Raw genomic sequence first — 140,337 nt, forward strand, 5'->3', positions numbered from 1 at the left:
AGTTCTGAGTGCCTTTTTTAAACCCATAAGAGGGAGTTAAATTGAGGAAAGGTGTCATAAATTCCTCGCTTCGTAAGCCTAGGGGTAAACAGGCCAGACTGCAAGCCATAAAATGAACTGATACAATTCCCTGGATGCGGCACAGATTGCCAGGTGACTTGGGGCGAATCCCATAGTTTACCCATATCTTGTTTTCTTTGTGCACACACCGGCTCTGCAGGCACCCGGGGGGTACTGTGATAACAAACGTGATACACACATGCCGGACTGCTCTGTCTTGGGATCACAGCAGGGCTACACGTGGACATACGCTCAGATAACTCTATTTTCAGATTGCTGTGCTCTCTCCTTCCTTCACCACTGCCTGCATCTTTGTGGCAAATGACACCATCACTAGTCTTAGATGACAGGGAGCCGAACATTTTCAAGTGTAGCCACAATGTCTGACAAGGAACAAGGTAATTTTTAAAACAAGCTTCTGCCACACTGTCTTTCCCTGTTATTTTTATAAAAACAAGTGAGCAGTCAAAAGGACTGCAGCTTCTTTGTACCACTGGAGAAGTTTTAGGCATCGAACAAAGGCTGTTGTCACGATCTTGTCCACATGAGCCCCTGTATGTGATCCCAGGGATCCAGAAGAGAAATGAGATGTTACTTCAGAAGAGCACAAAGAGTTCCCTTTGCAGGTACATCCAGGTCAGGTTAGATCGCTGGCACAAAAGTTGGAGCAAAACAAAACAAGGTTCAAAAGCAAATATATGAAGACCAGGTTGTTATACCTCTGAAATACTACAGAAGGAGGACAAGGAAAAGCTGGTCTTAATCACCAGTGGTTGTTTTGCTAATCCAGAAGGAATTACACAAAATACTTCAATGAGGATGTCAGCCTCACCCTGTACCTGTGTTTCTTATTTTTTCAGTATACGCACTTTCACAGGTTCTGATATTTAACTATGAACACATTCCCCAAAAAGTGGGATTGTAGCCTAAACTTCCCAATTTTTCCCACTGCTGCTAACATTAATTTGCTTCTACAAGCAACCAACATTTTAACCATCCTGATGCCTAACTTGGTCAGAGAAAGTCAAGACTACCTGCTTATCCAAAATAGCTCCAGCAGCCCCCAGGAGCTGGGTTTCACTACCGCTTAAATAAGACAACTCTAGTCCCTCCAATCTGAATTTTAGATGTATGTAATTCTATATATTACTCCCCCTGTATTCTAGAACATTGTGTCAATGTCAGAGCTTAAAACATCTTCACAACTCAACCTTCTTAGCATATGAAAACCTAATGTTTTGCCCAAATCTTCAGTTCTTGGGAAAACTTGCTGCTGTTTCTCTTTGGTGTTGAAAAGCAAAACTGATTTGAAGTATATTTTTAAAAAGCCAGTGGGAAGTTAAAAAGAGAAGTCATACACATGACTCACGGTCCTGGAAACAGCTGTACTGCTTTTGGTGACAAAGGACTGGGTTTATGCCTTATGTAACTTCAGGAAAATCAATATGCAGCAAATGTACCAAGCCAGAAAGGAATCTGACCCACAATTTTAAAAAATAATACAAGGTGTCTCATCTTCTGTCTCTAAATGGGGGTTCTTTGTCCCTCCAAACATCTTTTTGTCACATTCTGAAAAAAGGATGAGTGATGTGTTTGCAGTAGACTGGGTCACTTGGGAACAGCGTGAATCACAACAGCCTCAAAGTTAATCACTGCTGTATCATGTTTAACAACATCAAGAGTACGTTTGTCAACTAAAAAATGCCAAAACTCCCAGTTGCACCCAGCCTAACTGCAGGTAATCATCATGGGAGATAAAAACGGCTGTATGGTACAACTGGCTCTGTACTGCAGCTACCTGGAATTCCCCTGGAATTCAGTCGCCAGAGATCTGTCACAACTGCTCATTTCCACACCTTCAAAGCACTAAGGAAACCGAAGCAGGAATGCTGGCTGTCTCTCCCAGGCACAAATTCTACTGGAGACCAAAAATGTTGGACCATGAAAGAGTAATCTCTTCGTCAGTCCATGTTTGAAATGGTTATTTTTGTGGCTGGCTGTAGTTTGTTTCCCAATACCCCTAACAATGTTTTATCCTGTGTTTATCGTTACAGTATTCCATTCTCATACTATTGGGTACTGTACTACTCAAAACTAAAGCAAATCCAAATATCTGAGATATATATTTAAGCAACCTCAGGCCTATTTATATAGTGGGTATAAGAAACGCCCTTAGGCCAATGGCCCATCCTGCCCAGGTTTCTGCCTCCAACGGTGGCCACAGAAAATACTGTTTTGGGAGAGCCCATGAGCCTGACCACTTTCTGTGGTCCCTCCTGCTGCCCAAGCCCCACAGCTGGTTAGAGATGTAAGAGGATGCATCTCTGCCTACTCCCTGTAGTAGCTATTTATGTACCTGGCATCTTGTGCCTTCTCCTGGTCTTCTTAAATATCAAGCCAGTCATACCTAGGGATACGCTGTACATGGTACTGCTATCCTGACACTGTGGCCCATCATACATTGGCTGTAGTAGCAAAAAGTAGGTGTAAGACTTGCCAGGCAGCTGCCCGTTCCCATGTAAACTCAATCTGTTGAATGATTCAGGTTGAAAAACAGAAGAAACTCCTCAGAAAAAAAAATCTTAGCTTAGGTAATTTAATTCTCCTGCGTTACAGCGTGTCCCAGCAAATAATTGCACTGGTGTAATGGGTGTGTGTGTGTGATAAAAAGCAGTGCTGAAGCCACAGGGTTGCTCTTCCCCACTGTTTCTTCAGCTGGATTTGCAGAACTACAGCAACGGTTGTAACATATAATGAAGGAAAACCTTTGCCATATTTCTATTTTGGTAGAAACAGATCCAGATCATCATGAAAAAACTCCCTCCTTTCTTCATTATGAATGGAAGTACAGATAACTGCAGAATACATCCCCTTTGCTCCTTTTTTTTAGCCCTGATTTGCAGAACCACATAACTCCGTGTCTAACAGAGGTATGAGCTGAAGTGCTTGTCCTATCAGCCTCCCAAAGTTACTGCAGTTTTTGGATTTGCTCCTGAAAAATAAAAAGTAATCCAACAGGCTGTGCAATTAAGCTATTGTGTTTATCTCTGCCATTGTGCAGTAGAGTTCTGTACAGCAGCAAGAAAGTGATCCCTTCTTCTGACAGCTGATATTGTCATCCTTTCCCATTCTCCTGAAGGGAAAGTTAGCCCAGCGCAGCTATAGCTCATCTTCTGTATTTCATCCATTTGAATCATGCATCCACCACCAAAATTATAGTGCCCTGAGAGTGAAACACAGCACCTATCCAAAAGCACACGGCAATGCCCTGCCAGCCCCTGAAATCCGCAGTGCATCTGATTCTCATCCAGTACTCCCAGTCCCACAGCACCAAGAGGAGGCAGAAGGTGAAGGATGCAGGATCATTCTGCAGAGCTGACTTTCTTCAACCACACAGACTCAGAACATGTATTTTCCATATCTAGGAATAATTTTCTTGCTGTCTGATCTCCTGTTCCTCTACATATGGCAGCAGCTGCATGCACAGAGCAGGTGGTCTGAGACAGTAGAGTAAGTGTTTCTGCATCTGTCAGTGGGTTTGTGGAGGAATAACATCTAACTACACCAGCTGCTTCTCTGACCTAAACTCTGAGTAAGGGAGGGAGGTAGCAAGGAGCTTGGGAGCATGCAGAGAGAGCTCAGAAGCAAGCAGTGTGGAGAGGTTTGGTAATAATTGAAGGAGTTTCAGGCAGTGGAGCTAAAGGTGTGCCTAGGAATGTGAATGGAGGCTGGGAAAAGTGGATGTGGATGATAATGAGCTAAGCAAGTCCTAAGGTAAGGAGGAGTCAGGACTGGCAAAGTCAAATTTGCCAAGAGAGTTAGTTTGTGTATGAAGATGAACTGAGTCTGTAGGTGGAGAAGGGTAGAGGAAAATCATGGGAGGGCTACAACTGAATGGAAAGATTGTCACAAAATGTCAAATAATATCTCCTTCATTCTGCCCGTTTGGTTTGGTTTTTTAATTCTGAAATTCAGCAATACTGGAAAGCTTGAGAGTGTTGTTTCATTTATTTCCTCCACCAGACTTTTCACTATGATCATGCCATTACCCATTCTTTCACCAAATACACAGGTTCACAGTCACAATGTTTAGTTTTTCAGAGATGTGGCTAAGAAGTATAGGAAAATACTACAGCAATACCTGCAGCTAGCCAGTTATTTTGGCCATCAGCCTTCACTCATGACTTAAAAAATCTCAAGTTTTTAATCTTACCCAAATGATAATACATCTTTCTGGCTATTTCCTCCTTAAAATCATGCTGGGTTATTCACAGTCATAAGGCAGTCTTCTTCTAAATGGCTATATAAAATGGAAACATAAATGCATGAGTCATATATTGTTCTTTGCATCACAACAGAACAATAGCTTTAGGGTGAAAGTGTTGACATAGGACTCAGGTGATCCAAACTTAACTCACAATTTTGCTACATTTTTCCTTAGTAACTTGAGCCAATGACTTAACCTTTTTGACCCTCAGTTTCTTAAGCTATAAAATAAGGTCTATAGGTCTCTCTGAGTTGTTGTGGGACCACAATCATTAATCTCGGTGACGGGATCAGATATTACAATGTGGGAAACTTCAAGAAATTTACAGTAAATTCCAAATAATGATGGGGCATAATCCTGATTCGCTCATAAAAAGGGAATGACTGCAAAACCGAAATGGATCCAGCTCTCACAGATTTTAACCATGGTTTCCTTCTCAACATTGTGGCTGTGACTTTATAAATGGTTATGCCACTTCCCCCTTCCCATCAAACACATTTCAGATCTCATTCATTTATAAGCAAAAGGAAAACATAAGGGATCCCATAAAAGTACTACAAGAGTAAAGCCACTGGCGATTGCTCTCTCTAATGAGGAGTCTGTAATTTACCACCTTGGGTTTTGACAAGTGGTATAAAAGCTGACAATGAAAATTGTAGAAGCAGGGACATCAAGAAGACAGAGCATAAAGGAACAAGAGAAGTCAAGAGAAACGAACAAGGAAAAAAAATTAAGAGATGAAGATAGATTATCAGTTAACTTACTTTTGGGAAAAGCAAGACAACATTCTCAGTTTCTTTTCAGAGCTGTGAATTCAGACTCAGAATCCTTTTCAGCAATACAAAGTGAAACCATTTCTTTGGACCGGTACGAGTATCTGTTTTGTTTGCTCTAGTAACTACTAGGAATCACAAAAGCTGAACACACTGTATATTTTGCAGTGGCTGTATGTTTTGTTGGTCTGTGTGTATAGTCTGAATGCCACTTGTAGAAAACCACCAATCCCTTTTTCTCTTTTTCCTAAATACATATCACTCTGAATGTTAGAGACTTGCATGATAATTAAAAATGTTAACCTGTAAGTAAACCATGCTGCAACTACCTGAGTAATTTGGTTCAAATCAACTCACAGGGCTGCTCAGATGAGTGAAGCAAATGATACTAAAGTCTATTATTTCACACAATTACCCAAGGGGCCCGTTCTTGTTCCCACAGAGGTCAAAGATAAACATGCTTTTAACTATAATAGGAGTAGGAGCTTGATGTTGACTGGTAGGGATGGCTGAAGAGCTGTGAAGCTGGAACAAAACACACGTGGCTATCACGCATCAGTAATTATCTTGGCACCATAAACATTTATATATCAGCATGACAAACTCTTCATCTTACATATGACAATAAAATAACTGAGTCCTTGACATGTGGGCCAAAATATATTATTTCATCTTAATAAATGTGCAGTTTAATGTTTACCTTTCTCTCCTGAGCGTCCTGGTATGTTAATATACAACACATAAGAATGGCACCATGTCACGTACATATACATATATATTTTTAAAGAAATAAATGCTCATTTCATGAGAGTGTTTGGCCAGATATCAACACTATTAATACTCTAGTGTAACACGAGGCAGCCTGTAGCAGTTCTCATTCTCTGTGCTAAAAGGACGGAGCCAAAGAATGAGATGTGTGACCTTATAATGGAATTTGCAGTCCTCGGGAGAGCAGATATACGTGACACTGAGTGTACATTACATACTCTTGTTGCATTTAATTCATTCCCATGGGCAGCCATCATGCTGGAATTTTAAATCTCCGCAGCTTTTTTGTCTCCTCTCGAGGCTGTGTGGTAATTCAGATTCTTTGAAGGGACACTGGTGCTGCAGGAAAAATATTTCTTGTTCCAAATGTGCTCCTTTATAATTCCCCCCCTGCTGCTCCATCTTCCAGAAACCTTTCAGTGCTCACCCTATTTGCGTTTGCGTACATGTCTTCAAAGTGCATGGTATTTTGATTATGCACATTTTCTGTGACTTTATTACAAGGTGCTGGCAACCTAAGGTTACTTCTGTGTATGAACTGATTCCTGGTCAAATCAATATGTGGGCTGACTAGCTCTAAAATAAGACTACTTTGTTCCTGTTTACTTATATTTAAATTGAATATTTCCCTTAAGGAGAAACTTGCAGTTACCTGTGCCCTTTTATTTTAATGGTGGCAATTACCTTAAATATAAACAGGTCACACTACAGATATTACAATAAGAACATCTCCCATTTAAATTGTCAGAGGTTTGCTTGTATTAGCACTGCCATCAGAAGTTACCAGCTGAATATGAAAAAAATAAAAGCTGTAAACAGTGACCTGCTCAGGTTTTCAAAAGAAGCATGCAAGCAGATGGGCCTCAGCTGCCTCAGTTATCGTTCAAGGCCAACCATTCAAGCGAATCCCACTGCATGAAGGAGTATAATGAAGCCCTTCCAGCCCCAAGGTAGCGCAGCATTCCTCAGACAGCCCCGGTCCCCCCCATCCCTTCCGGGGAGCCCTAACCTCTTCAAGGCTCCAAGAAGCAGAGAGAGCCACTCGAGACACAGGTAGTCCTCTCCCCTGCAGAACCTGGGAGCTCCAGGCAGCAGAGATCCAGCCCCCAGGCAGGTGTCAGGAGGGAGCACTGGGGCTGATACCCCGGAGTTACCAGTGCTACAGCTGGGGCTGCGCTGGAAGCAGCTGGGCAGGGTCAGCACAACCAGCTGGTAAAATCACAGGCAGCTCTCCAGCCTGCTCTTCAGTACTTTGCTCCCCGCTGCAGCTCCCTCTCCTCATTCCCTGCCAGGTGTTTCGGCTCATCCCTAGAACAGCGCGCCACGCATCAGGCACACACCACACGCTGCATCTGCAGAAGTCCGCAAAACTTCTGCAGAGTGCGGACTGCCCCAATTTTCATTTGGTTGTATTCTCTCTAGATTCAAGAGCTGGGAAATATTTTCTGTCAGTTGCCAGTTCTTGCTCTTTTGTGATCTCAGGCAAATCAGACAGTTCTCGTCCTCCAGTCCACTCATCTGTGAAAACAAACAAACAAGAACAAAAAGCAAAGCAGAAATATAAAATATTTATCTCCCTCTATGCATTTCTATGTCGCTGTATGAATTTACATACAGTTCTGGGGTCTTTAACCAGAAAGGATTATTGCAGAATTGCAAATATCATGAGTCATGTGAAAAAATCATTTCAACACAAAGTCTGAAGGCTGAACTCTGCTGTGGCCTCAAAGAGATTGCATTTCCCTGGAAGCATTCCTCAGCCCTATCAAAACCTACAATCTGTGGCAGGCTGGTTGTAGCACTTACCAGTGTTTTTGGAAACAGATCATACCAACACAAGAGACCTGTCCCAAACATTAAACAAACAACCCCCGTGTTGAGTGAACTCATGACACTGCTGGAATCCAAGAGGATCTGTGTATAACAGGGTTATCTTTTCCAGAAACTGTCGAGCTGCAGCATCATGCAGTCTGAGGGCACACTTATAATAAACTTCTGTGTTCTTTGGAATAAATTATGGGGTTTTAATATTCATTCAGTGCTCTTGATCAAGAAACAATATAGCTCATCTTTGGCTTGTTCCTGTGCACATCTGAAAAACAGCCCTAAAGGAGGCTTCTTACTAGTGTGGATATACAATGGGAATAGCTTCCTCTTCACAGGACATAAAAGTTTTTCTACATTTTTCTTCTCCTTTTTTTAAAATTAATGGCATGGCATTATTGTAGCTAAAACATATAAGCAGAGTTAAAGCAACTTTAGAAATAATGCTACTCTTCCGCTTGTGCAGAGATTACAAATGCATAGTCCAACTCTTAAATCAATTTTGTTCTCATTATCTTTAGATGTTAGTATGAATTAAAAAAAAAATAAAATTGAAGGGCACTGCGTTCTTTTGCAAAAGCTGAAAAAAGAGCTTTCTTGAAAAAAAACAAGCACCGAAACAGGAGCTTTGGACTTAGTTGTGCAAATCTTTGGTCATTGCCTGGAACATTTTCTGACCTCATGATAGAACAGGATGTTTAATTCTCTTTTATTTTCCCAGAAAAGCAGATAAATCACTACCTAGTAATTCCTGCACTCACAGCCTTTATGTTATTTTAAAAGCTAACCTGTCTCAGAGATGGAGACGACAGACAGTATATTCCTCACAGCCACAGGAATGAAAATTCTCTGTCTCGGAGAGCAGACATCATCTCCCAATCTGTTAGGATGGCGCTGTGCCTGCTACCAATGTTGTATTCTAGTGTTTCTAATTACAGTCATCACTTAACAACCAGATTAGGGATGTAAAAGTCTGAACGACCGTAAGTGACACACCACTGGCGAGAAGCAGCCTTTTCCAGTTGCAGTGGCGTAACAGGAGTGACCGATTCTTTGGCACAAGAGGCAGCTGCTGGGATTTATACAGCTCCCTTTCTTTCACCTGCCTAACCCCATGCTAACGTAGCTTTTCTTTCTGTTAGAGGCAATTAGGTGTTTGGTTGTTGTTTGTTTTCCAGAGATTTCCCAGTGCTGCCATTCTTAATATCTGAAGAAATATTCTCGTCATGGAAACTTTCTAAATTATTTTTCTTTACATTCTAATTTGTCATTGAGATCATGAGTAAAAGTAATGATGTAGTTTCAGGGCAGGGGGGTGGGGAGAAAAAAAAGCAAATTAGGATCTACTAGACTGCAGTACAGCCAACAAATATATTTTGTGAATGCAACACCAAGGACAAATAGTACAAAGCTCTTACTTGCATGCACAGTCAGAAGCTGGCACAAGGCTTAAGGGTCACGAAGGCAAACAATTTAAGAGCAAACTGTTTTACAGCCTTTTATTGTAATGCTCTGAACAGGATGTTTCTGCCAAAGATACTATTGTCCTTATGGAAGCAAGAAAGACATACAGGTGTATGGAACAAGTCAGCATTTTTATAATGAACAAATAGAATATATTTGCAAATATCACCACCCAGCAAGCATAAATTAATACAGTCAGAAAGCATGGGAGAGTTCATTTAATTTTAACTAGGCTTCCAGTCGTAAAGAAGCAATAACAAAAGACCAAGTTCTACAGGAAAGCCATAAACTACAGATTTTTTAATAGCTGATTCCTGATCAGAAGCTCTTCAGCATGCATAGTCCAAAGGATCAGACTTCAGGCAAGTCTCCTTAAATTTTGTCTCCCACATTTGCTGGGGAATCAGATCTGAATATCAATCCCTGGTTTGTTTGCTCAGAGCATGATGACAGGACCAATAATGCTTTGTGAACACTCTTATGCAGCTTACATACACACCTCCATACTTTCAAATTGGTGTTACATCTGGGTTAAACACTGTTAGAACTGTCCCTGACCAAATAAAAACAACTTGTAACATAAATAAAGGTAGTATCTCCATGCACAGAATGGATCTGCTGACAGTCGCCTGGTGAGAATTGTCTTGAAGGAGTTATAAAAGCCATATTTTTTTCAAAAATTGTAGCTATTTTCTCCACGCAAGACATATTTGCAGCTGGGAGCTCCCATGATGCTTCATCCTAAAAGCTATGCTTTTGAGATTGCAGGATTGATCCTTCAAGGACAGGTATTCAGAAGAAGGACTTTTTTTTTTTTTAAGACATTAACTAGCAGCTCTGTCCAAATCCTCTGTACGTTTCTTATGGACTTAATCCAATAGAATTAATTAAAAAGACTTCTGTTTGCTTAATGGAAATGAGACAAGACTTAATTTATAACCTTGGTGTGGAAGACAGTCTCTAGCTTTCCGTCCAACACAAAACTATTTGAAATCAAGGAAGTCACCGTGGTGGAAGAACGGTGTCTCCTGAAATGAAGAAGGAAAGTTGTTTACATTGTTTAAAAAAGATGAGCAGAGACTTGATAGAGAACCTCAGTTCAAAATTTAAGGCCACAGCTATTAAAACCAGGTCTTCCATACTTCATCTAAATTTCCTACAGTCTTTGCTCCTAAGTAAAGAATTCATCCAAGATCATCATTGCTCTGCCTAAGAATAGGAAAAGGAAAGGAGACAAACTGTCCTCCTTGGATTAGCCGTTATCAGCCAGCCAGCTGGCAAATGATGTGCCAGAATCTACAGGAAAGAGTCCAATGCAGATCATTAATTCAAACAGAGCCTCTACACCCCGAACACCATTAAAATGTCACTGCTAAGGACTCTGAGAGCCAAGGCAGCAACTAAACATGTTCTACACAAGGATTTCTGCAACCAAAATGAATTACTGAAAACCCTTCCAAAATGCAGCAAGGAAAAGTTACAGAATGAATAGATCGGTGCATGTGATAATGATGAAGAAAAAAAGTAACCTTCAATTTCAATACATATCTCTATATTTTAAATATATACATAATAAGTGATGTTCTGCTAAGTTGTATTTGGCGTCAAAAACATTTTGTTCGTTCATAAAAACAATTTTCTCTTTAAAAGAAAACCATGGACCAGATCCTTGATTAGTAGCATACCTTGCTCAGGAGGTATACTTCACTGACAGGTACAAAGCTGTGTCCAAAAAGAAAGGCTAAATGATGATTTAAAGACATATTGTAGAGCAGCTTATATGAAAAAAGGTCTTGTTCTACTTCTAGAGGTAACAGATTTTTTCTACATTTTCTCCATTGTTAGACTAGCAATCCAAGCCACATATTTTGCTCTCACCAAATACAGTATTTTCCCCTCTCAGGTGACCTTCAGGATTAAGCCGTTGGCAGAAGCAGAGTTTAATGTTACAACATTAAGCCCTTGCAATATCCAGTTAACAAATTCAGCGTTTCCTTTAGACATCTCTTTAGATGAGACATGTGGAGTCCCTTATAACATGACCAGGACCAGGGACACCTACAAATCACCTGACTTGGGAGTAATGCATCATTTGGAAGAAAACCAAGAGGGTTTTCCATCCATTTACTAGGAAGATTATATCTCCTGTGATGGGAGACAACAGGTATGTAGAACATCCAGAGTCTCCACAAGCATAACTTTATTTATTTTTTTAAAAACACAGTGTTAACAGAGAAGTGGTTTTATTAAAGAAGTGTTCTTGACATCTGACAAACACTGTTACAGGGAAGGACGGTTGTCAAACCAGGGCATCTAAGACCATAATGAACATCACTGCTCTGGTGGCTGCATGTGTGCTGACAAAGTTCTGGATCAGCTCCTGGGAAGTCAATTGTCTGGTATCAACATGATTCCACTGGTCCCTTTGAATAAAGGGTTCTTCTTCAGAAGTCAATTAAGATTTAACATAAGTTTCATTGGAAAGGATTGCAAAGTATCTAGGCAAATCAAAATTAAGGTATTTGCATGTTATAGAAGTCTTTTTCCATCATTGTAAGAAAGATAGTCACATCTCAGCTGGAACAATGGTGTTTTAATGAAGTAAACTAATTTCATGTTGATTACAAAGCAGAGAACCCTCCTTTTTTTTTTTCTTTCAGTGGGAGGTGAGTTTGGGTATCCGAATGCAACCTGCCCAAGGGAGATGCTGCCTGAGCTCCCAGCCTAGCCACGGTCTGCAAGATCCCAAATGTGTCCCCCTGTCATGGGGATCTGTGTGACAAGAACTGGAAACACCCATCTGTTAACTCTGAGCTGTTGGGAAGATGCTACACTCACTCTTTGACATCACTTGCTGTGGCTGATAGTGAAAACTGACGGTGATTCATAAAGACATCTCCTTTCCTAAGAATACTGGAATAGCAGCTTGTGTAATACTGAGGTTTACTTAATCAAGGAACATCCCCAGCACTGTTTTGTTTGATTATGGTTCCTGTCTTCACCTCCCTCTCCCTTCCAGCTTTAGCACAAGTGGCTTTGATTAGCCCAGCCCTAACAAGAAGTTTCATTCAAGAAGAAAGCAGAGAGTGGGCAGGCAGGCACTGAGGTGTGGCTGGTGATTTGAAAACTGAGAGGGAGTGGGAATGTATTATAGAGGTAAGGAGTCGAGATGGTCCAGTTTGCTGCCGGTAAAACGAGAAGCTGAAGAGGCTCAGCTGCAGCATGGGTGCTGTGCTATCGTATATATTTCCAGAGTTAGAAGGATTTATGTAGGCAAGGAATATACCTACAGCTTAATGCCTCTGCCTGTGTCTGATGAGACAAGGCCATAATTTTCAGTATTTTGAAGCACTTTCTGCTCAAACCCTCAGAATTGTCCAACTTCAGTGTTTTGAAATACTTCTCCAGTGCTTCTCCGCCAAGATTCTTGAAGAACGTTAAGAGAAATGGGTAAAAAGTATCATATGTGTCATATGCATTTGACAGGCAAGGCGCTGAAGCCGCACCCAGCACCACCTCCTGCAGGTTTCCCAGCTTCTGAGCCAGGCGGCCTCCGAGTCAGTAGAAAGGAGCCGGGGGGAAGCCTGTCCCTGCTTCCAGGTGACCTTGGTGCTTTGGATCAGGAAGCAAGCGAGGGCCATGAGCTCAGCCCGCACTGCGGCCTGTTGCCATGAGCCTCCCGAGGCCAGGCCTGCGCCAGGAGCCCTTCACACCAGCGGGGGAACACCTAACACGGGCCGGACTTCGAACACCCCGGTTCACCAGCAGGGATGTTTTGAAGCTCCTTTGCCTAGCAAGATAGGATTTATTGTGAAAAATGTGTGTGTGGGGGGAATATTTGTCACCCAGCTGGGAAAACACCCATGCCAGAGTGGCTTGGGGTGCCGGAGCCTGAGGTGGCCCCACGCGCAGGGCAGGCTGCCAGGGAGTTTCCAGCATTAAATACGGTATTTTTTTGTTTAAGCAGGTATGGCGCCCTGCAGTACAGATCCCAGCGATGAGGGGGAAGTCATCGCTGAGGTCAAAAAGTGACCTCGGTTTTGAAAAACAAAATTATTAAGCCAGGTGGGCTTGTGGCCGAGAGCTACGGGCACCGAGCGCGCCGGCGGCACCTCATGGAAACATGGCGGGGCGGCGGCGGCTGCCCCTGGGCCCGCGCACTGCCTTCGGCCGCCCCCAGCCCCTCCAGCCGCCGGCGGCAGGGCCCCGCCGCGCCCCCCCGACCCGCCTGGGCAGCGGAGGGAGGGGCGCGGCCGGACTCGTTTCTCGGCGGAGCGATGCCGGCCGCCTCCCGCCCGCCCCGCTGGAGGCGGAGGGTTACGTGCGCAGTGCCGCGCCCGCGCAGGGGTGGTGCGCGCTGCTCCAGCTGGCGGCCGATCTGGCGGCGCCGCGCCCGCGCCTCCCGGTCCCGCTCCCGCCGCCCCCCTCGGCAGCGCCTCGCCCCGCTCTCCCTGCGCCGTCCGCTGCCTCTCCCCGGCGGGCTGGGGCCGCCTCTCCGTCTCCGCGGCCGCTTCCCCCTCAGTCTGGAGGCTCCCAATATGTACAGCGTCGTCTGCGCTGAGAGGCACCAGGTACGGCGGGGCCCCCGCGGGACGTCCCGGGCGGGCCCAGGCGCGGTCCGCGCCGGCGGTGAGGGGAAGGGCGGCGGCGTGGCGGGGGGCGGGCAGCGACCACGAGGCCGGGGGCGGTCGGGCGCTGCGGCCCCGCGGCTCTTTGTTCGCCGCTGGGCGCTGGCGCGGGGGCTGGGGGCGGCCCGGCCCGTGGCGCCGTGCCCTCCCCGCGCCCTCGGCGGGAGGACGGAGCCCCTCTGGCTCCGCGGCGTTTTGTTGCTTGTGTGGGGCCCGCTCCTCGGCGGCGGCCGCATCGCCGAGTTGCCGTGCGCGCCGCGGCCAAGTTGTGTGAAGGGCCTGAATGGCCTGAGACCCGTTCCCTCACGGCGGCCGAGCCTCGTCCCGCGGGGGGGGGGGGGGGGGGGGCGGCGGTGTTGCCGTGGCCCCCGGGCCCCCGCGGCCGGGGGGACGTGGAGGAGCCCCCAGCCCGGCGGCCCCCCCAGCCCGGCGGCCCCGGCGCTGCCCGGGCGGGTGCTGTGCCAAGGTCAGGCGGTGCCTGCGCGCCCTCCCCAGCGCGGCACCCTGCCGGAGCGCGGGGGTAACCGGGGGAGCGCAGGAATGCTGGACTTTAAAGCAATTAGCCACGTCGGGCTGAAGGAACGTGTGCTGACAGCTGGGTGCTAATGTCGTGGCCCACCCTGTCATCTGTACCGGTTCTGGGAAATAGGCGATAACACAGTGAAAAGAGCGGTTGTCAGTCCGCATCAGTGCTTCTGGAGAAAGGTGATGAGTGTGAATGACCAGAAGGTTTGGGGGTTTCATTTTTGCAGCGGGAGGGACAAATACAGTGCCTCCTGCCTGCCTGCACAAATTTCCAGCAGCTTTTTAGAATTTTTCAGAGGTGCGTCAAGGTAGAAAGAAAATACTTTTGCGTTACAGCGTCGCTGTTTCTTCACTCTGGATTCCCATAGACTTAAAACCTGAATTGGTTTACAGTTTCATGCATGTTGGAAAAATGTTGACGAACTGGGGCACAGGGCGGCCGAGTGGTGACAGACTAGTGGAAATTCAGTATCATGTCGCTCTCCTTGTTTGTCATGGTTTGCAAAGGGGAGGGTTTTTTATGTGTTCAGCGATGGGTGTGTAGACACCACACTTATTCTCTTCTGTCTGGGACCTACAAAATAAGAAACCAAGCCGGATGTGGTGCTTTGATGGTGAGATTGGTAACTTTAGAAAGCAGATTTTGTAGCCACAAGCCTCATTCCTGGATCACAGGATGTAACAGTCAGGGAATCCTTTCCAGTTAGGAAATGATGGGTTAGCTACCTTAAATAGATCTAATTTTGTTTTCCTTAGCTTGAGTCCTTAAGGAGCAGGAGACGGTAAGAAAGACAAAAACAGCTTGGAGGGGGGGGGGGGGGGGAGACAATGACAACACACAAACAAAAAAACCCCACCAGTTTGCTGTTTTTGTGACAGATGTTTGAAAACCTGTGGGAAGGGTGTGTTAGCAGAAAAAAAAACCCATATGGAGAGGGAAAAAAAAATAAAAGGAAAGAGCTCAGATTTTAAGAGTCATGTGAGGCAGAAGGTAGAGAAAGAGGTGTAGATAAAGACTATTACAACAAAAAAGTGTAACGGTGGAGAAGAGGAAACGGAGAACCAGTATGCAAGGGGATGTAATGGGGAGTGCTAAGACAGTGAAACAGTGTATCAGAAGCGTGGGGGGATGGCATTGGAAGCCAGTACTAAATGGGCAGCTGGTGTGTTACAGCTGAGTTGTAGTTGAAACAGCAGTAACATTCAAGCATAAAACCTACTTCTCATAAATTTTTAAAGTCTACATACATAAATGTGTGTTTGAAAGAGCCCTCTAGGCTTGCTCTCTATAGAGGACAGTCCAAGTATTACATCTTCTTGGATTGCATGTAAAATATTTCGGAAAATGACTGTAGTACTTTTTCCTTCCCCTTCAATTCTTAACCGGTGACAGCAAATATTCTTTCCCTCTCCCTTCACTGTGGGGGTGGGAGCACAACTGAGGCTGCTTTGCGGTGAAGTAGAGCAATTTTGTTTACAAGTCATTGTTATCAATGAGACTAAATCTTTGGTAGAAAGTTACTGAAAAGTGAATATGCAAAATGAAAGTAATATGAATTCTATGAGTCTTATTTTAAATCACCGGTATAGAGAAGTTGAGCCTGTGTAGTGGTGTAAAGTATGTTGCTGTAGGTCCTGGTCCATGATGTTTTGCCCAAATGCAAACTCAGACATGAAAAGATGAAGTTATTTTTTACCATAAATAAATGCTAATGTATGAAAGAAAATCTTTGTGGACGTCTGGTTTTATCTGCTGATACAGGTAATGGAACTACGAGTAGTTGCAGCTGTGACCTACATTTCTTCTGAACTGGGCTGTGAAAAGCCAGAAAGCCCTTAGCAACTAAAAAGCATCAACTGTGGTGTTAAATTTCATTTTTGTTTCACTGTTTCCCATGAGTGTCAATCAAGTGTCCATTATTATATCAACAAGTATTGACTTCTAATCAAAAAATAAAAAGTATCTCCCCCAAGTTAGCAGTTTACTTGTGAGTAGAAGAGGTAATAACTTAATCTGACAAAAAAAGCTTGTACAAAATTTGCACAAAGTAAGGGCTTTGTTTACTTTTTAAAATTAAATACTGCACATGGAAAGTACCAACGGACTGTACTAAAGATGAGAGTTCTTAGACGGGAGGAAAAATAAATACTGCCTGTGTTGTTAGGTCATGGGTAAGGTGACTTTTGCCTCAGTAGGTGGCTCTGGGACCTGTTGTCTTGGTACTTCACCTGAGACCACAGTTCATACGTGCCCTGAAAGTGGCTCTGCAGTGGAGAGTCCTGGGGCACCATAATGGTTTTTAGATCTCAGAGAAATTTGAACACCAAGTGTTTTGCAGCATGTTTTTTAAATGTTGGAATGTTTTCTGCAGTGAACAACTGTGTAAAAAAAAAAAAAGGGGGGGGGGGAGGGGCATGAACAGATCCTAAATCCTGAACACAAGTAACAATTTCAAGTGTATTACTCTACGACGTTTTTTGCTCTCGTAACTGAACTATTTCCGTAGTAGTTGCAAGATAAATGTGAGAGGATAGTGTAGTGAAGGATGAGAAGACATTATTTAGGTGAGTAGTCTTAAATGCATCTTTAAACACGTATACAGTGAAATGGAAAGATGAGTTTAAAGGGGGAAATTTCTCTCCTGGAGTTCAGTGCAGTGAATCTCTCAGAGTGTATTATGAGCTGTGACTCTTCCATGGTCCAGTGGTAGATGTATGTAGCAAATGAGAATCTCAGTCTGTGCATGACAATAAGTGTTTAGGAAACACAATTATTACAACACAATTATGCTTACATCGAGCAACTGGGCTGACATTTGAGACCGACATTCCTCTGCCTTGGTACAGCCCTGTCATTCAAATGCACCGTGTGAATGCTTCATGGCTTCTGGCCTGTCTTGGTCCTCTGCAGTATTACACCTAGTGTGAACGACTCTTGATTGAAGGTGGTGTCTCCAGGCTCAACACCAGTATCAATCTTTAAGAGCAAAACTAGAATGGAAATCCAGAGTTTATATATCACTCTTATTTTTTGCTTCATCATAAAGATAACTGCAGGAAATAGGCTTGCTCTCAAGTAAGAATTTTCTCAGTGGAATGTGGTATTCTTATTCTGGAATGCTAATTCTTTAGGTTTAATGTGTTTAAATAAGTGCATTTTGATGGAGCTGAAAAGTAATCATTTTCAAGTAATCAAAAAGCTGAAAAGTAAACAAAGCCATTCATGCTTTACCTGGCTGACAGTGATCTGTGAACATCACACTTGGTTTTAAAAAATACAGAATCCTGGAAAATTATTAAAAAAGCCACTGATAGTCCTTGATCTGATGAACTATAAGAGTATAAGCAAGGGGGAAAGGTAATGACAAAGTGATTTAGTTTTTTTAAATAATTTAAAAAAGGAATTTGTTTGCTGTATCTGTTTATAACCTTTAATGCAGAAAATGCTGCATTCTTGGCTTTTTGTTGAATTTTGGCTGTTTGGCTTTTGTTTTAGCAGTAGTATACCAAACCAAAAGGAATGTGGAAAGTAATGAATGTGCTTGTGCTATTTAATGTCATTTTGAGTAGTAATATTAGCTATGGTTCACACTCAACAGTGTTGAAACCTTCTGGCAATAATTAAGACATACAAATTCCTAGATACTCAGATTGGACAATACTATTAGGTGCATAAATGCAAAATGTATAGGTTTTCACCTCATGCACAAAGGGGGACCTTAAAAGACAAGCCTTCTGTTTCAATGCAGAATTATTTGGGATGTCCTGTTTAGGTCTTGAAGGTCATAAGCAAGTACGTCAGGCAAAGTTAAAACACTGCACTTGAAAGAAAGTTCTTCCGTTACAGCAGAATGTGACAAAACGTACCCAGAGATGTAAACTGAGTGAGGATGATCCTGGAATTTAGTTGAAATTGTTTGAATAGTTGTCGTGTAACTCAAAATCCCACCCCCCAAAGCCTCAGTACTGGTAATTAACAGCAATCCTGATTAATATTGAATGGGGGAATGCATAATGTTATGTGTGAGCAGACACTGTCTGAGCTGTGGTACCAATATACATTTAATTTGCTTTGGGAGTTGTGTACCTCTGCTTGGTTAACAACAAAACTTCTTTAAGAGATCTGTCAGTTGAGAAGAAGCTGGTTTAAGACCAGCGTGAGCACAGTGGATAATCTGATGTGTGGCTTTCTGCTCAGAATCTAGCAAGTGGTGGCTGGGTTGGTCCAAGCCTTTTCACCAAAATTGTCTGATGCTGCACCAATCATCCATTGCACTCCTGTTTAGATGGCTCCTGTAGTTTGCATTTGGCTAGGTGAGTGTAGCTGTTGTGTCTGGGTAATTCCTACAAACAGTAATGGAAGGTTTAAAACCTGAAATGATAAAGTTGGAGGTCTCTTGGTGGTAATTCTTTTGTACATTTGTGGATGGTCTTGGTAAAGCCTAACTTCTAATAAATTCTTATAACCTTACAAGGTAATTCATTGCAACACTTCTGTTGAACTCATACCTCTGCATCCTTGAACAACAGAATGTTTCAGTCAAGGTGAATCTTTGGGGAAAGTGTGGACATCAGACTGGTTTGCTTCTGTTTTTGAGAAGTGAAACGTGTTGATTGCTTTAGAAACTGAAGCATTTGTACCAGTTGTACCAACAAGAGAAGTGTTGCCTTCCAAACGCTTAGTTAAATAGTATTTGGCAAATAGAGCTTGGGTGCAGTTTCATAACTTGCCTGTAGGATTATAAAAAGAACATACATTTCATCTTTGAGATTTTTTTTTTTCCCCAGCAAAGCATGCTGACGTTGAAGCTGTGGATGGGCAGCTATACAAATAGGCTGGAGAAGGCTGGAGTCCCCAGGGCAGCATTCCTGTAGCCCTCCCTGCATTCAGGGATGCTGTGTTACAGAGGGGCAGCGCTGCTGCTCTGGAGCAGTTGTTTCCTTCTTGAGGTGTATGCGTTTGTGTCTGTTCTAGTAGCCAAACTTAATTCACATGAATTCTTTTGACACTGTTATCTGCTGGCTGAAATGTCCTGTCTTCACAGTTGCAAGAAGCTGTGAAGGATGCAGTTTTCCTGTGGAGCTGGGGGGGGGGGGGGGGGGGGGGGGATAATGCCCCCAGTGGCTCTGGGGAACAGGCCTTGCACTTGAGCTGCTGATCTGCTAGAGACCACGGGAGGTACAGTTCCAGCCAAAATGATCCCGTGCCATGGGTTCGCGAGGCTCTCCTGCCTACAACATAGGTGACTGCTACTTTTTGACGAGGAGAAATGAGCTGCACCTATTTTTAGGAAACCTGATTCCTGATGTGGCATTTATTCTGTGGATACAAATATAGTTTTGGAACTGCAGAGGGCAACTCAAGTGGATGAAGTGATCAATGTTTTCCTGAGGTGGCATCAGGGTCATGGAAAGTTCCAGAGTGGGTGTTTATTGCCTGTTCCCTCCCCGCTGCTGCTCCTCCTCTTCTCCCCTCCCTGAAAACCCCTGGCATAAACAGCCCACCCGCATGCAGAATCCCAACAAAGCTACCCCAGTCTGCACTGCCAGTGCAGAACGTGGTCAGAACTTACAGATTCTGTCTGCCGGGTAGCAAAGAGACTCTTTATCAAAGAAACCTGTCACTAAGTTAGTGATTTCTGACCTTATAATTTCTTTCTGGAAGTACCAGCAACTGAAGACATGCCCAGTCATTTCAGACATGTCCTTAATCCACCTTCAGTCCATTTTAGGCATTCAGTAGAAGAAGGATATAAGTAGATGACTACAGGAAAAGCAGAAGGTAGGAGGCATGTGGATTGGTTTCTTTTTTGAAATGTAGTAATTTTTGTTCTGTTACTTAAGAGTTACCTACTTGTGTAAGCAAGCAGTACTGGTCTAGATCTAGGAAGGGCTGAAGGTTAGAGTTGGTAAGGGATTGTCTGAAAATGGAATTCAGCTGTTCTGACTTTTTCTTTAAGCTCTAATTTAGCCACTTTCTTGTCTCCATGGGTATAAAAATTGACGTGGTTGACCTCTTGTTAGGCATGAGAATGTATTGGTGTCATTATGGAATTTTTCAGGCTGTTGGGAAGAAATACTCATTTGAGTCAGGAACTTCTACTTTAAGACACCATTAAACTTTCATCTGATACATGGTAGTACTATTTCTTGTCCTTATTTGATAACTTCTCCTTTATTTCAGATTATGATGCATGATTATCACAGAAGAAATTCATGTCTATAGCTGTTAAGGACTTTATTACATCATCTTCAAGCCTGATAGTTTTGGAACCCATATTGCAGCTGCAGGGACACATCTGCTTTTGCATTTCAACAAACATCTTCCCTGTCAGAAGATACTGAAACTGAAGTGCTCTGTTTTAACACAGTAATACCATTGGATTATTTTAAGATCTCCCAGTTAAAAATTCACAGTAATAGATTTGCTAGGTAAGTTGATACCGTTAGCTGCATATGCAATAGTTAATACTTTTGTTGAAATTCTGTGACTTTAAAACTTTGCTGTCCTTTTTTTAATAAAAGGAAACAAATGAAACTGTATACAAATTGATAATGATCTTTGTAAGTAAGATTAGCGTTGCCAGTTTAGGGTCAAATGCTTTCAGTAGTAAGTGAATTTAAAATAAATGGATTAATACTAGAATTATTTTGTGTGGCGCTTGCTATCTTTATTACTGATTTTTGCTATCCACTTTTTCTATTTTGGGGAGTTCCTTGTTTAGTCTGATCTTCAGAATTTTCTTAAGCTTCAGATAGAAATATGAATTATTGCTGGTAACGTTAGTAGCATATCCCACATACCTTCCTTTAAAATCTTAAGAGGAAAGTGTATACTTTTGCATATGTTAGCAGCTCAAACTTACAAATTTGATTTATTTGGTTGTTTTTTGAGTTGCTATTTCAAGTTCATTAGTTCACCTCTGGGTCATGTTTTAGTCTTCTTAATTAGCTTCCTATTTGGGAAGTGGACTTTTCCTAAAAGTGCTTAACTAAAAAAAGAATCAATTAAATGAGCTATAAAATAGCTTCCAAATTCAAAAGTTAAGTTTCTTGAAGTTATTTTTCCAGTCTTGGTCCAATTTACCTGAGGTGGTGTGTTTGTATATGGTATGGGTAAGACCTTCAGCAGAAGTTATTTTAGTTTCGTGGTGGCTTAAAATACATGATGGTGGTTCAGAATATATTTAATTCTGTTCTGTTGGTGCTAATGTTCTTTCATGACTTCCAGCTACTCTAGCTATGGAAATAATTTTGTCTCATTTTGAGTAATGACTTGAATATTTTAATCTGCTTCACTAGTTACTTAAAATTCTTGGGTCTGTGCAAAAAATGATGCTGACCAGTATGACAGATTTCATGCAGTGAGCAGAAAACAGCAATGAATCCACCAAATCTGATCTTTACCGAGGGGAAAATGAAGCTGCTTTTGTAATTCAGTGGTTTCCAACTTGCCCCCCCCCCCCCCCAGAGGTACCACAGGTTGAGCATGGAGTTTTGAAGTTGGTACCTACCGAAGTGATGTGGCTAAATTAAAAGTTGGGGCCTCAATCTCTGAAAATAATTAATCCAGTCAATCCAAAGGACTGTTGTCAACATGTACTCATCAGCAGTAGTAGTCTTCCAGGCTTTTTTTGAGATGGGTTTTGTTTATTTTTTTAAAACTTCCCATGAATGTTTGTTTGCAAGCAATGTGTTAATAGTACTTCTATACTGAAGGAAAATGTTGTGTCTATAAACTTCATATATTCTGTTTTTAGCCAGACCAACACCAAAATGATTCCTAATGGATATTTGATGTTTGAAGATGAAAACTTCATCGAGTCTTCTGTTGCCAAACTAAATGCCTTACGTAAAAGTGGTCAGTTCTGTGATGTCCGTCTCCAGGTACCTTTTTTCTGTCTGAGTATGATGGTTGAATATGGTGGGGGTTTTGTTACACTATGCTGTGTACCTCATTGATTGTGAGGCATGGGTTTAGAATCTGATTTTTCTGAAAAATGAACACTTAAAAAAATAATCAGATATACTTTGAGAGAGGCAATGCTAACATTTTTTTTCAGCTGACATAAATTGAAGACCATATTGATTTGAAAAATTGATTTGAACTGTGACGTTCACTCGGGTAGGCTTTTATACTATTATTATACAAGTGTGCTTAAAATAAAAATCTTACCAGTGTGTGCGTTTCTTATTTGTGTTTTAAATAAAGGTATGTGGACATGAGATGTTGGCGCACCGAGCTGTGCTAGCTTGCTGCAGTCCCTACCTGTTTGAAATCTTCAATAGTGATAGTGATTGTCATGGAATTTCCCATGTTAAATTCGATGATCTCAATCCAGAAGCTGTTGAAGTTCTGTTGAACTATGCCTATACTGCTCAGTAAGTAGTTTTCACAGAAACCAGAGAGAGTAGACTTGAATTTAAAAAATCAAAGTAACAAAGAGAATTTTCTTTCTTTAACAGGTTGAAAGCTGATAAAGAACTGGTGAAAGATGTATACTCTGCAGCAAAGAAGTTGAAGATGGAGAGAGTTAAGCAGGTGCAGTTCTCAGCTCTTCCATTATTCCATTCCTTTTTCTCAGGCTGACAGCTTTATGGTTTTTGGTGTTAATGAGACAGAAAATGATGATTCTGTGGGAAAAGTACTTGGCAGATAAGCTTCTTTAGATGTTCATTAGCATTGTATTGATTTGAGTGACATCAGTTTGTATTGGCTTCCACTCGTGTTATCTTTGTGCTGAAGGGTTCTCTGAAGTTAGGTTCTGTATTTGTGCACCTGTATAAGCAAAACAGCTTCTGAATCATAGCCGGTTGCTTACTTTCATGTTCATGGAAGCGGTGGTGTGCTTTGTTGCATTGGGAGGTGTAATTAAACCTGTAAATCTGTGGCAGTGTTACGTGGGAAGAAAATCCACATGCTCCTGAACATAAGTTTTGTAGCGCTTGGCTTCACACGTGCTTACTTTTGCCCCAAACGGGGCTACCTTTGACAAGGGAACTGGGATTCTTATCTTCGCTTGACTGCAGATAAGTAGTTTTGAATAGGTGATCAACAGAAAAGCACGGGGTCGATGTATACGTGAGTAGCTTTCAGATGTGTATGATTTTTTTCATATATGCATATTTGTATGGAAAGCAATGTTTCATTTACAGCTGTAAGCACAGGGAGGGCGGGATGACAACAGTCACTATTCTGCGGTTAGAAAACAGCTGTTGCTGTGTGTTGGGACAGATAATGTAAATATATTAAAAATTTGTCTACTTGTAAACTAAGATGTAACCTTTTTTCTTAACAGGTTTGTGGCGACTATTTGCTCTCCAAGATGGATGTTCAGAGTTGCATCTCTTACCGAAACTTTGCAAGTTGTATGGGAGACTCACGTTTGTTGAACAAGATCGATGGCTACATTCAGGAACATCTTTTACAGATCTCAGAACAGGAAGAATTTCTCAAACTTCCACGGTTAAAGGTTAGCTTAAGTTTGTAGGTTTCCTTCTGGTATGTGATTGCCAAAAAGCAACCTAAGGAGCAACTGTTACAGCTTCTTTTTTGGGAGTACGAAAACTTGGCGTACTGACTTTACTGACAATGTGCGAATCCTGGATCTCTATAATGTTCATACACCATGAACCTTAACTGTCGAGCATACATACTGTCATCCCCTCTAAGCATAAAAACTGCAGTGGTACTTAAATGTGCTTCCTAGTTTCAGTGGCATTGGCTGAAAGCTCCTCGTAGGTGAAGTTTTCTAGCTCTGTGGTAAAGTGAGAGTAATGCTCACTACGTGAAGTCCAGTATGCTACAAATACAAGGGTAATACCTATAGAGTAAATCATCCTTTTCTGTTCTCATTCAAGCTTGAAGTAATGCTGGAAGACAATGTTGGCCTACCCAGCAACGGCAAATTGTACACAAAGGTAATCAACTGGGTACAGCGCAGCATCTGGGAGAATGGAGACAGCCTGGAAGATCTCATGGAAGAGGTTAGTCTTTAAGAAAATGGGAGTAAACGTCTTTTTTTCTTTTTTTTTTTTTTTTTTTTCCCTTTAAAAAATTTAATATGAAGGATGATCCCTTTTTCTTTTTTTTTTTTTAATTTTTTTCACTTTTTTAACTGTGACCCTAAAGAATTTAAATTTTACTGTAGGTACCCCTAAGCTGAGAAACTGGGGGGGTGTTCAGGTGAGCTGAATGAACTGTTCAGTCTGGTCTTCCGCTTTCCTTTTTTGCTCACTATGTGCTGTATAGTAACCTGAAAGTGGCATGTATCTTGCTGTAGAATTGGGGAGGTGGTACTGAAACTTGCTGTAGATTCTTGATGTTTTCCTTTGCAGGCTTTGCTTGTAAATGCGAAGTAGGTAAAAGCTTCTAATGGTTGTTCCTCCCCATTGATTTATCTCCCCATAGGTTTATTAACAAAACTAGGATACCAAGGCTGAAGAACCAAGAAGAAACCTCAAGTGTATTGACACGTACAGAAGCAGCAGTCCTGCCCCAGTTCTCCTAAGAAAATCCGCTGTGGGCAGAGAACGATGATGATGATTTAATGGTGTTTACTTACTCCTTTACAGGATACATTCTTTTGAAAGTTGTGTGTTATTAAATGGCTTTACTCATGAATACTAATACTAGATGTAGCCTGGGCAGTGTTTAATGGAAAAATTAGCGGGGAGTCTAAATTTTTAATTGGCTAGAGAAAATGGACTTTACAAAAACCCATGAAACATCAAAATTTTCCAAGTTTGTTATTACAAGCACGATAGATCTTCGGAAGCACTTGTATAGGCAAAAGTACATGTTGATACTGTTGTATATATTCTCAAGTGTGTATTTCCTCATGGAAAAACTCATTTTAAAAGCTTTGATCATGTTGAAATTCAGATGCATTTCACTGAAACAGTCGCACCTGATGTCTAATTGTGGACAACAGTTTCCTCCAGAACTTAAATTTGTGTTGTCTTCCCTCATTCCCATACCTTTCTTTTAGAGTTCACTGTTGGCCTCTCTTACCTTTTTCTGCTCGAGATAAGTATGTGTATTTTTCAAAGCAGAAAACTTGTTTGCGGGAGTAACGAAAATGCTTGCATGGGATTGTCAATTTGTGTAATTCTGCAAATTAATGTGCCTTTTGCTTGTCTAATGTTTCTGTGCTGGACAAACAGTAGACGTCCTTGGAAAACGAAGATTTCTCTCAAGCTGAGAAAGTAAGGAACCTTCATCCCATGTTTGAAGATTGCCACCATGACATCTGCTTCCTTTTAGTTTTGTCATTCTGCTAGATTGAGATGAGATGACGAGAAGTATGCTGGCGACTGCCTTTTGTAATCTGCCTGTAGCTAAGGGGCGGTGGAGACAGTAGCCACATGGGTATTCTGTTGTTGTTTTTGCAGGTTCAAACGCTGTACTACTCAGCTGATCACAAGCTGCTTGATGGAAATCTGCTAGATGGACAGGCTGAGGTGTATGGCAGTGATGATGACCACATTCAGTTTGTGCAGGTACAAATTGCAGACAGTCTCAGGTAACCCCAGATAGACTGGAGCAGTTTACAGCACACCTGAAGTCCTGTGTTCTGTTAGCAGAGAAAGCAGGAGTGGCTTTACTGCAAAAATATACAGCACGAAAGTATCTTTCTCGAAATTGCTGGAGGCGATGATTTAGTCTCTGCTTCTGTTTTTTCAGCAGACTGACCCTAAGCCTTTGCAAAGTGCTTTAGGTTTGACTTCAAAATAAATCCTAGGCTGTTAGAAGAAAGAAGAGGTAGGAAAGCACTCAGCTGTAGCAAGTCAGCTGTGGCTTTGTAGAGATACTCAAGAGACTGTAAAGAATTGCAGACTACATGGCTTCCAGTGGAGAATGTGTCTGTTAAATTTGGGCACAGAAAAAGATTCCAGATACAAGTCCTAAACCTTCAGCTGTCAGCATCCATTTCTGTTGTTCAGCTGCACTGGTAATGTGCAAGAGCAATTTTAAAAAGGAACTGTAGGTAACTTCTGATCTAGAGATAACTGATGCTTTGAACTGCACAAATCAGTCTTGGGCTTTTTGAGATAATTTTTTTTTTTTAGTATGTTCCAGCCAGATACAGTCATTCTCAATTCCTGAAAAACACAGCTTAGCAACATGGGGCTGTTTAAGAAACAAAGAATAAAAAAGGGCTAATAGATGTAAATTATCAGTTGCTTTATACAAATCAAGGTTGTTTAAATTCACTGAGTTAGAAGTAAATATATTGTAGGATTTTAATTCCTAACAGTGGAATGTGCTGGTACAAAAGTGTATTTCTTGAAAATTTTAGGTAATGTAAAGATCTCATCCCAGAACATGGACTTTAGAAGTGAAAAGAGAGGAAAATGAAAAGCCAGCTAATTTTCTAGTATCTTAATTGTTTTTAGTAAGCCTTCGCAGACTTTTCCACCTCTGGATACTACTTGTAATACTTAGAAGCTGAGAGGTGCACATTCAGAAAGTTCACTTCCAGAAATAAGGCCAAGAGTTCTGAAATTTTTTTCTTAAATCCTTTCTGATAATAAGAACAGCCCACTTCAGACATTGTAAACATTTGAGAGAACCAAGCCCAGAAAACCCACAGATGACAGTCCTGGAAAAACTGTAACTTTTAAATTGTTGAATTAAAAAAGTTTGTAATTTCTGTAACTGCTGAGGCAGTTTAAGCATAAGAGAATAAGCTGTAATTGGATGAAGATGCAGAAATAACAAAAATGCTATCCACAAATGAATTGATTTTCATGGTGAGTGGAGTATAGCAATCAAACTCTTCTGTCTGTGAGTTAGATGATGTATTTCAGAAGTCTTGTGACAGTTTCCATAGAGGTCAGGCTCCTGGGAACTGGGCAAGCACTGCAGACTTGGTACCGTGGTCCGAAACTTTGCTGCTGAGCAGAACAGACAGAAAGTTAACTTTCTGTGTTTGGCTGCTAGGATTCCGAAAAAGCCTGAACAACCCAGCCAACTGCTGTGTAATTTAAAATGTGAAATTTGCGGGTTTTTCTTAATTGAGTGAAATAATGTAAGCTACAGTATAAATGTAATTGAAGAAGAAAAGAAAGCAGAAGTCTCCTGTCATTGGGAATCATCAAGGGAGTAAAATCCAAGAAACAGCTAATCTAAGCACAGAGAGGAACTGAGGCGAAATTAATACGTCTTCAGGAACTGAAGAGCATAGTTAATTCACTTCCAAATAGCATTACATAATTAACTCCAGTTCCAGAAGCAGAGCTTGAGTGAGGCTTCTAGTTTGTAGATTGGTTCTCTCCAAGTGGATGCAGGTTTTTCCTTACATTTGAAAATCCTGCTAGTAACTCCAATGCTCTTCTAGGAACCTGAAATCGTTCCTAGACAGACAGCAGCAGTGTAAAGCTGCAGCTGCAGGATGAAATGAGCAGCAGGATAAGATGTAGGCTGGTTTTTGGCCGCTGTTGCTGAGTAGGCAAGATGTTCTGTTGAAAATATAGGTGTGCTATAAATGTTGCTCTGCGGAGGTGGTAGATGAAGTGTTCTCTGGAATAGTTATGTATTAGCTCAGAGAAGCAAAGGTAGAAGGAGGTGTAGTCTCTGGCTAGGTTTCTGTAGCTGCCTTTTGATTTTGCAGAAGAAGCCACCACGTGAGAATGATCACAAGCAGATTAGTAGCAGCTCCTCTGGAAGCCTTTCTCCAAATGCTACTGTTCAGAGTCCTAAACACGAGTGGAAAATCATTGCTTCAGAGAAGACTTCAAGTGAGTAACTGGGGCAGGGTTTGTCTCACAGCCGCATCTGGTATTGTGCGCCTACCTCCCGCTCCCTGGGCATTTCCTTCAACATCTGTAGGGAACGCAGAAGTGCTTTTTCTTACCGATGATGCAAATCCAGTAATTGGCTGAGTAATTCGTGCGAAGTTTCTAACATAACTGGGGCCAAACGGGGAACACTTCCATCTCAATTCCGTATTGACAGGGCTGTCCCAAATCCCGTGGTGTGTGTAACTTACACAAGTCCTAAGGAGACAGGCAGTCTCTAATTAATTAACAGAGCTATCTGCTGTGTGTGTGCAGGAGGAGACTTTCTCCTCAAATGTCTTCAGATTGCTGTCTTAATGTCCCTTGAGCACTGTATTAAGAATCTAAAACTCGTATTTTTCAGTAACTAGCCTAACACTTGGAACCAGTAACCAGAAAAAATGAAGTTTTCACACTTAGAAGGGGAGAAGCATGATCAGAAGACCCTAGTTGGCATTCACCTAAATTTAGCACCTGAAATTTCACTATATCGGTGGTCTCTCCTGTTTTCCTGATGACAGGTAACACCTACCTGTGTCTGGCGGTGCTGGATGGTGTGCTGTGTGTGATATTCCTGCACGGCCGTAACAGCCCTCAGAGCTCTCCCACGAGCACGCCGCGACTGCTGAAGAGTCTCAGTTTTGAGCTGCAACCAAACGATATCATAGAGAAGCCCATGTCTCCGATGCAGTATGCTCGGTCTGGGCTGGGCACAGCGGAACTTAACAGCAAACTGATCGCTGCAGGTAAAAGAAATAGCGATAAGTCTTTAAAAAAAGCTTGCTCAGCTGGGGGCAGGGGGGACAGCGACATATGTACGCTATATATTGCGGTCGGGTTCTTCAGCGTCAAAGCGGTTGGCCTTTGGAAACGCGCCACCATCTAACCTTTTGGTTTTAGGTGGATATAACAGGGAGGAGTGTTTGCGCACCGTGGAGTGCTACGATCCGCAGAAGGACACTTGGACTTTCATCGCGCCGATGAGAACGCCGAGAGCTCGGTTCCAGATGGCAGTCCTAATGGTGTGTGGTGGGTGCGGGTCAGGTGCAGTGGGACCTTACGTAAACGTAGGTGGGACAAACAGAGCAAACTTGACAGAACGGTAACAGAAGTGGCTTAACTGCAGTTACATGGTTACTACAGTGCTGATGATTCGGGTTGTTGCGTGCTGGGATGTGAAGCAGGTATGTATTTTTTTCCATTTAGGGGCAGCTCTATGTTGTGGGTGGGTCCAACGGTCACTCGGATGACTTGAGCTGTGGAGAAATGTATGAGCCAGAAATAGATGACTGGACTCCTGTTCCAGAACTGAGAACCAATCGCTGCAATGCAGGTAACATGTCTGCAGTTGTTTGATTGCTGGTGGTTTTTCCTAATTTATTCATTTATTAGCTTACTTATTATTCTTTCTGATATGAATAGGAGTCTGTGCCCTGAATGGAAAACTGTACATTGTTGGTGGTTCAGATCCTTATGGCCAGAAGGGACTTAAGAACTGTGATGTGTTTGATCCTGTAACGAAGTCTTGGACAAGCTGCGCTCCCCTTAATATCCGTAAGCGTGTTGTGCAGTTCAGGAGGGAGGAGGGGAAAGGGCAATTGCAAAACTGCAGGCTCAAACCCAACCCGAACAAAAAAAGAAAAACGGGTTAAATTTCCACTGCTGTGGCAAATTGTTAGTGCGTGACTTGGGCTGGGCTGTAACTCCTGGCGTTTGGTTGTAGGGAGGCATCAGTCTGCGGTGTGTGAGCTGGGCGGGTATTTATACATCATCGGAGGAGCAGAGTCCTGGAACTGCCTGAACAGCGTGGAGCGTTACAACCCTGAGAACAACACCTGGACCCTGATTGCGCCCATGAACGTGGCTCGGCGAGGAGCTGGAGTGGCTGTTCACGACGGTAGGCTTCCGCGGGCTGAAGTAACCTCTTGCGCTTGATGAATTGTTCATGTTAAGCTACAATACGAGTAGAATACCAAGCTGTGTTCCTCAGGGAGGAGACAATACAGTAAGAACCTGGCTATGCCTCCAATTTTAATTAAAAGCTGTAACCAGAAAACCAAAGAAACCTCTTTGGTTTTGTTTTGGGGCATTCACCCTCACTTCTTTCTTTTCAAAACATCACCATGCAGCTTGTAGAGCTGCATCTCTTTGAAGGACTTTGTGCTTACTCTGAAATAACTTCCAGCCAGCTCTAACGATCGAGACCGAAAGCAGGTCAGTGCTGTAACTTCAGACCTTGAATGAGGCAAAGGTTTCTGATGGAAAACCCGCACTTCCTCCGTTTTGGCGTAGCTTCTCTCCCCGGACAGGCAGCTGCGCTTGGCAGCGGGGCTGGTGCTCAGCAGTGAAGCATTCATTCACTTTCTTTCCTTTTGATAGGAAAACTCTTTGTCGGTGGAGGCTTTGATGGCTCTCACGCGGTGAGCTGCGTGGAGATGTACGACCCTGCGAAGAACGAGTGGAAGATGATGGGAAGTATGACTACGCCGAGGAGCAACGCCGGGATTACGACAGTGGCAAACACCATTTATGCAGTTGGGGGATTTGATGGCAACGAATTCTTAAACACAGTTGAAGTCTACAACCCAGAGTCAAATGAATGGAGCCCCTACACAAAAATTTACAAGTTTTAAGTGAATTAAATTCCTTTTTCAAACTAACAGGCTTAGTGATGTAATTGTGTTTCAGTAGAGGTACACATGTGAATAGGGTTGGGGAGGGCATAGATGTTGCTGACAGCAACACAGAGCTTTTGCATATTGCATATTAATGTGCTGTACATATTTGTTTTGGAAAGAATATCGAGATGAAGGGGTTTTTGTGTATTCTAGAACTTTGGGTTAGGGTTTTTTTTTTTAAAAAAGATTTTGAAGATAATGCAAGAGAAACTAGACCTGGCATATCATTTCAGGAGCTTCCCCCAGTGTTCGTTTTGTCACTGCACATTAAATGACTTCTCCTGTAGGATGTGTTCTTCGGGCGGGAAGTGTAAGGGTTACGGGGGATAGTTTTTTTTCATCAGGCCTTGTTTTCCTTCAGTAACTGGAACAATCTGTAACAAGAAGCCTTATTTAAATAGATATAATGGCTATTTTTTTTATTAAAAGAAGCTGACATGCCTGCCAATACCTTATCTTTTATGATTGCCTTTTTATAACAGTTTTTATATACTCAGCAGAGTATTTTACCTGTTGACATGAAGATGGCAGAGAAATGGTTATTGAAGCAAAGAGACAACCTTGGAGTTCATGGAGACCGAGCGGGCCAACTGCCTGCCCACTGTGTGTGAGCTGCTGGGCTTCTGCCTCTGCTGCACTCTCGTCACTTAGTATGCAACATCTGTGCTCGAGCTGAATGGAGTTTCTGAACATAACATAGCTGTGACTTTCTAGGATGGGAAAATGATTTTGGCTCCACATATTTTGACAAAAAAAGCGGAGGGTGCTTTCTGTACAGCAGTTTTGTTACTATGGGCGAGCTAACCTTTGTAAAACAAAAACTTCAGTGTGGGGGTTTTCTCATGGTTTTTAAACTCTTGCCCGTTGGCAACAAAAATGTATTCATCTGGTTAGTAACTGTCTTAAGTTTATTTTTCTAATACTACCACTTGGAAGTGTGATAGAACACAAATAACTTGATTTTGTATGTGCTCATAGTACTATGTTTTAGTTCACTTTCTCTATTCATATGGCTAAACACTGGTTAGGATGACTTGGTGTCTCATGTGTAGTGCTGCACATTAACTGCTGGTGCCAAACGCGCACTGCCTGCTTGCTGCCGCCGCAAACACATTAAAGGTACCTTGTGGGAAACCCGTGTACCACAGCATGGCAGTGACGTGTCTGTGTCCTCTTCTTTAACGAGACAGGTTACAAACAGGCATTTGTAATATTAAAACAAACATTGGGAATGGATGAAGCTACCAGACAACGGAGGTAGGGTGGCTAACTGCCTCCCCGGGGGCAGGAACAGGGAGGGGGAAGGGCTGCGTCCAGCTCCTGCAGTTTGAGAGTTACACATTTCTGGAGGGGGAAGGGCCTGCAGCATGCAGCCAGTGCGGGCTCCTAGGGAACCACTGCTGTTCCCTCGGGGAGATTTACCTACTTCCAGGCTGCTCTCAGGATCAGTTTACTAAAGGCTCTGTGCAAACTGGAGTGTGGCGCTCCAAGGGCACGCTGAGGAAAGGGGAAGGAAAAAAGCGCACAACGCCGCTGCAACAAACCAGCTGCTCCTGCTGTAAGGAGCTTCATTGTGCCTGTCCAGCTGTGGGCTGCAGCATTCATCAAGCAGCTTCAGGAAACACAGGCTACACCAGGGATGGTGCCAGGGCCAGGGCGCGTCCTCCTCTGTGCTCCCTAGGGCTGTCCCACCGCCCCGGCAGCAGGCCTCTGCTGGAGTTGTGGCCCAGAGCCCCAGGCCGTCCCGCTGAGGGGGCAGGAACCCCAGGCCAGGCCAGAGGAATGAAGGGTGATTCCCAGCTGTAAAGCTGGGAGCATTCCAACAGGGAAAGACTCCCTGCCACCGTAAGGTTACCTTAGCAAGCACCTAAGCAAGTGCAGGTGCTTGCCCCACGCCTGGGGGGTAACAGCACGAACGGACACAGCCCGTCACGCGAGCTCTGCCCCAGCAAACCCCCCAGCCCCTTCCCTGCCTTTCAAGCGTCTGGGAGCAAGAACTGCACCAAGCTCGCACCCCCTGCAACCGGGCCACGCGGAAACACAGCTCTTCAAAGAAACTGCCATGTAGAATTAACTGCTGTTTACCATAATAATAAATTGCATTTTTACAAGAAAGATTTTTACAAATACATCCAAAAGTTAATACGAAAATAAAACACTTCTAGACCTTTGCCAGTCATCTCAGCTCTGTACAAATACATACATAGAAGAGGTAGCTTCAAAGGCCACAGCAGCACTGAAAATGGCTTTTAGGAAGTGTCACGGACTTAAAAGCAGTTTGGGAAAGCAACAAAGAGGATGCTCACACAGAGATGCTGCCTGGAGAGCAAAGGCGAGAAAAGTCACTGTGTAACCCAAAGAGGACAACCGCTTGTGCCTTTACAAGGGCAGGTAGCAGAAGAGAAGGGTGAGGAGTTCTTCAAGAGTGCTGCTCACCGGCTGCCACAGCATGGGGATTCAGTAGGTGTTGTAACAAAGGAGAAAGATCCTTTTTGTCTGAAAAGAGGCCCAGGACAAAGACACCTGCACAATGTGGTGTTTTTTTGTTTTGTTACTAAAAAAGAGCATCAATCCATTTCTCCCCCAGTTCTATTTCCTCTCTTAAGCCTTACAGTTCACTACACAGGATACACACATTGCACCTGCACTGCAGTCCTCCACGCCCATAGGGGCAGCAAGCATACCGGGCATCTGCCTGCCCTTCTGTCCTTTCAGACCCCTGGGTGTCACTATATACGTTGTTTTTTTCCCCACCTCGCTTGTCACTTCTAAAGTATCAGCGAAACAAATGCTTTACATGGATCTTCCCTCACCACCATCGCCAGATCTAGCTCCTCACGTCAACTGCTGGAATTGACACCACCAGCCCAGCACATCTGCTGTGCACCAAACCAGCTGGATCCATCCAGAGTCCCTCACTTGAGACAACAAGTTCTAGTCCCTTGCAATTCTTCGCAGACATCCTGACATTAACGCACATAGGTAACCAGTTGGGTTTTTTTTCCTTCAACTCAAATATGAAAACAGCACCATTGAGAAAAATATTTTGGAAGGTTTTTTTGGCTTCTCACATGACAGACCCCAGAGGAGTTCGGCTCCGCTTAGACAAGGAGAATGCAGGGGATGAACACCGCAGCTCCAAACCTTGACCCAGAAGTCACAGCCAGCCCCTGTTCTTGGCCTCCATGTGAACTGATGCGTGACACTGCTTAATTGTGTGCTCCAGCTGGGCCAGCTGGCAACATCCAACTTCCAACCTTTCCCTGGGGAACAGAAGATACAGAGGTTATCAAGACACAATGGACCCATTTTATAGACGGGAATCTTTCTGAATATTCTTTTAAAACAAAATTCAAAGGGATTCTAACACCACACTTTAACTCTCAAAACCAGAGAGTACTCAGTACCTCTGGAAATTCAGGCACATTTTTATCTTTATTACAGCAAAAGATCAAGTTTATGCCAGAGCTGGCTAACCATTATGTGTTCCCAGCTGCATCCTGCAATTAAATCTTTAAAAAGAAACAATCTAAAAGCCCCACAGCAGGCATGACTCGAGTCTTCTCAACCCAGAACCAAGCCTTCAGATATAAAACATTACTGTTTTTTACTGAATGTGTTTAAGCTGCAAGTCAACTATACGTTTCCTACAGGTTTATGTGCTGCAGATAGAAACAAGTTCCATCCACAGTTACAACACAGTCAGAGACTGATTTTAGGCTTCTGGGATAATCTCACTTCAACCTTTACCAGTTGCAGCTAGCCCTGTTCCTCCCGGCTTGCCCAACATCTGTAATTCTTCTAATAATCTGTGCAGTGTCACCAGAGAAAACATTTTACAAGTATATGCTCAGACAAGTTAAATATTGTTTGAATTAGCTAGTCATAAAGGGCCGTACAGTCACACATTCGATATGGGACACCTGCGCTGAGAAAAAAAAAACACTGGAAGAAACATTTTTTTGGAAATAAGAAGGCCCCTAAGCATGCATTTACAGTAACCACTGTGATTCCTGTTCTGGAACATATGGCAGGCTGGCAAACGGTGTTGAATGTTTAAATTGCAGCCACTCTAGTTCAACACATGAAAAGCCTTTCCAATTTCAGTGTTCTGAAAGCAAGCGAAACAAAGCCTCCATCCCTCAGAGTGCTTTCATAAATGTTGGCAACGTGACCAGATCCAGGATGTTGTTTCCCCGTGTCTCGTTAAATAAAAACCCCATGCAGACACTGAACCACTGCAAGTCTGCTGCAGTTTTATTTGCTCACAGTGTGACCCGTCTTCCCTGCGCAGTTTGCCTTTTTCCCAGCTGTAAAATTGCCAAAATACCTGCTCTTGTTTTTCTGTTTGAACTTGGAATTAGATGATAAAATTGGTTAAATGGTAAACGGCAAGAAAAATACCAAAACCCTCAATCCTGTACTTGAGTATTTGGCAAGCACATTTGCTGTTGCACTTGGGAAGAGAGGGGAAAAAAAAAAAATCAACCACGGATAAGGCAGTTGAATTTTAAGAGTTTAAAAAATGACCTCGTGCATAGGTAAAAATTGTTATTTTAAATAATTAGCACAATTTTTTATGTTCTTGCTCATATGAGCATGATGTGCAAGAGGCAAATATTCCCCTTCACCCGCCTGGGGGCAAAGGCGCACGCACTCTGCCCGGCATTACACATCCCTCCCGTCTGCTCGCACCCTCACAGCGGCCCCTCTGCGCACAAGGGACCGCCCCGCCCCGATGGAACAGCAACTGCCCCACACATTACCCGTGGGTCCTTCCTGCAGGCTCTTCTCTGGTATTTGCAACCAAACGTAACCTCTGAGAACCAGCAGCTACTAGGCATTATTCGGTGCTTTTCTGTTAGGAAAGTGGCTACAAAACTTGAACCCAGTGGTCCTGACTCAAAATACAAAGCAACACAATTCTGAACTAAAAAGGGATATCACAGAAGATAAACTATGCAGTTATGGTGTAATCAGAAAGGCAATTTCCATAAAATTCAAGAAGTAGCAGTGACTTCCGCTCCAAAGCTGCAAACCCCAAGGATTTCATATGAACACTTTCAAACGGCCAACCTGCAACCCGGCAAACAGGCAGAGCTCCTCTTTGCTTTCCGTTGTATTCTGTAAAGGTAGTTTTTAAAAAAAAATCGGCATTGAAAAGTCACTTACATCAGCTTTCTTAACAGAATAGGGAAGGTTCATTTCAAGCTGTCTTTCATATAGTTACATATAATGTATTTACACACAAAAATACATCTCTTGACTACAATGATGTATTATTTAGACTTTTGTTTCAGAAGAGGAATCTACAGCTGATTACACAGAAACCATCCTGTAACTTTGCTTTTCCAAAAGATCCTTTCGCAAAAGGCCTTTGGAAAGATACTCCTCCAAACCAGGAAAAAAAATGCAGGGTTAAGTGACATGAGTGCAGCCTGAGGGCTACCAGACCAGCCTCTGAAGTAATTTTTAGTTTTTTTAACTATGCTGAGCACAAATTTACACACATTATTTTCTTTACACCTGTATTGATACCGATCTATACTCAGCAGCTGGATTTGTTAGGTTGGGTTGGGTTCCCCCCCTTGATCAGTTTCTTTTAATATGTATAGGTGGTGGCCTGACCCAGGCTGGATGCCAGGTCCCCACCAAACCTGCTCCATCCCCCCCCTCCTCAGCTGGGCCGGGGGGGGGGAAATGTAAGGAAAGGCTGGTGGGGTGCGGGGGGGCAGGGAGATCACTCAGCAGTTGCTGTCGGGGACAAAACAGACTTGGGGAAATCAGCTTAATTTGTTACACACACACACACCCCCTCCCGCTGTCCCTGCCACTGCTGCCCCTCGGGGGGCTCATCACACGCTGCCCCAGCCTGGGTCCCCCCCGCGGGGTGCAGCCCCCCGGGCACAGCCAGCTCCAGCCTGGGCCCCCGTGGGGTCAGAACTGCCCCCAGCCCCCGGCACGGGCTCCTCTCCCCACGGGCACGGCCCTAGTCCCCGGCTCCTCACCCCAAGGGCTGGGGGCATCTCTGCTCCGGGCCTGGAGCCCCCCGGCCCCCCCGCCCCGGGTGCCAGCGCTGCTGCTCTCAGCTGTTGGCACTCTCTGCCTCAATCAGCCATTGTCCACCGGCACCGAGGGGCTCGGCCTGGGCCAGCCGCGGGTCTGTCTGGGAGCCGGCCGGCATGGGCTCCACTGGGCACGGGGGAAGCTTCTGGAATCTTCTCTCAGAAGCCACCCCTGTACCCCCTGCTACCATTGCCACACAAACCCAATACAATATGTATTTTTTAAATAGAATTCAAACCAAGGGATGCCTTTAAAAGGACACACACCATACCTTCCCCCAGTGTTTTTTGCTCTCACAGCCACCAAAAGCTTGGCAGATCAGCCCAAGAGAGCAGGAGATGAATCCTATCACCAAAAGCAGTCTAAATGTGTAACGTTTCTCCAGCAATAACCTATAGCACTGGCACAGCTACCCTGACGAACAAACATCCATTCTCCCGATGAATGAGTGCCATTCATCAGCGACAACCGTGCCTCGACTCAGTTTCGACACGGCAGAGTTCGGCGCTACTGGGCAGCCAGTAGTAAGCGCACAGTGTGCCCACTCGGGCTGTCGGTCTGCGTACGGGACAAGAGTGAACATGGGGACACCTCAGCAATACAAACTACCAAACCTCTGCATCAGTGAGTGCCTTGACAGTTTCCAAGAAGAGCTCTTAAAAACTAGTGCAGAAAAGTATCTTGTTTGAGACATGAATATTTCATTATCTTTATCTCAATTAAAATTTTCCCTGTATCATGCTAGTGGCCACTGAGTGATGGTTAAAATGGTAAATAGCATGGTACAGCACACAGTTTTATACCTCACAACAATGCAACAGGTTAATTCAAATGTAGTTACTACAGTAACTAGAAATAATGTTACAGGTCAAAAGAGACTGTTTCTGCGCCCTCAAAAACACACTGGTGCATACTGGATTGCAGGTAACTTCCACTGAAATGTGGGACCAGTGTGGGACAGCACGCTGCGCCAGGCCAGCAGAAAGGGATGGACACAGGCACTGAGAAGGACTGGCGATGAGCAGGAAAAGGGGTAAGGGTTGCAAACCACGCATGGTACTCAGGGAGGGTGGCCGCCAGGCTTCATCTCTACAGCCTGTGTCAGGACGATAAACCAAGCTGTTGCTCTGACCACCCCACACACGACACGGCCCCACGGCTGGCAGGTCTGCCCTCCCTGGCTGGCCCGGGAACGCCTGCCCGCAGGGACGGAGCACGCCGGTACCGCTGGGCCAGTGCCCGTTCTGACCCCAAGGCATTGGCGTCTTCCCAACCCCTGCTAACACAGTGACCCCCACCTCCTTCGCTAGTTTACTGTAAAGTAGATGGACCAGGTGGAACAGCAAAAAAAGGGTGTGAAAGTCACACATAACTTTCAAGTGATCTGCTTAGATGCCCAGGCCTCCAAACAACATATTTTCTTAGTTCAGACAAGATCATAGGATTGCAAACCAAAGCCTGAAAAATTCTTTCTACTACTTACCCTTTACATCAAATTGTCATTTATTAAATGATAACAACTCTTCACCACTCAACAGGGAAAACTGAAAAGCCTTGAAAAGTACTCAACAGGTAACCTCACATTAGCTGCTTGCCATAAAAACTACAGTGACCTCTCTGAAACTCTTCCTGCAAGCCAGCAGCCCTGCTGCCCACAGCGCGCGCTCGAATGGGGAGGGAGGGAGGAAGAAACAAGGCCTTGAGCTAACCCTCCCTCGAGCTAACCCTCCCTCAATCCACCTAATTCCGCTGAAGCGGCTCAGGGCTGGGGTGTGTTCCCACTGTTCAGAAGGCAGAAAACTTCCTATCAATTAAGAAACCCCCCCACCAGGCTAGGATTTTCATAAAACTGCTTCATGAAGCCTGAAGAATCCATACGAAGGAAGAAACGAGCAGCCAGGCCTGCCCTTTCTGTAATCCCGTTCCCTCCCTCGCATCCTAACAGGGACGTTACTGTGACAGATCTGGCTCAGTACGATGGACATTTTGTGCCTTGTTTCAGGGCTTCGCTCTCGCCACATCTCAGGCTCTACCAATACAAAGACAGGGGATATGTGGAAGCAACGAGGGGGGGAACCCCACCGAAAAAGCAGAGGTCTTAGGTCAACACTTCTCCAATCTAAGAGGGGAAGACTGGAATCTACCAGGTGACTATGCAGGCAAGTTCAGGGAAAAAAAATAAATTTACAAAAGTCACGTAAGCGTTTCTAATGGAAAAAACTTATTTTGTGAATTTGTTGAAGATGCAAGAAATTGTCACAGCAGATCTCTGGGGCAGGGTCAATCTTTTTGTTCCGTTTATACTCCTAAAGATCTTGAGCCTCGTCCTTGGTTGGCATCTTCTAAATACTACTGTGATACCAAAGCCTATAGTACCACTTAGGGATACAAAAGCAGTGAGAATCGTGCCTGTAGCCTTGACTCCAAGTAGTCCTTTTCTTTCCTCAAATAAGAAGAAACCCTTTGGATCAAAAATTGAAGACAAGAGTATCTTTGGTGCATCCTGAAAAAGGAACAGTCAAGAGTACAAATGTTCTAGACAGGAATTTATCTCCCAAAGAATTCAGAAGGCAGGTTGAAGCAAAAACGTTCGCTGGTAATTGAAGCAAAGGGAAACATTTTGTTCAGCGTGTTTCTGCCAAAGCACAAGTAATTCAGCCTGCCTTAAAGCAGTCTCCTTCTCTATGCCTTCGCTCTTGGTACATCTCTTTTTAATTGAGTGCTTTTAAAACCTCATTTAGCAACTCTACTTTACTGGGTGGAGTCATATTTTATTTCACTTCTGAAATACCAAATAGTTTCATTGTTGTAATAACTACGAACAACAATTAGACCTAAGCAGTACTTTGAAAACCTGTGGATTGAATTTATAGCAACAGATCTTAATCTTTGCTTCGTTTGCTTTGTATGTTTTCAAAAGACATAACTTAGATGCAACAAAGATGTCACCCTCCCCCTGCATTGCTCACCCAGCAAAATCAAAGTTCTGGCGAGAACATTGGTTTTGTCCATGAAATCTACCGTGGCATACAGAATTCACAAAAATGGTCCAAGTTCTCAGGCTTTCTGATAAAATATGGACCTAGGCACATCTTTCAAACACCAAGAAGCAGCAGTTCCCCTGCTACCCTTAGCACAGTACCAAAGGCTGTACGTACGCTGTAGATTTCATACAATGATGGAGATGTCCAGAAATGTCTGAAAGTGTGAGAACCACAGAAATGCTGGCCATCAACTCAAGACAGTTAAGTTTCAAAACTACTTTTCTCTGCTGTTACATAGACTGAATCTCTCCCTCCCTGCATAACTTTTCTCCCGACCTAGCAATGTGCACTTTCAAACTCAGAGATTTGGGAAACCAGTATCAATCCAGGCAAAGGAAAGCTTTTTAGAATAGTCTACGTACTCAGATTAAAATAACCTGCAAGCCTTTTCCACAGCTGATGGAACCACGCTTCGTATCCTGGCAAGTTTTACAGTTAATCCATACCCATACAACAGCAACATAAAAAAAAAAAAAATTACATGTCTTATTACGCACCTAAGATCTATTAAAAACATTATGGCATTTTAAAAACCTCACAGAACCTGGGTTTACAAGCCCTCAATTACACAAATTCAGAAATAAACCTTTTATGAACCAGAAACTTTACCGTGAAGAACTGTAAGGCTTGCATGACACTCATTTTTAGATCAATGTTTTCAAGGCCTTTACCTCAGCTGTACAAGAGAACATTTTTTTCCTGTGACCAAACTGTAAAAAACCTCTGAAAATGTGAACAGGTACTTGGAATCTTAACATTTTTTTTCTCTTTTTTTCTAACTGTACTTTAAAAAGGCTTAGTAACATACAATGGCTTAATTTATGACTTTAATAAGGAAGGCCACGATGTAGCACAGTAACTGCAGATGTGCCCAGCTTTCATGCTACAGTTCAGTCACTTGAATCACCTTGAGAATTGCAGGGTTTTTTCCTCTGCTGATTTAAGCGAAGTTCTCATAATAACAAGTTCTGTTACAAGAAATACCTCACCAGAACAGAATTTCAGTTATAATCAAATTCATTTAAATACAGTTGCATGCTCTAACCTACCTTACAATGAATGCTGACCTATACCAGCTCTGTCTGCCACTAAGCCGTGAATTCAAAACCAGTAGAGGACAGAGGAACCAACATCTTGCCTCAAACAGCTGAAAATCACTGTGGAGATGCTAATGGCTCATCTCTAATTTAATTTCTGTCCTCTCCTACTCTGCTGGAATGGTAGGTCATTAAAAAAGCTGAGGGGAGGGGGGGAAGGAAACATTCCCATTCATCTTCCCTATGCCCCTCTTACAAATGACAATTTTTTATTTATCCAAACTATTTCTCTTATGGCACCTTTGGTTAATACAGTACATGCTAAAATGCTGTCTCAAAACCCATCTGATGTGGTCAGTAATTGGCTTACCGGTATATCTTCTGCGAAACACACTCATAAAGCTCCTCAGCAGTGAATTTTATACTGTTGTTCATCTAAAACAGAGAGCAAAGAATTAACACAGTAATTTATCAAGTATCACACCCCAATTAAAATTATAGAGCTAGTGTAACAGATATGGCTAATGTATTACCTAAGAGGCTCTCAAGTTGATATATACACAAGTCATGCTATGTATTATAAAATTAAATATTACAAATTAATAATCATGATTTTATATAATGGGAGTGATAGGCATCACTCCATTTTCTAACCATTTCTGCACAACTCTAAAATACTTTGTATAGTTCTTTCTCCCCTCTTCATTTACCCTAAAGTTCTATAGCAAATGAAGTTCTGACTTGTGTTAATTCCATAAATACATGTACAAGCCCCAAACCCAAATATATTTTCCTGTACAGGAGGGGACTGCAAATCTGAAACACGTAACATACTAAATGGAAAAATACTGCTCTTTTACTACAAACATACAATGCAATTTCTCTTCTTAAAACCTTTCAGCACAAATTAGTTAAAACTCCATGAGTAACTGGTAATTTCAATTTATCTTTTTTTCTCAAACTGCAGTCAAAATTCCCCATAGAACTACGTAATGCAACGTACTCTCCCTCTTCTTAAAATAACTAGATTAGGAATGTTTTGGTCACCTCAGCTTCAAGCCTTTATACTCCTGACAGCGAGTCATTCACAACAAACGAGCGGTCAGAAAGTCATGCAAGCAACTCAAATACCAATAGAGATTCTAGTAACTTTTGGTAGATGCCAACCAAAAATACACATTTTTATGTCCAAAGCCTAATGAATAAATCTTCAAAATTCTAGCTTAGTGGAAACACAATGACGAGATGGCTAACCTCGTAACTACTTCAAATAAAAAACTGTTTCTGAAGTGTTTCTGCCAAAACATTAAAGAAAACTTCATACCTCATTGCTTATGAGGAAGTTATAGAGGGTCCAAATATCTTGGAAACTACTAGTTGGGGTCAAAATTCTGAAAAAGAAAAGTTTTGGATTTTTTTTAATCAAGTATAAAAGGATTCTATGGAAAAGTTAAATTTAAAAGAAGTCAGAAATGCTCCATGGGGAAAAAAAAAATATAATTACATTCTTTAAACAAAAAGGAAATTATGATCTTTGAAGAATTTTCCCTTCCACTCCTCTGAAAGAATTAAATGAGCTTATTATTTCTGTAAGGACTTTCTATGAAGGTTTTTCCTCATTAAAAATTCAACTGATGTTTTTATGAGCAACTTCACTACACAGACAGGAAGAAACCCAGTAATAATTAAAAGCCTTTTGTTTCACATAAGCAAAGCCTGATGTATTAATGCAGAGCAACAGAAAAGTGACATGCAATACAAAATTTTCCCACACTAGCTAAAGTTTTAACTTTTTTTATTCCCTCCAATATGCTAATGTACAGCTCAAATGCTACAATTTACATACCATTTTTGCTACTTGTAATAATAATGAATTCCCACCCAATACTGTGAAGTGAAAATGGGATTTGACAGCTGAAGAGAGGTGTCTTTATGAAGAACCTAGTATCATGTGAAATAGTGGTATTTTATTCAGACAGAAATGCATGCAGCAGCCAGTGACATTTCAGTCTTCCCCAAAATCTAGTCCTTGTTCTCCACGTTACAAGTGGAGATACCTTCCGCGGAAGAAAGCATGAGCTTTGGTCTCTGTAAGGTGTCATAAAGTTCTGAGAGATGTACACCCTTTCCCACAAAGCTCCAGAAATAATGCAATAAGGAAGTGATTCTCTCAAAACATTAATTATCCTAATCTGTTTAAGCAGATATAATTCAGTTATGTCTCAGTGTAACTTAATTTGCATTCACTAGGGAAAAATGGAACCCTATAAACACTGGAAAATGTACATTAAAATCTACATTAAAAACCATATAACACTTTACACACATTAAAAAGTGCTGATAAAATTCTGCCTTATGTTATAGTTTAAGTATGGAAATAACTATTAAGAAAATGACTGGGTTTAGGGAAAAAAAAATTGAAAACACCCATCTTTTTTGGGAAGCTCTATTTACTTTCCCATGGGAAAGTGCCCAAATTCTCCCCTCCCTCCCCTTGCAAGCTGTAAGCCTTTATAAATGAATTAATTAGGAATTGAAAAAAAACAGAAAACTAACAGTAAGTTAAAAATCTCAGTTAAAAAAGACCCTGTACTTTCAACAGGCTAGGAGACCTTGGCACACCACAGGATTTATTGTAACTAGTAAGTCCACTGCTTATTTTCATCATGATTCTACACAGGAATTATTACTGTTACAAAAATTAGTCACACACTCTTTCCCCCTTCGTAAGAAGACGCATGCAGAATTTTCTTCTTAAACTAAAACTGTTAACCTGCCAACTAAAAGTCAGCAAGAGAACCAGTTGGCTAGTTCTCCTAAAAATACCTCAAAGCCTTCAACTGCTACCTCAGTGAGAAAGCTATCAGCTTTGACAGCGTAAAACCCCAGCAGAGACAATTTGGCAAGCATCCTCGGAAACGCTGGGAATCTTGGCAGCCTGAATTGCATCACAGCTAAGATTCCCACCGACCAGCTCCATGTAGCCATTAGCCAGCAACCCTGTCTGCATGGGACAATACATCAGCTTTAGCTATCGCATCAGTCATCTGCAACATAAATAGAGTATACTCAAGCCTGGGAAAGTGTGATTTCTATTGCCGATGAATTTGTACCACTCTGTCTTTTATTTCATGGAAAAAGGAGGAAAGTTTCCATGTCTGTTTTCATAAAACTGAATGCAGAACCATACAAAACATAAAAGGAAAGATGTCACTGGTAACTTCACCTGAAGGCCATTACGTGTTGCTACACAGTACGTTGGGGCAAAGTATGTTCATCACTGTTTTTCCTACTGTGCCCAGGACACATACACAAGGGTGCTGGCTAAGTGAGACGGCTGCCACAGTTGAGCTGCTGGCGGAAAAGCCAGCCAGGTAAGCTTTCTGGAAGAAGGACAGAGGGTGGGGGGAAAGGGCAGCTGCTGAGAGAAAGACCTGCAGTAATTATGGCCTCCTGGATTTTGTGGAAGATAAATATATGTATGAGCTACAGAAGGTGAAGGAAAAGCCCGAGAGCAGAGCAGAAGGCAGGACTAAGTGGTGCTGCCTTTCCCTTTGACTATACCACATCTCCACATGGCTACTGCTGTCCACCAGAGTCCCAACTTCCCAGGGCAGAGAAGTGGCTAGAAACTTCACGTTTCACTCCACCCTTCTTAGCAAGGCTACATCTAAAGAAAACCAGTTGGAAAGTCCTATTTTCAAAGCACATTAGATTGTAATTTCACAGTCATTTTTAAACTCCTGGTTTTGCATGGATCTTTAATTGTACTGTGAGTATGAAAGCAGCCAACACGCCACCCACATTTCCTTTCCCTCCACAAACATAAGCAAGAAAGCACCAGCACCACATACACAGTTATTAGGTCTCTTCTTACGGAAGGGCACACTTTTCAACTATTACTAGAGAATCTGAATCTTGACACCAGTTAGGATGCTGCAGACTTACAAATTATTCCATTGATGCTTCCCAGACTGCACACTTCAGGCAATCAATAAGATAACCCTCACCACTCTCCGTGTTCAGTTGTCAGGATCAAATTGGAAAATATATTTATTTTTTTACTGGTGACCAAAGCATACTAGCGAACAGCTACCACTATTGGTTTAGCTCACTACAAGTAAAATGTGTAAATAAGCATACAAGTAACTTAACGTTAAATCCTGTAACTTATTTTATGGTGCTTGCTTGGATTATGACAACAATTGCTTCTGCGTTCATAACACAAAAGGAAAAGTCTGACATTTGGCTCAAAGCTTTACAATATCTTCAAATAAAAGACATTTGTTATTTTCAAGCAAGAACCATTGCTACACACGGAGTACTGAGAAGTTGGTGAGAGAAGAGCTTGCACCGTAACTTCCCCCACAAATTCTTAACAGGTCAGCATTCATAAAACAAGCTTACTGCTGTTTTCAACTAAATACGAACTGGAATACAAGCTCCAGCCTTGGAATATATTTTACTGCAGAAAACTGTAACACATTCCTGTCTGCAGAGAAGTTATTCCACACCACTGCTACTGTCACCACTTTACGTCCCTTTCATCTCCTGTAGCCACCATTCTGTGTGACAGAAAACAGACATTTTAAGAGATGATGTGCATTGGGAAATCTGGACATGTTTGTATGCACATTCACTCTGCATCTATTACTCCATTAAATCAAGCTGATCTCCTTTTCATCAAAGTCCCTCAGTGAAAAAGAGTCTGCCCCAGCTACAGAACACCCTCTAAATAAATAATACATGAAGCAAACGGACTCTTACATAAAACTCCTCTAACAAGCAATCTGAATCTCAGTATCATGAGCACTGCATTATTAACCACTGCTTCTTCTCCTCTCTCAACATGACATCAAATGTATTTCAAAAGCAGAGGGTGGAAATCCACTGAATCACTTTGCCTTTCCTATCAGCACAGCCATGCAAAACCAAACAACAAACAACCCCACGTTAGGTACTTCAACTTTTAGTTAATCCAAACATGCTCTAAGGAGGTGTTGGCAAGCGTGCTGGGTGACAGGAAAGCTGGATTGCCACTAAAATGCAGTTTATTGATCAAGCTAAAAGCTATAGTATGGTTCTATGCAGTTTTCTGAAAATATTTAGTACATGAGGTAGAGAAGAGCACGTCATCGAAAGACACAAAAAGTGACTATGGGTACCAGCTACAAAACAGAGGTGAGCTGTTCTTGGGGCAGAAGGGAGAAAGGAGAAGAGTCAGACTTAATGATCCTTATTTCATAAGCAATAGGGCTTCCCAAACCCCTCAGAACATCTCTTTACCTACTGTCCTGTCACTCATCTGATGCAAAATGCATGCACAGAATGTAAGATACAATAATCAAAACTGGAAATGCATAGGAAATAGCTCATGATGTGGTTGTTCCTCATTTGCACATAGAGAAGATGCGGGCAACAAGGAATGCTGCTTGGAAAGGATCAGAAAATTAACTTATCAAATAGAAGGAAAAACACCCAAACAACCCACAAGACAATCTGGCAGTGAAAGCAGGTCAGCCTGCCAGCTGCTCACAGACACTAAAATCCTGGGCAATGACAAGTAAAGCATACGGATAAAAGTCATACGAGACTACGTGGTAATCACTCCCAAATCTGGCCAAACCTCTGTATTTATCACACTGAGCCATTCCTCTTTTAACAGTTCTGTGTAATTGCTCGTGGCATAAGATGGGTAAGACTGTCATAAAGCATTAACCAATTCATAAGTTCACGTGCTTCATCAAAAAGGCATTTAACACTTGATTTTATATGTAAGTCAACTTAATCCACTAAAAAGCCCCATTTGACCTCACTGTCAGAATATCAGGGAAGGAAAAATATGAGAAATGGAAAACCAAAACTCCTACGCAGTTTATTAACAATGCCTCATTCCAGTGCACTGCAGCAAGGGGCTCAAACTGGTATTACAATGATCAACACACGCCAGAGTTCTGTTCACCATCAATATTGGGAAATTAAGGGGATTTTTCCCAAACCAAAGTCAAGTTCATGCTTTTTTCTATTGTGGAAGTACTTCAGATGTCAGATCCTAGTGCCAGTTTGTCTAGACGACTATTCTCTAGCTTTACAAGGTCAGAAAGGACCATGGCTTTTACAGCACTAACTCATTTATTCAAACTTTTCTGCTTTTTTAGGCTGGTTTAAAAGCAACAGGGCCTAAGCAGCACCCACAGCACCACCTCTGCCCAGCACCTTATTAAGTGCTGGCCAATTTCAGCAGTATTTGACAGAGACAGAGGTCTCGAAACTCTCTTAATTTCTTACAGCTCTCATGAAAATAGGCAGAGCGTAAAGGACAAATTTGGACCTTGGCAGCAGAGAAGTCTGCAGATAGTTCAGATGTAAGACAAGATAGCAAAGAATCCATGTAGGAAAGGAACTGCTAGAACTAGAAGAAAACCTTTTGTCAGATACTGCACATTTTCAACGATATTAGACATGATAATTAAACTAAAGGATACCATACTACAAAAAGATGAGCTTTGGAAATGCTATTACTGACGTAAAGTGGTTGTTTTCTTAGTGACAAGGGGATGTTTCCACATTAGTGTGGACCCCATGGGAGGGACGTTCCTCCACACAACACCTCCCCACAAGATGCCTTACAGCTCATCCAACTGTAAGCCTGCTCCCAGCTGCACCAGTCTGACTGTGCGTGGTCAAAAGGCTTCATGGAGGTTCTAAAATCCTCCTCTTGCTCACAATCAGTGAGTTAGGCTAATTATGTTACACACCTTGCTCAGAGATCAAAAGACAGCCGATGGGTAGCACCATCACCCAGATCGGCCGCTAAGAAGAGGGCACCATGCCCTCGTGTTGTGTAATGTTTCAATGTGGCATTTCCAACACCAGTTTCTCATTCATAGTAAATTCTGTTTACCTTGGAAAACAGCAAAACATCCAGCACTCTGAGGCTGAAATTTACATTTAAAGTAATTTAACTGTTCTCCTTCAGTGGATCAAGAACATAGGAGGTTTCACCTAAATAAATAAAAAAATAAAAATCAAGCAACTAGCAATAGGGAAGTCCGACACCTTTTGAACTGGGAGTTCATCTCCATTTTATTTGTGGAAGGAGACTTCATGTGGAGGAAGATTAAAAGTAAAGCTCAATCTAGAGACTTTATGATCAGTAATATTAGAAATCAGTAAATGCCATGGCAGTCTAAGAGAAGGGAGACAATTTTCTAACAAAACACCAAGTAAAAGAAATCTCAGTTCCTCCACTGACCAGATGAATAAAGTGGAAACAGTTTCTTTACATCTGTAGAATTCTGGTTTTAAATTAGTAAAACTATAGAAGTGATTTTAAATTGTTTAATCCCAAAATATTAAATTCAATGATCAGTTCTAATACAGTAATGCTCTCCTGCACTACTGAGATTTTTAAAAACTATACTTTTAATTTGCAAATGTTTATGGAGACCTTGTCTAAATCGGTGCTTTCCAAACAAACAAAATCACTGGGAATTTGAGAGAAATTCCATTTAGGTAAAATAATAGAAAAGCAGAATTCGAGTTCCTTACTGCAATAAGTAACAGATATTTTTACAGCTGATACTATATTGCTATAAATATTTATGAGTACTGTATCTAAAAGTATATGCTGTAAGTTGTGAGTGATTCTAAAGCTGGCATGCGAACAAAACAATTATTTCTTAATGAACAGTTGTTTCTAGGTTGATTTTTCATCTATCAATTCACCAAAGGCTAAACTTTCTTGTTCTTTTCTGTTCAGAAGGATTTCTTATCTAAAAGTAACATGGGCATGAAACATGAAGACATGAAAAATTATCTAGGGATGCCTGTAAACCTTTGAATCGGAAGTTATATTTAGCCAAAGGAAAATGTTGGCTAATGTAAACCCCTACAGATACATTTAAATGCTGCTGCTGAAGTCTTTGAAAGGGTAAGAAAACTATCTGTATCCAATATTCCAATCAGCGTGTTCACGGGGAGATAGAAGAGCAGCAAGACACAAAATAAGCTGATGACTGATCATGAAAACCTACAAGTACTTCCAGCCTTCTGCTGGCATCGGTGCACACAGTAATTTCAACAGGTTAAGAAAGAAACACATCCTGCATGCAGAAAGTGGAGACAAGTTATGATGTAACTTAAGTATAGAGTCATATACCTCAAGTATATATACCCCTCCAGCAGTAATACTTTGAAAGGCATTCCGCACTTCTTAGATCTGTAAGCGTTAATTATCTGTGGTGAGTACTTAAACCTCTCTTCTCACCAAAGATCTTTCAAAGGGCCCGAACATCTTCCAGCAGAATCAGTGAAGAATTTCTAACTGGTGAAAGATTTGGCACAAACTTGAAAACCCTGAGCTGTAGAAATACTTCTGTTGCCTCAAAGAGCCACTTGAAACCCAAGAAATTATTTTAAATATTTTTAAAGATAATTTATTTTAAAGATTTAGAAGACCTTAAATTAGGTCCCCTAATTTACTGGTTCCAAATAATACCCAACATGAATAATACACAACATAAATGTAGACGACCACTCAAAACTGTCAGAAATATTATTCAATCCAAAATTATTTTAAACCAGCATGGTTTTAGAATTTTACCTGAAGTATAAATTTCAGAGGTTTAATAATCTTTGTTCATTGCTAGTCAATGTAACATACATCAACATATATAATAAACTGCTGTCAAAAGTGGAAAGGTGTTTCATGCTCATTTTTTAAGTGAGTATCTCAAGAACGCACTGATACATCAGTTGCTGCAAGAATCAATTATATTTGATGAGACAACTAACACATATGTGCTTAAACACATTCCTGCTGCCAAAAGGAGGAGGTATGTTGTCCACAGCTGCTAATCATACTTGTTACTGTCTTCATTTTAGAGCTGAAGTGCTGTTAAACATTTATGGCATGCATTCCGCTATGAATGTTGTTAGAGGAAGAAGCAAAGATAAAATTAAAAATCTGTATAGTCTGGCAAAAATTACAAAGATAGGGTAAGATGCAAAAAGCTGTTAGTAAGACCTCTTCCATGAAACAGCTCTTTTTGGTTTGGGGATATTTTAGGCTTTTTTTCCTTTTTTTAATGCCTATATTTGTCATAAACATGTTCTGGTCACCAAGCCTGAACAGCTGTAGTGGTGCCACTAACGTAGTTTTTGTTTTGGGGTTTTGTTTTTGTTTTTTTGATGAGGAAGGGTATCATTACACACGTTTTATCTCAAGAAGTGTGACGGTGCTTTTATAATTGTTTTTAACAATCTGAAAATCTGAACTGTTAATGTGGTTCAACTTTCAATATAACTTACTTGTAAACCTTCCAAACTTTTATCACAAGACACTCTCTCTTCTTTGTTCTGGACAGCAAGGAATAGAAAGTAACATGGAAAACACTTGTATTTTATCACTAAAAGGTGTATTACTTCCAAATATTCAAGCTAAAACTTTTTCACTATTTCTCCAGATGTCTCCTTTTCTGCAACCATACCATTGGATTAACTGTAAGTCACTGAAAGGTATTTTTTCAAAAATCAAGAAAAAGAAATGTACTCTAAAATTCAGTTTTAGAAAGGCTGAGCAACCTAGGCAAAATGAGCCTCCCTCTCACCTTTGAACACTTCAGACTTTTTGTTTTAATGATCTGTAACACACATAAACCTACAATGATTCATAAATATGGCTTCCGACTCAGAAGTCTCAAACTAACTGAAATTCCCACACTCCAGACTAAACCAGAAGAGCTGATGGGCCAGTCTCTCTGCATTTCTTGCTCCACAATGCCACCTGCTGCAGATGTGCAGCACAAACTCAGAGCAGGCAAGTTTCCAAATGCAACCGTGCGGGAAGATTACTCCACTCCGAGCTCACCCTGGGTGCCTACATAGCGTATTTCAGTTTTGTGGTAGAAAAAAAACCTTAAAAAGTATGAAAGACATTTTTAAAGCGTTTCATCAGTGTTATTGAGTGTCACGGTAATCACCTGGAACAGAAAATAGCTTCTGTGTTTCAAACAGTCAAATGACAGAATCCTGTTTCTTTGCTTCAGATACTCCAATGGCTCTAATCAGGAAAGTACATCTTTTGCAAATTAGATTTCTCTGTTACAATGTTAGACACATTTTTATTTTTAAAGAGTTCTGCCGTAGTGGGAAATATGTGAGGTAAGTAGGTTTCACAAAAAGAAATACAAAATGTCTTCTGTTATCGCCAAAATGTTTTAATTATCAACTCTAACACAGAAATAATGATCTTGAAGCATCATATGCCTGCTAAATCTCATCCACCACATATATAAAATAATACCACAGGATTTCTTGCAAAAACTTTAGGACTGGAAAGAAAAATCCAAGTTTAGCAGTAACTTGCTTTATTAAAACAACTTTAGAGAAAAAAATAATCAGCAATGAAAATTAATTGATTACCACCAAGCTGCTCTAGCTCACGCTTCTACCTATATTTTTCTGTTTCTACATTCATATTTAGACCATTTAATTTTGGAAGATGCACAATGATTCTCTGAATGGATTTATCCTGCTATTAGTGTGCTGTGCAGAAAAATATCAGACCTAGAACTTTAGCTATAATACTACTGATGCAGGGATGGTCTTTTATGCTCACGTGAACATGCTATTTCTCATGAGTGTACCTTGAAGCTTGTTTGGGAATACAGAACACATTTACTGAAGACCTTTAATTAAAGAAATATTCTTCTGACCTTCATTTAAAAAAAATAGCAATGAAAACTTGTTTGGGAGTGGTCACAGGTGAAGCAAATGTCTGCATGATTCTATCATTAAAAAAAAAAGTATTCTACCAGTTACAGATAGAAACTAGCTCAAGTCCCAAGTGACAGAGCTCCAGACTTCTGAAGTGCCTTGACAGGTCAGAACTCACACTTTACAACAGGGATAACCATACATCCATGCTTGGCAGGACTGTTGTGACTATAGGGTAAGGACTGTGATCCTTCATAAAACGTTGTAATGAACATTGCCAAGTTTAAAAGTTCACCACTACAGCAGAAAGATAGAAAAAACACTTCTTGAAACAAATTATATGCTGATTAGATAACCTCTAACAAAGCCGTAACAGCCTACAACAGAAATGTAACACACTTCAATGTTTACTTAAAAGGCAGATTGTTAATGTGCAAGGCAAGGCCCAGCATCTGGATGCACCTATTTCACAGCTTTCTAACCTATCTGCAGCGGTACCACACAAAGTGTGCCAAGTGGTGGTGTTTTTTTCCAAATCAGATAGCTCCAGCCACTCAAGAGTCATGGCCTCTAGCACTTTAGGATGCTTACGGCAGTTACTGGAACTTTAACCACAATTACAAACCAGTTCCTACAAATACGCCTCAAAAACTGAGGAACTCCACAACTGCAAGAGTGACAATGTAAAGCAACCTTCCTAGCTGTTCCTGCCAGTGAATAAACTTCATCACTATAACAAAAGGACGAAGCTAAAGACTACACAGGAGATAGCTTATTCTTTCTGAAGCTTCATTTTTATTATTCTGTACTCTTAAAAAAAAAAAAGGCAGAAGGAAGACAGAGGGAATTATTGTCCTTCCTAAACTGAGACTTCAGCTGATTGATTGTCATTGTTACTAGTGGTAAAATCACCTTGAGGGGGGGAATTAGAGAAAAATTGGGTCCTAATAGAAGCATAGTATTACAGAAAGCTTTTTTAGAGTAAAATATAGCTCTCGCCTTCAGGATGGTTGGCATGCATGAAGTCTACATCACCACAATTCCCTAACCAACACATCCTGCCAGCTCAGCACGTGCTGATAGGAGTGACAGAGGATGCAGCAGAGAGGAGACACCACGGCCATGCTCTGTTGTGCTCCCTGCAGGAACGGGAGCTTGATGGCACCACCCAGCTGATAAGCTGCACACCAGTTGTCTCATGAAGAATCCATGAGATGTCCGTGGCTGCGCCAGCCATTGTGGTGAAACGACTTGCCTCAGATGAAATAATCTCACTGTAATACTAATGCACACCTCCACCTCAAAGTTACCTGCCTCCAGGGTAGTACTGCCCCTCACTGGGCACACGGGAGCAGTTGGTAGCAATGATATGTGTGATTACAGTCACTCAAGCTCCACCTAAACGTGATGGAAGTGGACTAGTCCTGGATTGAAATAAGTCCAGGGCAGGGGGGGATTGTCATCTAAACTCTGAATTACCCAACTCTGATTCAGTGTTCACAAAGCTAGGTCAAGATGACCCACTCTAAAGCTGTTACGAATGAAGGGACTTCTCATCACAGTGCTCAGCCCTGGGGAGCATGAGAAACACAGAACAGACTGTGAAAAGAACACCATTATCTAAGTTATGCAGAAAGAAGCCTTCAAGTGAGGAAAGTTCTGGCTATAAGAGGAAACAGGATGATAAGGTGTTGCAATCCACTGACATCAACAGAAAACTAGTTGAAAATAGGACAAAGATAATAGTGGGAGATCACAACCTCCAACTCAAACAGCCCCTGCGAACGAGGGCAAAACCCCGCTTGAGGAGCATGCGTAGTTAGTGGAGAACTTCAGCAGTGCGCTCTGAGGATGCGTAGTAATTTGCATTAGAAGCCAGAAACTTGTAACCAAACCTATGCACGATGAATAAATATGCAATATACTGTAAAGTGTAAAAAGTGGACAGATGAGGGGAGAAGTTAGGGCAAGACTCCATCCTAACTTCTGGGATCAGTCGACGGACGGAACCTGCCCCCTCCCCTCACTGGGACGCCTGTTGGGTAAGAACTTTGCCTTGGGCATGCTTACTAACTAACTCACACTAGCTGTTGTCAGTGATGATAGTTTAGTTATACGTAGTTTGGTTGTATATCATTTAAAGCTTGCTTTTGCAGTCTCTACCACCAGCAATCACGAACTTTAATATTGTCATGATTTTATATTAATGAAGAGCGTTAGTCCGTTAGTATTAATCCTTCATGGGCGCGAGCAGTTGCCAGCAGCAGGTAACACACCCAGATGAAGTGGGAAGTGCCCCTGAGGGGTCCCCCTGATGCTGCTGGCATGTTTCCCTGAACAAGTCAGTCAAATTGCCCTTGTCCAGGACTGTTCAGTGAAGGGTCCCTGTAACGGGACACTAACAGACTGGTTGGGCACAAGGGTCTCTGCTTTCCTGGGCACTGATAAGACAGATCAAACACCTGGGGCTGAGGGAATCTCCCCCTGCCCCTTCACATGACATTACGGCTGCCATACAGGTTTTGACCAAAATTCTATGCCCTTCACTAGATCAGAAATTTGCACCAAATCTGGTGGGTCTTGCATTTGAAAAAAAAACAACTTCTGAATTATTCAAAGTTCTTGCCATCAGAGCTAATGTATTAGTTAATCATGTCATAGCTCCAGTTACACTCTGAGCGGAGGCAAGCGGCTCATCATCAAATATTGGAAGACAAATCCCAAGTCATAAAAAAGAACATTCACTACAGGAGATATGAATGTCTGCAGTAATTTCTTATTCTTTTGCTACCAAGAATCATGTAACTAAGCACACATAATAAATTGTACTTTGGCACCAAAAGATTTCAGTGACTCTTCTGACTTTAGGTGACTGTTACTAGCTTTTGTAACTACCTTAAATGCTTACCTACTAATTCCTTCACGGATATCATTCACCGCTACCAACAGTTTCTGCAGACCTAAAAAAGCTTCTTCAAACGAAGACTTTGTAGTCACAGTTACTGTGCTGGGGTCCAACTTTTGGAAAATTTCAATACTAACATTAAAAAGAAGCAAAGAAGAGACATTGAAAAGAAGTTAATAAAAATCTTCAGAATTCAGAGAAACTCACTGTATGGCTATATTTTGACTACTAAAAAAACAAACAACCAAGGTCAAATGTAAACCTATATTAAAACCACATTATCTAAAATAGTCCTAGGATAAATGGTACAAAGATCATGCCCTACCATTGTACTTTTCTGCTTAAAGTTTTCCTTGGCAACTGTATTCTAAAACAGTATATTACCTTTGACTTAAATAGATTTAACAATAAACTTCACTTGAGAATGAAACAGTCTCTTCATGCATGACCTGAGTACACGTGAGTAAGTCTCTCTTGGAAGCAAATTGTTAGGTTAAATAAGCAAAATAATATGCTTTCCATCAATTTTCTAAGCAGCTTGATTTTCCAGATTTACTGGAATGGGCTTGACACCTTTCCTGCAATGGTTGCATCAGGACGATGAGTGCAGTGCACTCATGAATCGTTATCCCCACAGATGCAAGCTGAGTAGTATTTTCTGGACACGAGCAAGAAGAATGTGAAGTGACCTTTGATTCTAAAATGTTATTCTCCTTTCAAAGCATGGTCCCTAACAGGTGGCAAACGCCAACAGTTCAGATGCATTTTCATTATCAAGCGGTAAACTTGGTTTTTCCTTGATGCCTGTGTGAAACCTTCAAGATCAGGACTACTATCGCAGTGAGAGAACACACTGAGACTGTTCTCTGGTGCATATCTTTGGCTGACCTGATCACCACACCAAGCCAACTCCTAATCAGCTGCAATTCCAATTAATCTGCACTGGTGTAAGCCAAGAGGAGTATGCTGGAGCAGCTCTAGAGTGCATTCAAATGCCAGGGCAGAAATGGCATTGGTAGAGTTATTATCACTGTTTATTCGGTGAATCCTTAACGGATCACCAAAAAAATGGGGGGGTTCCTCTGTACTTGACATAACTCAAAGAGTCCTTCCTTTGAAAATATTTCAGTTAAGACTACAAAAAGAAAACACAGTATCTATTCAGATTTTGTGGTAGTATCCAAATGTATGACATCTGTGATTTTCAAGCAGTTTTTCAAAAAATAAACAAACTAAAAACAATGGTAAAACATCTAGATGGAAGGGAGTTTAATTTCCTGTAATTTTGAGGTTTTATGACAAAGAAAATTCATCACTAGATTCTGTATTTGGATTTTATAGAGTGAAGGATTTTGCTTAATAACAAAATTCATTGAAGTTAAAAAAAAAGTTTAAAATTTTGCATAAGCTAGTATACCTCCAAAGGATTTGGAAAGAAAATAACCACAAGAAAATATAAGAGCTTGAATGCCTCTTTCTTTTTATGGATAGAGATGAGATTTCCATGGGTGTCTCACATGTGTGGCTCTTACAGGGCTTTCAACACCATTCTCCAAGGCAACTTATTTCAGCCACTGTCCAGAAATAGAGCAGCAGACTGGACATATCACTGACTGCATCCACATAAAAATTTGCATGCTCCTACCTTCTTTGTTGACAAGTTGTGTGATTTTATTTCTTTTTGGGTCAACTTTGAATAATTAATAATATGTTCTTCTGTAAAATAGGGGGGGAAAAGTGTTTGAAAATTATGTAAGGTTATGTAGAAGTTCTGAACTTAGCATACCATACCTGTACAAGTTTATTGTATTCCATACACCTTCAAGGACTGACCAGATTTCCTGGTGCCTGTTTTCTTGAGCCACATGAAAGCTTGGATGTAACTTTTTTTCTTCAGAGTTTTGTAGATTTGGTGTCACTGCTTCCATTTTTTCACATACAGGGTTTTCTGAATGAACAGCAATGTCTTCTGATAAATTCTGCTCACTGTCTGACCTCACCTTATAAAACAGTTTAGGAAACAAATAATGAATGTATTTGGTTCCTAACTTAAAAAAGCTTGAACGCTTCTACATGTTTTTAAAGCAATGCTCAAAAAAGCAAGGCTGAACTCTTCTAGTCATAACCATCTTTATTACAGACTCTGCATCTAAAGCATCTCTCGGTCTTGGTCACCAAGTCTTTCTTCTATACGTATACGTTGGTATATCTACAGACAGGAAACCAAAGCAAAGGGAAACCCTAGGCCAAACTTCCCAGCATGGTGAGCTGCTATAAACAAGAACCACTTCTTACTCTTACTCCCTATCCCATGACTGATGGCATATTTTCCTCTGCAACAGCACAAAGTATTCATCTACTCATTCGGTAAACTGGTTCAGAAAATTTGTTCAGGTTAAACTGAAATGGATCTGGCACAAACTAGTCTGTATAAGGGCAGCTCTTGGTGAAGTCAAACACCTGTCAGGACAAGGAGAGGAGGAAGCAAGTTTTCAGACAGAAAGCCTGCTTCTTACGGCAGCACCATTCGCAAAACCAGGGGCTAAGTGGCGAACAGCAATGCACGCAGAGGTTACAGCACAGTAGACAACCAAGGTTCCCCAGATCATCTTTCCTCTCCTTGACCTTCTTTTCCTCCTTTCCCCTTCAACTTTCTCCAAAACTGAAAAGAACTTGTTACAGATATTCTGACCTGTATTCTTTCCCATACAGAGAAATATTTCAAGTCATCCATGCTCATTATTCCATTTTTTATGCCATTTCATATGGAATTAACAATAACCATAAACGAAGGCACTGAAACTTCTTCCACAGCAACTCAAGAGATGAGCGGGAAGACATATTTCTTGGAACACAAGAAAGTGTCAGGACAACCCCATTAACTATCACAAAGCACATGATATAAGTAACTCCCTCCATGTGTAGCACCAGAGCTACCAAGACAATGAAAGCTGAAACTGCACACCTAGGAACAGTAGTATTGGATCAATGTCAGAAGTATGAATGATGATTTTAATTGTAATCTTAAGGCTCTTTTCCATCAGCTATAAAAGCAGTAGAAAATGAAGATTTCTTCCTGAAATCAGCTAAATAATGTTTTTCAGTCACCCTCCCAATACTAACACATTTATATTAGGAAAAAAAAAAGCGGGGGGGAGCGACTACCAAGCACATATGTAAAGGCAGATAATTGCTACATGAAAATATGTTAAATTTAGGAGCTCTTAATTTTGAAAACAACATTGCCTGCAATAATTTGTTAAAATTATGGGAATAATTTAGAAATCCAAGCAGATTTGTAGTAGGAACATGGAGCGAGTTCACAAGCCCTTAGGTACTCCTAAAGCTCCCCTTACCTCCGTAAGTGTTTGGTATAGCCTATTCACTTCAGCATAAGCCTGGGGAAGTACACCATTGTAGTCTGACCTTGAACTGAAAGCATGGAATAATTTTTTGGATTCCTGGAGCAAGATACGCACTGTTGAGGAGTCAACTGGTTTATCTGGTATTTAGAAATTAATATGGGAAAATAATAAAAAATATTAGATGTTAGGCATCATCAATCGTAGGAGGCAAATTTTATACTCAAATATCTGGATTAACTGAAGCACCTAAAAAGCCTTGAGACTGTTGGATCTAGTGCTTCTGAACCATTTTCAAGAGAAACGTGAGAGGTGAAGATTTCTTACTACTTAATGAAGTCTTTCAGATTTACCTCAGGATCTGGTAAGAGGATCAACTGGCACAACTAAAATAATTCTGCAGAACAGCAATATCCCAGAAGAGGTGTATCTGTTACAATCGAATTCTTAGAGACATTTTAAAATAAAATGAAACAGTGGTGGGGTTTTTTGTTGTTGTTTTAAAAAACTCAAACAAACCAACCAAAAAAACCCCACCACCCTGACCTCATCATCTACCACATTAAGTAGCCTTTGCTCCTTCATAATTTATTTGGCAAATGCAGATCATTTGGCCACACATAACATGGTGGCTAAGGAGGGAGAAAGATTATTTGCTTTTTGAAAATGGTTCAGAGACTTTGTTGACCATTAGTATATAAATTCATTAAAATGTTTTTCCCCTGATTTTTGCAGGTATGCAAGATATGTGAATGAATTCTTACATGTCTGATAGTGTCAATATATTTGCTTTTACTATCTTTGTATAAAAAGTAGAAAGAAAAAAGCCAGCAGAATGCTGAATTACAAAAAGGAAAAAAACCAAGTGAGAGCGAAGCATTTCAGAAATAATTTTTGTGATTTTTGCAGGTGATATTTAAACCACCTGTGACCAGAGTTTGGGCAGACTTGATCTTGGCACAAGCTTTCTGTTTTCCTTTGTGTGGGGTGGGTTTTTTTTTGTTTTTTGTTCTTTTTTTTTTTTGGTATGTAATTCATGGCTCATCAATTTCAGTTCAACTCTGCCTTTAAGGCTACAAAAACAGTGTTGGGATTTTGTCACCCTTCCAGGGAATGGATTATGGATCAATACAAAAGTAAGTAAAACTGTCCAAGGTATGGCTCCATTTGGATAATCATAAATTGGAAAAAAACCAAAAGAGCAGAGAAGGATGGAACACATTACTATTTAAACATACAGAGTACGAGCCTTTTCAAAGTACCTACTTCTGTACCTGCTAAAGCTGGAACAGTGAGTTTTTTTACAAATTTACAATAAATGTTCTCAGAGATTCTTACCTGTACAAAGGTGTTCATAGAGACATTCAATGGTTGAAAGTAAACTCCTTGGCACAACATAACCAAAAACAGCCATCCAGTGTTTTTTATAACACTTCAGCAAGTTTCCTAATGTCCATGGTGGCTTCAGATACAGTATCTGAAAGATATGTTATAAACTCAAAGGCTGATTTTCATGTAGACATTTTCCCATACATTTCACAACTGCCCTATTCTTCAATAATGTTATGATTTGTACTTGCTGAGGTAGAATCTCAATGATTTCTCAGAAACAAGGCTAAATTCAGATCTAACAAGTTTATTAAAAAAGATTTGATACAGCAGCAGCATGGGTTAAAGAGTGATGCTCATGTAGAAGCATTCAATGTACAATAATTTTCATGATTTTTGGTTCCCCTTTCCTCAAACACTCCAAATACTCAAGTTATCTCTTAGTGTTTTAATGTGTTACTTGTGTACAAAAAGCCAGAATGGTAAATATGCCTTTCTCTAATATTGTTAAAAAAGTAAAAATAAACACACTTTTCCTAACTGTGACTATAAATACACAAAGTAATATATGCACATAGCAATAAAATTGGAATTTGTTACTACCAAGTGAAACCAGAGTTTGAAAACATGTTAACAGAAATCAACTAAGTTAATCAGAAGTGCCTAAATGCTTAACAGCTAATCAAAGCCCTATCTTTTGGAACAACAATCATCCCATGCAAATGATTTTCTTTTTTTAAAGCCACAGAGGCTTATCTGCAATAAATGTAAATTTCTAACTAACCCCTACCAGCTATAAAATACAATCTAAACCAAAGCATGGATTAAAGTGCCTTGTACATGAGTATTTCTTTTCTGTCATCAATACTTTTGATAAAAGTGAGGTTTTGGAAGTTCTTGTTAACACCCTTGGAGTTCTCCGTCTGCGTTGTAACCATTTTAGCTGTTAACAATTTTATCCACATGGTATCTAAAAACATCTGTTCAGATGGGGAAGAAGCGTCTGCAACAACAGTGCCTCTATGCAAGATAAAAAAATGATGGAATAATTTCTTAAAAAGATGCATTTACAATGCAGTGATTCAACCACGCTAGAAAACTCAAAATATAAATTTTAATGCAACCAATAAAAAAGAGTTCTGAAAATTCACACTGAACAGCCAACATCTCTGTTACCGTATTATTAAAAGAATTAAAATACTGCACAGTCATTACTGGTCAAATGGAATAATCTTGTTACAAAATGAAATAATAAAACTGAACACTGAACTGTTCACTGTCCATGAACTGTTGTTAATGAACTAGAGGACTTAGCTGTTTGGCTTAGCACAGGTACTAATATCATTAAAATACCAAGTATATTTACACCCTCTTAACACTTCAAATACCAAGCAAGATGACATAAGAAACCACCTCCATCCATAGGTTTCCAAATGCAATTTTCATTTCTGTCTCCAAAATACAAGATAAAGCTTCTCCCAAGTTCTTTTCAAGGTCTGGAAGTATATTTGGGAATCGTGCAGTAAGACTAGCATCAGCTCTTCCTGTTTTCTGATATTCTGTACCTGTCAAACCAATGATAATAAAAGGTACTTATTGCAACTGTTTCTATATCTAATTTATGTTGATAGTACACAAATAACTTGTTCCCATAAACAAAGACAGACTGCACTTTATATTTCTTCATAAAGCAGATGGGCTACATCTAATTAGGTTTCAAGTATTTCTAGTTATACCCACTTGTACTGTGGGTATTTTTAATTATGAGCTACTAACCAAGATTAATTTCCCCAGAGCATTATTCCGTTGTGATCTTACTCCACATTTCTTTTTTTCTTAAATAACTGAAGACTGTAACCCCACTGGCTCTATATCAGCAAGTATAAGAAGATAACTTTTTAATATTGTAAGATCTATTTGTATCTTTGGAAAAATGAACAAGCAACCGAAGAATCAAGTTCTGCTATTTGGGATGCAGGTAAAAGTGTAAGTATAAAATATAAGGCGTGATCTTAGCATACTGAACTTTACAACTACCAAGAATAGGACACAACCTGGCTACACTGGAAAAACCTCTTTTCAGTCCTAAAAAGTTCATGACACCTTTCGAATTACTATAAACACAGGAAATTCATGCTGTGTTTTTTCTATAAAACAAGAATACGTCACATTTGAATTTGCCAGAACTCTAAGAGACAGATGTTTTAATAAAGGTCTCAAACCTTCAGAAACCCACTTACCTTTGAAAATAAAAAACCCGCCCGAAGTAAAAAGCATTCCTAAAGATTTGACGTATATGAAAACTGAAATTATAGTAGAAACTATTCTCTCTCTCCTACACTGATTATTACATGTCTCAAAAGCCAGCATACCTATGTGTGTACATTAAACAAACTTACCATGTTTTGACTGTTGCAGCTCAACACAGCTCTGGTGGTGCCTGTTTACATTCAGATTCTGTAGAGCAGTAACCAAATCAGCTTTGCAGAATGCCTTGACCTCACTCACAATGGCTTTATTACATAAATTTTTATCATCCCTAGGAGAAGAGAATTAATTGTTGACATAAAACTGACATTACCACTGTCCATCAATGTGTCATCAACATTATTCTCATCCTAAAGCCAAACTAAATCCAAAACACAGCACTGTACCAGCTACTGGGAAGAAAATTAACTCTACCCTAGCCAAAACCAGGACAACTACAAAGTAAGTAATAAAAGTCTATCAAGTAATAAAAATAGACACACTGAAAAAATTGTCTTTAGTAAGGTTATTTTATGAGCTTCACTATATATGAAGCTTGCTTTCTCAAGCAGTTAGAAGCAGTAGAAAAAATTAAACCAGAAAATTAACTAAAGCATCTACTCTGAAAAAAATCAGAAGCAAACTGAAAGATGTTTCAGGATCTAGGTTTGCTTTAAGAAAAAAACAACTATAAACACCATAGCAATGGTGTCTAGCTGCTATGATCTTGGAATGCAAACAAGGCAATAATTCTTAAACAGTATTATCTTACTCAATTGCTACAATAAATTCATACGGTTTACTGTTCTATTGGCCACAGCATTGTTCCAGATGCTTCCCTGAAGTGTATGCTGCTCCAGCAGTACTACTATAAAGAAGCAGTATGAAGTTCAATCCTAATACTTTCTTAAAGATTCCCATGGCTTATATTGATAAAGGGATTTTCAGATGTAAAGCACTTCTGAAGTCACCTCTTGTTCTTCACTCAGAAACCCAAAATCATTATCAATAGCCCTACCAATACAGTGAATTCCATCTGCAACCCAATCCACATGTCTGCTTAAAACAAACCAACAGCGTCTTAACCTCCCTTACTAAAACCATGCAGGAAATGGTCCTAGCAAAGACCAGAAAGCAAGCTGTTTACAGTACCTGCCAAGGAATATGAGCACTTTAAAAATTAGCTTCATGTGACTTGTATAAAACTGAGCATCAATACCCAGAAAGTCAGCTGTTACCCTCACAAAACAAGAACAGATGCAAACGTATCACCATCTTCCCTCTAAGATTAACCCCTGACAATGTTCATCACTGCTCCCAACCAGGTGAGCAGAAACAAGGTATCTAACTGGCTCTCAGTCATTAATACAAACACTTTTTTCTATTTTGTAACTCCAGTGATATTTTCTAATGAGAAATCAGAGTAAAATCTGAGAAAACTATGCTTCAGAAGTTTTAAAATTCAATACTGAGTAAACTTAAATCTACTTCAGGCACGTGAAGGCGATTAATTCTACAGTCTTTGTGTTTTATTATATCCTTCTATTCTAGCTTTTAGGACGGCATTCAGAAACAGCTCTTTATTTTAAGATATGACTGGAAAATAGTGTGTTTGGCATGAGACTTTAGGTCTCTCAGGAGGTGTAAACCACACAGGAACTCACGTGCAGAGTATGACAACAGCCTGAGGAAAGAGGTTCTGATACTGCAGACAACACTGTAAAACACGATCGTCATTGTTCTCGTCACTCAGGCCATCTGCAAATTTAGTGAAGACAGTCCTGACATGTTTAGAAGTAACTCAACATAAGAAATACTTCCGTGCAGTCATGGCACTGATTTTAAATTTAATACTCCCCAAACAATGACAGAGAAGTCCAAATCTAAACACAGATCTGAGCTCTGCATTCTTAGCTACTACTCCACTTAAAAATGCTAAGGTTTTGCCAAAATACAATGAGTGAGCCACATATAAATTTGAGTACGTTAGATTTTGTGATGACAGAGTAAAAAGCAAAACCGTACAACATGTCATCAGCTCACAGGTAAAAGTAACTAGATGAATTTTCATTAACTAATCCCCTACTTACTAACAGATGTAGCTAAAAGTGAGAAGCAACTGATTAAAAAACTAGTGAACAAAGCACTAATAAGGTATTTGCATACTATAGCCTTGGATACGCTCTTAAGGCTGCTGTAAGCTATTAGCTAATTTTAATTAGCAAACTGCAGAGTGAAGATTGTGTTAAACTCAGAATTTAGTGCTAAGGTTCACACTAGGTGAACTGCAAGGATTAAGTACCCAAAACAAATTGATTGCACATATATTACATATTTTTTGAGAAGCAAGCTGCATGGATTGCCCCCACAATTTTGAATCTTGGTTTTTGAGACACATGTAGATGAACTGGACTGCAGGGATAGCTTTATCCCGAACGTGCTGCAACATTTTCCCCTTCTTCAAGTTGTCCAACTCTTGTAGAACAACCCAGGGAATTATTAATGCAAGTCTGCCAACACCTGCAAGAAAAAAAAAACAAAACACACACAACCAAAAAGCAAAGACATTTTGAAGAGCAAAGCAAACTACTACAGATAACTTTTAATTCAAACATCATCTTCATGTAAGTCCACACATCTTTTTGCCAGTAATTTTCATATTCCATGCTCAAGAATATCTAGCATTAAAAAATGAAAAACTGAAAAAGGCCAAGTTCCTTCTTCCTAATCTAAGCTCAAACTAGCACTACATTGGTTACATTTAAAAATTACATTAGGCAAACAAACGAGACACAATTTTAATCAACCGAGTACTGTGACAACAGCATGTAGCAATATTATAAAATACATTTGTAGCAATTACCATCTTGTGACACACTCACTGGAAGATGTTCAAGGTGACAGCAGCTGAAATAATGGCCTGAAAATAACTGAATGACCACAACAGTCCCTGTGCCAAAACAATCATCAAACAGAAGGAGCAATGGTTTGTGCTAATTGCCAACTAGCACTCCTAAGCCAGGAATGGGAAATATGGATATTGGACCATGGTTTCATTTGTATGTAAGTATGGTCTGAACTTTAAAACTCTCATGTATGAAATATATGGTAAATCAGAAATTTAATTGACTGTTCCACTGGTCTACCCACAACAAATACTTCAGTGGTTTTCTTTCTCATTCACATTATAAGAATACAATTTTGAAAAAATACATTAATATATATCTGCTTTGTAACAAACAGGTCAGGAATCAGCAGCCTTCTGAACATAAGGGGTCTGGAGCAGGACCAGAAATTGGAAGCTGCAATAGTCTCAAAAAGGCATCCCAGTGTACACAATGCGACACCATTCCTAATATGGGACAGAGAAATGCAGTCTGACACTCTTGAAAATTACTCAGGCCCTTATTAAAGTTATTTTCCAGGTGGCTGGAATAAATGTGTTCATTAGCAGAAAGCATCAAAGCACTCTTAAGTATTCTGATAGACTCCAAATATGTCTGCCACCAAGTGACATCACGATTCTAATCCTGCTAACATTAAATCACTACAACCTACACAACACATTAAAGCCAGGGTCTGCATTCTGAATCCCTGAGAAATTGTTCGCTCATTTTGTGAATTCAGTGACCTTTACAAAGACAGCTATAAAGTACTGACTGACTGCTTATCAGACTTCAAATGGTTTTAGATTTCCAGAAAAAAAAAATATGCTAAAAAGAGTAGAAATCCTAATTACCACTAGTAATGGATTAAACGCTTAAAAGTACATTCTTACAGTGGGTAAGACTTACTTACCTCTAAGAATTCATGCACATTCTGGGAATGCTGACTATGACTCTCTGTAGGTACACAGCTATAGCACAGTAGATTCTGATTTCAGAGCTGAACTTTCCTTAAGAGGCAAGAACCTATCTGGGTTCATAGAACCAGCCTCTTACTAAGTGTGAGCCTTCTGCCTTTATATGAAACCTGCTGCCCTTTTAAGCAGCCCAGGTTTGTTATTCTTCACGTAGCCTGAAGGTCTCGCATCATGTTTTTTCTTAAAATGCTTTATTGATCACCATGTATTCACATACCTGGTATATCCTCAGATTTCAGGGACTTGACAAACTCAAGGTGACTAATCATTATATTTGTGTCAATCACCACTAACATGTTTAGTCCAGAAGTAAAAGTCCCTGAGGAGGGAAAAAGAAAAAAATCAAAGTGTGAAAAAAATCAGTTGCATACTCTCTACTAAGACCATTGACTGTAATAACTAGTTGCAAGTACATATCAAAGAAATCAAATCATGACTTACCAGCAGAAATATTTAAATCCTGTTCTGGAAGATCTATTTCCATACTTGTAAGTTCTCCACAAGTCTGTACAACGGAGAGTGCCATCCTCTTCTGAAGACGAGCAACATGCAAATCTTCAACTATCTGCATCTACAACAAAAAAAATTGCATGTATGAAATCCATTGTAAGTAATCACTTATGAATTGTTCCCCAAAAAGATACTTTCACATTAATGCTGTTGAGTTAAAACGGACCAAAAATGAAGCATGAAAACTTTTAAGTTGGTGCAGCAAACGTAAAGCCATGAGAACCTTCTGCACATCCTCCACTATAAGAAGTCCACAAAAGATGTCCAAAATACAGCCTAGAATGAAGACTTATAACCTTTCTACCTGGTCCCCAAATAATTTGTTTCATTTTTTGCTACATAGACAGCAAGTTTCCTGACAGGTGTTTCTTAAAAAGTATCTTTTCCAACTTGGAAGTTAGAGGATGGAAAATGAGATAGCTGGAATATGCAAGCAACTATGAAGACTCCCTGTGTGACAGAGAATAACAGAAACGCAATCTACCTTCAGAAAGTTCTTAATCAGCAATACTTGAGCAAGTCTGTTTAGTATTTGAAAAAAAAAAAACCAAACACCTCCACATTTTTTGAAGTGTAGCTCATAAGCCAACAATGCAAAATACTAGGAAAGGGCATGGAATTGTCCAGATACTCAACCTTGGTGCCTTGAGTTTTTAATACCACTTTGAAGTGTTAAATTAAAGCATTACTAACCTCCTGGTCTGTTTCCGGGTTCTGGCTGTCTTGAGTTGGTGGAAAGGCTTCGAAGCTCTGTAGGAAGAATTGAAAAAAAACCATACCAACACCACAGAATATAAAGGAATACTGAGGAACAAGTGATGCCCATGTCAAAGAGGTTTGAAATATACCTCTGTAGTGCTAAACAAGTACATCACCAACCTTTTGGACAGACTTTTTGTCCTCACCTTCTTGGTAGGAGTCAGACATGCACAGGACCTCAAAATTCTAAAAGCAAGTAGGAATGGAAGTAGAACATGCGTCAGTCTTTTAGAGTGCTTGTTAGAGAACAATGAATATTCTGAAGTGAATTAAACAGGTAACGTAAAACCTATTTTCAATATCCATGATGAAGCATCTACGTATCATTTCAAAAGGGCTTAGAAGATGGCTTTATTTTAAAATAACTATAGTGGATTACACCGTAAGCCCATTTTCCCAATCTCTTGTGGGTTTGTGACTATGTTATTCTTGCTCTGGACTTCCCACATGAATTCACACAGACATGAATTTAATAAGAGTAAATTGAGCAAAAGGTCACTAAAATGATTAAATGACTGGGGCACATCATACAAGAGGCTGTAAGAGCTGGGACTGTTTGGCCTCAATAGAAGAGGGACTCATCAATGTTTATAAATATCTGATGGGAGGGTGTAAAGAAGATGGAACCAGACTCCTAGCAATGCCCAGTGCTAGGACAAGAGGCAAGGGGCACAAACTGAAACACGGCAAGCTCCACCTGAACACTGAATATCCCATTTTTTTTTTTTATGGTGAAAGTGGTTTAACAGACTACCCAGAGAGGTCGTGGAATCTCCATCCTTAGAAATATTCAAAACCACACTGGACACAGTCCTGGGCAACCTGCTCTAGCTGGCCCTGCTTGAGCAAGTGGGCTGGACTAGATGGTGTCCAGAGGTGCCTTCCAACCTCAATGATTCCATGATTCTGCACATAATTACTATCTTTGCATACACACAAAATAATCATGCCACCATAACATGAACTGAAAGCTCCAAAACCACTAGGCATGTTAAATGAGAACAACAAAAAAAGTAACCATGCTCAAGACAAAGTTGAGGTGCAGAGCCAAACACAAACTAGAACTCAGAAACAAACTGATCACAGTCAAACACAAAGTTCTGCAGGAAACATAAATTTAATCCTAGATCTGCAACAAAGTTCTCTTGACATCACTTTGTCAGCTATGAGCAACTGTCATGCAATAAATGATATAAACATGCCAGCTCCAAAAAAAATTATGTTGACAAACCCAAACAGGAGTATTCCATACCCCCAGCAGCCAAGTAAAGCTATGAAAGCATACGTGCAGACACAGCCCCAATACATAAGACCTTTCTTCCAGTTTGTTTAAGCATTTAGCAGAGGGACGTTTTAACACGGCTTGCACTGGGATCAGAAAAATCTATCTAGTTAGCTATGAAATCCTGTCTGAAATCTGTAAGATGACAGCTCATGTAAGAACTGGCTGCCATTCAGAAACTAGCCTGAAACATCTACCTGTGTAATACAAAGAACTGGGTCCTCATTACCTGCTTAGAACATGATGCTGTAGCCTCGAAGTCCCTTTCTTCAGTCCTTGAATTACCAGCAGCTTTATCAGAATCAGCATCCTGTTTTTTCCATTTACAAGAGTCCCATCGTTGTGATGTTTCAGTCAAATAGTGTGATGGCATATGTTTAGTCACATGCTGCTTTGTCTTAGAAAACTCCTTATATTCTTCTACATACTCTTCTTCCCAAGTCCTAGATAATACGTTTGGTTTCTTAGTGAAAGGTCTATCATCCCGCACAGTCCCTGTAGAAGTACTGGATGGCTTTTTTTGAACTCTGACATCTTCACTCTGCTTTTTTGATCCATCTCCTGTTTTATGTGGTACATCTAAATCATACACAGAAGACTTAAATTTTTCCAACATAGTTTGTTCCACTTTTGCCTTTAGTTTGCAAAGTTTACCTTTCTCTGCCTTTTTCCTCAGTGCCTTGTCCCTCTGAACTGCAAAGCTATGCCAGAGTCTTTTTCCTTCTGTTCCATCAAAACGACTTTTTTTAAAACTTCCCTTGCTAGTAGTACTCACTATGTCAGGAGTGAGTGTACTTTTACCATGTTTAATTTCTTTGGCTTTAAACTGGATAACTATTTTCTTTTGCCTTCCAGTTTGCAGTAAAGAATTGTCTGTGGTTTTGCTTCTATTTGCAGATTTTCCTTGGGATCTTCCATCATTACCATGAGAAATACCAGACCTTTGGTCTTGCTTCTTCTCTTGCCCATCTTTCTCCACTTTGGATCTATAGAAACATTACAAGAAAAGTAATCTAATTAGCTTGGTTAATGTAAAAACAAACAAAAGAAAAAAGCTTGTACTTGATTTAGGCAGTTACAGCCAAGTATTTTTAAGTACCAGTTTGGTACATTCTTAAAAATGAACCTGCAGCAGCATCTGTCCTTTAAAACAGTCTGACACAGCATTTTTATGTTTTGTATTTTTCCTAGCTGTACAGCTATTTTAGCTTACAAGATTGAGAAAAAGCTTCTTCCCCATTCACTATCTATTGCTTTGAGAGATGCCCTACAAAGTTTAGTTTTATCTTAGCACACAGATAAATTTTAATAGCAGTTTAATGATATATGAAGTATGTCATCCTAAAATTCAAGTGTGCTGCAGTTCAGCTTGGTTGCACAGTGCCAAGCACCACACAGCTTTAAAACATTACAGGATAAACAGACTGGAGAACTTGGAAAAGGAACGGTTGGTGGGAATAAACCAACATTCTACAGAAATCATTAATTATATGAAAAATTAATAGGAAATTTTCTTGTAAGAGCAAATACTCAATAAATTTATCATATACTAGGTTTAAAATATCCAAAAAAGTTTCTAGCCTACTCTGTTAACCGTATTGCTAAAAACATTGGGGAGGTAAAGGCCATTTGACAAACTCGTGTAGGACAGGCAACTTAAATGCACTGATTGAGATGCAACTTCTGACTTAGGAGACCCCTCAATGGTTCTTAGAAGCTGGATGGGTGTACAACAGGAAAAGTTTTGCACTTGTCTTGTTTCATGTGTTGTAAGCCCTATGCACGTCCTGCTGGCCACTGCCAGGGATGGGGGACTGGACTGGACAGAGTTTTGACATGAACATAGTTACTGTTTTATGGTTTTATCATACTGTACCAACAAACAGTGCTTAACAGCACGTATGCATGCAGCTGAGTATCCTATGACTTAACTCCGGTCTAACAGAGAAACTGCAACAACATTTTGCCATAATTAAGAAACAATCCAAAGCTCAGGATCCATGAGAACATTCTCACCTTATATGGAGTAGCTTTCAAACACTGTTTACATTTGCTTTCTTTGTCTTGGAATCAATTACTTCAAGCATCAGGAGAAATCAATGATTTCAGGAGTACAGGAATCTGGTAAAGGTATTAAGTTCACCGCAGAACTATCCTCCAGACTCCATTAGTGCCTTTTTTTGCTAACAAAATGTGTCATATGCAATATAAACCAACAAGGTAGTGCTCAAGAGAAAAAAAAAACACACACAACACCCCACCTCTCTAGGACAGCAGTGTTGGAAGGATATAATTCCTACCTTATCTGAAAGGTAGAGGCATACATCAAGAGTTTAAAAAAGTAATTCTGAACCCCGTTTTCTTCAACTATCTCAAACTGCCCAGCTAGGATCTACTCACTAATGCAATGCCAACACCTCATCAGTTAAAAATACTGTATTTTATTCGGTGAACAAGTCGAACAAAACTCCTAAATTCAGTAAGCTTTAAGTCCGTGTCTTATTTTTAAGTAGTTCCATTTAATGAGAGAACAGGAATTTACCTCTGAAATTCTGTCTCTCCTTTCATAGTACAGTTGTAAGATCTTGTTTCTTCAGAGTTCTGAAAGAAGAAAAAAATCCAAGGGCTTGCAGAGGAAACCACAGTTAAAAATCCACCTTTGTACAATGGAACAAACTATTATTCCATACTAGATTCACTGATTTTAGATAGGTTAACCTTGGAAAAGGCAGCCACATAACTTGCTATAATTTAGTACTCTGATTTTCTCATATTTAAGAACACCACAAGAGGAAAAACTGAATGTGGCACACAGTCCTGGGTTACAGAGGAAACTCAACTAATCAGAACACATTTAAGACTAATGTGTTTCATATACTCTGCAAATATATCAGTATGTAGAATATATATTTATAAAAACTATTAGGGAAAAGGAAGTCACCTGAAGACTGCTTCCAGCTACCCACTATGTAAGGCCAAAGAGAGGAAATTCCTATGGGATGTTTTTGTGCAGAAAAGATGTGTAATTAACTCTCATCAGATTTACTACTTAGGTAGAACTGTGAAACTGCAGTTATGCATGGTTAAGAGTAAAGACAGTCCCCAGACAAATAACTTGAACAGTCCTTGTTTAGAAAGCAGTTATATCACTGTTTGACAGATCTATATCACAAGCTGTGTAGCATTTGTATTGTGGAATAACTGGAAGGTAACTTTGATCAGGTAAGAACAGAACACAGTTTACTATTGCAGCTACGGGAGAAGACAGAAAGCAGCAAAATGACAGATTGCTGACATGAACTCTGCCCCATGAGGCAGTTAATTTTTATATACCTTTGGGTTATATGACTCAGTTTTCCCAAAACAGCAGCAGGGTGTAGGGAGTTACAACATGGAATAGTAACATATGGATTACTTCAGATAAGGAAGCTCCAGACAGTAGAGCCTTTTACAAATAGTTCACTTCTTCAATAATTGGGTCATGCTGACTCAGAAAGACCTTTAGGTCACTGCAGCAGAGATTTTCCTAACTAGAAAGGCCTGCTATTTTGCAATAGTTATTGCTATTTTACTTTCACATCAGAAAGCATTTTGGTATTGGGGTTTTTTTATTTTTTTTTTTTTTTAAAAGGTTACAGAAAGCAGTGGAGTCCTAATGAATTAAGTAAGTTTTGAGAACTTCTGCCTGTGGTTGGTTCCAGAGTTGTAACAGCAGCAAAACTAATGAAATAGTAACCTAGAAGGCTGTCAAAGGCTGCTGCCACTGAGAATCATATCAACACAACCTGCTGTAGGAAGACTTGTTCAACTCGCACAATTATAATTAAATAGGAATCAAAGTGTTTTATTAACAACTCAACTGGCAACCAGTGAACTACACACTCAGGAACAACACCAGCAGAAAAAGTATAACAGACAGTTATAAAATGATACCTGATCAGATGACTTGGTACCAGGAAGTTTTAATCTCACACCCCTACGGTATACACTTTGGCACAGATGCTCATACGGTTGAAGACATGGGTGCTCCAGTCATGTAGGCAGCTGTAACGCTTCCTACAACCTGCTATCGCCCATGCTGGTAAGAAAGGCCCCCCACAAAGTCATGTACACACATGCAACACGTGGGGTGCTACAGAATGTACCCCCATATTGTCGCTCCACCAGCTGGAATGCAGAGCACCTTGACTGCCAGACACTGTCAATAGCCTATCAGGGCAGGTGGGGGTCACGATGCTAGTGGGACATACCAAGCCCAGTTTGACTGCTGCTCAGTTACTGCTTTCTCTCAATGCCTATTCCCCTAGAACCACAAGTTTTCATGGTGTTTTTAGTATTTCTTTTCAATCTAGCTCCTTTTCTCATGTCTGTTGATAATCCTCTGGTTTTCACTTAATTTGGTAACCTTAAGCAAGCTTTCTTACTGTTACTTTCCTCTTAGCATGAGGCCCCATTGGAGCAGACTGGTTTAGGCGTTCTGTTTACAGTCCCATGACTACCTTATCACCTGCTGCGATCCAGGCCATGTTACCAAGAGGCAGCTGTGCTGTTCTCCTCCAGACAGCTCTGTGTAAAGCTGTTCCAATTTATACTGTGACAAATGTCCTTTCACTCGTATTTATGGAATTATATGCCAAACTAAAGCCAACAGGCATAAAATTTTCTGTAATCTGTAGTCATGCCTACACCACACAAAAAAGCACAAAGCCCCTGCACAATCATGCCTAACTATGACTCTACTTAAATGGCTTACTCTCACCTTAAGAGCTGAAGACACCTCTTATCCATATTGTGATCACTGAAAAAACACTTGGTACTATCAAGACGTTTCTTTTTTTTTTTTGGTATTATTAGTTTGGGTTCTCACTGCCACTTGTGCTGGTCAATGTCTGCATATAGCAGCAGTATTTCATGCAGTCTCAGACTGAAGTCATGCAACAGTCAAAACTATAGTATATAATATATATATAGGGTATAGGCATTAGCAGTGGCAATACAGCTATCATACGAGGTTTTAAGCCGTGTTTTTAACCTCTGTATTACAGGAGTCAAAAAAACCCCAAACAACCCACCACTTTAGGATAAGTTAATGTTAAAAGACAACTTGAATAATAAGGAATTCAGGAGGAAAACCAGTTACAAACATTCGTCTTTGAAAAACATCTACAAGCAAAAGCCTTCTAACATGCATATTTTGGTTTATAAGGCCATAATAGTATGCTCATTTACAAACACTTCCAAACATTTTTTGAGACATTTACAGTAAGACAGTTAAAAGCTCTTATTTCATATATGCCTTGCAAAATTTAAAGGAAAAAAACCTGGCAAACTTAAGTGTGGATTTATTAAACTACTGATTTACTGGATATATATTATACAACTGGCAGAAATTAACTTCCCAGAAAGGGATTAAGAAACACATTAAAAAAAACATTTTAAAAAGCAGCATAAAAGCATGACCAGAAAGATTATCATCCCTGCAGCACCTGCACTTTACAAGCAACTTAGTGAAAATTTCCTCATTAGATACAAATATATACCAGAGTATACTAAGAATTTTGGTTGTTGATATAATCTCAGTGATTAAAAGGAAACATTGGAGAGTTGCTTCCCAACAATGCTGCAAAGTATGATTTGTGATTAGTCAGGAAGTTAGGATACATGATCCAAGATAAAGAACAATTCAGGAAAACAGTAGTGATTTTGATAACAATTTCAAGCTCAAACTTCCTCAACCAGGAAAATACACTGAAGTAAAATAACTTATTTTCTGATACCCACACTACTCACAGCCTCTGGAGAAAAACAGATGATAGTCATCTGGCCAGCACTTGCACTTATCTGACCAATTCAACCTTTCTGCTGTTCTTTATGACCACACCTTTGAGTTTGATTCATCCTTGAATCATAAGACCACTAAACAATTCCTGGTCTTCTCTTCAATAGGGGGTGGGTGGGGTGGGTTGAATTAAAATAGTGATAATAATACAGCTGTTCCTACTTTGTCATCCCAGCCATCCAAACAGTCTTCCTTTCCCATTAATTTCTTCAGTTTCTTTTTAGACATCTTCAAAACCTAGAAAAAACAGTGTTGCCATTATTATTTATTTCAAGTCTTCATTTCCAGATGGTATAAACCCTAAAATTTTAACTACATGGAGAAAAAAATACTCTTGTTTTCTCATTTCAGAGCCACAGCAGATTTCAACAGGGTTAATTACTCACATCTTGTGACTGAGAGAACTTCACAGAAAAAAAAAAAAAAAGATGGCAATTACTCTGCCATCTGGTCCAGAGAGGCATATTTTGTACCAGCAAACATACCAGAGCAATAGAGGCATACATCCTTTAACATTTAGTCGTACAAGCGTCAAGTTTTAAAGCAGTTCCAATCATGTAACACACCCCAGGGCGCCACACACACACACCCCGCTGGGGGGAGGTGGGGTGGTAATATCGCGACGTGTCCCTGCAGCTACACCATTCTCGACACAACTAGCCTCGCGAACAAGACGGCGCTGAGAAGGGCCTAAGGAAGCTTCGCCAGAAGCTCCCAGAGCTCCAGGCGGGTTTCCAGAGGATCAGCTCCCTGAAGTGCCCGGCCACCGGAGCGGCGCAGGCGGGAAGCTGAGGTAAACACCCGGCTCCCCCCGCCGCCACGGCACGGGCGGGCTCGGGGAAGGGCTGCAGGGCCCCCAGCGCCGCGCATGAAGAACAGGGCGAGCCCCCGGGGCCCGGCCCGCCCCACCCCGGCTGCAGGGTACAGGGGCGGCCCCGCCGCAGGCCGGACAGCTCGGACACACCCTCCTGTCGAAGCGAAGACGAAACCGAGGTGGAGAGCGGCTCCGTGCCCCGCACCGCGTCGCGTCACGCCAGGCAGCCTCGGGAGGCACGGTCCCGGCGGAGGGGCCTCGGGAGGAACGCGGAGCGTAGCCCCGTTCCCGGGCCGGCAACGACCCTGTCTGCCGGGCGGCGCCGCTCGCTGCCACCCCCCGCCGCGGGGCGCGCTGGGCCAGGCCGGGCCCTACAGCCCCGAGGCCTCTGGGAGATGTAGGCGGCGCGGGCCCGCCCCCTCCCGCCCTACGTGCCGGGCCGCCAGCGCCGGCCTCCGCGCCGCCTCCCGCAGCGCCGCCCCCTCCCGAGCCACCGGCGTGCGGCGATAGCGGCGCGGCCCCTCGCCTCGCCTCACCTCCCTGCGCCCACCGCTGGGCTACCCCTGGAGGCGATGGCAGCGGAGGCTGCGGAGGCCTCGCTGGCAGCTCTGTCCCCGGAGCGGAGGCAGCCGGGGCGGGAAGACGATGAAGAGGAGAGCGCCGAAGGCGGCGGCGGCGACGAGACCGCGGCGCTCAGTGAGGGCCGGGCCGGGGAGCGGGGGGGAGCGCTGAGAGCCGGGCGGCGCGCTGGGAGCTGGGCCCTCCGACCCCGCCGAGGGCAGCGGCGCGGTGCCCGGCTGCTGCTCCGCTTCCCGGCGGTGCAGACCGCGCCGTGCCCGGGAGCCGCGGGCCGGCGCCATGCGGGAGCCCCGCGGGGGGGGTGAATGTGCAGCCGGAGCCGCCCCCGCGCGCCTGGGGCCCCCCTGTTTCCCGCCTTTGTGTAGCGCGGGCCGGGCGGCGGGAGCGCACGTGGTGCCCGCGCCGGCCCGGCCCGGCCCGGCGGCTGCGGCTCCCGCCCCGCCCAGGGGCGCCCCTGCAGCCGGCCGGGGGGGCTGGGGGCCGGGGCCGGGGGGGCTGGGGGCCGGGGCCGGGGGGGCTGGGGGCCGGGGCCGGGGGGGCTGGGGGCCGGGGCCGGGGCGGGGGGGGCGGGGGGCCGGGGCGCCCCTGCAGCCGGCGGGGGGGGCTGGCGGGGACGGGCCCCCGGTGTGTGCCGCGGCCCACGCGGTCGCCGTGCCGCCCGCCCCTCCGAGTTTTCGCCTCGTATTTTCTCTCCAAATGCGTTTACGCTGGTTGTGCCAGTTTTCCAGCCGTGCCAGGTGTGGCGTCGATGCCAGTCACTTGCTGCAGGCTTACGGTTGAAATGGACTCCTCTATTGTTTTCATTTTTTATTTTAAAAATACTATTACTTCAGCTCTTTGAAGCATTATTACGTTTCTACCTCATCCGTGATTCCTGATGGGCGTTTAAAAATCCTACCGTCTTGTTTAGGTAGCAGCCCGATTTGCTTAATCCTTTAGTGCAGAAGTTTACCCCGCTCCCCGTAGGTGTGTGGAGAAGCTCTATGTACATATGTGCATAGTCTTTTTCAACCTTTTTAAACTCTACACTTGCTCTGAAGATGCACAGCCCCAGTGCGGGGGGCTTGGCTCCTGCTGTGCTCTCACTGTACGGTTTTGTAAGTGTTAAATCAGTTTTTCTCACAGCACGTGCAGTCATAATCATGGTTCTTACGGATTTCTTACCAAAAATCCCTCGACTTCTTTGTTTTCCATCTGTTTTTCTATTGAGAAACTATCCCCAGGCATCTTTCTCATTTGAGAAGGAAATACGTGTGTCTCAGGTGAATTATATCAGCTTCAAAATAGATGTGCGAGAAATCCAGCAGCTGAGCAGCAGTGCTGCCCTGGATGTATCGCAAGGAAGGCGGAATAAATTTACTCTGTGTTTCTGTTTTTCGAAACAATTTCTCGAACGCCTGGATTGAGGTATTCCTTCCATTTCCTCTTTCTGTTTTGTTGTTTGTTGTTTTTGTTTTATAATAGCAAAAGTTTCATATCCAACGGCGGTGTTTAAAAGCAAACAAGCAAAAAATCCCAGGGAAATGGTAAGAACTGCTGTTAAGATCCTTCCAGCCTTTCTTGTGCCTTCAGTAGCGGCCAGGAGTAGATGACTAGTGAGGACCAGCAGAGTGGAGCAACCATACAGTAATGCATCCTCTGGAAGTGTCTGCAAACACAACACAGTTCCTTATTCCTGATTTCCTTGAGCCTAAGGTTGCCTTTTTGCATTTAAAAGCCCGTAGTGGATTTCTTTTCCATAAAATTCTCACTGTGGCACTTGTGGACGTGGAGCAGCCTGTGGTGGGGAGGTCTGCAGTGGCCAGGTGGTGTGGAGAACATTCTTCTCTGAATTTCCAGCTGCTATCTCCATGTGGTGCATCCCAGTTTTTGTGTCGGAATAGACAATGAGTGGTTGACTTCAGTGCTCTCTCTGCATCTCCTTATCTTACAGACATCTGTCATAGCCAGGCTGAGAACTTGTTGCTTCTCAGTAGCTCAGAAGTGATCCCATAGCTTTGTTATTTCTTGTCGCCCTTTTTTGAAACTTCCCTAGTTCTGGTGTCCCTTTGAAGGGGGGGGGGGCGCAGGGGCATTCAGTGTGCAGTCTAGGCATGGCTTTCTGCATCCTTCCCCAGTGCTTCCGGGTGTCTGTGGCTGGGGAGAGGGACCTGCTGCTCCTGAGGATTTATACCTCTCCCTTTGCTCAAAACTTCTTTAAAATCCCAAGGTGGTAGTCCTGACGTGATGCTCAGCTCTGAGTCCTTGCATTCCTAGGTGAAATCAAAATTACTTTTCCTAAGTGTTGGCTGGTTTTTGTCAGATTATTGCCCAATCACTCAGCCTTTTCAGTCCTTTTGAAGTTCTTGAGTGGGCCCATTTCTGCTACCCCAGAGAAGTCATTCATTTGCAGATGCTTGGTGGCACCAGCACTTAACCCACCTCATAGCCCCTGGTGGTAGCAAATCCCTTACTCCCTCCCCTCCTTTTTTCGAATCGTTCAACCAGTCATAACCAGTTCTAAATTTCCCTTTCCAAATTTTCTTAGCTGTTAGTGTATTATAATGAGCATTTGGACCTCCTCCTTGCCTGCTTTTTTCTTGCTAGCACTGGTTTTGCCAGAAAATAAGGCGTAAATATTACTCTGTTAAGTTTAAACATCTGGTGATACAGATTGGCAAGTAGTTTTGTCTGTCCAGGATGGCATTATTTCACAGTAGTTTCCAAGGATAAGCAATAATGAGTCTCGTATTATTCTTCATCATACAGGGTTTGTTTTTTGTTTTCCTTCACACTTGTAGTCATTTTTGCCTGTTAGAAGCACCAAATTATTGGAAACAAATATATTTGTATAATTCAGCTATATCAATAATGCTGTTACTGTTTTTTGTTGGTTTGATTTTGTTAAAGATGGTGTGGTTGCCTCTGGAAAAGTAAAAACCAACAACCTGGATGTGAAAGTTGCTGAACTAGAACTGAAAACTGAAGAAAAAGAAATGGAGGAAGATTCCACGAAGGAATCGGACAGCAACATTTTGGATGTGTCCTCGGATTATCCAAGAGGTTTGCTGATAAACTCTTAAGAATATTTGTGTTGTGTGCTTGAGGAAAAGAGAAGAAAAGGTAGAAATAGATAGAAGAGAGATAAGAGGAATGCGTGAAATCTCATTTCCCATACATCGGATAGATGCCATTTTCCCCTTAAATTTCTAGAAGTCCCTGCAGAAATACACATATACGCAGTGACAGAAGTCGGGGTTAGATGAGGTATGACCTCTGTTAGGCTCTGGTTCTAAAAGCACTGATGAAAGCAGAGAAAATCTATTGTATCTAAGTGCAGAGATTAAAAACTAGGAATTGCTTTTAACCTTTGTTTTAAAACTCACCTCTGTATCTAGAGCACATTGGTCAATTGCTATCTTTGTTTCACATAAGAAAACCTGAAAACTGATCTTATAAAAACATCATAAAGGTTTACAATCGTTACAGAATCAATATTACTGTAAACTGAGTGTTCTGTGTGCTGAAACCAATAAAACTAATTTATTGGATAAGGGGTAATCTTCTTGGTTTTAGCTAATTCTCCGCTGTTCCCATTGACTGAAAAATGAGGAGGTAAATTTAAAGGTTAAACAGTCTTCTAAGGAAGAAAAATAGGGTAGAATTTAATGTGTCCTGGCTGTACAGTGAATAATTGTTGCTTATAATTTGTTCATTTCTAGCTGGTATTTTAGTTTTTCCAGACAGTTCATAGGAAGTTTTTATACTTCTTTGTGCATAATTCACTGATGATGCTGAGCAGTAAAATCAGGAGTACATGGAATGGGGCCTGATCTTTTCAGCTTGTTTTTTTAAATTAAGGTCTTTCCAGTTGGAGAAATTTGATGTGTGTCAGCATTAAAAAGCAAGTAGAAATATATGGATCCTACTAAAGAACCATTCAGGGGATTAATTTTGCAGTCATTCCTTCTACCATGGAAGCTGAAGGATACAAACAAGTATTTCAATTGGTACTATAGTCATTCTCTAATAGTGTTGGGTTTGAAGTGACACACAGAAAAATAGCACTAAACTAAAAATAATATTTTAACTGAGTGTTTAACTTCTAAATATCTCTGCTTTTTAGAGAAACATATTTCAATTCAAAGACATCTTGCTGATCTAGAGAAACTAGCTGACCTGAAAGAAGGTGAGTTTACCATGGCAGTATCCCAGAACACAGATCTTCATGTTACAGGTATTTACGGGTTTTCTTAGTTATTATTTCAACACACGACATACATTTATAATGCTTAAAAACTAGGGTTTTCATTAAAAATAGCTTAATGATTTGTTCCCTTGCTTAGTGAATGTTGTAATTCCTTCAGTAAATTTAAGGCCTTAATGATTCCTTTCAGTCTTCCTCTGCATTGTAGCATTTCTAATGTCGGCAGCATGCATGGAACAGCAAAATGTTAATTGTAGCTGTGCATCAGCAGCTTAGTCTCACTTTTATTGTACTTCAAGTGCCACGGTAACAGGGAAGCTAATGTTGTCTTTGCAGTGCAGTTTAAATTAAAATGTATTCTGTTTTGGATGTTCTTGGGGTTTTTTTCCCCGCTCTGTATTCATTTTTGATCTAGCTGTATATTGGAGGATTGCTTTAAGACTGCAAAGTGTTTTTATTACAACTTTCTCTGATTACATGTATGTATTTAGTGCTGGTAGTGGCAGCCCTTGCGACTGAAGGTAGTTTTTATTCACAGATCAAGAAAAACATCAGGGTCCACAGAGGCTTTGCATCATACAGCTCTTGCGCCTTTATCATCTTTTAGAGTGGCCACTGATGGAAATAATAGCCTACCTCCATGTCTGTTTAATTTGACTAAAAAATATGCCAAAAACTTCTATAAAGAGTTTGTTCATTTCAGTGAGGAGATAGATCATAAGTAATAGATCGTAAGTACCTCGTAAGCCCTGAAGTTGTAGCTGTTGCTGAGCTGAGTTACGTGGTAGTGATAAACTCATTATTCCTTTCCCTGTTCTCGATAGTGATTTTTTTTCTTCTGCTACGGATGTAGCATTTTCCTGCGATATATGTTTATGGACTGACTTGTATTACCATCACCTCATATATTTGATACTCAGCAATTCATTAGTCAATGAAAGAGGCTGATCAGCATTAGAGAGCACTGGTGATTAATTTGTAGGCTGCCTCTGTTGCCTTCTGTGGCGTGGGACTCGGCATGGACATAAGTAATCGACTCGTAAAGTCATAAAAGGGGAATTTTGCTGTTGCGCAAGCCTAAAATCAGTAATTATTATTCTAGATACCAATGTTGTGTGGCATGTTTCAGTATTGATCCCATGCTGTTCTAACACGTAGAAGCCTTTCTGCTAAGCTCTGCATGGGAGGTGGTTTGACATTCAGCAGTCTTAAGACCCAGCAGCAGATGCTCTGATATGTAACTCCTGTGTACAGCTCTACAACATACATCTCCCAATAGCTAGTTCTTACTTAGGTTACTACAAGTGCTTCAGCACCTTTGATGTCAGGTAATCTTGCCTTTGTCTTTTATGCAGGATTTCCAAGAAAAAATATTAAAAGAGTATGTTACCTTTTTTGGCGGCTTAAAAAGATACCAGGTGCTTGTTTTGTCTAAAAGATTCAAGAGCAGGAAGGACAGATTCTTGTTCTAACCTCTTCAGTTGGGGTTTTTTTCAAAACAGTGCAAGTCTCTAGACTTCATCTATAAAAGTCTGTTATTCTGCAGTACTCTTCAGAAGTTGCATTAGCCTCATGTTGCTGGACTAAAAAGTACTAGAAAATGAAGTTGTAGAAGTTAATGATCTTTAAAGTAATAGTGATTCTTGTCTATATTCTATGGGGTAGAAAGAGGCAACCCACAAATTTAAAGTTTGTGCATGCCCGAAATAGAATATACCCTGGGGAATTAATCTTTGACTCCCATTGATAGTACCTTCCTTCTCTTTTTCTCTTAGCATGCATCTCTGTTAACACGAGTGGTAACTCCATCTCATGTGTTCCTCATGCTTTTTGTTTGTCCGTGTTTTCAGATGAAAGGAAGCCTTGTCCATTGTGTCCTGAGGAGAAACTAAAAGCTTGCTATAGTTATAAGCTCCATCGTCACCTTCAGAATTTGCACTGGAAAGTTTCTGTTGAATTTGAAGGTAATGGCAATCATATTTGAGTGGTAAATACTAGAAGAAATGGTGGACACGTAGGACATTGATCTGTGTTTCATCTTGGTAAATTTCTCTTAAGTATCTCGTTACCAGCTCTGAATTAGAAACTCATTTTGATGTAATGAGTTTTGACCTGGGATGTAAAATGGAAATATGAAATAGCTCTGTTCTTTTACATGCCAAAATAGTTACAGCTGTGCATTACTTGTTTTAAAAGAAAATGATAGTAATTGCTTGGCATGTAATGAAATTTACTGTAAAATATAAAGTATGTATATAATGAAAGTTACTTCAATAAAATTTTTTGTTATGTTGTTCATAATCACACACATGTGCGGTCATTTTTGGCTCACTGTAAAGATTCCATGGTTTCAGATGAATACTTAAAAATGTTTATTTAGTATCAGTATTTGGTAGCCTTATCTGTTTTTTAATAAACTGATCTGCTTTTAAGATGCATTAAATTCCCTGCAAGAACTTCAAAAGGAAAAGAAAGTGAACAGTGTGTGGTTTTTTTAAAGAACTAGGTGTTTGGGTTTGCAGGAAATAAAATGACTAATTAGAAGATGAACAAGATTAAAATAAAAAATGCTCTGACTAGAGTTCTGGTTTTGCATGCATTAGTAGGTATCTCTGTTGGGGTTTTTTTGTTTTTCTTTAATTGGAAGATAGGTTCTATGGGAGTCTTCACACAAGTCTTGTAGCCAGGTAACACCACTTCTGTAGAATACAAGTATTTTGGAAAGTTGTGACTGAAGAAAAGTAAAGAAAGTATAGCCTGAAGACTCAACGTAGCTTTGTAGGATGCTAACAGACTTATTAAAATTAATTGTCTGTATGTAATTCTTGTGCATTTTAAAATTTAACATGTATAGTTGGCTGATAAATTTCCCTGTACAGAGGGTGGATATACCAACTAATTGGTGATGTTCTTTTACTGCTATCTTGTGGCAATATTTGAGAGTCTTAAATGAGACCGTGTGATATAGGACGTATACCTTTTGTTTACTGACTGTACTGTGATGTGACAATTTGTTTTCCAGGGTACAGAATGTGCATCTGTCACTTACCTTGTCGCCCAGTAAAACCAAACCTCATTGGAGACCAGGTAAAACTGCTGAATCACAGAACTATTCGTTACCCTACGAAGCGGGGGAAATGGGTGATGTAGGGGACCTTCTGCAATCTGCCTAGTTGCCAAATACATGTGGCCCTGCAGTGTGGGATGCCAAAAGCCCATTGGTCCAGAGTATATGTACTTGATACAACCCTTGGGTAGCTGGACATAGTTGTATCTCTCTTACTTTGGTGGGTAGCTGCCTAGGTCATGTAAAGCACTCGTCACAGTTTGGAGCAGATGGCAGCTTTGTGCAGAAGAGATGAAGGTTCGTTAGGCCAGGCAGGGGCTGCTCCTCAGTTCCTCCCCTGTGTGCAGAGGACAGGGAGTACTGGCAGAGTTTAACTGGTTGTGGTGCTGGGGCTGGAGAGCTGCGCTTGCAGGTTGTTTACAGTCTCTGGCTGTAGGTTGAAAATATTTTGTATGCGCTAGAGGTAACAGTGTTCGGGTATAGTGCTGCTTTAACCACGTGTATGCATTCTGACACCACACATTATATTTTACAGGCATTTTCAAAGATGGGAGCCCATTACCATTGTATCATCTGTTCAGCAACCATCATGCGAAGAACAGACATGATAGGTCATATTAATCGTCATGTGAATAAGGGAGAAACCGAATCAAGGTTCATTACAGGTAGGTTCTTTCTTACATAAAACATTCAATCGTTTTATCGTATGTAGCACATGCAATAACTGTGCTATGTGGGTGAGAGGCATGAGGAAAAATTCCAAAACAGATTTAGCTTTACTAATGAGAAATATGCCCTTAATATTTCAGAATTTTTCGTTTTCCTCAAAGATGTAGCAATGTTGTGATTTAGTCTCTGCATTGACCAGTTACTCTGTCCTTACTGATCAATAATACTCCCTTCACAATCAGTTTAATACTGTAAACACAGGTTTCTGTGTCTCCAAAGGAATGGGGAACACGGCAGCCACAAAACAAAGTCTGTATAGAGAATTTAATGTGTCTGTGTTTTGCTGTCTGTCTTGTTTAAACAGTCTAGAGAAAATCTTTCTGCAATATAAAAATCCTTTGGTTTTTAGCCAAACTACATCAGCATGTCATTCACAAAACAAGATGATGTTTTTTCAGCCCTGGACAGTCATGACGGAGGTGTCGGTAGTTCTTTGATAAATTACAATCCTGACATCTTCCAGATTTAGACTTTATCTCTAAAATTGGATAAGCTAGATTGAAAAAAATGTAAATAATTGTAATGCCAAATCTTGAAAATTAATTTAATTTCCTTTATTTTTGCAAGTTGTCTGATCTCTACAGCTGTTGAGTAGAAAGGATATAATTGATTAGCTGGTGTGTAAAAATTGAGGGTTTTTTTGTTACAGCCCAGACTGTTCCTGTTGAAAATTAGCCTGACTTCTTTTTCTCTGTCTCTGTGTAGATGTATGGATTTTATTTAGGTACAGTATAGTAAGGGCAGTCCTGGGGGCTGTGAGGTTCACACTTCTTTCTGTTACCCATATGTGCTTTAGGAATAATCGTTTAATGTTGGGCTTCAGCTCACGTGTCTGAGAAGTGATGGTGGTTCCATCTATCCATATTCCTTAACTTCAACTTGAATAGAGTTTCTGTTGTGAAATACGTAAATCTCTGCATGGTTCTCTTCGGAGCTGTTAGAAAAGGATGACCCATTTGTCATTTTTTTAACAAAATGCATGTGTCTGGTTTTCCTCATGGGGAGAGGAGAAATTGAGAGGTGGGGTATTTCATGCTTTGTAGGCGCTTCAGCAGCACGTGGGGGCTATGACTGTGGAGCGCATGGTAGCGCACATGGAGAGCATGGTTCACAGATTCACAATTTGTGTGTTTGAAAGCATGGAGAGAGAGGCAGGCTGAGCACTGCAAGGTGTCTAGTTGATAGCTAACAGGGTGTTCCTGGTCATTCCTGGATAAATTTTGCTACTTGAAGACTGGCGATAAATTGCTTAGAGGAATGGACAGCATGTGTTTACAGCTGTCAAAACAGAAAGTTTATTTTGCCACAGACTGTATTTTATACAGAGCTTAAGTGCTGAAATTGTCCCTATGCTTGTGCTGTCTAGACACGTTTCATGAAGCTGTTTGCGAACTTACAGAGATCAAGGATGTTGAGGGGTTTTTGAAGCTCATTGATATACATTCAGGACTATGTTAATAGGGATTTAATTAATTAGCAATGTATTATGTTTGAACATGCAAAACAAATGTGCTAAGACTCGGGCTCAGAGGCTGGTTTCATAAATTTGAGTGGATACATAGGAGGCCAACTGAGAAAAAAAATGATGTTTTATGAGAAGAAAATTGTGGTAGAGTTCGATTCTTATCAGCCAGGCTTAGGACCAGAAGATAAATTGTTCCCTGCTTTTTTTTCCCCTACATACTTGTTAACTCACCCATGTGCTCGTTGGATTACAGCATAACCCAGACTTCTTGCTATATGGGAGCAAATTTTCAGTTTAATTTATCAAATATGCTGATGATAATTTCAATTCTCACTCTTTCCTTCCCTCAATTACTGTCTTTTAGCTCCTTCTCCCAGGTCCTCTTACAGAGTGCTGAAAGAGTCAGCCACAGACGTGCAGGTTCTTCCCAACTACTCCACACCTCATAAAACAGATTCCTATTTTAATCCTAAAATGAAACTCAACAGGTAAGAGAACAGGGAGTGGAAGGATGCACCAGAGGCTTGGGGAGTTTGCAGTGAAAAATACTTACGTGTTTTGAAAAGCAAACCCTGCAAAACTTTTGTTCAGAGGGCAGGAGAAATAGTTTTCATCAGAAAACGCTTCTTGACAAATAATATTTAAACCCAAGAACACGATGTGGGGAATATTGTCAATTCTGAAACAATTAAGTGTTCTGTAATGAGTAGGTTATGGAGAACAGGATTTGAAAGGAGCGCACCTGAAAACTCACTCTATTGTATACACCGAAGATGTTTTTCTGTGATACATTTCATTGTATCCATAAGATACAATGGATAGTTGCTGCTTGCTCTCTCCTAACTGAACAGCAGCAGTGTACCTGTAAATTAGTTTCCATATTCTAGGCCTTTTTCTCTTGGGACTCAGATCCTCTTAGGTGTCTTCTCATTATTTGCATTAAAAAAAGTGAAGGAGGGAGTATTGTCTTTTTTTAAGGAGTCATAAATGGTGTCTGTACCACAACTGAAAGGTGTGAGCGTTGACACCAACACGTGGGACTGTGCTTCAGCCCATGCTGACCCTTCACGGTCTCAGTGCTGTAATATTTGAGCTGCCAGGTTTGCAGTTGGCTCGGGTACGTCTGTGCAGGCTAAGGCATGCCTCTGGAGCAGGCCATTGCAACTCGCCTTAGGGCCGCGTCTAAAAGAACAAGGCCTGTTCCTCAACACAGCGGAATTTCGGTGCTCTGCAGCAATTTCGAACATCTTATTAAACATAGCTGTTAGTAGGGCAGTATCAGGTTGGGCTAGGAAAGTGAAAGAAACACTCTTTACTTTTGAATGCCAGCCGCTTTTTCTGGTGTTAGAGTAACTAAGTTGATTCAGGATCTTAACTTATGAATATCCTGCTGAAGAGTTAAACTTTTAAAGGTAGTTGAGGTTTTTGATTTACAATTGTTGCGTGTAAAAGGTAGAGTTTAGCTTACATGTTCTAGCATTATGTTCAAGGGAAATAAATAATGAAAAGGAAGGAAAAGTATTCTCTCAACTTACTGTGACCATTCTTTTTTATTTTCAAGGCAGCTGATATTCTGTGCACTAGCCGTTCTAGCCGAGGAACGTAAACCGATAGAATGTTTGGATGCTTTTGGAGCCACCGGTAAAGTCAATTTCTTTAATCATTTGGCTAATATTCAATAGTATGAAGCTGCAGAAATCAATAGTAACTGACATCACGTATTCAGAAATAATGTGAGGTACACAATAATTCTCCTTAGGCAGGCAGGCAGTTAGCTTCTGTACAAAACCAACCAGCTGTCAAGAGCCTGCTGTTAGCCCTTTTAAAAAGACTGTAAATAATACTAAATCAATGTTTAGTGGTCTCCTTGAAATCAGTTGCCTTAATGTCCACGAAGTAGCATCTTCCTAAACTTGTGTCCAAGGTCACAAATGTCCTGTGATTCTGTGGCTGTAGAATTTGACTGTAAAATCAACTTGTGGTTTAAAAATGGTGATGAATCCAAGCTTCTTTATCAGAATTGTCTCTTAATCGATTGCAAGAATGTAATGTAGTTACCAGTGTCTATTATCCATCTGCAGCAAAGCTCTGAAGAGATCTGGATCGCTGCCTCATGATCGGCCAGCTGCTGTAAACTTAAGGTCATAGTTGAGAAGAACAGTAACTGCTTAGCATTTTGCATAAAAATTCCTGCTAATGGATTTATCACCGTTCTGAACTAGGCCAGTCTTCAGGTGTACATCCTGTCCTGCATTTCTACAGTGTAGTCATAGACTTTACTACAAAAGGCAGCAACAAACGCTTGGAGGCAGCCTGAAAAGCTTCCCGCTACCTCTGGAGTCCGCCTGCTATGCTGGAGCATTAAACAAGCCAAGGGGCTTTCCTGCAGACTGTGGGTCCAGCTGGCTGCAAAAATCACAGGTCCTTGGGTCTGTAGCCCCCATTATCATATACAGAGGTGACAGATAGGCTGTCCCTTTACGTACCCCATTGTCACTCTGTGCTGAGGCAGAAGGTCACCAACGCATTTTTGTAGGAACATGACAAAATTTGCATCCCACATACCTCTGTGTTACAAGCATTTAAAAGGATTAATATTTTTCTTGGCAATTTCAGTGATCCAGAAACCAACTCTGTTTGTCACGGAATTACAATTCTATTTTTCCTTAGGTATAATGGGATTACAATGGGCAAAGCATCTCAGAAGTTCTGTGAAAGTTACTATTAACGATTGTAATGAAAATTCTGTGACGATGATTCGGGAAAACTGCCATTTAAACAAAATGAAGGTGAAACTGAATACTAAGGAAGAAGACAATGAGGAAGCTCTGGGAGATGGAGAAGAAAATACTGACACCATTGAGGTGACAAAAATGGATGCAAATGTCATAATGCATTTGAGATCATTTGATTTTATGTAAGTATTGAATGTTTCTGTTCATAGTTTTCTGGTTTGATATGATGCATCCCACACCATCCCCCAGTATATGATTATTTGGGAAAGTTGGAATGAAAGAATCAGCCAACAGTCACTTGGGTGTTTTAAACGTAATTCTGTTGTTCCAGAAATGGTGGAGGAACAGAATTTTACTCTTCAGTGTTTTAGAAATCGCTGGAAAAATACTAAGCCCTTGTGACATCCAAAAAGGGCTATAAATGTACATGAAAATGTTAAGCCAGACTATTTCTTTTTAACTTCCTTGTCTGTTTGATGAAATGTCATATTAGTGTTTTTTTTTCTTAAAACTTTTAATTAGTTTAAAATTCATACCTTTGCATGTTTCTGTGTAGGACTTTATTGCATCTCGTTTTAATCCATTTTGCAGCGTATTCATTTTGAGTTAAAGTAGGCTAATTCTTCCAAGTTGGGTTTATAGATGCATACATGGAAAACCTATACAGACATCAAAATAAGTGTTTGGATTTTTTTTGTATTGATTAACATCCAGATCTAAGCAGCAGGTATTCAGGCTGAAAATTAGGCCAGTTATTTAGTACATAAACTGGAATGCATACATGTGAAGATACCGTTGGTTTTGGAAGTTTCGCTTTGTTTGGAGGATGAAGATAAGTATCAGGCCAATACTCTTGTAACTTGAGTTAGTCGGTGGGTCAGGATGCAGAAAAAAGCACTTGCTGACTTTGTGGTGATGTGTCTTTTCCAGCACTGTGCCTCCCTGGCTTTTGCAGTTTGACACTTGGGTATTCCAGAGTAATTCACAAGAGGTGTGCTGTAAATTTTTTTCCTGTTTCCTCCTTTTGTGTTAAATATGACCATAGGTGAAGATTATAAAGTGTTTTCCTCAGTCTAAAGCTAAACTCCTGAGCATTCGTAGATACTGAGTGCTACTTCCTTACTTTTCAGCCATTTGGACCCCTTTGGAACTTCTGTGAATTACCTGGACTCTGCCTTTAGAAATGTGAGAAATCTTGGAATTGTGTCATTGACATCCACAGACATCAGTTCTCTGTATGCAAAGGCTCGACACGTTGCCCTGCGTCATTACGGATGTAATATTGTCAGAACAGAGTACTACAGGGAACTGGCAGCCAGAATAGTAATTGCTGCTGTGACAAGGTACCACTAATTGAGCTCAAATTATTGTAAAAAAATTACTAGTGATAAAAAACTTAAGACTGCTGCAGGTTGTGTATGTTTAGTTTCTAGAATTCCCTAATTCTAAAACCCAGACTTCTGGATACAAAATTAATGTTTCATATTTTATGTGTGCTGGTGTGGGATGATGTAAATTTTTAACTAGAAGACGGAGCAAGGTGAAAATGAATAAATAAGGGTACGGGTTTGCTATGGCAGGGAGTTTTTTTGGTGGTGGGGAGGGATGGTAACGGGCAAGTCTGAGTGTTACTTTTTCTATCTGCAAACTCTTTATTCCTCTGTCAATTTTGTCATTTTAGTGTTGCACAGGGCTTTGTAAATATTAATTAAGCTGCTTTGAATGGCTTCTAGCCAAGCATTAGAGTTAAACTTGCTTCAGTGGAAACTGATGTTCACTTCAGATCCTCATGCTTGAGGTTATAAAGATACATGTAATTACTAACTTGTGACAGTAGTCGTCTGCATGTAGATATTCTCAGTAAATTCAGTCCGTTAAATAACCTGGTTCCTAATTGGGGGGGAAAAAAAAAGATACAGGCAAGAGGATGGGACAGCTGCTCAGGAAAGATGGGGACGAAATTGAGCGCACAGAAGTCTTCAGAATGCCAGAGCGCAAATACTGACGTGAATACATGTAGATTTTCCTTCTCTCCCTGCAGAAATTACTTAGGTACAAACATGCTGCTTGAACAAAGTTTTAATTGTGTTCTGGGTTACACGCTCCAGCTCCCTAAACATTTCTTCCTTCTCAACACTTACCTATTCAGGAACTGCTCACCTGCCTTTCCACAGTCCTTACTCAATTAACATTCCATGATTTACCATCATGTGTGCCCCTCTACAGTTCTACTTTGATTTTCCTTTAATTGGGGGGGGGGGGGGGGGCGGGGGAGGGTTGTTGTTACAATATCCTGGCAATAGATAGGTATTTGGATAGAAAGATGATGCAGGTGGCAGATGGATATTTCTAGACGTGATAAAAGGAAGGAGAACAAACTTGACTTAGCCTTACAGGTAGCAGACAAAACTAGGCCCTTTAGAAACAAGAATTTCTCTTGATCAGTTTCTCAGATCCTTAGTATCTCTAGAAAGTGGATGAGCTCAGGAATGTTTCAGAAGGCTCAGGTGTCTGTGGCAATTCAATGCAGTTTGGGTTTGTGTTTGTTTTTCCTTCGCAGAGCTGCAGCTCGCTGTAACAAAGGCATTGAAGTTTTACTTGCAGTAGCGCTAGAACATTTTGTTCTAGTAGTGGTCAGAGTTCTGAGGGGACCATCCCCTGCAGATGATTCGGCTAAGAAAATAAGATACCTCATCCACTGCCAGTGGTGCGAAGAGAGAATTTTTCAGAAAGAGGGTAATATGGTAGAAGGTAAATGGCTTTTCTTTTGCGCTTTCTAGAAAGTCTTGATTTCCTTTATCTCCTTTTTGTGCTTGTTTATATTTACGTCCCTTTAGTAAAGTAATAATTCCCTTTAATGTAACAATGAGTGTATCGTATGAGGTAGAGAAGGTATCTCCACCTGGTTGTGTGAGGTGGAGAAGGTACAGTGCTGTATGGCAGTGGGTCACATCGGTTGTCTGCATGGATTTTGCTGTAAGTGTGTTGGATTTGTTCCTAGGCAGGACATACTCCGCTGCTGAAGCTGCCAGGATGCCAAATACGCCTTTTCAGCAGAGGGCATGAAGAGTGGGACAGTCTTTGCTACCGTTTGGTTCCCCCGTGCAGTGGCAGCTTGATAGATCTCCATGTCAGATTGCTTTTCTGCTGTTCATTTCGGTTACTTTAAGATGTAGCGGACTTTCCCCGCCGCCGAGGCCGTGTTGTGCCTGGCTTCAGGCAGTATCTGACGGGTATTGCCGCTCAGCTGGCGCTGGAGGAAAGGTGTGCACCGTTCCTGTCAACCATCTAGCAGCTGCTGCTAGATGAAGGCAGACTCTAGGTTACAAGTTCACTGCTTGTGGGCTGTCTCTATGCACAATCAGCAGATGCAGGAGACAAAAATTAAGCTACAAGGTAGCTATTAGTCAGAGGGTAGTTTAAACGAATATAAAAGGAAAACCCTAGTTTTAAAGATGAAGTTACCAATCACTAAGTTCTCATAAGCACTGCTCGGCAGAAACCAGGATGGTGTTACACTTCTGCTGTTGCTTGCCCTTCCAGATACCTCCACTGAAGTAATCTGCTACTTCCCATCTGTGTCACCTCTCTCTGGTAAAGCAGGTGTTGCTTCTATTTCAAAACAACTTAAATCCCATTTTTCCGTTACAGAAAACCCGTACCAGCAGCTGCCTTGTGACTGCCATGGCAGTATGCCTGGGAAGACGGCAGTGGTTCTTGGTCCTCTCTGGTAAGTTCAGAACACAATACAGGATTGGGGAATAATTTAGAGGGACCTGTGGAGGTCAGCTGTTCAGTCACAGAATAAAAATACAAGCCTGCTGGATATTTTAGTGCTACAAAAGGACGTATGGCAGTTGGAATTCAGGAAACATTTGGTTGATCTGGATTTAATAGGGTATTCAGGTTTTGCTTTTGCTCATAAATAGTAACAAACTTGCTTTGAATTTCACATTCGGTGCAACTTAGGTAGTACATCCTGCATAGGAGAACTTGGCTGCATGTTGCTGTAGCTGCCAAATGGAGAATTTATTTAGTAAATCCTTACACGTGCTGACAGTAGTAAATAATGCACTGCTTGATAATTAATACTTAAAATTTTCTCTTGTGAGAAACAAGAATAAAGTCTTTTGTTAACCATTTCAAAGCACTATTAGAAGTGGTTGACAATTGACAGTACCTTTCTTTTTGGAGTTAATTCACTTTCTCAACATAGCAGGGCAGAATTAAAATTACCATTCTTGAGATCTTGATTTTTTTTTTTTTTTTAATACAAGACCAATGTTACTGTCATTCCAAACAAAGCAATTCAGTATCATTAAGTTATGAACACAGCCTGATGCAGCACTTCATTGTAATTGCTGATCAATTTGGGCAGGAGGTTTTTCGAGCAACTTTTCTGCTTTCATTAAGATGTAACTTTTCACTTGTCTTGCATTTCATAGGTCAGGAGCCCTCTTTAACACTGGATTCATCAGAAGAATGCTGTTTGAGGCTGTTCAGTATGGTTTGGATGAAGCTCAGCCGCTTCTGAAGACGTTAGTTTGCGAAGCAGAGTGCACAACTTTAAAACATTTTTCTACTCATAGTCCTTATGATGAGAACAAGCAAGGTAAGAATACTGTTCGCAAAAAGGACAGGACTGGCTTTGTGGCAATTTAGAGATGCTGCTCTTGGATAACTTACTATTAACAGCACTGTATTCATAAAATTGAAGGTAGCATGGGACTGATCGTTTCTCGTCAGATAGCCTCTGGTGCTGCAGTCAGAGGCAGAGCACTGAATTTACACATCTTTAATGAGTATGGCAGATCCTAAATGAAATAAACATAATGCAGGCAGGCTGACTGCTAGGAAATCCAGTATGCTCCCTGAAGGAGATGGAAATACGAAGTGTCTGCTAGTTCTCTGGTGTATTCCAACCCTGACCTGAGAGTATGTGCTGTTGGGAAGAGAAGACTCCAGCCGTCACGCTCTGCATACTCTGCAGGGATTGCAAATCAGCGTGCTAAAAGCAATGGCTTTCTGTACAGAAACGCTGTTCTACTCATTAAATGAAATCATATTTTGAATATCCCCTCTAAACTCAAGTTCTGAGCTAATATGTAAAAGTTATGCATATGTATGCTTCTTACTACCCTTCCTTCTTCAGGCCAGAGTGTGGGATTATTTCCTTCTTTTTAACAAATGTATTTTGCCATTCTGCTGTCTTAACAGTAGAATTAATGTTTGTCAAATTGTATTCTAGAAGAATGCGGCGTATATATTAAAACACCAAATGCTTCTGCAGAATCCTCCTTGGTACATGGTAAGTAGATCATTTTAGTGTAGATGCAGCAGTTTTCAAAGTAAACTACAGCTTAAGTGATGGCTAAGCCAACCTACCGTTCATGTATTTTTTTTTATGTTTAATTACTGGTACTCAGATTGTTTCCCACTGAATTACTGATTTTACACACAATCATACTTACTGATAAAAGTAGAATGCTAAATACTCCATAAAGCCTACTTGACTTCATTTGTTACTACTAAAAATGGCACGTTAATTAAAATCAGGCTAGATGTTAGCTTGGCAGAATACTAGCTTACAAAAGCAGACAGTAAGGTATAGGTTAAGAGGAAATGGCCTCAAGTTGTGCCCGGGGAGGTTTAGACTGGATACTAGGAAAAAGTTTCTTCACTGAAAGGGTTGTCAAGCCTTGGAACAGGCTGCCCAGGGAGGTGGTAGAATCACCATCCCTGGAGGTGTTTAAATATATAGATGCAGCGCTTCAGAATGGTTTAGTGCTGGACTTGGCAATCGTGAGTTAATGGTTGGACCTGATGATCTTAAAAGGCCCTTTCCAGCCTAAATTAATCCTATGATTCTACTGTCTTTGGCTTCACTGGCATTTTTTGTGGTCCAGGAAAAAGAAAAAGTGATGAAGTGATTCGAAATGCAGCCAAGCGACAAAAATCTGAGAGCAGCGCTGAGCACCCTGCGTTCTACTACAATATCCACAGACACAGTATTAAAGGAATGAACATGCCAAAGTAAGGTTTTCGTTCCAGTCTTACATTGCTCTGACGACCGATACATAGCTTGTATTGAATCGGCCTTGTTAACATTAACTCCTTTTTAAACGGTTTGGGTCTTTTTCAGGTTAAATAAGTTCTTAAACTATCTCTCTGAAGCTGGATACAGAGTGAGTAGAACCCACTTTGATCCTATGGGAGTTCGCACGAATGCGCCCTTGGCACAATTTAAGACTATTCTTATGAAGTACAGCACTCCCACGTACACGGCCGGGCAGGCAGACGGCCCTGTCCATCTCACTGAAGGGCTCCAGGCAGCAGAGCAGGTTCAAGCTGTTGCAGATATCAAGGCAGAGGATGCCGATTTTCTGGAAGATGTTGCTGCCACCATGTTCCCGAACGACTACCCTACTCACTGTGCAGCTGATTAAAGCAAGTAATTTGGTTCATACGTGAGGGTGTTACAGACTTGCAAGCACACCCTGTTCAAGTAAGCCAGTACTTCTTACCAAACTGGATTTTTAAAATTTGAGTTGCCTGCTATTTTGATTTGAAAAGACGTTTTAGAATTATGTAGCAGAACTTACCCCTGACCGCAGCATGTGCGGTCAAGGCGCTGTTACTGTGAGGAGGTCTCCAGGACTAGTTACTTGCTTTTATGCTCACATCCACTTTCACCCTGAGGCACTGTGGCTGCTCCTGAGTCTTTGTTAAAGCCTTACCGCTAGCACGGAATACAGGAGGGTGGATGGGGCCAAAAGTGTTTCTGAACATGAGGTTAATGTGAAACAGATATTCCTAAAACGAATCATTCCTAAAACCTTACTGCTTACAATTCAGAGGAAGGTCGTGTTAAGATAATAAAAGAGCATAAAATGCGATCCGAGTTTAAGCAAGGCAGAGGAGTGCACCACGCGAGGACTGTAACTCCAGTTGCCCATGTAATTTGGCATGCAATTCTGTTTTCATAGTTCTGCCTACCATCAAGGACCTAACTGGAGTGAGAACGGAAAGGAATGGTTACACAACTTAACTGACACTTCAGTTTATAACCGAACTTTAATGAATTGTGTTAGTCACCCTAAGTAGTTGTTAGTTCGGGGATTACAGTTGGTCATGTGCCGTAAAAAGGTACAGTGACAAGGCTCCACAAGCTGAAATTCTAGGTGAAGTTTTGCTCTGATCTGTCAATAATACAATCTTAGCTGTTAAAAAGATCTTGTCTGCAAACGAGCAAAGGTGCTGTGTGTTGGTAGTTGGTTCTGGTTTCCTTAAATATACGGCAGCATTCCAGCCAAATAAGCTTGACTTTGTCCTTCCTTTCTCCCAAACTTTGTTCAGACACCTCTGTCTATTTCACTTGAAGTGGGAATAGCTATCACAATCGAAGTAGTTGATGCAGTTTTTCACAGATCTGGTGCTCAAACTTAGCACGGTGGGGGCCAGGCTATCTAAGAGCAGGATATGAGGGGTTATTACTCTTGCCCATCTCTGAAATGTCACAGTAAGAGTATTGCCTCTCATCTGAGTGCCAACCAAGAGTAACATGACTGATACACTCCTTATTAAGCAAAACTTCCTAAGCTCCCATCAGGCCAGAATTAAGTTACTGCCTCTTATACCATCTTAAATTCAGGACTGCTTTGGTAATGAGTTATTTTCATTCTGCCCTAATTAAAAAATAAAAATAAAATTACCACTAAAGGGATAACGGAATGTACTTCAGCAGTGATACAGCAACAATCTAAGCTTCCTTCAGAAATTCGGTGTTTATGGTTCTTTTCCAAAGATAACTTGGGATCAAATTGGAAAAAGACATAGAAGGAGAAAGAAAAGTTAGTGTTCCCTAGTTCTGAACTAAGCATTTATTTTTTTTAAGCAGAGACACTATTGGAAAGTTTTGCTTGCAGATGTCATACTGCTCACTTCAGTGTCAATTTAAGTGGGATAGAATCAGTCATGAAGTCAGTTAAGTGGAACAAAAGATGGTGTTCCAATTATAGTAGTAATGATAAAGTATAATAGTAAAGTAGGCTAAAACAAAAGTTTAACTGAAGCCTGTTATGGGAAATATTTTCAATTACTTCTACAGCTCCTCCCAAGTAACAGAAGGTACTGTGCAGCTTTTCCAAGTCAAAGCAACTATTCCTTGGTGGTTGTAGCAGAGCAGGAGGAGCAGAGAAAGCAAAGTTCGGGCTTGGCCATACAATTCTGATTCTTCTGTCAGATGGGCAGGAGCTGTTACAATCTGGGACAGGGAGTTTTGCCTGGTTTAAGTGGCCAGCAGGCAGAGTGTTTTGTTACTCAGGCCTATGAGAATTCTTCTGTTCAATTAGTTGTCTCAGTTTCCCATCAGGTAGGGTCAGCCCTGCATTAATGAGTTAACAGAACAGTAGCATTGGTTCAAGGCTGTTGTTTTAAGGGCTTCTCCTTGTTATTTCTTGATTCTATTAGACGGTATGACTACTACGTTGTTCCCATGCTGCATGGAAATGGGGTTTGGGGAGCACAGCAGTCTGCTTGGCTGCATCTCAAAACAAGTCACTAACAGCACAGCAGTGCAGAGCGCTCTGTGCCCAGCAGCATGACCCAAAGCTGTTGCGATCAGCAATCCATATTGCCATGGTTGGCTGCTAAGAAGTAAATACAGGAGAAGAAAAATCAGAATAATGCAGGTGTTGGTGGCCAAGGTTCCTGCTGATTCTCTTGAAATTCTTAGAGCTGGCCGATGTTGTAGCACGGAGCTTGAGCTGATACTTGGCATAGTACTTTGCCATGCATGCTGTGCCACCATCACTAATGACAAACCCTCAGCATGCCACAAATCTTTGTTGCACTGAGGTGTTAACTGCAAGTGGCTTGTGCTCAACAGAAAATCAGAACTGAGTAAATGCTGGAACCATTAGGGTACTGAAATCAGTGTTAGGTTATCAGCTGACCAGCATGCTGGAAGACAAACACCAGAGAATGATGGAAAACGAAGTTTTGGGATATGATCTAGTTACCGGTATGGGTAGTACAGTGGCACCTCTGATGCTTTTTAGCCGAGGAGCACGTTTACCTACCCGCTGCATACAGCACTGAGCCACTGCCCGTGAGCGCTCTGGGTGTTTTCTGTTTAGCTGTGATTGAGGGAAGCTTTCTAAGAGAGTTAAAGCTGTTCAGAGGAGGCTCTGAAGATCAGTGTCAGCACAGCGAGCAGCGGGAGTACAGGCAGAGAGAGGAACCTCCTGCAATCAGAGATGGCTTACGTTCAGTACATCTCAAGAAACCCTATGCTTACTGTACACAAGCATTGCCTCTTAACTCGAGGTGCATCCTTCTGGTTAAAAGTTGTAGTAGCTGTAGAAATAAAACAAGGAAAGGAACAGAACATGACTTTTTTTAACAAAGTACCTTAGCCCGAGTGATTTGTTAGTTACCCTACACTGTTTTCTGCTGAAGCTGCTTAACAAGTTCAAGGCAGCCAGAGTTGCTGGGGTTAACCCGAGTGCTGTGAAACCCCTTGACGCCGCTGCTCGGGCTACAGGCTCCCACTGGCACACCAGCACCTATGACTGGAAGAGCTGCTGTCTTCTCTGCGCCTCTGTCTCATTCAAAGCATGTGATGCCCAGGGGAGTTCAGTCATTTTCAAGGGACTTTTAACAGTGCTCCGGCCAGACGCCTTGCATCCATGCTGGCGGAGGTCAGCTGTGCCTGCTCGCCCTTCCTTCTGGCCACCACAACCACAGCAGCATTAGCAAACAAAAGCTGTCCAAAGGGCTTGCTTTATGAACTGTAAGAGGAAGCAACACTGGAAGTTCCAACAGGTTGTTGATAACATTTTTGCTTTTATTGTCAATTTGAGAATGAGTTAGTTGGCTACTAGAGCTATTAGGCTAACCCATACCTAACATAGCATGGCTTTAAAAGGTGGAAGAGTAAAGTCATTTTGAAAATAAAATAGTTTATAGCACTAAGAGTCACAGTGCAATCAATGGTTTAATCAAACAACTACATTATATATATATAATATTTAAAGAACATAAATATTCAGTAAATTCACTACAACATGAAAATAAAAGCTTCACATTCTCCCACGCTTTTTAAAGAACTGGGGACAAAGTGACAGACAGCTCCTAGACAGACTGCTCAGCTTCACAAACACCTCTCTTGCTTAAGGGACTGGACATTACCTTAGCTATCACAATGGGAAGGTATGCTGCAACTAATCTAGAAATTTCCCCATAAATTTTAAAGCGTTTATAATCCCCCACCCCCCAGATTATACTTAGTGGACATGCACTACTAGTCTATACAATGCAACATTTCACCAGAAAGTCATGAATAACGCATGTCATTGAAAGCTGCCCCCTCGGCATTCTGGGGCCTGGAAACTGCCATTTCATGTCACACACAAAAAAAGTTTCCAGTAAAAGGAAATTATAAAAGTTACTCAAAGAAGCCTGTGCAGTTTTCACATTGGGATAAAGCTGATCTGAAACATCAGTTGGAATGGACACATTTTTACAAGTGCTAAGCTTGAAAGACAGAAGTGATGGAAGGGCATTTCCCTCCCCAGAGAATCCCCAAGCATCTGAATACTTACGTACCACATGCCAAAACCAGTCTTAACTACAGGCAAGACAAAGAAGGAGCACAACCGTACGGTTTAAAGTATATTCCCACCTATCATAGCAACTTTTCCTGCTAGCTTCAGGTGCAAATGGGTGAAGGCTTCATCAGCACATCAGCAAGTCTTACAGCAAAGGGAATCTCATGGTGGCGTCATTTCCCTTAGGACACAATGCCAATAGGTAAAGCAACCCCCAGTAAGTGACAGCAAGGTCCAGAGCAAGGGGAGAGGAATTTAACATGCAAATAAACAGTAGCTACTGGACTTTTACACAACAGCCTACTGCCAAGTTTTTTAAAACTTGAACCTAAATTTAAGACACTAAACGGTAAACTTTGTCAAGTACTAAAATCATCTTCCAAAGTGCTAAGCCACATTTGTTAAAGCTATGGGGGAAAAAAAAAAAAAAAAGAAAAGAAACAAAACAGAAACCTAAAATCTTTGAGCAGCTTACAGTTGAAGTCCTCCCTACTCAAACTGAAGCCCAGGTAAGTTCACAGCTGGGGTAGCAGAAATTCCACAAAGCAAAGCATTTCAATGTTGCATTAAGTCTGTGTGCTGGAATTTTGGGGATTTGCTTTAAAAAAAAAAAAAAAAAAAAAAAAAAAATTTCAGGACAGTTCTTTAGAGAACATTCCAATACATTCACAATGCAAATTTGTTATTCTAGGGAGCAGAGAACTTCCAAGAGATCATCTTCAATGAAGCCTGCGAGGACAGGGTAACACTGCAACAGGGCCAGACGGGAAACTGCAGAATGCATCAAGATTGGTGTGTTCGACACAGGGAGGAGTTACGGGGTTAGGTTGTTGGGAGTTTTCTCGACTGAAATATTCGTTAAAAAGCAAACCAATCTCATAAATCACCTTGCACTGAAGTGTTAAGCCCAGTAAACGGCAAGGTTTTAAAAGTGTCCGCTTTCTCACTACAGCTCTCTTCACAAGAAAATTATTAATACATCTTTTCTAGGGAATCGGATTACCTCTAGCTGCAAGACTATCAGAAATCAATTCTCTACCAATCTTTTATATGGACAGCCATTAGCAAATTACAACATTTAACACATTCCTTGGCATATGTTACTATTGAATAGACTTACTCAGCCATCCAATGCTCAATACTTCACAGAGGCTACTATAACTGTGTCAAATGTATTAGAAATCCAGATTTACCTGGACAAAATTAAGACATTCCAAACCGGAACACTCGTTCAGTTATCATGCATTAGGAACAAAAAAGCATGTCAAACACTGGAATGCACTGGAGAAGGTCATTTAGTCTCCTAGGGAAAAACCAAAAGCCCAAACCAAAGACTAAATTAAATACAACCCAGAATACTGTCTAATCATATTAATAAGTATACTGAGAGAGCCTGAAGGCATCATGTGTATTGTCCATGAAGATAATGGTGGTGCCTTCTTTTTAATATTAAAGAAGTCATAGCTATAAAAAGAGTTAGTCCCATCTCAGTTTTCCACCACAGCTTATTTATGTTCCTTTGTTGGTGCATAGTACAGTTCCATGGGTTTGTTCACTTTCCAGTACTTCTCACTGACCAGTTCCAAGGAAAATGACCCATTTAATACCTAGAAGAGAACACCAAAACAGAAATGAAGTAACCGATGGCTTGCACGGGTAGTGCTGTAGAAACAGACTACGTAAATCGGAGAAACGTGCTGAACTTGGAGAAGTCGCCAATAATGTGGCACAAGTTACTAGCTAGCCACTTGGCACCAAAACCCCACAACGCAAGCGATTCTGAACTGCTGATCTCACTAAAACAGCACCAAAACACACTTCTGCAAAGTGAGTATTAGTTGCAAATAAAGTAAACTTCAGTTTTCCTCCTTCCGCTCTCTCTACAGAGGGAGTAGTAGTGTATTTACACCAAAAGCATCTCTGCTTCTAAGGGACAATCTGTAGTCGTGTCTGAAAGCTGTTTGAAACAGACTTTTACTGCAAAGCATTTGCCCGTCTCTTTAACCAGAAGACTTTTGTTCAGATAAACGCCCCAGCCAAGAGCAGGCTCAGAGTTCAATTTCACTGTGATACTGCCTTGCTGTTTTATCTGTGTATTCTGAAGTCAGCAACCAAGAGGAGGGATTCTTCCGTTAAGTGTACTCACAGCTGATACACAGTAGAATACTGGAAGCCTACACAGACGTGGAGAAACGCCACCTAACAGTAGACGCCTCCTGGTGCTACAGCTATCTGCTTTTGAAACAAGAGCCTCAGATAAAGTAGTATTTTTCCTCTTCCATTTTAACTGTAAAACAATGGCATGAGTCAGCTAGTAGTTGCTGGCATCCCTGGATTTTCCCCCCCCCCCCCAAGTAATTTATTTCCCTCCTTTTCTACTAACCAAACTTTTGCTGTATAAATTTTCCTAAAAAGCAATTGCTCTGCTTCTAAATAAATCATGGTGTTACGAATTCTACACCTAAAACATGGTGTTATGAATTGTACACCTAAGCCAACTCAGGAGAAGTCCAACTGAGTGGATTTTAATGGAACCTGTATCAAAGATGGCTGATGCTCAGTTTTACTCTCGGTTAAAAGTTCTACTTACAGTGAACTGCCCATTGGCGGTAGCAATGTAAATGGTGTACTGCTTCTCACTGGCTGTGTCAAGGTTCATCTGGTTTGATTCTCCTTTGCTACGAAGCTCTTCCAAAGCCAGTCTCACAGCTAGGTACTTGGACAAGTGATCAACGGTGGCATTGCCTGAGGTCTTGATGTACCTGTGACAACAACCACAAAGATAATCAGACGTCTGAGTTGCAGGTATGGGAAAAAGACATGTGGAACACCCCCAGATATTAAGCATCAAGCGTGAAAAGGCCTTTGAAGACAGTTCACAGACAGTGTTAATTGCTTTCACCCAAGACACGCAAGCAACTTTGCAAACTATTGTTCCAAAGTGCCCATACATATTTTTGACACTTCTCCCACAGGCCTTCCTGCTCTTTGTAGAGAGCACAGCACTACACTGTCATCTGCTCAAATTCAAAAAACCTGTAACATGTTGCCAAGGGGTTTGAGAACTACTCATGACTGCTGAAATCTTCCAAGCACAGATACAGTCTGAAGTGCCTGGACAGAAAACCCTAAGGGGCAAGCTACGAACATGACACACTGCACCTCTGCTCCCCGTTACTTTTCCTTATTGCCTCACTAACCATTCTCACTTCAATTATTCATGCAAGAATTAAAGGCTGGCAAATGCTGCAGAGGCCTCTCCCAGAAGCTTAGCCTTCCTTTTGCCTTTCATAACCCCCCCCCCAGAACTCCCTTGCAATTCCAAACCAAAAAAGAAAAGCTGGCTGAAGCGTATAATGTATTTCTAAACACTACAGAGATGTCTCATTAGGAGAGAGCACCAGGAAGAGACCTGAGGAAACTCCTTGAGACTGCTCATTGCTGTAATCCAAAATCTGCAGTCTGTGCTTGGACTGGATCATGAAAAAAATGCCAGGAAAAGCTTCCAGCGTAGAAATCCCACTGACACAAAGCTCTGAAAACTGCTGACACTTACACAAGGTTTGCTTATTCCCAAAGAATCTTAGAAAAGGGACTGATATTATACCATCATCCTAGCACCTGCTGTGAACTGCAACACTACAAAACCCTTAAAAATATATCTTTATTGTGATCAAAGGCTTAAAACAGATTGTTACTGTATTTTGGGTAATAGTTGAGCAGTACCATCTACTTGACTTGGAGCAGAAAGAGGGAAAGAGTGCATATGGTTAAACGTGATGTGGTATGACTAAAGTAAATTGAATCTAAAAAGCCCCAAGAAGCGACAGAAAACAAAAGCACCAAAAAATAACAGCAGAATAGATGAAGAGGAATAGGAGACATTTACCTCGTCTGTGCGCTGTCATCATTCTCCATGAGGGTTGGATGAGGCCTAAAAACTAATTCGATTTCACTAGCACCATCCATTACGGGGTCTATTGCCACAGTTGCGTTGTTATTGTCCAGTTCTAGCCCAGAATCATCCGATGTTTTGGTCCTCTTATTACTAGGCCCTGCTTCCTGATTGCTGTGTGTTGAGGCATTGCTACAGTGGGAACTGTCACCGTTATCTTCCGCTCCACTGCCATTCTCAATCTGTTGTTTCTTGCCCCTCTGTAACCTGGTCAGAAACAGGTACAAATAAACACTAATTGCACTCAGAGTTCACCCAACACAGGCCCACAGGCTCGTACAACTCCTCCCTCTCCCGGTCCCCACCAAGCCAGAAGTCAGGCATATGCACACACAAGCACTAAATGTTTCTTCAGAGATATTTAAAGTTTAAAAAAGACCATAATTCGTTCTTTCTTATGAAAATATACTCACAGACAAAACTATGGATTTTTTCCTATCCCTCAAACACCTTTTAAACATGTTGTAAGAAAATTTTTAACTTCATACAGTTATTTTTCAGGCAACTTCAGACCATTACGTTGATCTAAACATGAATCCACAGGTGATTAAAAATATAAATCACACCATGATTCAGCATGACATGAAGTTTGGGGCTTCTTTCCCAGATGGCTCTCTTAGGTTTAAATGCATCCCCTGGATTTCACTACTGTGTAAAAACCATATATATTCCAGCCTCGTGAATTAAGTCACAACTAAAACCTAAGCTCTGGTATTAAGTGCATTTATTTGCATGTAAAGGTAATACGCTTGTACAGGATTCACTATATTACAGTTTATTTTTGAAGACGTGATAGCTATAATTTGGCAAAGCTAGGCTGAAATGTCTACGTCAGGCTGCCACAGAAGTGGCAGGGAGCAATACAAAGGTTTCTATTAGTAGAAAAAAGGTTAAAAATTATTTTGCCCAAGGTTACAAATTAGTTTGGCAGACTTCAGAGCAGAGGAATATCAAGCTATACAGGGAGTGAGGACAGACAGTGTATTTTTAGTGTTAAGGCAAACAAGGTTACCTGTGGACAAGTGACATGGATTACGTACCTGTTCATGGCCTGAATCTTTAATCCCTCCTCAATGCTGTGACTTAAAGCTTGCTGGTTATTGTGCTTGCTGATTCTTGCTAGCACTCTCTCCTGATGAGCTTCATATTCATCTCGGCTTGGATAAATTTTACTGATGAGAGCATCAAAATTTGGATCTGGTCTCAGTGATCGTTTTGAAACTAGTTTTTTACGACATGTGGGACATTCTTTGTTGCTGGACATGAACAAGAAGGAAGAAAACAATACTAACTCCCCTGCAATAACAAAAGCCTGCCCTAATGCTGCAATTCATAGTCAAAGTGCTCACTAAAACTTGATATTTACAGTAAATCTGGAATGGGGCGTCTATCTTTTGACAGATCAGGTAGGTACAGATATTTAAACAGAAACCCCAAACATGTGTCTAGTTTTCAGATATATGTATCTAAACTGTATTTAGACCAAAGAGTTCAAAAGTTCCACTCTGCAAACTGCTCCTTCCCTTAACCGTCTGGCTGGATTTTCACCAAGAAAAAAATGCATGTCTAGTGCAAATGATACTAAGGCATAGTCTTTCTAACACACAGAGAATAAAAGAAAGATTAAGGAACTATTCTATAGTTCAAGTACTAACTACTGGGAAAACTAAAAAGCCTTGTCCTTCCTACCATTTTGTTCTCATTTAACTAAAACATCAGATTCACCCAATTTTTTTGCTGTAAGAGGAAGAGGCCTCCGTAGCTGAAACATAGATGTCTACTGCTGATAATTTTCTTGTTTCCCTCTAATGTATTCTTGCTAATTACTCATCAGAAGTTACACAGGCACAGCAAATTAAGTGTGACCTCTGACCACAGGTAATTGCCATTATCAGAAATAGATAACTGCAGAATTCTATAGCTTTTGGGAAATATGGACCTGTAACTGAAGAATACAAGAAAAAATTGTCCTTTAGCATAGGCTGTTTTGGTAGTGAAGCTTGAAAGCAGAACTACTGCTGAAGGGCCACACAATTTGACATTTATTATTAGGAAAAGGCAAGACTAATTTTTGTAAGTAATGTAGGTGGGGTTTTTTTGCTTTTACTGGATCTTAAAAAAAAAAAAAAGAAAAGGAAAAAAAAGAAAAAAGAGGTTTTCAACTCCTTGCAAGAAACAAAATTATGGGATGATTTTTCATGAGGAAAAAGCCAGATCTGGATCTGCCGCAGCTGGCTGAACACACAAGAGTGAAATACAGAAGATGTGCAGAAACTTGCAGTGCACAGGCAAGGAACTGCTCCCCATCAGTACCCAGGACTTCAAGGATTTTCTCAATCACATTTTCATCTCAAGTGAAACCCCTTTTCCCTGTAATAATATTTACATACCCACTCCTGAGGGCTGTAATGATGCAGTCAGCACAGAAGCGATGCAAACATTCTTTTGTCGTCATGGTGTTTTTTAACATATCCAAACAAATGGGACACATCAGTTCACTGTGCAGGCTCCTGGGCGACACCACTATTTCCAAGCCATCGGTGATTGCTTCCTAGTGTAAAACAACGTAAAAGTTCTTTAATGGAATTTAGTAACTGCCTCACAAAGATTGCATGTTGTACTATTCTTTTAAAGAGAAACATAGTCAAAAGACAAACCCAGACACATATATAACCACGTAAAGCACACATACCCATACTGCTAAAGAAAGGGAAAAAGAGGCAAAGATGAAACTTTTTCTTTTAACATTATGGGAGAGGTTTTGGTTTGGAAAGACTTTTTTTTTTTCTTTTATATATTCTGTCATTTAGAATAGGCATTTAACACTAGTCCTAAAGGAAAAAGAAAACCTTAAACATCAAGCTTCACATTCTACAGAGTATAAAAGAAAGCCCTGCCACAAAGGCCAGCTCTCAAGCACGTATTACCTGAGGTGTTCTTTGTAATTCGTACAAACTGAGCTCCCATGTTTTGCTTAAAGGTTGCGTCCCGTTTGTCTGCACGGCTTGAGACATGGCTGGGAAGAAAAAGAGAAACAAGTTGCAGAGTCCCATACATCTGGGGGCAGGAGCCAGCTCCGCTCCCAGGCAGGCTCCTCTGGCCAGCAGGGAGCCCCCAGGTCTACACAGACACAGCAGTCTCTGTGCCAACAAAGCAGAAGCACAGGGGGAACACTTGTTCATCCAAGTACCGGGCTCCACTGTATGCCATGCGGATAACTCCATGCCCAACACCCCTCCAGAAAAATTAAGGCAGTCAGTCAGCCATGAACACTTTGTGAAAATCAATTAAGGTTGTTAAACAAAAGTGACATAGAACTGAAGGCCATAAAACTTTGGCTGTGTGATGTGAAAGCTGCAAATGCCACCTGATGCGGAAAACATCCATAAAACATCCACTTACAAACGTGCATACGGGTCAAGTACAGTCTACTTCCTAACCAAGTGGAAGGTCCAAATTGTACACACACACAGAAAACCAGCTAAACACGTTCACTGGAAGCTCACTATACTGCCTTTCTTTTTCCTCCTGAAAATGCATCGCTAGGGGTTAGCACAAGTTAGAGAACGCTGGAAGATTATTGCTGGGTCATTTCAACCAAGAGGTTCAGTTTTTCTGAGTCCTGCTGGGCTTCAGCAGATGTACACCTGATTTGCAATGACTTGGGGGACAAAGTCAGAAGTTTTTAAGTTTCAGAAACCCGAATCATACACACATTACTAGGGGTTTCTCAATTTTCTTTTTTTTTTTTTAATCAGTAGTGGTAGACAGGCATTCCTGGAAATGGACAGAGCTAGAACTAACCGCATCAACAGACGACTGATACACTCCACAACCACTGCTGCAGAATTTGCTTACAGGCAAAGGCACACATCACCTTTTCATTAAAAAAACCACACACACACACAAAAAAAAAAAACAACACAGAGAAACCATCATGCTTTCCCATCCAAATTCTGGGATTATCATATGAGATGAGGCAAAATGACCACACATGGTCACCATTGATGTGAAAGAAAGTTGGGTCAAAACGATAGAAGAAAATGATGTTTCTGAACAGAAAATGTTTTCACACTGGGGAAGAAGGAGCAATCTTCCCCATCTCTCAAAAACTACCTGCGTTAAGAAGAAGGAAAATGTATCCCAGACTGTGGGCTATGTTTAAAAAAATGAATGGAACCATCTAAGAGGCAAGCTTGCAGTTGCAGACATTTCTACTAGGTGGGAAAAGCAGAAGCACTTTCTTCCTTTTTTATCACTTTCATTTTTTTAAATCTAGGTTTGTATTTCAGACCCTTGAAATCAGCAGCCAAATGCAGATCCTATTGTCATCTACCAGATACATTATAATCCAGTTTTTGATTCATCAAGCTCTACATGAAAGGGTCAACCTCTCTGGAGAACAAGGTTACTTTATAAGCTTTAATTAATTGTGGAGGGAAAAGCAAGAGAAGCAGTGCAGCAAAGATTATTATACCTACTTTCACCCAAGCACAGAAATTAGTTTTCTTACTTTACCAAAAAAGGTGGTGGTGGTGGTGGAAGCCTGACATGAAGTAGCCACGTCCACTATTACGTCTAATAAGTAATAAGCATCTGAAGAGGCATCAAAAGAAATAATTAGGAGATGACAGACTGTCAACTCCAATTTTTACTATATAAATATTGTGCCCTAAAAATACAGTTTACTTGTCACAAGAGACATGTTTCTCTGTGTGGATCAGGAAAGTAAGATGTCCAGTTAGGACCTCACCTCCCCACGAAGAGCGACGTGCCACCACAACCCTGCTGCAGGCTGCCAGCTCCCAGTCTGGCCAAGCATTGCACTGTCCTGTTAGAATTCCAGGTATTTCATTTAAATTATTCAGAGGTATGAATTTAATGATGGTGTTAAGTGACACATCTCAGCAGAGAAGCAATGTTGAGAAGCGTACTAGTGGCAAAGAAAGGAAATAGTATTTCTCTGTGTTCTAATCTCCCCTGTCATTTAAGGTAATTCTGGGAAGTCAAGTCCCCCAGGGTGAGGACTTTTGTTATGTGTTGGTGCCACTGGGTTGTTCCAACAGAGACCCAACATTATTATTCTGTGTCTGCACTGGATACTACTCTTGAGTGCTTTTAAAGCTGACACATTTAACTATCATTTCAGCTACTGGAAGAAACTCACACAGCTGCTAATCATTCACACCCTTCCCCAAAAATCTGCTGAAGCATTCAGTCAGACTGCAGCAGATTAAGACAACTAAATCCCAGTAAATCCAGCCTCTCTTAAAAGAGAACCCTGCTCCCAACATGATGCAACTCCATCACAGTAAAGAGCCCATCAAAGCGGCCCCAGGTAAAGAGATCATCGCAAGCACAAGCAGTATCTTGCCCAAACTTGCACGCTTACACTTGCTGACACAGAACGGCAGCTCTCCAGATGCCAGACTGTCAGCAAACCTATTAATCTGGAGAACAAGTGTCTTAACACTATCATTTATTTTGCAACCTTCCCTACAGGCCTGAGGCTACACTGCAGAAGACAGGGTACAAGTGTCATGATAAATAATTGACCATCTTTATTTTAATGGCTTCTAATCCAAGATGCTGAGTGCTTTATTCTCACCCTAAGGTCTGCAGTGATAGCAGTCTCAGATTTTAAGAGGAAAAATACTGGCCTTAAAGCTAGCGGAAAGCTGGAGAGATCCACAGAGTGCGCTTTATCACTAGCAAACACCTCCTCTGCCCCTGGTTTGTATGAAGTCAAAATCTGAGGAACGCTGGAAACATGGTCAATTCAAACCTACTGAAACATATTAATACATATTCAACATTTCAGATCTTTTCCACTTTATAAACAAAGACAATGGGATCTCTTCATAGGTTACATGTGCCAGCATTAGGAGCAATGTGAAGTCAGATACCCCTGTGAGCCTTTCATCATTAAGTTTTTGCAAAAAACTTTAACATATCATGACTTTATACTTTCTATCATTTTTTTACCTTTATGCCTTGTTTATACCCTCTGGATATAAAAGGAAAGCAACCAGTCAAATGATGACAGGGCGGTATGAAGGGGAGAAGCCACATTCCTGTAGGCAGATCAAACATCTTTCTCCCAGAGCCACTAACAAGTACTAGTTGTTGTGAATTATGCTATAGCCAGAGGGCTACTCCTGTCAGCCATTAAAAAAAAAAACAACAAAAAAACCCCCTAACCAACAGGGACACCTGCAGTCCTTCAGACCAACTCGGTCCTCAAGCACAGTAAAACTCCAGCACAAACTTTGTAATTACAGAGTGCGCACATCTGTCACTATCAAAGCAAGAGCCACCTGATATAACCAGAAGAACATATGACAAATCTGAGAACCAGAGATGTTATGAATCTCTTCAGGTTTGATTCCTTGTCATTCCCCAGCTCCAAAAAACATACAAAAAGAGGGAAACAAGCTAACATTTAGCATTTAGTCATAAAACTTACCTAGTTGCTTTGTGTCTTTTACAGAAGAAAACCAGAAGATTAAACAGGGAGATGGCTGAAGATTATCAGAACATGTAGAATTTTATTCCTTTGTACCCAGGATGTTTCTCAGTTCTCCACATTGCCAGAGCATCAAAACCAAAAGAAAACAAGATACACCTGTGCTGTTCTTAAAGCGCTTCGGAAACTTTTGATTGACTTTTAGAAAACCAAACTTTATCCCCAAGTTAAATAGCTCCCTAACTAGAGCTGTGAGATGAGTCTGCCAGCTTCAGTAAAGAGCATCGCATCACTTCATTTGAAAGCCTTGCTATTTAAGCCTGATTTCCTTGGAAAACAGGGCTTATGCAATCTTGTTCTTCGTGCTCATCCATCTGTAGACTATTTTCCAAAATAAATTTGAAGACAAATGGCTGGGGCCTAAAAACATTACAACAAAATAAGTCTTGTTCCTGGAGAACAGGCAGACAGTTATAGGAAAAAATCACACTATGAAGGACTCCATCAGAAAAGGCCCCTCTCTGACCTCCTGCCTGCTTAGTGACCGGGGAATTTATGCTGGAGCGTCCTTCCAGCATGCTTAGAGCAAAACTCCAGCAGAGCAACATCCACACTTGTCACACACCACATCCACTTTACAAGCTCTTATAACTGAAATACACTTATTTGCTCAAATGTAGCTGTGAGTCACAGGAGACTGGGTATTTGGGTATCCCATTCCTGAAACCATCCAGTAAAAATAAAATCCAACTGGCAGCAAATACACCTCGGAACAGTCAAGCGCTGCAGGCAGGCAGGCTGTACTGGCTACAAAGCAAAAGAGAAGCTCAGCAGCCGCATCACTGCTCCTGCGCTGCCCTACTTTACCCTTTCAGAGATCTACCACCCTTAGATTCACCAATGTATAATCACTCCTTAATCTTATTTCTCAAAATTTGTCATTTGTGAAAATTCAAGATTTCCTTAGCTCTAGCTTGGAACTTAACTTGATAGCGGTTCTGCTTTAACCAGGGAGCAGGGGACTTTCTACTGGACACCAGAGATCCCACACAACCGGAGTTATTCTCCAAAACGCTTTGCAGTGTCTATTGTAGCCCAGGCAATGGCTAAAGTGCAACTGCATGTGTGGTTGTGTCAGAATACCTTGAGATCACAGAAACGGTGGAATGGTACCAAGCAGCTGGAACAGCTAACCCACAAACACAGCTCAGGTGTGGCCACAGCCATACCAGCTGCCTTTTAACTCGCACTCGCCTACTGATCTCCAATACTTTCATGAAAAAACACTTTAGAGGGAAAAAAATTGCACCAGGCTCTTTAAAAAAATAATACACACATTTCTACACAGTATTAAATCCTTAGAAAGTGATTTTTGTTCGAAGTTTTAAAGGTAAATATTTAGACTTAAAACAGTAAGAGAGTTAGGCTTCTATTTGGTATGCCAAGTTCAACAGCACCTTCAACCATTCCCATTTTTTTTTTCAAAGGATTAGTTCTTGTAAAAAGAGGTATCATAGTGCAGTTACTTGGAAGCTTAACAGGATTAGAGTTTTACGTTTTACTCTCTCTGATATTGTGACTAGCATTAAGGACAAATTGCGTATTTTGACAAAGTATTCAATTCAGTCATTCATTTCAATTTGTTCAGTTAAAGCACTCTGATATTTTTTTTTTTTCTGCTTTTACTTTCTGCCTAAGAGCTCAATTTGGGAAAAAAAAACCCAACCAACCAACAAACCCCATACAGTTCTGAATAGACAGACACTATTTGAAGGGATTAATCTTCACTGCAGTTCACTAGCAGCTCAGATTACAACTGGATGTTAAGCAATCTAGGACAACTAGTACTAGATTACAATCTAGTACTTTTAGTATTCACTCTTTTCTGAAGTTATTTTTTTCTTCCCTAGATGTCAAAATCCCTGGGAGACAGCCGAATCAGGTTCTGGCCTGGAGCTCATTTTGTTCCCAGCTCTGAAATTAACTGGTCGATGATCCTGAACAAGTATGTCACCGCGTTTGTCCATGCCTCCCCTTCCTCTCCTGCCTGTTGACTCATATCGTCACCACTCCTCAAACAGCCTCTTTGCAAGTTTATACCGCGCTCACTACAATTACATACTGATCTCAAAAAGGGATAAACTTGAGAGAGGAATGTCTTGCTCAAGTGTTTTTAGTTCATTAGCTATCAGTCCTTGTCCTCCCAATATCAAGTTCAATGTCACAACATCCCTTACTGGGAAGATCTTCACTTCTTTCTATTTGCAAGTTGAATCCAATATTATGTTTGCCACGTGTACAATCGTCTTCTGACACAATCAGTCATGATTTATGCTAGCAACAAATTCAAGCTCATTGATTCACGTTCAGAGTTGCAATCAAAACACAGTGCCTCTGTAGTGCAGCTCATCTCCAACATGGAAGGCTCAAGTTGTCAGTCCTGAAGACATCTAAGAGATAAGATATGGTTTGGTATCCATCATTATCTCTTACAGTCATTAAAGCCCCATTTAAAATCTTTAGGAGCTTGTGCTGTAGACTCATACCATGAGCCAGACATAAAGCAACAAGTACATAACCTACCAAAACCAAAAATGAGAACCTATTTGTCATGGCAAAAGGCATATGGACAGAGTAAGCATTGATCAGTACAATTCACACGAGAAACTAATTCTCTACTGGAAGCATAAAGCTACAGCAAAACACTCACTAATAAAAAGTCTCTCCAGACAGGTTGTGGGATGTCCACGCTCGGAGACAGGCACACTCCACTGGATGTGGCCACGAACAACCTGATTTAATTGGCCCTGCTTTTACCAGGAAGTTGTATTAGATGATCTCTGGAGGTCTCTTCCAACCCCAGTGATTCTAATTATGGGTTTATCTCATGATCGGAAACATTTTTACTTAGTTTTGCTGTATAGAAAGTGAAACAGCCAAGAAAAGCCGATGGCAACTAACAGTAATCAACGAATAAACCACTGCCATAATAAAAAGCTGAAGAAACCTGATCTACTCCACACACCTTTTACAATCTATGTGGCTGACTATGACCACACAAACATCCTCCTTACCCCCAAAAGAAACATCAGAAGGGACTACAGTGACCACTAGCTTTATACAAAGTAGAATCCATTTGTTTGAACTGTGTGAAAACAGCAACAACGGAATTAGAACTTCAGATACCTAGTATGTTATAGAAAATACCCATCAGGTCTGCCTAAATTGGGAGTTTCTTCTGTAAACACATGATATAACCGCATATTTAAGAAAAAGAACATTTTCCTTCGATATCTTCTAAGAACTTGTGGAACCAGCAGTAAAATTCACAACTAGGTATTTTTGTATAAATTGGAAAATTAACAAATAAGGCCCAAAACACTACATGTTTTTTGAGAATACACTTTCTCTCTCCTGTACCCACATTTAAATAGACCAACAGCAAGCAAAAATGCTTTGGGTTTAGACGACCTACTGAAAAGTGGGTCTCTTGAGAGCTGAAGGGATCTGCCCAAATTTAACATTTGTAGCTGTTAGAATAGGGCTGTAACTGGTGACGGATTAGTCAATCTGCAAACTTACGAGGGTCAGATACAGATTACAAAATAAATGTTATCAAGGCAATAGTTTCAGTTACTATCACAGAACACCTAGAAGTACATTCATGGGCTAATTTCAAAATTATTACCAAACACTGTCAGTTAATGCTCTGCAGTACTGTCAGTGAACTCCTTTGTAAATGCCTACTACATTTAAATATGAGGGGTTAGCTCCACTTACACAAAGCCAGTGTTTAAAATACTTTTGTACACACTAACTAGAAGTCTATCATCTGCAAAGCACAATCAAAGCCAATTAAAAGACTATTAAAGACGCCAAATTAATAGAAGCTATGAAGCTGAAACTTCAAACAGCAATTACATGCTCCAGAAGTCAAATCTGATAACAGATAAAAAATATTCACACCATGCTTTCCACCCTTACAATATATCAGCTTGCAAACAAACATGTCCTTGGACTGTATTTGTGAGACAGAAACACTGAACTAAAGAAAAAACAAACAAACAAAAAAACAACAACAAAAAAAAAACCCCAACAAACAAACAAGGAGCAAGAAACCTTGCTAGAGCTTGTTGTTACATGCTCCATGAAAGACACAAAATCAGCACCCGGCAGCTCCAGGAGCAACAGTGTTGCTGAGAAATAAGGATCAGACTCTTCGCAGGGCATCGCCCTCGGATCCTGAACTGGGCTTTGACTGTGCGTGTTTAAAACCCCCCGCATCATTACAACCCTAATCACAACCTTCACTCCCCCCCCCAGATCCTCACAAATGCCAGCACAGTCCTCCTCCAGCTTCTTCCCGAACGCCCCAAGGCAAGGCAGTGTCACCCTTCTGTCCCCCTGCAACCACCCAAAGCCTCCCAGGCGCTGCAGGAAGCCTCCGCTCCTCCATGTCCCTCCAAACCTACTGCAAAAGCAAAACTCATGCCAACCCAGACAGAAACCCATCTGCCTCCACCGCAGATTCAGCTGCTGCCCTTACACTTTTCCCTGGACAACTGCACAAGGGTACAAAGACCACATTTTCCACTGTGTGAAGAAGGCAGGCATTATAGCCATTAGCCATAGGCACTCATATAGTTAATCCTCTGTCTTTTTTCCCTAGATCTATTCTGAAGGGGTTCGGTATTTCATTCTTACAGAGCAAACCTGGAAACCTGGTTTTGAGCTAAAAAAATAAACAGAAACTAAGTCTGAATAAAAATGTACAAAAATAAAGAATGGCTGGGACTAGCCTGAGGCTACGTTACTGTAAATAATAATGTGTATTAATGCAGGCCATATGACTGTGGTGCATGTTACGGTCGATGTTTAATGTGATTAAACAACCTAAAGCAGGTCTACCCTTTCACTACTTTAAGTCATTCCAATTTCAGTTACACTTGAAGGATAGCACCATGCACACTGAGAAATCAACACAATGTGATAACCATTCTGACAATCCCATTTTAACAATGTTTGCTTCTGGTTCTTTGCCATCCTATTTTCCTGCTTTATTTACAGAACCATAGAATAGTTTGGGTTGGAAGGGAAATTAAAGATCATCTAGCTCCAACACCCCTGCCATGGGCAGGGACAAAAGTAAATGAAGAGATTAACATTCATATGTTTTGATCTATTATATCAATATAGCCCCACTATGGCTGAGAAAACAATTTAACTATAATAAAACCAGAACTATTTGTACATACATGAATGCCAGATGTTCCCCACACTCAAGGTTGTGCCAAATTCTACATTTAAAATACAAATACAGCCTGTTCTGTATGAAAAAACAACATATTCTCCTTTTCTTAGTAGTATTGTGTCACCAGAATGCGTATTACAAGTTTCAAGTATGCATTTCTACAGGCTGCTTGGAAGCACATGATCTTTAAGACTGTTTGTCAGATTCTCTCATTTTCCACTTAAAACTGAATCTAGATTTCTAAAAGTGTGAAGCTTACTGAAATCCACTGTAAAGGTCACCCTAGAAAGATCAATATTTTTTCCTGTTATCCCATTACTTTCAATAACAAAGCTTTTCATCTGGAAGGGACGTGACTACATGAGAAGTTATTTGATGGCACTCAGCACTGGAAGTACATGAGAATTAGGGAAACTGCATTTATTCCCGAAGCAAATATTATAAAGCTCTGCATTTTCAGATGGTCAAACTGAAAAATCCATTTTTTGTCAGTCTATGAACAGCAGTTAGTAAAGAGAGACAACCTCATTTCTGCCCTAGAGCACTACCAGGTGTGGGGGGCGTGTAGGCTGCAAAATTAATTCAAGACCACAACCTCAAAAATGTCCCAAAGCAGCCAATAAAACTGAGGAATGCAAAGAAATCTGAGGCATCGTCGCAGTTCAACTGCCTCAACAGTCGGTAACACTACAGACACTTTCCCAACATGACTGTCCCTCTCAATCACACTGGTTCTGAGTTTTTCATTTTCCTGACAACTAGTCCCGAACTCCCCATTTTCCTACAACCTGCCCCATAAGCTTAACCGGCATTTCTCTTCAACACACACAAAAACCCCAACCCTCTCTCGAACATGAAGTAACGACACCTAATGCTGTGACTATCAAACATCCAGTAGGCTACCAGACAGATGACATCCGACAGAGGGGAAAGAAAGTAACACTGGCATTTCTGAAACCCACTAGCTTTTGCTAGCACATGGTCTTTTACAGTTTCTTCACTGTATTTATTTTCCTCAAGAAGAAAGCTTTTGCCTGGTGCCTTAAGACATAGGATCTTTTTATGCGGTTAATTGCCATTCACAATTTACTGGACCTGAAATGAATTGATCCAGGGAGTATGGCAGCATTTCCAATCTGGCCGTCAAGCTGCTCATCCTGGCCTTTAGAAACCTTTGTGCTGTGGCCTCATGCAAACCATCTGCTATACATATGTACATCTATGGAACAATTTAATGAATCTAATGTTAATACAAGTGACCGAAGAGGGAAAATCCTCCCATTTTAGAAGTTAAGAGCATTAAGGAATTGAAAAAAAATCCTACCAAATTAAACTTCTGATCATACTCAAGTGTGTTTAATCACAGTGTTAAGAACAGTCATTTATTGGATGTAACAATAGTAATTGATTTTAAATTGGTGCTTCTCTGTATATTTATAGCAGTGAAGTGTAACAGCATATCAGCACTATATGTTCAAGTACATTGCTCTTACGTAGTTGATGCTCAAATCTGAGTTTATTCTATACAAGTTCTATATTCCATGCAATGAGCATCAATAGCCTTTTCACACTGCCTCCTGGATCGCTCCATTACTGTCAATAATCTCAGTCCTTAGCGTTCAACATCTTATTTACGGTTTTGTATCATACCCTCCTGGGCATCTCTTCAGCTACAAAAACTGGAATACATAAAATTATCATACTGTTGCCAAAGAACTCCCTCTATATCATGTTAGCTACCTCCAGGTAGTCCGGAATTCATCCACCTCCCTCTAGCTGTCATACCTACAAATGCTCAAACTCATCACATTTCAAAACCAGGCTATTTATAAATCAAAAAGCTTAGGTTGCGGGGTTTTTTTTAATCTCAGAGGGATTAAGTAGAAAACTCTTCAGTTTTTGGTAACACCAAAAAAAAAAAAAAGCAAACATTGCCCATTGTTCTAATGCAACAGGTAGTAAGATTATTTTAATTATTAAAGCTAAAAAATCCTGGTACTTACCCTTTCACACCATCTATACCTCGTGAAAAGTGAGTGCTAAAATACGATAAAACATTAATGCCTTCTGCCAGCAGCCAAAACGAATCTGTTACAGGAACAGTACCTTTTCACTCTTGATGTGGGTCAATAGATCAGGCAAGCACTTGACCTCAAACGTGCCGAAGACCTGCACCAACAACTCACATGAAAAGGAAAACAGCTATCACCAAGCCATAATTTAGCCCTGTGAAGTAACAATATTAAGCAGAACTCTGACACTCTGACAGAGTGAGCACAATTGCTATTTTCTCTGTTAGTTGTTAAATTTTATGCAGTGTTTCTCGTTTTATGAAGCATGCTACTTATACTGTGTGTATAAGTGAGTTTTAAAAAATGAAGTTCTTAAGCTCTTTCAACCTTAGATTTCAGAATTAATAACCAACTGTGAAGGAGAAAAGCAAAAATGCCTTTCTAAAACCCTGCCTAAAATTCATTTCAGTGCTGTATCAGATCAGAGCAGGAAGGATAAAGGATTAAAAACTTTTGGGAGCAAACAAAAGTAAACCTTCAAACACCAGAAAAGTTGAATCTGTCACAGCAACTAAATACATACGAACAGGCCAGGAATGATACACGTTGCCTTAGGATATTCTTAATCAAACAATTTTTTTTTTTTTCCTTTTTAAAATTCATTCTCTAGTAGCATGTTTATAGTGCACTGGACCTCACAGTACGCAGTAAAAGACTGCATTTACATGGGTGTGACTGTATCAAAACACCATGTACCCTGCTATTGTGCAGCGCACCCCCTCCCCACAGAATTATGCTTGGGAACCAGTGCTTTTGTTTCTACAGTACTTTCTTACCCTCACAGCACTTCTGGCACATTTTTCGAGGCTAGCCAATTCCTTGCCCTCTCTCTGAAGTAACAGCTGCTGAAAGCAAGAATTGACCACTCCAATCAACAAGCTTAAGTTTGATCACTTCAGTAACCCTGTTGTTAACCTTTCAGTTTGCCATACATTTTAATAGAAATCCTATGAAAGTACTTGCACTACAATTCAAATTATCTTTCCCATGCCCACAAATGCCATTAACAGTTCAGCAGCAAAGGTTAGGTCTCTGGAAGACAGATCTTCTACTTTTAGTTTTTACACTGCAAACGTGGAGAAACGCAGTCCTTGACTGGTGACTGCTGGCAGAAATCACTTCTACAGCTACAGTTACACCAAGGGAAAAACCAAACCAAACTGAAAAAAAACCCCAAAAAACAACAACCCACAGCTGTTTTTTGCCTGACAGCTCAACCTACTTTTGGTGGTGATAATGAAACACACTGATTCAATTTCACCTTCAGGACTTTGCAGTTTTAATACAACACAGTGCTCACTCAGATCAAAAACAACAAAACCAAACTCCTGCCAGAGGTAAGTGTAGTCAAGGCTTCCAGGTTCCCTCCTGGCAGCTGTGGTGTTAGGCACCACCAACATCAAAAACCTGTACTTTGACTGCAAACACGAAGATTACCACGATGTTAACAAACAGGAGCTACAGAACGGATACATTACTTCCATATTTAATCTGTTAGAATACTCTTCAGGGCTGCACCTCCTGCTCCCTGCCCTGCGGTGGCTCTTCCCACCCACAGATGCCCCTCCTGAGCCCAGCTTGCCAAGACAGTCTGAAACTGAAGGCACATAGAAATGATCACAATAGACCCTGAACCGCAATGCTTGAGGAGCCAGCACAGATCTGCTTTCACTTCCATCGGGAACCCAACGTGTGTTTGTTATTTTGCATTCCACCAGCAGAAAACATAAAAGCCTGCTCATCAGCTTCTTGGACTACTGCTTTGGCTGCTTTGTTACAGTGCTACAGGATCCAAGATGCTCCTAAACAAATTTTAGGAAACATTGTAGAAGCTCAAGCCAAATATACTGCAATTCGGGTATACTGCTCTCCTCGGGCTACTGGGATCACGTCAAATGAGCCACTTCATTATCCTTCTCTTCAGCATACAACATACTTACTATCCATCACATTTATTAATATAAATGGCAGTAAGCAGTAATATTTTCATGAGTTTATATTGTGGGAGAAATTCTGAGAACGTCAGATCAAGATGTATGTTTGGTTTTCAGTTTTTCCAGAGGTATGTTAAATAGTCACAAAAATTTCTCACCTAGTTATCACCGTGAAGCTAGCTAGCCACAACCAATAGTGATGTCATTTTTTATTCTCTTAATGAGAACAAAAGATGGCTTGGTTATTAATAAACAGAAAATAAACTCCCCCGCAACACCTGTAGAGACAAAAAGAAGGACTCAAGTCATCTTATGTATGATTGACTTAATAGCTATTATGTCCTGGTTTCAGGACATAAACATATAGAAACAAAATTGTTAATTTGGCAGCCAGACAGCTTTCATCTAAAGCTGGGTGACAGCTAAGAATAAATTGTGTTTTAAGAACTCTCTCAAATAAAACTGTACATTTTGTAAACAGTACTACAGGAGCAGTACTTACACAGTTTAAACCCAGTAATCATACAAAATTGTTTAACGTTATCCCCGAGTAGTGAAGAGTAAAGAATGGATTAGGTTTTTAATTAGTTAGCTGAATACTACTGCTAACTCCCAGCTGTTTGCAAGAAAGCTCCACATCCAGAAGCGGGGAGCGGGCAGACAGGGATAATTCCTAAAATATTTCTCCACTGCAACAAGTCTAAACAGCTCCATAATACTGAACGCTGCTCATTCCTCAGAAAATTAAGAATTTAAGGTCAGCTTCAAAGGCCAGTTATTTTCATCAACAAGCAGAACCAAGCTGGGGCTCAACAACATCCCTTCTCCAATCTCTCTCCTTCCTGCATCATTAATAAACTGATGTCCTCAGTAAAAAATAGGTAAAGGGTATTTAGGCAAAAAAAAAAAAAAAAGAAGTGGAAGGAATCCCTTTACTCTGATACTTCATACATGTTCTTTGAACTGGTGCTTCATTAAGAGCAGACCCAGTGCTCCTTTTAAAAAAAATACAACTGAGCAGTTGCAAACTTACATCTCATTTTTTGAAACTCCTTTTTCCCCCACCTTCCCCTTGCCCCTGCATTGCATTCTTTTTGTCAAGCAAGGGAAAAAGAAACATTCAAAGCTGAAGAAATTCACAATCCCAACATCTATTTCCCATACAAGACTGATGCCTTTCCTATAAGCACCAATCATATTTCTATTTAACAATAACACAGCCCTGAAAATGTCAGAATTCTGCTCTCATCAACCAAGATGCCCAACCAAGTCTTTATACTCAACATACATCGTTCTTAAAACACAGCGTCATTGATAAAGGGAGACCCATGCAATTTATTTCACTAGCGCTCGTGTACTATTTCAACTAAGACACGACAGGCAGTGCTTTTCTTGGCAGCTACAGCAGGGCTGGTGCTTCAAAGCTTGGAAGCAAAAGGTCAAAATTTTAGCCACTGAAGAAGTTAAACTCCTCCAATGCAAAATCTGTGTCTCGCTATTATTATGAAGTTGAATGCAGAAATGAGGTATTTATTAAAACACTGTAAATACAATTCACAGGGTCAATGAGGTCTAAAGATGTTTTAAACTTGTCATCACTGAAGTGTATTGTAACGGTGCCAGATCCAGCCACAAAGCTTGCTGCCTGACACTGCAGCTCATGCTAACATCTGTCCAGTGAAAATTCCTCCCATCTCCAAACTGACAAAGCTAATCCTTCAAACAAGTGTATCTTTTAATGCAAAACACACTGCTTATCGATATCCACTACTTTCAAAGTGAGCGCCCCTGTCTTAGCTGACAAGTTGAATGCCAGCTCTGAGCTTGACATGATGTATTAAAAAGTCAAATTATCTCATTACAGAAGTTTTTAATGAAAACACAGATGAATACAAATGAGAGAACCTCTGCAGGGAACTCCTATGACAAATTGAGTCTTTGTCACTGAATGAATGGCATATTTGATTAAAGAATTTTCCCCAAGCAAAAATAATTACCCCCACACACCAGTCACATTTTTTTTTTCAAATGCAAGCAGTTTCCTTTAATCCTTAAAAGCCTGTGTGCAATGCATAGTTATTACAGAGAGCTACAAGCACTTCCAAACAGGACTGGATTACAATTTATCATACTGGAAATCACTAGCTGTCCTCTGGATTTCTATGGATTTAGGCACTTGATCCAATTATTTTTCCATAGAAGATGGTCTGACAAACAAACAGCTTAACAAAAATCCCAAGAAGCAGAATGTTGCTCAGTGTTCATTTCATATACAGAATATGCCATGGGGCGGGTCCCAGGAAGGCAAAGGATTTTGAAGAGCTAGCTACCACAGAGTATAAAAGTTGGCAAGAAACAGGTGCTAAATTCACATCAGAGTGAGAGCGAGTGTGAAGGGATGAGACACATCGACAGCTCCCGACACAGTGTTTTTCTCCACCTGATGCCCTGCTGGAAGCGATGACATTTTCACAAGAGCAGCCAGGTCGTTCCCAGTACCAGTTTACCAGCATCACGCCTTGCGAACACTGTTCAGCACAGTGATGCACACGGGCTTTAAGAGAAACAAAAGACTGGGAACGCAGAGCAATAAATCACACCAAATACTGTATTTTAGTCAGCGGCAATTTACAGAAACGAGAATAACGGCTCGTGATTCTCTTCTGCGGCTCTCCCTTCCCAAGCAAGGCACTGGGCAATGCCTCGCTCCCCGGTCTGGTGTTAGCTATGCGGCTGTGACAGGCAGCTGTGCGTGGTACCTCTCCCTGCAGCTTCCAGCGCGTGCATGTGCACATACTGCCCCCCCCCATATATATATCTATATATACACAGATATATTCCCGCACCGCCGGGTCTGGCGGCCACACGCCGGCCCCCGGGAAGGGCTGAGGCTTGCGGGGCTCCCCGCGGCCCTGCAGCACCGCCGAAGGCGCCGGGTTGGGGGGCACCAGAAGGGGTCGGAGCTCGTCCCAGGGCCCCGCCGCAGCCCCCCAGCCCCCTGCATGCGGGGCCGGCAGGCGGGGGCGAGCGGCCCCGGCCCGGACCCGCCGGGGGGCTCCGGGCGAGCGGAGCCGCCACACGCCGGGGCGGGCAGCGCACCCACCTGCGCGGCCACTGCCCGGGCGGCGGAGCCCGACGGCGGCTGCTCCCGGGCAGCCCCCCAAACCCGGGGGGCAGCCCGCTGCGGGACACCCCCGCCCCGCCATAACAACCACCTCACGGAGGCGCAGCCCCTCCTCCGCCTCCCCCGCGCCGGGGTCGGGCACCGCTGCCGGCACCAGACACCCCTCCGGGGCAGCCTGCCGCAGCCGGCGGCTCCGCACCCTCCCCTGTCCCGCTAGGGGGACAGACCCAGCGGCAGCGCCCGCGACCGCCCCGGCCCCGCGCTCACCGCCCGCCGGGCTCCCGCCTCAGGCCGCCGCGCCGGGCTACGCCGCTGCCTCCCGCCGCCCTCTCTTGCCGGCGGTGCAGCCGCAGCCCCAGCAGCACAATATGGCGAGCGGCAGGCTCCGCAATGGAGCTCGGGAAATAGAGGGGAGTTACATATTCATGGCCGGGGCTGGGCAGGGGGAGCGCGGATGGGGCTACCGAGACCGGGCCGCCCAGCGCCCTCCTCCCGCTCCCTCCCCGCCGGGGCGCGGCGGCGGCTGGGGGCCGCTCGCTCCTGTCCCCGCCTCCCCGCACCGCCGCCGCGGCCCCCTGCTCCCCGCAGCCCGGCAGCGCCCGGCCCGCGCTCCCGCTCCCCTTCCTCGGCGCCGGCGCCGGGCGATGCGGCACCGAGCCCGGCGGGGCTGCCCGCCGCCGCCCTCCCCACTCAGCCCGCGATCCCTCTCCGTTCACGGCCCGCGCCGGGGCTAAGCCCTCACCCCTGCCCCGAGCCGGCGCCGCGGGCCCGGAGCGGCTCCAGCCGCCCGCAGTGTCGCCGGCGGGGAGGGGTGCGCGCCCTGAGGTAAAGCCGCGGTGGCGATCGCTGCGATCTCATGTTTTCCACGGCGGCGCCGCCGAGGCGGGGACGGGGACCGCGGCGCTGAGCCTGCCGCAGCCCCCCTGCCCGCCCGGGAGCCGGCGGTGCGGCTACCGCCGTGAGGAGCGGGGCGGCGGGATGGCGGCGGCCGTGCCCCTGCCTGGAGTCCGGAGTGACCCCAGCAGCCGCTGCCGGCCCGTCGCCAGCTGAAGCGATGGGCTGAGGTTCTGTCTTCCCGCCAGAGCGGGGCCACCAGCCCCGGGGCCCAGCGGGCCAAGCGCGTGGCCTGTGGCTGGCCTTTGCCGGGCCCGTGTCCCCGAAGGCGGCCGCGGAGCTGCGGGGCGCCTGCTGGCCTTGCTCCGGCCGCCTTTCCGAAGAGAGGGCCACGCGTGCCGCCCGTGGCCCAGTGGCGAGGCCGGACCCCCGGGCAGGGTTGGACCCTCAGCGCGGCACCAGGCCCGACTAACGGCGTCCCACTGTCCTCACGCTCCTCAAACAGGCGTCGGGAACCGGAGTGGGATGCGGTGTGCTTGTATGTAAGATACAAAAACGCACTTCACGTGTTTTCAAGTGTCTCCAGTCCACTCTACGCTCGTAATGCAACATGACAATTTGTCAGATGGTGTTGATGAGCTTTGGGTCTTCAGCGGTGCCTTTACTGGTCTTGTCATTAACTGTTTTATAGCAAAAACATAGCAGTGCTCTTCGTGTAATTAAATCTGGTGCAAGTAAAAAGTGAACAGAGCACCTTGTGAAGCGTAAATTTGAATTAATACTTAAGTCTTTATGATGCAGCAACATCATTTAAGATTATTCAAGATCGAGTATTTAAAGCAAGTCAATATGGACTGTTTTACGTTTTCCTAGAGTTTTACAGTTAATATTCTCATAATTGGAATATTAACAAACTCATGCTTTGGGACTTTTTCCCTCTTTGCAAAACTTGACGTATTTTTAAGAAATTCTAGCCCGTGACAGTTTATTCCTGGTTGTACATGACTATTTTTATGTGGTAGCTTTCACTCCCCCATATTCCTTGTGACCTACACCGCAGCCTATATAATTAAATCCTCACAAGAGCTTGATAGAGTAGTCAGCAATAACATCTCTGTTCTCTAAGTGTGATCAAATGTCTCAGCTAAATCTCAGAGGGAGTCAAGTGGGGACAGGATTTAACAGTCCTTTTTTGTTCTTGATTAGGTTTTTTAAAAGAATTATTTTTCTTAAGTGGGTTGTGTTGAGCTCTTTAAATGTTAAAGTTCAAAGCTGGTACAGAACAGAAAAAGAGATTCTGATAAGTTCCTCTCTTTAGAATGACGCTAGTCAGAATTTATGACTGAAATTTTCCCAATGTTTCAGCTGTTCATCAGTGCTGAGGAAAGGAAGATGTCGTCTGTCAAGCTATTGCTGTACCAGAAAGTGTCCTTTGGTGAAAATTGCTTCACTTCAATTGTCTGCAGTGCTGCAGTGAGTGAAGAAGTTCCTACATTAATGTACCACCGGTACCATTAGCTTTTTTTTTGAGATGAAGAAAGCTAAATTAATATTAGGTCATTGAAAGCTGGAAAAATAAGACTTGCAAAATGAAAGCATGCAGTTGTGAGGAAGGCAAATCTCCAAACGCGGATGGAGTATAAGGTGAGTTGGAAGCATCTGGTGAAATGCAAAACTATAGTGGCATGTAAATTAACAACCTATAAACATTTTTAAGTACATTTTGCTGCAAGGGATACAAGAAGAAATTCAGCACAGTTGAGTTGTGCTGGTGGTGTCCAGCTCACCATATTTATAAGAATAGTTATTTGATTTTGGTTTATATTTCCTGTATTTACCATTTAATAGTAGCCCTATGGATTTTCTCTGCAATGTAGTGTTCTTGCTGCTTTTAAGTATGTAAAAAAAGGCCATTGAATACTTTTCAAGCACAGGCTGTCAGTCCGCCAAGAGATCAGCATAAAGAAGGTTTCCTGTTCAGGGGAAAAATGTGGAGCAGCTGCACAGTTCTGCTCCATGCCACGTACCCTGCTCAGCGCAGGAGCCAGGACACCAAAGGCCCTGGGGCCGGCATCCTGGGTGGCACAAACAGGGGCATGGCCAGGAGATCAAGGGGGTGATGAGTCTATTCTGCTCAGCACGTCTTAGATCACATCCAGATACCATGTCCAGTTTTTGGCTCCTAGTACGGGAAGGGCATGGGCAAACTGGACCAAGGTCAGGGAGGTGCCAAGGTGGTTGGGTCTGGAGCACTCGCTCTGAGAGGAGAGGCCATGGGAGTGGGGATTGCCCAGCCTGGGGCAGAGACCCCACACCATCCAACCCCTTCCTATGGGGTTGTTGAGAACAGGGAGCCAGGCTTTTCTCTGTGTTGCAAGGGAGCAAGGTGAGAGGCGACAATAAACTAAGACAAGAGAGGTTTGGACTGAATGCAGGGAAAACCTGTCCTCCGTGAGGACACTCAAACAGCAGCACAGTTTATTCAGTGAGGTTGTGCCATCTCCGTTCTTGGAGGTTTTCAAGACCCACCTGGTTCAAGCTCTCAGCAACCTGGTTTGACCCCAGAGCTGACCTGCTCTGAGCAGGACGTTGGACAGGAACCTCCTGAGGTCACCTCCAGCTGGCGTTACCCCGTCATTCTTGTGATCCTGCACTCACAGTGCAGACAAGAAAGCCTGAGATATGGATAATATTGTATTTCAAACCTTTGTGTTTGTGAGCACTTTTGTTCTTTGCAGCTTTCTCTGCAGCAGGTAGAAAAACCATGCAGCATGGTAGCTGAAAAAGCTTTCATCAGCTTGTGGTTTCCACTATTCCTGGTGTAATGGAAACATTTCTTCTGCTTCTTACAGCAGCAAAGTAATTGTAAAGAACAGAGATATGCTGTTTCCATGTCCTCCTTCCAGGTAAAATATTTATTACCTGTTAAAGTGATTGAAGGTTGCCCATTCGCTGCCTCTTAGAAACCTGTATATAGAGGGAGGGAAAAGGAAAATAAAGTACTCCCATTTGAAAAGTCTGGAAGCAGAGACCTTTAAATAATATACAAAAGGTGGGAGAAGGTAGGAGATGTCCATGTTGGTGCATTACTGTTCTGTGGTACATTCCAGTAAAGAAGGATGAGTGTATAAATAAATGATAGCAAGGGGAAAATAAATGGGCAGTGGATTCGTAAGATGAGGTAGGGTAATTGGTTGTGTCCCAGGTAGGCTGAGAGACTGGTCTGTCCTAGCATTAGTAAAATACTCAATCTTTTTTCCCATGCTGTCTGCCTAAAAACAGAGCAAGAGATGTTTCTGAGGCATTTACTCTGCCTGGAGGTTACAAAGTGTGTATATAGAGCAGCCTTCCTCAGGATCAAATCGTATACAAGCAAGGCAGAAGGAAAGGCAGTGTTGAGAAGAACACTGAGATTGTTCTTCTGAACCAACACTAGCTCAGGTAGTTGATGTGAGATGGCTGCAGCATGGCTATGACTGCAATGTCCCTCTTCCTCTTGCTAGAGCTGTAACAATCTGCTGAAAACATCCAGTGGCAATCCAGAGGAAAAGCCCTTTTCTGGATCATGAGAGAGCTGCAAAAAGGAATGGTGAAGGCAGCCCTTCCATCAAGTGGTAGTTCACCTTCATGAAGGCATCACGTTTGAAGTAGGGCTCTGTGGCTGTAGCTGTGTTTACTAGACCCAAAGCAATCAGTGACAGAGGGTACCTTTTGTGCCAAGGCAGAAGTTAGGTCCCTTTATGCAACATTCAAATGGGCATCTTGAAGTGCAAGGAATTACTCTGGATATACTTGTGAACGGTGTGGTAGGTTATGCTCAGCAGTAATAAACATCTGGAGACATAGGTTTATCATCTGTTTCGGTAGCAGGTCGTGCATTCTGGATGTCTGTTTGTTTATGTGATGAAAATAAATGTGTGTGAGAAACAGTCAGTTCTTTTTCTCATCTGTATTCATTTCCTGGACATCAGGTAAGATAATATCTGCATATGTATCTGCATAACTTTGAAAAGGCTGTGACTTTGAGACTTGAAGGCAAAAGTAAGTGGGAAGGAGAAAGTCATGGCATATTAACTGCTCACAAAGGTAATGTGAATAAATGAGAGTTGTAGCAGAATCCATGTTACTCAAAGATCAAAATGCACAAATTAGGGATTTTATCAGCTTTATTCCTTTGGAAAAGAAGTTTTGCATGAGACACTAGAGGATCTTCAGTATTCAGGCTGCACCATTCAGTTTTTGCTTTCAAAAGAGTTACTGAAAGCCAGTATGTAGTCAGCATTTGGACGATCAATGCTGACCCAGCAGGGAAAGATATTGCTAAAAATAGCAGTTCCTAAGTCCTGAATGAGCTAGGAGTAGCAGAGATGGGAGCAGATAGTAACATAGTGGATCTTGTTTAAGAAGGTCAAAGACAAGTTTTCCCCTCCAATGTATCCTAAAAATGTTGATGTTTCTGACCCTAACATAGCCTTAATAAACTCATCACTGCAATGTGCTTCCTAAGCAGTGTGCAGAATGGTGACAGATTTTGAGCAAGCTGGAGCATAGAATCTTTCACCAGCTTTGATAGGAACACTATCAGGCCAAGTTCTCTGATGCAGATTGCTTATAAGGTGGCAAAGATGAGAGTGTAGGCAAAAAATTATCTCAACTCTTAACTGGCAGTATAGTCTAATAGCTTTGGTGGTTGTATGGGCATGAAGCATTACAGTGTAGATACAAGCCAAACAATCATACAACCACAGCTGGTGAAAAACAGTGATACAGTGGTATCAGCAACTGGGAGTAATTCAGACATATGTAGTATTTTCCAGGCAGTGTTTTCTTAACACCATTAAACTGCGTGGTTCTGAAAGTAATCATATCAGCAAAGTGAAAACAGAGGTCAAAACTAGCCAAGAACTCCAGGAGTAGCTGCAGGATAATTTTATCCGCTTCATAAAATGAAGTTTCATGCAGTGAATGAAGGACTTCGCCAATTTAAAAAATTAAAGATAGTTCAAAATAGTTCAACCCTGAATTACAGAAATGGCTATACAAATGAAAAACGTTAGTATATGAAATTCAGATTCCTAAACATTTCAAAAGGCAAAGACCCAAACTCACTTAGACTGAAAACATATTTACAAAGTCTATAGCTTTAGGACTTGTGCTTAAAAATACACAGTGTTTTCAGAATATTCATACCTTGAGTAGACATTTCTTGTCTCCTTAGTTTATGAAATGTCTTCAAGGCACATCAAGACATTTGACTGAATTAACAAAACTGGATAATGAGAGGTATCATTGGTAAAGACAGGCTTAATTTGGACTTCCAGAGTGAGGTGGCATGCACTTAATGGCTGGTATTAATTCTGAATTTGATATTTAAGACCATATATTAACAGATGTAGAAGAGAGAGGTAAAGAATGTAATTATTTAATCAGGGAATTAGCTTGTTAAAAATATTTTCTTTTGGTGGGAACTTTATTATAGGCATTTCCTTTATCCTTTTAGTATGGTAAGTGAAGAGAATTAAATCAGTTTATCTGAACATATTATTTAGCCACAACAAAAACAAAGGTAATAATTGTTTCTTCTTGGCATGTGCTGCCAAAGAAAATCAACTGAATAGACAGAAGCTGTTTATCTGCACAAAGCAGCAGCTTTTTGACAGTGTTTACAACCATTCAGGTACCCTCTCATAGCTGTGACTTCACTGTTGCTGGTTTACATTACAGGTGAAGCCAGCTGTCTGGTCCTACTTTCTTGCCCTCTAAGCCATATTTTCAGGGTACACTGAACTTTCGGGCTTGAATTCACTAGTGATTTAATCTCTGACAACAGAATATTATTTTTGTCCAGTTTATTTCAAGGGATGAGAGTAACACACTAAAGACATGTGGTTTCCTTGTGCTTGTGGGATGTTGTGCATTACGACCTCTTCTGTGTAGCTAATGGATATTTGAAATTCAGGCTGCAAAAAATAAACTAATGGATACCCTTCCATTTCCAGAAATCCAGGGCCAGGAAATAAAGACGAAAGAGTGGTAACTCATTATACGCAACTAGAAAAGAAATAAAATATTGCTCCTTTTGAATGCTAAATCAAATGAGTCTTCTAATTAAGAATATGTCTAGAAACAGAAACGGAACTCCACTCTCTGTAGTAACTGCTGCTAGCCTGGGAGTAGTCTTCACTTTCTGACTGAGCATTTTTGTTCCCTTTTGAAGGAGATTAGAGTATGTGTGTGACTGGCGAACTGTCACTGACCACCTTCTGTTCCCTTGTAGCTATGTGCAGTAAAGATTCTTAATCCTTTCTTCTCTTCTTGAGGGACCAAGTCCTGCCATCCCATAACATGCATCCCACTAGTATCACGGCTAGGGGTCAAGGCTAGTTTTGTGTGATATGCAGGGGCTTCTGCAATTAAGCAGCTTTTTCAAAATAATTACAACTGAATCATTGTAAATCTGCTTTAAAGACTTCTAGCATTTCTTTGTTAGATTTGCTAGAAGTTGACTTTTTGAAATGCTTTAGTGAAACAAGCTATTCCTGTGGTCACACTTCTCTGCAAAAGGGGCAGTAAATAAGACAGAATCCAGACTAGGTGTCAAGATGCATATGTTTTTCCTGTAACTTCTTTTTTATTACTTTATTTACCTTTTGCATTATAATAAGTGGATTGAGAGGAAAGAGGTAATTTTTTAGGTTTTTTACCTTCTGGTTTCCTAAAAATTAATGAGGAGATTTTGCACATAATTTTAGAAGGATCTAATTAAATCTCGGGACAAAGAATAATTTAGAATGCTCCAGCTCCAGTGCCTAGCAGAGGTTATTTCAACAGGAATAGGGACATGATAAAACCATTTTTACAACTTTTTAATTTGTGATTTAGCAGACATGTTTGCAACATCCTGTCCTCTGCAGTAATGAAACAAGTCTGATTAACACCGATCTAATGGGGTTTCCCATAGGGGAAATTCTGTACACAATGTTTTGAAATAGTTTGGTTTTTTTTAAAAAAAATTAACTATATATACACATTGCAAAGACAAGGTCAAAGGCCTTTGAAGTATGGAAGGTGGTAGTGTTTGGGGGAATAGCTCTACAGACTGAGACTAACCCGTAATAAAGCTGTCTCTTGCACTGATGAACTTTTCATTTGTGGTGAAAAAAAATTGCTCTATGCCCTGGAAAATAAATTCAACAATTGCTGTTCTCATCCTAGACCTCTAGGCAATACTTTAGGTATGTGCAATATTTTAGGCTTGTGATGCAAGACAGCATGGCAGTAAGATTAGCAATGGGGCAGTGTTTGTAGGTAGAAGCAATACCTGCATACAGGCTCTCCTTGGGATGTGATGCAGAAGGAGCAAATTTGCAGCTGAGTGTAGATGGAAACTGAACTTGCTTTGTCACTGAATGTTTCTGTGTTGAAGGCCTGACTTGTAGTTGGTTAATACAGCTGTTGATCTTTAATTAGGTGCAAGTGTCCTGGTTTCTGCTGGGATAAGAGTTAATTTTCTTCTCAGTTAGCTGGTGCAGTGCTGTGTTTTGGGTGTGGTGTGAGAACAATGCTATTAGCACACTGGTGTTGTAGTTGTTGTGGGTCATGTTTATATAAGTCAAGGACTTTTCAGTTTCTTAGGCCCTGCCAGCGGGAGGGCTGGAGTGGCACAAGAAATGGGGAGGGGACACGGCCGGGATGGCTGACCCGAACTAGCCATAGGGGTGCTCCATACCATAGACCATCGTACTCAGTATAGAAACTGGGGGGAGTTGGCTGGGGCCTGGGCATCGGTCAGCAGGTGGGGAGCCGTTGTGTTGTGCGTCACTTGGGGCTTTTTCCCTTCCCTTTGGATTGTGTTCCTCTCCCCTTCTCTCTCCTTGACATTATTATTATTGTCATCATCATAATTTTATCTCAATTATGGAACTGTTCTTATCTCAACCCTTGTGTTTTACCTTTTCCCCAATTCTCCTCCCCATCCTGCTGGAGCGGAGGCGGGGGAGGGGGGTGTGTGAGCCAGCCACTGCATGGTACTTAGTTGCCAGCTGGGGTTAACCGATGACAATCTTTTAGAGGCCTATTAAACCGTTTTTATCTCGACGCACAGATTTTTTCACTTTTACCCTTACGCTTCTCTCCCCATCCCAGCAGTTAGGAGTAAGCAAGTGGCTGCGTGGGGCTTAATTGTGGGCTGGGGTTGAACCACAACAGTCCTTTTTGGTGCCCGAAGTTGGGCTTTTTCACAGCAGCTGCCTGGGTGGGATTTCAGATTACCATCTGGTGCCCTCTTGAGGAGCTTTCCACATCAAACAGTAGTAGAACGCAGTATCTCGCTCTTGTCTTCACAGCTTCTGCAAAGATCTCTTTAATGGAGGGCACACATCATTTAGTTACGTTTGTAATTGCAAATAGGTGAAACAGATGCAATCAAATACAGATTCTTCTTTTCCTGCAAAAAATAGATATTTTTTTTCTGTTGTGCAAAAATAGATATTTTTTTTTCTGCCAGTGAATGGCCCAACCAAGAGCACTTTTGCTGAAATTGCTGAAGGTTTAGGCTTGCACTGAAAAGAATGCAAGAAGTAAATAATCATAGAGTCATGGAATGGTTTGGGTTGGAAGGGACCGTAATGTTCATCTAGTTCCAACCTCTCTGCTGTGGACAGGGACACCTTCCACCAGATCAGGTTGCTCAAAGCCACATCCGTCCTGGCTGTCTTGCATGAGGATGTCTTGGCCTGTTTTGTTTATCTCTACACCACTATTTAAAAAGTGATGAACAGGAGTATATCTTTAAATAGACAATCAAGGATAAAGACAGAAGCAGGCAAAAGAAGAAGAAAGGGGGGGAAAAAATCCTGGGAAAAAAAAAATCAGGATACCGTTTTAGTCATCCCTGGCTTAAGCATCAGTTGTAGCAAATTAATGACTACTCCTTCCCTCTTTTTATATGTTATTTTAAAGGATTTCTCATAGCACAGACTACCTTATTTTGTAGCTGGTCAAAGCATGCAGTGCCCATAGGACTGTATCATTGAGTGTGAGCTGTTTTCCATAACTGGAGAAGCTCAACAGATGATTGCGCCATACTTTTCAGAGGCAGGTTAAATTTTGCAAGGCTGTCTCTGAGCTATGTGTTTCAAATGTAATTCAAAGAGTCCCTGCCCATGGCAGGGGCATCAGAACTGGATGATCTTTAAGGTCCCTTCCAACCCAAACCATTCTGTGATTCTATGAGAGATTTTCTTTTAAGTCCTCTGTTTTTCCATTATTTGAACTCAAGTAGTGACATCAAGAAATTGTGAAAAATAGGTGTATGCCAGCAGTGTTCTTCTTCCAAGTCAGCATGTGACTCACCAAAGCACTTCTGCCCACTTCTTTATAACACAGCTGTTTTCTCGTAAATGTCAAGAGTTGCTTAACCCAAAGACAATTCTGCTGCTATAGTCTAGGGAGCCCTTGAATTTGGGGCACATAGGTCTGAGCTGTAATTTATTTGGGGGTGGTAGTGCAAATTGCACACACTCAGATTTCAGTCCAACATACTAAGTAGAGTCTTGCAGATAGAGAGTTTCTTTCCAAGGAGGTCCAGCCCAATTTCCACTTGTGCTGCAGGCTGACTGTGTGAACCTAAGGGAGTCACTTTAGGTTTGTGAATCAGTTCCCACACCTGAAGACAGAGATAACAATTGTCAGATAATTTTCTAAACAGCCTTATGGATTAGGGATCTGTGGTGGACTTTGATAGGTGCTGGGGGCAGACATTATATTAGGGTAAAGGTCTAAAAAGAAATAATTTCTCTTTTTGGGTTCCACCTCCACTATTCTTTCATTATTTTCAGGCTAAGGGATGGAAAGTGAGATCTTGGCTGTATATCATTACTTGCTTTTTAAGTCTGTGGTTCTGCTATTTGGAAAATTTTTGCCTTCCAAATGACCAGCAAGAACACAGCTCAGAGAAAAATAGCCTACACCTATTCCATACAGCCTCACACATCTGGTTCAAATTTGCAGTAAGAGGAGAAAGAGATGTGTAATACAGGTTTATGAACACAGCAAGTATGTCCATACATGCACACACACACACAGATGCACGCACGCTGCATACAGAAGACATAAACCTTTTGGATTCAGTTAAGTGAGGCATAAGGTCAGTGAGAAGTACATAACTATTTGTTATAATCGTTTCCACATCACTTGTGGAACCTGCAGTTATGAATTCCGCCCTGCTTCTCAGTACAGTCTGGTAATGAGGAGTACCTTGTGGCTGAATGTCTTCATACAGTAAGAAATGCAGTTCAGCACTTCCTCTTGCATTGTTCTTTTTTCCTCAGATGAAATCTGCCAGAATGTGGATTTAGAAGTTAACTGCCTGGAAGTGAAATCCCATAGAACTGAGGTCCTATTTTAAAAGTTGTCAGAATTTTCTATCTTTAGAACAAGCAGCAGAAAGGCTACAATGTATTTAAGGTAAAGAGGGAAAAATGGAACAAGCTGATCTTTCCAGACAGAGAAAATGATGAGTATTAATGTACAGTCATTTTAAACTTTGACCAGAGATAATTCCTCACAACATTTGCATTGTGTAGTTAAAAACTGGCAGTATTAATATATGTTTAAAATTATTCTGTTTCCATTACCCTCTTCGTGGTTACTTAATTGTAAAGATTGATAATGCGCCTCAGGTTGCCAGTCATTATGAATTTATTTTTCTGTATTGATTGTTGCAACATATGTGAGCAAGTGTGATCAAAAACGATTATTTACATTAAACAGTGGTGTGGCCTGTTGGGGCAGCACATTTACAAAGCCATCAAAAGCAGTTTCAGAGAGAGCTGACAGATTACTACAATGTTTACCATTGTTACAGTCTCAGTGGGAGTCTGGTTTAATCTAATTAACATAACAGTGCAAACACAATGACAATAAAAATTAGAAGTCCTAAAAGAACTCTTCTATTATGTAGCCAGTGTGACTGACTAGAAGAGAGAGACATTGCAATGAATGCAGAACAGGAGAGTGCTCAAGGGTGACTAGTAGGTCAAAGAAGCTTTTTTTTTGTACTCCTAACATTATGCTGGGAATTTTTTTTCCACAAAATGTGCTCTATGCACCTACTTTAGGTATTCTGAATTGCCCTCCCTGTGCTTACATGCCTCTACATCGACTAAGCTAGCAAGATAGCTTTGGTCCTCTAAATCACACCTCAGTTAAATGTATAGAGTGAGCTAAACTTGAAGTTCTAGATTTCTGCCCGGGTCCAAACTTGTAAAAGTAAGCTACAATACAATTTGAAGTTATGCTTAGAGAGCCAAGGAAGAGAAATTCTTGCTTTAATTAATACTGCCAGTTTTTAACTACACAATGCAAATGTTGTGAGGAATTATCTCTGGTCAAAGTTTAAAATGACTGTACATTAATACTCATCATTTTCTCTGTCTGGAAAGATCAGCTTGTTCCATTTTTCCCTCTTTGCCTTAAATACGTTGTAGCCTTTCTGCTGCTTGTTCTAAAGATAGAAAATTCTGACAACTTTTAAAATAGGACCTCAGTTCTATGGGATTTCACTTCCAGGCAGTTAACTTCTAAACACACAAGGAAGGTGTGATTTGACAGATTTCATTAGCAAGACAAAAACCTGATAGTAAGTTTTTAAAAATAGATCTTCATTAGTTTGGGGTTTGTTGTTGGTTTGGGTTTTTTTAAACTGTTTCAATTACAACTTTGGATTAAAAAAAATGAGGGAGAAAGAAGAAAGGAAGGAAGAAAATAGAACATAGTGATTCTCTTTGGGTAGCGATTCCATAGAATTGACATGATTAAGATGCATAAATTATACCTACTTTCAAAAACAACACAAGTCGCTTTGAAAACTACATTTTCTCAAAGGTCAAAGCTAAAGATTTTGAAACACCTCGAAGTTAGTGGAAGCAGGTGGGAGAAAGTTGACATCTTCCCCCCTTCCCCCCCCAAGCCACGAAAGTAGGTTTTTTTGGTAATAATTTAGCAACAATAGAGAACACTTCCTTAAGAAAAATTACAATAAGCCTACTTCAAACCCTGGAAACAACTTAAAGAATATTGTTTGAAAGGAGTTCCAGGCATCAGTAGGTAGTGTGAGGGAACTGCCAATAGATACCAAAATTTTACTACCATAAAAGAGTAGGCATCATTGGAAGCTTTGTTACATTTTTCTGTATTTTTTACAGAACTGTCTACTCTTTTTCAGGAACAGGTATGCTGAAGTAAATCATGCAGTAGGTGGTTTCAGTTCATTAAACTTTTTATGGGTTCATTTTCCTACTACTTTCAGTGGTTTATTTTGCAGAAGTCTAGTGGGTTGATGTGCGTCAGGAGGAGGAGGAGGAGGGATGGATGGATGGATGACCTAAATCCACAGCACAAGTGTAGAAACAACTTTTATAAACTTCCAGGCTTAGCATGTGTCCTGGTCAGGACAGGAGGAACAGTTGGAGCCACACTATCTTGTTCACCTAGGAGATACAACATCGCATTGTAGGTTAGTCAGACAAACAAATATGACGAGTGCATTTTTAGGAGGCTTCACCCTGACGCTTCTGGACCTGGAAGTCTATAGAAAAAAAATAAATAATTCTGTGCCTAAAGAAGTCAGTGATACAGAGTTCTTGGGCAATAAAACTATAGAGTACAAACCTGTTTCCACATAGCAGCTGAAAACAAGTTTTTAGTGTACTTCCATGTGAAATAATTTACAGTAGTGTTGTATAGCCACTGATCAGAGAATAATTAAATAGGCCACCCTGCAGAAAGATTTTTCAAAGGTGTCTATAGAAAATGAATGGCCATTATCTATGAATTTTTACTGAAAACAGACATCTACGTCTCATTCTCAATCTACAAGTAAAAAGCCTTCAAAAACGTACAGATCAAATAGCATAAATATTGCAGCAGAGCATTAGCCAAAAGTCACAGCATTCTCTGTGTTGTTCTCTAAGACATAATTTCTCTTAGTTTCCTGCAGCTTTTTGATGATAAACTAGGAAGATATGATAAAGGGAAGTCTTGGAACACTGAGCAGGGATGAGGAAGCCGTGTGAGTGACTTGACAGAGTGTAAAGAAGACAACAGGGCAGAAGGAAACAGAAGAGAAAGTGGTTTGGCAATCAGCCTGCAAAAGGAGGATGTAGAAATGTGGTGATTAAGTGCTAGCCCCATATTGTTTCCTTCTGTATAAATTCCTAAACTCCTCAGGGTTTGTGCCCCATTCCTTGCCTTTTGTGGGAAAAGGACCATAGGTTTTCATCTCCAGATAAAGAGGTGGCTTCATTCTCTCTCACACCAGGGGAAGAGGGGTCCACATGTGGAGCAAATTTTCTGTCTCAGAGCTGCCGTTCGAGATTGTTACAATCTCAGCTGGGTGACCCGAGGGCCTGCCATCAGGAGGCTGAAGTCATCCCACCCCTCTGAATTTCCCTTGGTGCAGATACAGTGGACCTTCTGCACAAAACACTTAGATTTGGAACAGAATGACAAAATCTGTCTGCTTTTTCTTGCCTCTGCTGCATGCAAGGACAGTCACTACTATGTAGTTTTTGCTACGGTACTACAGGGAGTAGCAAGAAGGCTGAAGGTGGTACGACAGTGGTGAGGAGACAGTGAGACTCAGCTGAACTCTGTGAAGGGGAAGGTGGAAGGGGTAAGAGAGATTACCTTGAGGAGGGAAAGGCACTAATATCCATTCAGTGCATTTTGTGGCAAGGATAATTGTTGTCAATAAACCAGTGACAACCAGCAGAGACCAGGGTCAGTTGAGGATGCTAGGAGTAATTTTGGTTTGTAAAGAAAACTAATAGCCTGATAACTCTTCATTAACAAAGCTGAGGTTGCCTGGGAGCCTTTCAGAGTACAGTGAGTGGCCACAACCTTGGTATCTGAAAAATAGGGAGGTAAGGTTGGCGGGGGCAGGAGGGACTTGTGTGCGGAAAGGCCTTACCAAGAGGAGGATGTGGATTTTCTCCGTAACCAGAACAGCCTACACGAGTAGACGTGCGGGAGAGGGCGCCAGACAGCAAGGAGTAATTCTGGTGTGACAACATCTTCATAAAATCGGAAGAGAACAGCCCAAGTTTTGTTTGAGGTTATATTTTGCGTAACCTCCGAGACTTAGAGGGGACAACTGAACATCCATGATTTTGGTAGCTAGTGCATTCAACATGGGTTGCAACAGTCAGGATCTATGAATATTGACTCAAAATTGATTCCTGTCATTCATGTCAGCGACTCCAGCCTTTGATCTGTTAGAAGTACGATTTTTATCGCTGCTCTATAATTAGATGTGTGAGACCAGACTCAGTAGGAACTGTATAGCTTCCTTCACTTTTATTGTGTCATTCTAGTACTTCAATTACAGCCATTTGATACCAGTCTTTCCAGTGAACTAGTTCCTTGTTAAACTAGAAAATTCACTTACAAAGACTCTATAAACTGATACACTTAACGCTGGCTGTCTGTGCTTCCAGAATATTAAATTAGACAACATGCAACTAGGCTGCGACTTTGGCTCTGTTTATTTTCAGGGCTGTAGCAGGACAGGGTGCCTGTGCTTCGTTGACAGCAGAAATGTTCAGGAAATGGGATGCTGGAGCACTGACAGGATCTACTGACTTCTTTTGCAATGGCAATCCAGCATTTACATGAACTGCGCCGAGTGGCAGCTACTTATACCCATATCTTATCCTCAAACATCATGTGTTTCCTAGAACCAACTTCACACTTGGTGGGCTTCCACAGCCCATCACCTATTTCTACAGGTTGCCACTTGATGCAGAACTTTCACTGGGCTATCTTTAAATTCACATATGCAAACTTGACACCTGTTTCACTGCTATGGCAACTTACTGGCAAGAAGACCTCTGTGTGCCACTGGTAAAAATCTTTATAACTCATCTTTGTGTCTCTCCTCCACCACTGCCTACCTAATAGCTGCACTTACAGTCCTGCCAAGGTAATGCAGTACTTCTCCTCACTCTCCTTTGCAGATGCACCTAAACACAGCAGACGTAGCTGATGTTTGTGCAACTCATTCTAGCAATAACTATCATTGATGGTGACCAGAGTCAAGGCTGGTACTTCATGTACGTGAACTTCAGTTTGTTTTTCCTTGTTTTCAGAGGATTTTCATTATGCACAGGGAAAAAGCACTGGAACAGCTCAATATATCACTGGGCACTCACAGAATCTTTTTTGTTGTTTATTGTTCCTGTCCATGGACTAACAATGCAACCAACCCCGTCAGCTGAGAGCCAGCAGCCAAGTGGCTAGCAGCGATAAAGAGAAGGAAGGAGGAGCAAGTGAGAGTTTGACCTCACAATCTTTGTTTAGATTGCTGGTTCTTTTTAGTATTTCCTCTTGATATTCTTTCAAGTATTGGGGGAAAAAAAAGGGAACCATAGCCAAACCATTATGCATGCTTATTCCATAATCTAAACACTTTTATCGTCTCTTCTTTTTTTTTTCTTTTTCTTTTTTCTTGGCAATTGTTTAAATAGCTATAGAAATATACCAGAGAAATAGAGACCAGCATCTAAATTTTTGCAAGATTTTTTTCTAGGCAGTGCGCCAAGTAACAGGTAATTGTTGGCAGGACTGTAAGGTTAGTTTTGCGTGCTGCTTTAAGTCTACAGCAGTGATGTATGTGCACAAAATGAGGGTCGTATACAGGCCTTCAGGCAGCGGCTGGGACCTTTACAGCTCAATCATACTATACAAGCAGAGTCCTTGAAAAACTTCATTTTAACATGGGGTGGGTGGCTGGTTTAGAACATTAATGCCCTCGATTTCAACCTCCTGCCCATTTCCGCATTTCTTGGTTCTCTGGTACTTGACAGTACTTAAAGATCACCCAATTCTGTCCGGTACTTAGGCAGGCTGTGAAAAGGGGAATGAATAACTTGGACAAAAGCTAGCCTTCAGGTAGTTCAATTACTAAATATCCAGCATGACAGCAGAAACAAAACAAGGCCACTGCTGTTTCTTCTGTTGGTTATTTAGACAGGCAAGCACTAATTTGTGTATCTGAACACGTCAAGGGAAAACACATTAAGGCTAATACAAACAAGTTGCTTCAAGGAGAAATTCTGTCTGGATGTTAAGTAAAAAAATTCACTGTGAGAACAATTAAATGCTGGAATGGGTTGCCAGGGAAGTGGCAGAATTTCCCTCACTGGAAATAGTCAAGACTTGGTTTGACAGTGCCCTGGACAACCTAACTCGATGGTCCTGCTTCCAGCAGCAGTTTGGAGCAGATGGTCTCCAGAAATCCCTTCCAACCTAGATTTTTCTGTGAGCCATGATAATACTTCTGATCGTCATGTTTCAAAGTTGTATAAGAGAAGAATGTTCTTTTCTCTCATGTCAGGCAAATGAGGATTCCAGTGCCTACGGAAATACTAACTTTATTATGAAATAGAAAAGGAAGGAAAGCAATAGTTGCATTTCGCTTACAAACATTATTGCAGCCAACTGTAGTCAAAACCAATCTGGCAAAGTTGAACTGCATAGATAACCAGGAGAATACAGGTTTCTGCTAAACATCATCAAAAAAAGTAACAAAATTATCTCTTCTTTCCTGCTGAGGGCTGCTTTAATGCGGTAAACATGCCGGTATGTTCAATACAGTACAGCAAACAGCTGGACTTGCAGTGATGGATGTGTATATGAAAGCGAGCAATTCTTCTAGTGAGCATTATGCTTTCCTATAAAAGGCAAATAAGCACTGACATTTAAGTTGCTTTGGGAAAACCAGACTTCCTAGTGAATTGATAAGAGTTTGTCAATTCTAGGTAGATCACTATTATATAAAAATGCTCAGTTTAGAACAAAAAGAGATATTGGATAGTTTCTAATTTCTGCAGACTGGGAATTTTGCGCTGTTTCTACAGCCAACCAGGGTGTTTAGTCATGTTATACAAATTAGTGTTAACCATTTTAAGAGATGTAACAGACGCTGCTAGCTTGGCCAGGCACTTGACATGTGTATATGTGTTGTACAACAATAATGGCAGAGTTTACTTTTCTCTTTTTTTAAATTATTTTTTTTTTAGCATTAGTTAACGTCAAATAATGTATAATAAAGCAAAGCTAATGCAACCCATTTTGTTACAGATGGACATACATAAGTTTCACAAGATACAGCAATTGCTGTAAAGATACTAGCTAGAGAGACCCCAAGCCAGGTAACAACCTAAAAAAGCAGATTACTTGTTACCCACATTAACAACTAGGAGAGCAACACAGTAAGCATATGAAAATCAGTGCAGAGGTCAGTAATATACCCGTTAATTACATTTGCTCTCTTAAAGGACAGTGAAAACTCTGTGTCCAGATACCACTACCCAAATAAGTCTCAGTAAGTTAAGTTTCTTGCTTCCTAGTTCACCGTAAGATGCTTGTTGCAATGTATATACCAGTCAGCATTCCTGTGGCAGATCCTGCGCCGTTAACAAACCCACTGTGACACAGCACGTACTGGAATGGGAGAACTGCCCCCTGGATGGGCTGGTGCCGTTGAGGAGCTGATGTCCTTCTCTTGTCTGGGCAAATTCTTGTGTGACTGCAGATGAGCTGGAGAGGAGCAGGAGACTAACAGGATTACACCCGCTGACATGACTAGTACATTGTGTTCTTTGTTGTGAAGGCGTATCGGTGTGTGGCTTTGCCATGTCAGAAGCTGGGAGTGGATAGAGGGATTTATGCTCTGAGCATCTAAATTTAATGAACAGAAAACCTTGTAAACATTTTGGGATCCATTTATTGTAAGTGAAAAACCTAGGGGTGCTCAGGTTTTTTGTAAAGTTATCTAGAAAGAAAATGAAGCAGACAAGACAATAATTTCTGAGAGAGAGGGGAAAAAATATCTCCAAACTATTCAGCTTTCCTTTGTGTATCTCCTTTTGAACTCTTGCAGCCCATTCACTGTGCAAGATGGTTTAGCAAATCCCATTTCAATCACTACATATGCCTTCTTGGATCAGCTCCTGATGAGAAGCTTCTCCACAGAAAATGGAGACTTGGAACAGGAAGGCTGTGTTTAAACCCCGGGCTTAGTCTTAATGAATATACTTGGAATAAAAAGCAACCAAAACCATCTGTGCCCAGAAGAAGCAAATCCAGATGTTGTGGGGATTTAGTTCTCTCCTTCGTTAATCGTGTCTGCAGGATCATTCAGCTTCTGCAGCATATGCCTGCTGTACTTTTGGGGGGTAGTTAATAATATATGAACATTAGCTCACTTGGGAAGAAAGTTTTGGTCACGTCTTTGTTAATCCAACAGAAACAATTTCTTACTCCTCTACTTTCGAAGCAGAGTCGCACTACAATATACTTAATTAAGAAAAAAAAAAAAAAGACAGGTCTAATTTCTACCTTCTCATGTCTTGCCTCACTAAAGTCTGTTCAAACACAGTGGGATGCCTTGAGCCTTCTACTGTGACCTGCGCTGAAAGCCTTAAACGCTGCCTCCTGCAAATCCCACCCTATAAACTCATTTCCACCACTTATGAAGGTTTTTCTTTTTGTCTTCCCAAGCAGATGTGGCTGCCCATTTGAGGCAGTAAAGAATCCACTGGATTTCAGACAGATGGATTTTTAGCCTGGATTTTCTGCTGAGATCAACAGATTGAGCCATGCCTTCTTGTTTGCTCTTCTGTAGCTGTGTGAACACTAGGCAGCGGAAAGTGCAGTCAGCTGTGGTTTTATTTACTAGTTTCTGTATGCCACCTTTATTTCAAGGTGAAGGAACAAATCAAC

General features: G+C 41.4%; 4 protein-coding genes across 11 annotated transcripts; 2 read left to right on the forward strand and 2 right to left on the reverse strand.

Moving 5' to 3' along the window:
• The first annotated feature begins 20,588 nt into the window (after positions 1–20,588).
• IVNS1ABP (influenza virus NS1A binding protein) lies at positions 20,589–31,924 on the forward strand. Its single transcript, XM_005443317.4, has 14 exons — positions 20,589–20,741; positions 22,070–22,196; positions 22,522–22,691; positions 22,776–22,851; positions 23,609–23,782; positions 24,171–24,296; positions 25,704–25,811; positions 27,926–28,052; positions 28,613–28,837; positions 28,992–29,113; positions 29,298–29,424; positions 29,514–29,645; positions 29,815–29,988; positions 30,471–31,924. Exons 2-14 carry the CDS (start codon positions 22,086–22,088, stop codon positions 30,722–30,724), a joined length of 1,926 nt encoding a protein of 641 aa, XP_005443374.1. The 5' UTR covers positions 20,589–20,741; positions 22,070–22,085; the 3' UTR covers positions 30,725–31,924.
• Positions 31,925–32,834: 910 nt separating this feature from the next.
• On the reverse strand, positions 32,835–74,874 carry SWT1 (SWT1 RNA endoribonuclease homolog). 4 transcript variants are annotated; one of them, XM_055724605.1, is made up of 19 exons: positions 74,695–74,874; positions 73,893–73,967; positions 70,434–70,492; positions 68,121–68,877; positions 66,730–66,795; positions 66,544–66,600; positions 65,782–65,911; positions 65,558–65,659; positions 63,810–63,998; positions 63,143–63,236; positions 61,631–61,770; positions 60,645–60,796; positions 59,241–59,379; positions 57,897–58,042; positions 56,332–56,540; positions 54,544–54,672; positions 42,241–42,307; positions 41,287–41,351; positions 32,835–34,032 (listed from the first exon to the last, which is right to left on the reverse strand). In XM_055724605.1, the coding sequence occupies exons 2-19, from the start codon at positions 73,956–73,958 to the stop codon at positions 33,927–33,929; spliced, it is 2,673 nt and encodes an 890-aa protein (XP_055580580.1). In that variant the 5' UTR covers positions 73,959–73,967; positions 74,695–74,874; the 3' UTR covers positions 32,835–33,926. The 4 variants fall into 4 exon arrangements, with proteins under 4 accessions (XP_055580580.1, XP_005443375.2, XP_014138767.1 ...); XM_005443318.4 differs by lacking the exon at positions 74,695–74,874 and adding an exon at positions 74,216–74,431; XM_027811213.2 differs by lacking the exons at positions 32,835–34,032; positions 74,695–74,874 and adding exons at positions 34,039–35,893; positions 74,216–74,431.
• On the forward strand, positions 74,421–94,623 carry TRMT1L (tRNA methyltransferase 1 like). 3 transcript variants are annotated; one of them, XM_005443341.4, is made up of 16 exons: positions 74,421–74,523; positions 78,013–78,165; positions 79,229–79,339; positions 81,160–81,273; positions 82,332–82,396; positions 82,912–83,041; positions 84,935–85,058; positions 86,132–86,211; positions 87,241–87,487; positions 88,436–88,648; positions 89,866–90,056; positions 90,957–91,035; positions 91,751–91,917; positions 92,554–92,613; positions 93,212–93,338; positions 93,448–94,623. In XM_005443341.4, exons 2-16 carry the CDS (start codon positions 78,099–78,101, stop codon positions 93,749–93,751), a joined length of 2,079 nt encoding a protein of 692 aa, XP_005443398.1. In that variant the 5' UTR covers positions 74,421–74,523; positions 78,013–78,098; the 3' UTR covers positions 93,752–94,623. The 3 variants fall into 3 exon arrangements, with proteins under 3 accessions (XP_005443398.1, XP_055580581.1, XP_055580582.1); XM_055724606.1 differs by lacking the exon at positions 74,421–74,523 and adding an exon at positions 74,973–75,240; XM_055724607.1 differs by lacking the exon at positions 74,421–74,523 and adding an exon at positions 74,973–75,240 and having other exon boundaries at positions 79,229–79,291.
• A 2,660-nt stretch (positions 94,624–97,283) lies between these two features.
• RNF2 (ring finger protein 2) lies at positions 97,284–121,581 on the reverse strand. Of its 3 annotated transcripts, none has more exons than XM_055724609.1 (7): positions 121,460–121,581; positions 104,798–104,886; positions 104,261–104,421; positions 102,911–103,126; positions 101,805–102,077; positions 100,506–100,677; positions 97,284–99,522 (listed from the first exon to the last, which is right to left on the reverse strand). In XM_055724609.1, the coding sequence occupies exons 2-7, from the start codon at positions 104,882–104,884 to the stop codon at positions 99,421–99,423; spliced, it is 1,011 nt and encodes a 336-aa protein (XP_055580584.1). In that variant the 5' UTR covers positions 104,885–104,886; positions 121,460–121,581; the 3' UTR covers positions 97,284–99,420. The 3 variants fall into 3 exon arrangements, with proteins under 3 accessions (XP_055580584.1, XP_055580583.1, XP_005443376.1); XM_055724608.1 differs by lacking the exon at positions 121,460–121,581 and adding an exon at positions 120,985–121,184; XM_005443319.4 differs by lacking the exon at positions 121,460–121,581 and adding an exon at positions 108,337–108,670.
• Positions 121,582–140,337: the final 18,756 nt, after the last annotated feature.

Source organism: Falco cherrug, chromosome 12, assembly GCF_023634085.1.
Source record: "Falco cherrug isolate bFalChe1 chromosome 12, bFalChe1.pri, whole genome shotgun sequence".
Taxonomy (NCBI): Eukaryota; Metazoa; Chordata; class Aves; order Falconiformes; family Falconidae; genus Falco; species Falco cherrug.

Bases quoted from the DNA above. Each gene is read 5' to 3' on its own strand.
- IVNS1ABP (XM_005443317.4), top strand. From the start codon at position 22,086: ATGATTCCTAATGGATATTTGATGTTTGAAGATGAAAACTTCATCGAG. The intron at 25,812-27,925 runs GTACAAATTGCA...TTGATTTTGCAG, and splicing joins ACCACATTCAGTTTGTGCAG to AAGAAGCCACCACGTGAGAA. The intron at 29,646-29,814 runs GTAAGCGTGTTG...GTTTGGTTGTAG, and splicing joins CTGCGCTCCCCTTAATATCC to GGAGGCATCAGTCTGCGGTG.
- RNF2 (XM_055724609.1), bottom strand. From the start codon at position 104,884: ATGTCTCAAGCCGTGCAGACAAACGGGACGCAACCTTTAAGCAAAACA. The intron at 103,127-104,260 runs GTATGTAAATAT...GTTCATGTCCAG, and splicing joins ATTACAGCCCTCAGGAGTGG to CAACAAAGAATGTCCCACAT. The intron at 100,678-101,804 runs GTAAATGTCTCC...TTGTTGTCACAG, and splicing joins GATGACAGCGCACAGACGAG to GTACATCAAGACCTCAGGCA.
- SWT1 (XM_005443318.4), bottom strand. From the start codon at position 74,236: ATGTATGCCTCTATTGCTCTG. The intron at 70,493-73,892 runs GTAGGAACAGCT...TTCTTCTTTCAG, and splicing joins TGGATGGCTGGGATGACAAA to AACTCTGAAGAAACAAGATC. The intron at 59,380-60,644 runs GTGGTTTCTTAT...CATATCTTTCAG, and splicing joins TTGGAAACCTATGGATGGAG to ATACTGTATCTGAAGCCACC.
- TRMT1L (XM_055724606.1), top strand. From the start codon at position 75,117: ATGGCAGCGGAGGCTGCGGAGGCCTCGCTGGCAGCTCTGTCCCCGGAG. The intron at 87,488-88,435 runs GTAAGTATTGAA...CTTACTTTTCAG, and splicing joins TTGAGATCATTTGATTTTAT to CCATTTGGACCCCTTTGGAA. The intron at 92,614-93,211 runs GTAAGTAGATCA...TTTGTGGTCCAG, and splicing joins AGAATCCTCCTTGGTACATG to GAAAAAGAAAAAGTGATGAA.